Source organism: Euleptes europaea, chromosome 18 (assembly GCF_029931775.1).
Source record: "Euleptes europaea isolate rEulEur1 chromosome 18, rEulEur1.hap1, whole genome shotgun sequence".
NCBI classification, from domain to species: domain Eukaryota; kingdom Metazoa; phylum Chordata; class Lepidosauria; order Squamata; family Sphaerodactylidae; genus Euleptes; species Euleptes europaea.
The window spans coordinates 17,528,282-17,643,066 of NC_079329.1; the positions used below are offsets into that span (position 1 = coordinate 17,528,282).

Here is a 114,785-nt window from a genome sequence, read left to right on the forward strand (position 1 = left end):
TAGTTCAGGTGTGAAGATTGGAAGAATGACAAAGATGAAGCCAAGTTGATAATCCACATTGCTTTAAAAAGGGTGCAATTACAAGCACGAACAACTTCTCTCAAAGATTTAATCTTAAGCAATGGCTTGTATCCTATGAATGAGTTCCATGCATGCTGGTTTCTGTCAAGAAGTGCACACTTCTGGTGGCACTTCTCTTCATGCAAGTGCCCATTGGAGGTTGGCAACCCTAGTTGGATCCCTCCAGATGTGAGACATCGTTGTTGAGCTCTAATACAAAGGAGGAGGATGTGAGGGCAGGAGCGCCTTCACTGCCTCTTTCCCCCAAACTTGAGATATGCCTCCTCATGATTCTGCCCTCTTCTCCAGTCTTGGTGGACTCTGATGGACACTAAGACCAGAGCCAGGGACACTCGCCAATTCACCAATTCCAACTGACAGCCTATTAATTGACCTGTGTCAAAGATTGTCAACATGTTCCCAACGTCATGACAAACACCCTTATGTAACTGGCAGCCTGCCATTCCCCTTGCCTCATGGGGTCATCTGATAGTAGTGGCAAGAGGGCCTCTTGCTCTCCAGGTGGTAGGGCTACATATACCTCACACATCATTTAGTTGCAGGCCATCCCTACTCTGCCATTCTACAGAATTTCACTGCTCTCCCGCCTCTTCCTAGTTTACACATGAAGCTGCCTTCTAGTGAGTTAGAACATTGGTCTATTGATACCAGTATTGTCCCTCTTCACTACTGGCAGGAGGCTTTTGGGGTGGGGCCTGAGGAGGGTGGAGTTTGGGGAGGAGAGGGACTTCAATGCCACAGAGTCCAATGGCCAAAGCGGACATTTTCTCCAGGGGAACTGATCTCTATCGGCTGGAGATCAGTTGTAATAGCAGGAGTTCTCCAGCTAGTAACTGGAGGTTAAACCAAAAAAGAAACAGCACAGGCTCTTAGTGGAAAATGTTATACTAAATTCATTAACACCTATATTCAACCTTACACATACCAAAATACATTAACAAAACACCACCAATGGCAAGATAATCATACAATAACAATCAATTGTTGGTAATTAAGTTGGTAATTAAGAAGTTCAATTCCCAAAGTTGGCAAGCACTGAAATAACGCCCAAAGAAAAAAAGCCACTAATAAAGCCACTAAGGAAAGACAATTGGAGCTGCTGGGCGGGTTGGTCATGCACAATAAAGCACTTGAAGACGATGCCAATAGTTAGCCACAATTGATTTGTTATTGTATGATTATCTTGCCATTGGTGGTGTTTTGTTATTGTATTTTGGTATGTGTAAGGTTGTATATAGGTGTTAATGAATTTAGTATAACATTTTCTACTAAGAGCCTGTGCTGTTTCTTTTTTGGTTCAACCAGACATTTATACAGCACTATTGTTTGTTGTTGTTTGCCTAGTAACTGGAGGTTGGCAACCCTATCCATGAAAGTGTCCACTTCCCTCTTAAAGCCTTCCAAGATGGCAGCCATCACCACATCCTGGAGCAGGGAGTACCGGCTGAAGCAGAGGATACCACAATGTGCAGGCCATTGGTTATGATTCTAAAACCACAACACTTTCCCCATGTACCAAGTGTGTCAAAAGTCTAATCTAAATACTTAACATCCTACAATCCTAACAGGCTGTGCCATACAGCTCCACAGCTGACGCAAATTGCTTTGCGGAGGACGTGCAAGTCTCAAAGCTCTCCACCTCCTCGGCCCCGCAGTCGTCACACATTATCACTAATTTTCCAATGCACAAATGTTGGCACCAACCGGAGCTCACACATACCAGTTTGTCTGCGGACACTCTAATGGCACCTCTGTACAATACGTGAGAGGTTGACTGCAGAAACGATGACAGCCCTTGGGGCTTGTTTTGAAACAAATGGGAGGATTCAACCAGGTTTTCTGCCAGTTTAAAAGGGATGTGGGGTCCCCTCTGACCACCTGGCAAGGCTATGTTGGGAATCACGAGATCTATATGGACAGAGTGTAAGGATGTGTTACTGGCAACCAAGGTCAAGTTAATTCATGCCATTGTATTCCTTATTACTGTGTATGGGTGTGAAAGCTGGACAATGAAGAAAGCTGATAGGAAGAAAGTAGATTCCTTTGAAATGTGGTGTTGGAGGAGAGTGTTACGGATACCATGGGCTGCCAAAAAAAACCCAAAAAAACATATCAGCGCGTTATAGATCAAATCAAGCCTGAACTGACCCTAGAAGCTAGGGTCATAGGGCCACCATGAGTCGGAACCGACTTGACGGCACTTAACACACATATGGACAAAAGCCATGTGGCAACAGGGACTCTAATAATGACCATGAGATTTAATGATAAAGCTGGCTGGATTTAACCCAAAATTTAGACACAGAACTTGACTTTTGAACATGAAATACAATTGTAAAGACAAGAATACTTCTGAGCAAGATCAGAGTATTTTCCCCTATGGAATCACAGAGCATATTCTGGGTTTTGGAGGTAGGGCTTCCAAGCTGGTCTTGACAAACATCTCTCTTTTTAAAAGATTGTTTTCCTAATTGCTGTCACAGCAACCCGAGCCTACCATGACCTGTTTATTCTCAGCCTATTTACAAGGACCCAGCCCTTTCCCTATTTACCAGTGACTGTGTGTCCTTCTAAGAACTTGACACTACTTGGGGGTGTAATTAAAGAGGAAAGTGATGAAGGCAATGAATGCCTTTGCCTCCAGCACTCTGGGGTACCAGCCACACCTGGTTTCAGCAATGCGCCTCCATTTGCCTGAACATTATCACCAAAAATTATTTATAAGTCACCCTCGAGAAGAAACCCGAGGATAAGCGCCTGACAGAAGGAACAGATCTAGAATGAGACACACAAACAGGCAAAATGGCGTGGGGCGTACTCCCGTTAGCAGAAGGTAAAGGGAGCCAGGATAAAAACAGCCTAGATGCTCTACCATTGAGCCAAAGTCCCTCTCATTCATTCATAATGGTAGTCTGTTATACAAAAACAGGGAGAGCAGAACCACAAAATATGAGTCATGGATTATTTCTTGGGGGGGGGGGCTCAAGTAGGGTTACCAGGTCCCTCTTCACTACCAATGGGAGGTTTTGGGGGTTTAGCCTGAGGAGGGCAGGGTTTGGGGAGGGGAGGGACTTCAATGCCATTGAGTCCAATTGCCAAAACGGCCATTTTTTCCAGGTGAACTGATCTCTATTGGCTGGAGATCCATTGTAATAGCAGGAGATCTCCAGCTACTACCTGGAGGTTCCGGGAAAAAAATAGGCTCTGTGCTGTATAGTTAATGGAGAAACCAAAACAGCACACAAGGCAACAATGCAATAGAAATATATTAAAGTGAAAGTGTGGAATTTGTGACAACTTTCCTATATACACATATACAGAAATACAATGTACAAACAATTACAAATTACAAACACATAAAAATGCACATAGAACAACCAACAATCCCAGTCGCAAAAAAAAGGTTAAATAATTAGCCTTCTAACAAGATCTTCTACACAAAGGTAGGTATATCAACCAGAGGTTTTCACAATTATTCAATGAATAATAACTTTTTCTCTTTCAGAGTAAGAATAACAGCAAACTTGGGAATGAGTCCAAAGGAAAGGCAGCAGAAGCAGCAGGGACGGGTTGTCTAGATCATGTGACCACGTTTCGCTATATGCTTCATCAGCTGCTCAATCTGCAAAGGAAATACCATATGTCTAAAAAAAACATAATGAGTGACAATTCACAGCAGCCCATCCGGCTTTCCAGTAAGATCAATGTCAGAGCGTATGATCGTTATTCCTCAATGCATACAATATTGTTATTCCTCAATGCATACAACTGTTGATCAGTGGAAGGGATTGGGAAATCCCTTCCACTGATCAGCAGTTCAAGATTTCTGAGCTCCGGGGCTAGCATCCTGTTTCCGCCATCTTTCAGAATTTTAGCACTGTCTTACAATTCTTCTTTCGCATTGACTGCAGAGCTGCTCACCATTAAGGTATTTAGAGCTGGCAGATGTCCATTCGGTCCCCTGACAGAGTAGTGTACAGGCAGGTGCAGTGGTTAGAGCATTGGACTAGGACCTGGGAAACTCAAGTTCAAATCCCCGTAGAAGCTCGCAGGGCCGGTTACCATCTCCCAGTCAACTTAACACACAGGACTTGTCGTTGTGAAGATAAACTGGAGGCAGGGAGAAGGACTTTGTAAGCTGCTTTGGATCCCCATCCAAAGGTATAAATATCTAAACTAATACTAAAGAAATTAATCTGTGCCATGGGGTTTCTGAGCTAGAGACCGTGTATCAAAGAAGCCATGAATCCAAGTACCTGTAACTGCTGGGAACAGCCTTTAAAACCCAGACTCTGCTGTGCCTCAAGAAGAAAACAAATGCTCCTCTGCATCACTTTGGATGCGATGACAATAGCCCCCAAGCTGTTGCATAGATGCCTCCTCTCGCTGGGCAAATGCTCAAATTACATGCACATGCAGACTGCTATGTCTCCACTCCCCAAGTTCTTTTTTGGACATTAAAAAAAGTAAAGGTAAAGGTCCCCTGTGCAAGCACCGGGTCATTCCTGACCCATGGGATGACATCACATCCCAACAGTTACTAGGCAGACTTTGTTTACGGGGTGGTTTGCCAGTGCTTTCCCCAGTCATCTTCCCTTTACCCCCAGAAAGCCTGGTACTCATTTTACCGACCTCGGAAGGATGGAAGGCTGAGGTAACCTTGAGCCGGCTACCTGAAACCGACTTCTGTCAGGATCGAAATCAGGTTGTGAGCAGTACTGCAGCTTACCACTCTATGCCACGGGGCTCTTTTTTCAGACATTACTACAGTGAAAATGCAAAAAACAAAACATGTTTTAAATACTTCTAGGTGGCTGTTTCTTTTTTTCCTTGCAGAACTAAGGGAGTTTTAGGGAGCACACAAGCTCTCTGCTCGCAAATGGCTGCAGGCTCAGAGAATGATCAGAGTTGCAAGACACCTGGTTTGCAATTGCATTGTTAATATTAAGCAGGTTTCTGCCTGGTCAGTGATTGTACGAGGAATTCTTTGGGAACGTCATTGATCTCCCAAAATGTCCTAAATGAAAGCAGTAGGTGTGATCCAGATCTACCGAGGCAGAAGCAGATCCTGTCTACATCCCCCACCAGCTCTACAGATGATCAATTTGCTATACTGCATGCCCACAAAGCACTTCTAATTCTGCTCCTGGCACCAACCCAGACATTTCTTCCTCCTTCTGATTTACATCCCTGGCCCCCTGCACAGAAGCAGCATCGGGCGTTGGCAGCATTAGAACATCACACAGTAAATCACATGCTGAAGTCTGGATCTGCGGGGCCTTGTTTCATAAGGGACTTCTTTCAGTCCCTTGCTGCACTTTGTCCCCTGCCCAACAGCAGACTGGCAGGACTCAGCCTAGAAGCTGCATGTCTAAATGCCATCTTCCGTCCTTGTAGGGTTGCCCACTTCCATGTGGGGCGGGGCTGGAGATCTCATGGAATTAGACTACAAACAGCTGAGAGCCAATGTGGCGTAGTGGTTAAGAGCGGTGGTTTGGAATGGTGGACTCTGATTTGGAGAACTGGGTTTGACTCCCCACTCCTCCACATGAGCAGCGGAGGCTAATCTGGTGAACTGGATTTGTTTCCCCACTCCTACACATGAAGCCAGCTGGGTGACCTTGGGCTAGTCACAGCTCTCAGCCACACCTACTTCACAGGGTGTCTGTTGTGGGAAGGGGAAGGTGTTTGTAGGCCGGTTTGATTCTTCCTTAAGTGGAAGAGAAAGTTGGCATATAGAAACCAACTCTTCTTCTGATTTGGAGGGTGAACTCTTTGGCATTATCGCCTGCTGAACGCTCTCCCCTACAGGAACCCCACCCTCCCCAGCCTCCACCCACAGAATTTCCCAACCCAAAGTGGGCAACCCTACCTACTTGAATGGGGAGAGGTTCAAATTTGGCTGATTAACAACACCAATTTTTTTTTTTTTGCATTTTCCTTCCAGGCTCCTCGATGGTGGAAATCCAGATAAACTGTCCAGGAGTTGAGCTTGCTTGATCAAAAAACATGCACTGGGAAAAACAACTCTTGCAAGCTTACTCATATGAGCCAAGCTTGCCTATTTGGAACTTGTTGCAAGAACTCTGCTTCAATGAGACTAATTTTGCTAAATCTGTGCTCTCAGGTAGCTCTAGCAACCAATTCAGGTCTTTGTCGCTCTACAACAGAAACTTTACGACAGTTAAGTTACAGCACAGCTTATATACAAATGCTTCTAAGCAGATTTTACCTAATTTGATGGCTATGCAGCCTTGCTACTGTGCTCAGGAAAAAACTTTCACAAATAGTATTCTTGTACACCCCAAACCAAATTCCAATGGCAACTGGGGTGGGAAAATGTTTCTGTTTTAAGTTTCTGGTAGATTAAGACAGTGAGTTGATCCAACCAGCTTTTCTATTGATCAAAAAGGCAGGAGGGGTTCTTTTCGTTCACCACCCAAGGCTATTCTGGGGTCTCTAGTAAGAAGGATAATTTAGGAAAATTAAGCAAAAAAGCTGCCTGTATCCAACCCACTGTGTTTCACAATACTCAAATGCCTAGAGTCTGAAAACATACTTTCAAGTTTCACAGGAGGAAGAAAACAACTAACATTAGTAGCTTCAGCCACTGTTTGTATTCGTAGTTTCTTGCCTCAAGAACATATCTCTTTGTGGTGAGCTACGTGTTCTCAAGGTTATCAGGAGGGACTTTATCTATACCAGAGTACTTAAAATGCTTCCCTGGATGGGACACACACACACACACAATTTTTGTACCTCATAGGATACATAAGCATCCAAACAGCAAAATCCATAGATTTCTGGGGTTGTTTACACAAAAAAATCTGTTAAGTGGTAAATAGGGGATGCTGTTTATTAATGTTCAGGTGGCAATGACCTAAGAGGAAGAAGCAGAAGAGCGACATCTTTATGCATTCTGCCCCCGAAAATGGGGGGTATGCTTAGATTAGAATCTGCAGGATGGAACAGTGAAGAGTTACCTTCATTTGACATTGGCACTACAGTTTCTTTTTGTCACTGCAAAGAGAAAGAGACGGCACGCTCTTTATCATTCTGGTTATAAACACCTAGGATTACTGCCACCCCCTCTTGACTGACAAGACGAGAACCTTCACTTAGCACTTCAACACAGGTTAAAAGAAGAAGTCTGCTCTTTACATCAAAAACAAAACTGTACACAAATCCCTTTCTTCATCCTGGCAGTATGACTACAAAGGTGGGTCCGGTGAGAGCCAGTGTGGTGTAGTGGTTAAGAGCGGTGGTTTGGAGCAGCAGACTCTGACCTGGAGAACCGGGTTTGATTCCCCACTCCTCCACATGAGCGGCGGAGGCTAATCTGGAGAACTGGATTTGTTTCCCCACTCCTACACACAAAGCCAGCTGGGTGACCTTGGGCTAGTCACACCCTCTCAGCTTCACCTACCTCACAGGGTGTCTGTTGTGGGGAGGGGAAGGGGATTGTAGGCCGGGTTGATTCTACCTTAAGTGGTAAAGAAAATCAGCATATAAAAATCAACTCTTCTTCTTCTTAATCTTTGCCACGAGATCGGCCCTCAAATGAAAATATCTGTTCTTGTACTAAGAAGGAGAAAAGGGCTTCTGCCTTTCCTAGGCTGATGTTGTGCCTCCTTGGCTGGCAGTTCAGGAGAGCAGCCAAAGGACTGTTGTGTAACAGTCAACGTGTTTGTGTAATCTCTTGTCACCAATGCTGGGAATCTGCTCTCGCACCTCAACCCTACGGCCCACTGGACCCGGTCCAGCAGGCTAGGCTTATCCCCAAGATGCCATTCGGTTGGGACAACTTTGCAGGTTATCTGGGTCCTCTTCTCTCTGAGTGACATCAGGACTGTTTTGTCGGGATTCCTTACTTCAGGCAGAAGCCAGGGACTGTTGACCCCTGTTGGCAGGAATGAACAAACACTCATGGCATCAGAAAGGACCGTAGCCCAACCTCACCACCCAAATCCAGCATCCTCCGTCCTCCAAAGGCCAACCTTTACAACCCATACCTGCAGAAGGGCCCTCAAAGCCAGCACCTGAAAATGACATGTAAACAATCAAACCACAGAGTGCATCGGAAGGCAAATCTAGAGCTCCGCTATGTACTCCTACCATGTATGACATCCAATGAACCACACAATAGTACAGAATTAAAAGACAAAAAAACCTAAGGAAAGCTGTAAGTCAGGGGTGGGAAACGTCAGGCCCGGGGGCTGTTTAAGTCCCGCAAAATCATTTGGTCTGGCCCTTTGTGGGTCTTGGCAGATCTCTAGCTCAGAAGGATCTATGGCTGGTGATCCGCCTCCTCCCGTGGACAGGAATACTCTCTATTCAAGGGGGATGTGAATTTGTTTTGCCGAGAAAAGGAACTTTTCCCCCTTGCAGAAGAGTAGTTAGCTATGGAGCTGCTAGGACCATTCAAGAAACTGTGTTAACCCTTTCCCACCCGGGCCATGGAGAAGCGTATTCCCTCTGTACAAGAGGGCTGGGGGCGGAAGTGGCGACAATGGAGGGCTTAAAGGGGGCAGGGCCAGAATGCACGGGGGGGGGGGGGTTGAGTGTGTCCTCATTTCATCCCTGGAGGTGCAGGTAGCAGGAGCTGGCTGTAGAATCTGGCCCTGACCATGCAGAGCAGGAGCAACTCCGGAGTGCAGCTGGACGGCTACGCCCGGCTGGTGCAACAGGCCATCCTGTGCCACCAGGTGGGTGAGTGCGCCACTAGTTGGATGCCTGTCTGCTTGCCTGTGCTTGCTCCTGCTTGGGGCTTGGTCGGCTAATTTTTAAGTTGATAATTTGGTATGGCCCGCGAATGATGTAAATATCCAAATGGCCCTTGGCGGAAAAATGCTTCCCCACCCCTGCTGTAAGCAATGTAATAACTAGAATTACATGGACACGAGAAAAAGCAGTAAAGGCTGGATAATACCTAGAACAGTGGTTCCCAATGGGAGCGCTGGGGTTCCCTGCAGGCCATGGACTTTCGCACAGTCATCCTGGAATTCCTTGGTGGCCTCCCATCCAAACACTAACCAGTGCCGACCCTGCTTGGTTTCCAAGATCTGATGAAATCTGGCTGGCCCGGGCTATCCAGGATAGGGTGAAATCCACTGACCTAGAATAATTACTGCAGTAGACTACGATCCAATTATTCCATTATTAAGGGCTGCTCAAATCTACTGCAGATGCATGAAATTTACATTCATCCCGCTGATGCATTTATACGGACAACAGAAAGACAAGGGAGATTTTACAAAGAGGGGCCAGTTTAAAACTATGATCTGATCAAAGGGCAACCTCTTTGGGGCTTTGTAAAAATTTTTTTAATAGAAGACAGAGTACTGCCCCCAGGTGGACGCAGAACATAGCTGTGCACTAAAATAGCTACCTGTTTGTGCTCTCCAGGAATAATAACGGTCCCCTTTTTTAGCTGCTAAGGGTATGCATGATTATGAGTTGTAATTTAGGCTAAAATCCCATTCAGAGCTATTTTTGGGGAAGCTGCACATGGTGAAATGATGTTTCTGTGTAATCATAACCGAGAGTGAAGGAACATTTTGAGATTTGGCATTCTCCATTGCTAGCTAAATACACAAGTGTATTTTTAACTATTTTACTGTTGTTACTTGCCAATAAAAAACGCTTGTCAGGATTGGCAGGATGACATCTTTACCAGAAGTTGAGATGTCTCAATTCACTAACTGGAATAAAGCTACAGCTTTAACAGCTATATAAACCTGGGGGATTAATAGGCATGTAAACCTATAGAATTGAACAGAGAACAGAACCTGAAACTGGGAAGGACATGAAGGAGCTAGAAAAAATTCTTCAATGTAAGGATGCATCACAGGTGACCAAGATAATTCATACCATAGTGTTTCCCATTACTACATATGGGTGTGAAAGCTGGACAACAAAGAAAGCCGATAGGGAGAAAGTTGATTCATCTGAAATGCAGTGTTAAGAGTTTTACGCATACTGTGGACTGCCAAAAAGACAAATCAGTGGGTTCTACATCAAATCCAGCCTGAACTCTCCCTAGAAGCTAAAATGACTAAACGGAGGTTATTGTACTCTGGTCACTGCAAAAGGCAATCATGCTAGGAAAAATGGAAGGCAGCTGGAGAAGAGGAAGACCCAACATGAGATGGATTGACTCTGTAAAGCAGTGGTTCCCAACTTTTTTTTGACCAGGAACCACTAGGACTTTTTTGTTCGGTGCAGGGACCCCAAGGTTAAAAATAAAAATTCAGATAATTTGAAAATAAACTTTTATCATAACTGTTAAACATGAAACTTAGAATAATATTTGAATATATTTTTATAATAGAGAACTTTTAATTGAAAATAGTAATTTATTATGGGTTTATAACTTTGTTTCGCGGACCTTAATTTAGTTCTCGCGGACCCCCGGTTGGGAACCAGTGCTATAAAGGAAGCCACGGCTCTAGGTTTGCAAGAGCTGAGCAAGGCTGTTAATGATAGGGCAGTGTCATAGGGTCGCCATGAGTCGGAAGTGACTTGACAGCACTTAACACACACACACAGCACTTTTAATAAATAAGCAATCTGTTTTAGGCTTTTTTTTTAATAACAATTTTTTATTGTTTTTTATATTACAGTAGTTTCCAACATTCATTCAGATAATTATATGATATAAACAATATTTCTCTATTCTACATAACTAATTAATTCATATATTTACGTTGACTTCCCCTCTCTCCTCCTCTGTTTTTGTTTTAGGCTGAACCAAACAATGACGTCACACATTCCAGCTGCTTCAAAGCTTCCAGGCTGTGACGTCGCCTCGCCAGTGAGCATCCCTCCGTGCTCATGCTTCTCAAACGCCGTCTGGGAACCACATCGGTACGCAACAATCCCCCGCGTATGAAATGCAAGCAAACCACTTCGGGGAAAAGACACCTTTCCACCCACTCCTCCCGTCCGATCTCGCGGCCGCCCGCCCTCTTCGGGCCTGTTCCGAGGGGAAAAGACTACAGCTCCCGAGATCCCCCGCGTGACCAATGGGCGAAGCGCAAAGGGGCGGGGCCCGCTGGCCGGACCAGGCGGTTAGTGTGAGCGAGGTAAAGGTTGGGTGTCTCGCACCGCCGGCCGTTGGGAGGGTGGAGTGGGGGCCCCTCCCCCCGCAGCCCCCCTCGCCCCCCTCCCGTCAACCCCTGCTGGAACGAAGCGGCGGGAAGGGCTTGCGGGCCAGGTGAGAGAACGAGGCGAGGGGAAGGAGAGGGAAGGGAAGGGAGGGGGGGAGAAGAGACGTCGCGCGGGCCCGAGCGGCGGAGAAGGGGGAGGGGCGGTGGAGCTCGGTTCCTTAAAGGGGAAGGGCCACACTTAAAGGGGCATGTCCGCTACGGGCGGGGTTTTTTTTGTCCGCCGACAGAATATACCGGTTTTTAAGGGTTGAAGGTGGGTGGGAGAAACAGGGAAGACCTATTTATTTATTTTTATATATCCCTTCCCTTTCGTGAGCAACGACCATGCATTTCATTTTAAAAAAAAATTTCTTTTGTATTTTCTTTATTTATTTAGTATTTTCTTTTTATTATTTTGTTTGTTTTGTTTTATGTGTTTGTTATATATGTTATATATATTGTTTTGTTTTATGTGTTTATGTTATATATATATAACATATATATATTGTTATATATGTTATATATATATATTATATATGTTAATATATATAATCTATATATTTTTTGCTTTGTTTTATGTGTTTGTTATATATATATTGTTTTGTTTTATGTATTTATATAACAAACACATAAAACAAAACAAACAAAAACAATAATAAAAAGAAAATACTAAATAAATAAGACAATACAAAAGAAGATTTTTTTTTAAAAAATGAAATGCATGGTCGTTGCTCACAAAAGGGAAGGAAGTTCGGTGTCCATAGTCATGATGGAGAGAAGGGGGTGGAAAGGAAGTGGCCAGGGCAATGAACTCTGCACATGTTCTGGATGACTCTCATCGGGCGACCTGGGGTTGAGTTCTGCCAAGGCCAGGCTCGGAGCGGGATCCTGCCTTCCCTGCTGTGGCGACGGCGAGAGGGGAGATGTGCACCAGAATTGCTCATCGAGGAAGCACATCCTCACCCCCAGGCCCTTTACAACAGAGCAAAGGCAGTGTTCATAGTGGTTAGAGCCAACTTATGATGGCCCCCATAGGGTTGCAAAGCAAGGGAAATTCAGAGGTGGTTTTGCCATTTGCCTGCCTCTGCATAGCAAACCAATACTGTGGTTCCCAGTTTGGGGGCTAGGGACCCTTGGCAGGGCATGGAGATATTGCATGGTCACGCTGGTATCCCTTGGTGGTCTCCCATCCAAATAGTAACTATAGCCAGCCCTGCGTAGCTTCCAAGATCTGATGAGATCAGGCTAGCCTGGGCTATCCAGGTCAGGGCCCCTTGGTTCATAGGAATAAGCAAAATAAGATTTTTTTAAAAAAAAAGTTCAATGCCAGCCAACATCTGGTCGGTGGTACACATCGGAATTTGCAGCGTGGCGTAACATTTAAACCGATTTAACCTTGCATCTTCTGAGGCTAGGATAGGATTAACTTTTTAGTCTTTCCCCACTTCCTATACATGATCCAGCTTTCTGAATGTTTTCTTGAAATAATGTTTGTTGTTGCTGACTGCAGCACTATTTCACATCAGCACCGGCTACCACCATTCCCATTTCTAGAAACGGAACTGAAGCTTAGTGATTATTTGTGCCAAATTGCAACTTTTTCTCCCCCAGCTCAAAGTCAGCAGAGGCGTATGTGTTCAATGATCTCAGCATCAAGCAGTGCCTTCCATGTGTGAAACAGCCATTGCCGCAGGGAGAGTTGCATTATAGTACAAACGCCAGTGGGGTCAATTCAGATATTCAGCTGCTAGTCATTGAATGACACTTGGCCATGTGTATATATATGCGAGGATCAGTGATTCACCACTTTTTTTTAAAGGTGGTAAGTTTGTAAACCTTGGTGTAGTGGTTAAGAGCGGTGAACTCTAATCTGGAGAACTGGGTTTGATTCTCCCCCCCTCCACACGAAGCCTGCTGGGTGAGTGTGGGCCAGTCACAGTTCTCTCAGCCCACACAGAGGCAGGTAGTGGCAAATCACCTCCAAAGGCCTCTTGCCTTGAAAACCCCATAAGTCATCTACACGCACACACATACACACAAAAGGTTGTGAACAGGGATCTTTACCACCTAGGGTTGCCAGGTCCCTCTCTGTAACCGGCGGGAGGTTTTTGGGGCGGAGCCTGAGGAGGGCAGGATTTAGGGAGGGGAGGGACTTCGATGCCATAGAGTCTAATTGCCAAAGTGGCCATTTTCTCCAGGTGAACTGATCACTGTTGGCTGGAGATCGGTTGTAATAGCAGGAGATCTCCAGCTACTACCGGGAGGTTGGCAACCCTATTACCAGCTCATTCCTAGGTGCAGATGCATTTGCGGCAAATGTCCCTGATGTGAAAAACAACTTTTTTTTGAGACATGCTAGTTTATAAAAATGAACGCCATTTTGCCCGAACTCCTTGCAATGTGAAAATGAGGCAGTGGTCCCCCTCCTCGGTAACAAATGAGGGGATTAGGCCTCAAATCTTGTGTCCTGAAGAAACTGACAAAACTAGGGTTGCCAGGTCCCTCTTTGCCACCAGTGGGAGGATTTTGGGGCGGAGCCTGAGGAAGGCGGGGTTTGGAGAGGGGTGGGACTTCGATGCCATAGAGGTCAATTGCCAGAGCGGCCATTTTCTCCAGGTGAACTGATCTCTATTGGCTGGAGATCAGTTGTAACAGCAGGAAATCTCCAGCTAGTACCTGGAAGACTACTATGTAGCATTAAGAAACAACAAGGTAATACAACTTATTTTAATTACTTACTGTGTAAGCACTGTGTGCTTGGCAATAGAAATTTAACTAATTGTAATGTTAAAACATTGGGCACTCAGGCTGAAGAAGCCATCATTGGTGAAAGCGTTTATTACCTGGAAGACGTTTCCATTCTACTATAAGTGCCAGCTTGGTCTCCTTTTGAAACACCTGCAGCACATAGCCAGTGGATATAAAAGTCTGATTTCCCACTTGGACTCTTGGAAAATCTGTAGGAATTCTTTCTACTTTTGGCACCAGCTCTTACAAAGACTGAAATTGTACTGGAAAGTCTTTAAGTCTCAAAGAGAAACATTAGACATAGATTTGTTGTTTATATTGTTCTTTGACTTGTCTTTTGATATTTTGTTTAATGTTCTCTTGTTTGACTGTCACTCACCTATAGATATTGCTTCCACAACGTTTTGTATTGACTATCTCCTTTTGAATATATGTATAGAACTGAGCCTTGTATGGATTGTTTTTGCATAACCATAGTACCTGGAAGTTGGCAACCCTAGACAAAACCAGCTGAATTTTTTCTTGACCAGCACCCTCTCTCTGTCTCTAGCAGGTGAAGTCTGGTGCCATGGTGGGAGCCCAGCAGCTGGAGATGCAGGCAGCAGCGATGCCGGCGGTGGCCCCAGCAGGAGGCGGTCCCGGCGGGAACAGCGGCGATCACCAGTACGAATGCCTGGAATGCGGCAAGGTGTTCAAGTGGTCTTCACGGCTCATCCACCACCAGAGGACTCACACGGGGGAGCGCCCTTATAAGTGCTCCGAGTGCCCCAAGGCCTTTAAGGGCTCTTCGGCATTGCTCTACCACCAGCGCGGGCACACGGGCGAGCGGCCATACAAGTGCGGCGAGTGCGGCAAGGCGTTCAAACGTTCCTCTTTGCTTCAGATCCACCAGAGCGTCCACACCGGCTTGCGCGCCTTCAAGTGCGCTCAGTGTGGCCTGGCCTTTAAGTGGTCCTCCCACTACCAGTACCACCTGCGCCAGCACACCGGCGAGCGCCCCTACCCCTGCCCGGCCTGCGACAAGGCCTTCAAGAACTCCTCCAGTCTCCGGCGGCACCGCCACACCCATACGGGCGAGCGCCCTTACGTCTGCACTGTCTGCGGCAAGGCCTTCACCCAGTCCACCAACCTGCGCCAGCACCAGCGCGTGCACACCGGTGAGAGGCCCTTCCGGTGCCAGGACTGCGGAAAGACCTTCACCCACTCCTCTAACCTGGCGCTGCACTGCCGGTCGGCGCACGCCGCCCGCCCCTCCCACACCTGCGTCATCTGCGGCAAAGCCTTTGCCTCGGACACCTACCTGCAGCGGCACTTGGAGACTCATGCTGACGTCGCCCCTCCAGCGCAGCTTTTCCTCGAGGAATCGACCGCCACGGTGGAGATGCTGTTCCGGTGCAGCGTCTGTCACCTCACCTTCCCCCTCCAGGAGCAGCTGCTGACCCACCAGGAAGTGCACCTGGCCCCGCCAGAGCCGCTGCCACCGCAGCCCATCCAGGAGGAGAGAGCTGTGGCAGCCTCAGCAGCATCCCCTGTGATCTTGTTGGCTTGCCCGGTGTGCAGCAAGACATTCAAGAGCACGGCGGGCTTAGCGCGGCACCAGCAGAGCCAGCACTCTTCAGACCGCACGTACACCTGCGCGGTGTGCGAGCGCTCTTTCCCGGCCCTGGCCAGCCTGTTGGGCCACCAGCGTTCCCACCCCCCAGCAGAGCAGCGGCTGGAAGAGGCGGAGGTGACGTGCCCGGCGCAGGCCGAGCCGGTACCTGTCGCTGCGGTGGCAACGCCCCCGCCCCCCGAGCGACCCTACGTTTGCGGGGAGTGCGGGAAGGCCTTCAAAGGCTCCTCCGGGCTGCGTTACCACCTGCGGGACCACACGGGGGAGCGCCCCTACGCCTGCGGGGAGTGCGGGAAGGCCTTCAAGCGCTCCTCCTTGCTGCGCATCCACCAGCGGGTTCACACAGGGCTGCGTGCCTTCACCTGCCCCACCTGCGGGCTGGCGTTCAAGTGGGCCTCTCACTACCAGTACCATTTACGGCAGCACACGGGGGAACGCCCCTACGCCTGCCAGGACTGTGGGAAAGCCTTTAAGAACACGTCGTGCCTCCGCCGGCACCAGCAACTGCACACCGGGGAGCGCCCCTTTGCCTGCCCCACCTGCGGCAAGGCGTTCACCCAGACGTCCAACCTCCGGCAGCACCAGCGAGTGCACACCGGCGAGAGGCCCTACTGTTGCCGGGACTGCGGCAAGGCCTTCACCCACTCCTCCAACCTGGCGCTGCACCGCCGGACCCACTCACGGGAGCGCCCCTTCCAGTGCCCAGTGTGCGCCAAGGCCTTCGTCATGGCCTCGTACCTGCAGCGCCACTTGCGTACCCACAACAGCCCGGAGACGCCCAGCCGTCCGGCCGCCCCCTCGCCTGCCGCCACGCAGGAGGTGCAAATCGTCCCCAACCTGCAGGCTACTCTGAACGTAGAGCTGAGCAGCAGCCCGGCCCCGGCCAGCCCTCCTAACACACAGACTTTCCTGCTGGTGCAGACGGCACAGGGGTTGCAGCTCATCCCGAGTGTGCAGCAGCAGCAGCAGCCCCCTCCTCCCCAGAGCTCGCCCCCCAAGCTCATCTTGTTGCCCAGTCCCCCGGTGATGCCTGCGGCGCCTGCTGCTCCGGCGAGCTTTACCCTGTTGCCGAGCACCCCCGTACTCCGGCAAGGTAAGGCCAAGAAGTCTGTGCCATCCATACTCCGGCAAGGCAAGGGCAAGAAGTCTGTGGCGCCGCCACTGGTGTCTGGCAGCCAGAACATCATTTTGGTGCCCGGCACTGCTGGGCCCAGCATGCAGCCTCTCTCTCACATTCAGATCCAGAGGACCTCGGGGTTGCAGGCTGGTGGGCAGAACGTTATCCTCCTCCAGAGCTTGCCAGAACAGCAAACTGGGACGGTGCACTTCCAAGCCATGGCAGCTGTTGCGCCACCGACGGGCGCCCTCCAGATTCAAGCCCTGCCGCAGTCTCAGCCGCTCCAGAGCCTGCCCGCTGCCCATCAGGGCGGCACCCTGCAAATCCAGGCTTTGCCTGCTTGCCAGCAGACTGGTACGATCCAGATCCAAGCCCTCCCACATTCCCAACAGACAGGCATCCTGCAGATCCAAAGCCTGCCCCTCCCCCAGAACACTGTCCAGATCCAAAGCCTGCCTGCCTCCCAGCCGATGGGCACTGTGCAGATCCAGAACCTGTCCGGTTGCCCGTCGACAGGCACGATGCACTTGCAGACTCTTCAGCCTTCCCAGAAGGTGAACACCGTGCAATTCCAGGCTGTTGCCTCGCCCCAGCAAATGGGAACCCTGCACATCCAAACCCTCAAGCCCTCCCAGCAATTGGGCCCCCTCCAACTGGAGACCTTGCCATCCGCTCAGCAGACCAGCCCCCTACAGATCCAAAGCCTGCCCCCCTCAAACCAGTCAGTGACCGGTGTCGAAATCCAGGGGCTCTCTCCTTCCCAGCAGCTGGATGGCACCATTCACATCCAGGGCTTGGTGTCTTCCCAGGAAGAGCAGACCCTCCAGCCTTCCGAGGAGATAGCCAGCATCCAGCTTCAGACTCTGGGCCCGCCTCAGGAAATGAGCGAGGTGGAATCTGCTCTGTCCGGCTCCCATGAGCTCTCTGGGGTCGATCTGCAGCATGGATCAGATGTAGAGGAGGAAAGCCAGAACCTCATCGTGGTGCAGAATTCTCCTGGAGACGAACTGCTGGGGCCAGGGGGTGAGGTGGAGAGCCTGGAGGGGGTGCAGGACGTGCACTTTGAGACGCTGCAAACCGAGGAGGGCGTGCAGAATGTGTTGGTGCTGAGGGGCGCAGGGGGGGAGCAGACCCGCCTGTGCGTGCAGGAGGTGGAGAACATCCAGACAGTGCAAGAGCTCCCCGGCCTCCAGTTGCAGGGTCCCGAGGGCGGCTCTGGTGCCGGGCAGAACCTGCTGATTATCCGCAATGCCCAAGGGGAAGAGACTCTCCAAGTGCTGGAGAGCATGCCGACGTTGCAGGTGAACAGCCCGCAGAGCGCTCAACCAGCTGGTGAAGGCGGCAGCGCCCCTCAGGTGGTGCAGCTTCTGCAAAGCCCGGTGGCTTCACAGGGCCTGCCCTCCATCCAGATTGTGCAGACGGTACCAAGCATGCAGCTGGTCCACACCTTCTGAAAGTGGTTGTCCCCACGACAGAGTGGGGATGTCAGTCAAGGCCCCTGGCCTGCAGTCATCTACGGGAGAACAGATGCGATGTGGGGGGGCCCCCACAGTGGGGCTAGCTGGAAGCTTGCCGGTCGTCGCTGTAGTCGCCAGATAGGATGGTCCCAGTCTGGTTGACGTCAACACTTGTGGATGGCAACATCACCGATGCTTGGGTGTCCTAGGACAATGTCTTGGTGTGGCGGCAAACCTGTGCCTGCAGGTCCAAAGCACACCCTCGGCTCTCCCCCCTTTCTTGTTCACATGTAGGCTGCTGCTGCTGCTTTTGACCCTGCAGCCACGGTGACCAATCCACCACCTCCATGAGCACTTCTATGTCCTTGCATGAGAAGAGGGGCTAGCTTGTCTAGTCCTTTGTTCTACCAGAGATCCACTCCTGTTCTCCTCTGTGCTTGAATTATTACTTTTTCTTGCAAGAACCAAAAGTTTGTGCCGCCTGATGGTTAAAACAAGCCATATGGCAGCCAGGACTCCTGGGTTTCCCCTCCCACCTCAGACAGGAGAGTGTGATCGACGGGTAGCAACTGGATGCCCGGCTTCTCCCTTTCCCTTCCACATTATGGCTTTGGATCAGGGTCTCTCTGATGCAGTGTGTCCTTTTCTTTGTGAAACAGAAAAATCAGGGAAGTTCAGGTTTTTAGGTCTTCCTTTGGTTCTCAACGCTATGGGATGCTGCTGGAGGCCGACTTGTGACCTGTCATAAATTGCATCTCTCGGCCTCATAGGTTTTTTTCTTCTTCTTCTGGTCAAACCTTTCCAATCTCCTGTTCCACAGAACCACATTTCTTCCAGAGTGTACCCCAAGATCCTGGTGCTAACACACACAAAAGAGGGTCATAGACTCTTACGGCTAGAACGAAAATAAAAACTGCTTTGAAGAACCTTTGCCCCCTTTCTTCCAACTCCTGTGTTTTATTATATATTGTGTCGGTTGGAACCACACTGGAAGTGTCCTTTAAAAAGGTAAAGGTGCAAGCACCAGGTCATTCCTGGCCCATGGGGTGATGTCACATCCCGACGTTTCCTAGGCAGACTACGTTTACGGGGTGGTTTGCCATTGCCTCCCCCAGTCATCTTCCCTTTACCCCCAGCAAGCTGGGTACTCATTTTACAAACCTTGGAAGGATGGAAGGCTGAGTCAAACTTGAGCCGGCTAGCCAAAACCGAGAACTCAGGTCATGAGTACTGTTCAGAAACTCTGTCCAAACTGAGGCCAGAACCCAAAAACATTTTTTGTTTTGTTTTAGTATCATGGGATGCCTAATTCTTTTGGGGTGGGAGTCGTAGAAAGCTTTGAGGGGACAAGGGAAAAGGGTCTGACCTAGAGATAAGAGGTCTTTTTTTCGGAAGCAGCCTCAGACGTGTTGGGAAAACATCTGTCGGTGATGCTTTAGATATAGAATATTCTTGGCACTTCAAAGAGTCTGAATGGACAGTTAAGCCTCCTTGAAATTACCCCCATTTATCTCTTGGGCAACTCCTGGCCGGAAGAACGTCAGGTCATGTTATAGGATGCTCACTCAGAGCACACCTTGAACATATGTATGTTTTGCAGCCGTTCAGATGTGGTCTATTTTTTTTTAAAAAAAAAATTAGTAACCTGCTTCAAATTAATAAGCAGTATGAGGTAGAGAGCGAGAGAGAACATATGCATATAGAAAAAGAGTTGGTTTTTATATGCCACTTTCTCTACTGCTGAAGAAAGAATCAAACCAGCTTACAATCATCTTCCCCTCCCCACAATTGACACCCTGTGAGGTAGGTGGGGCTGAGAGAGTGTGACTAGTCCAAGGTTACCCAGCTGGCTTCGTGTGTAGGAATGGGGATGTATGTGCGATCAAGTTGCAACTGACTTATGGCGACCCTCCCCAAGGGGTTTGCAAGGCAAGTGAGAAGTGGTGGTTTGCCATTACCTTCTTTTGCAAGGTTGGTGGTCCCCTTTCCAAGTATTATCCAAAATCTGACAAGATAGGGCTATATCATACCATTCCACATCCCACCTTTTAATTTATTTACGTTATTTACAGTCAAGGCAGATGACACATAGTGAGTCAGTACAATCAACAAAATGGGATATTCAATAACAGTGTACCTTGGGACGCAACTGTGAAACAGCCATCACGATGTGACTGAATTGCCTGGAAATTTGAAATAGTAAAGTTAATTCCCTAGCCAAGAAAAGAATGTCCCAACAGAACAACACTCCCAGGATGTCCAGGTCTCCAGAGGAAGTTAGGCCCAAAGTTCTGCAAGCCCCGCACACGTGATGAGTGGGTAGGACCTTCCCCAAATTCCATTTGTTTCTGTCTAGACATTTGGAAGAATTTTCTAACAGAGCGGATCTTCAGTGGGACAGTCTTCCTCGGGAGGTGGTAAGCTCTCCTTCCCTGGAGGTTTTTAAGCAGAGGCTAGATGGCCACCTGTTCAGCAATTCTGCTTCTATGACCTTAGGCAGGTCGTGAGAGGGAGGGCATCCTGGCCATCTTCTGGGCATGGAGTAGGGGTGATTGCATGTGTGTGTGGGGGAGGCAACACATGAACACATGAAGCTGCCTTATACCGAATCAGACCCCTGGTCCATCAAAGTCAGTATTGTCTACTCAGACTGGCAGCTGCTCTCCAGGGTCTCAGGCAGAGATCTTTCACATCATCTACTTGCCTAGTTTCTTTAACTGGAGATGCTGGGGATTGAACCTGGGACCTTCTGCATGCCAAGCAGAGGCTCTACCACTGAGCTATGGCCCAACCCTACTTACAATCCCGCAGCAGACTAAAGGAAACCACTTTTACAAGATATGGAACCAAACTCTGTGCCTTTAAGAACCCCCCCTACAGCCGACAACATGAAGCTTTCCCCAGCGTTGCACTTCTACTTTACCATGATGGGGAAAGCTTTACCTACAGAATTCCTGTCTGTCATCAGAACTTTTCGGAACTGCAGAAAGGGAAGTTGCTTGTCGGTTCCTCCTTGAAGAGTAGGGCTGCCAGGTGCCTCTTTGCCACTGGTGGGAGGTTTTGGGGGTTGAGCCTGAGGAGGGTGGGGTGAGGGGAGGGACTTCAATGCCATAGAGTCCAATTACCAAAGTGGCCATTTTCTCCAGGTGAACTGATCTCCCTCGGCTGGAGATCAGTTGTAATAGCAGGAGATCTCCAGCCACTATCTGGAGGTTATGCAAAAATGATCAACACTAGGCTCAGTTCTATACATATATATTCAAAGGAAGAAAGTCAATACAAAAAGTAGTGCAAGCAATATCTACAAGTCAAACGAGGATCAAGCTGGCACTTAATGTTAAATGGAAACGTCTTCCAGGTAATAGACGCTTTCACCAATAATGGCTTCTTCAGCCTTGTTACTTTCTTAATGCTACATAGTAGACTGCGAGTTGATTCCTGCCTGTATAATGGTCGCTTGCGCTTTCTGAGTCCGCGCTACTACCTGGAGGTTGGCAACCCTATTGAAGAGCTACCTGCTCGACCGAATAAAAGTTTTATTTTTTGGGAAACTACTACAGAGCAGGCTTTCGGGCAGCTTCAGAGGCCTCCCTTTCCTCCCTTAGTAGAAAAGAGCAAGAGTCCAGTAGCACCTTAAAGACTAACACAAATATTTTCTGGCAGGGTATGAGCTTTCGTGAGCCACAGCTCACTTCTTCAGATACCTTCAGATCTGAAGAAGTGAGCTGTGGCTCACGAAAGCTCATACCCTGCCAGAAAATATTTTTCACAGTGGGTAGCCGTGTTAGTCTGTCTGCAGTAGTAGAAAAGGGCAAGAGTCCAGTAGCACCTTAAAGACTAACAAAAATATTTTCTGGTAGGGTATGAGCTTTCTGAAGAAGTGAGCTGTGGCTCACGAAAGCTGATACCCTACCAGAAAATATTTTTGTTAGTCTTTAAGGTGCTACTGGACTCTTGCCCTTTTCTACTAGAAAATATTTGTGTTAGTCTTTAAGGTGCTACTGGACTCTTGCTCTTTTCTACTACAGAAAATATTTGTGTTAGTCTTTAAGGTGCTCCTGGACTCTTGCTCTTTTCTACTACAGAAAATATTTTTGTTAAGCCTTTAAGGTGCTACTGGACTCTTGCCCTTTTCTACTAGAAAATATTTTTGTTAGTCTTTAAGGTGCTACTGGACTCTTGCTCTCTTCTACTAGAAAATATTTTTGTTAAGCCTTTAAGGTGCTACTGGACTCTTGCCCTTTTCTACTAGAAAATATTTGTGTTAGTCTTTAAGGTGCTCCTGGACTCTTGCTCTTTTCTACTAGAAAATATTTGTGTTAGTCTTTAAGGTGCTACTGGACTCTTGCTCTTTTCTACTACAGAAAATATTTGTGTTAGTCTTTAAGGTGCTCCTGGACTCTTGCTCTTTTCTACTACAGAAAATATTTTTGTTAAGCCTTTAAGGTGCTACTGGACTCTTGCCCTTTTCTACTAGAAAATATTTTTGTTAAGCCTTTAGGGTGCTACTGGACTCTTGCTCTTTTCTACTACAGAAAAATATTTTTGTTAAGTCTTTAAGGTGCTCCTGGACTCTTGCTCTTTTCTACTACAGAAAATATTCTTGTTAGTCTTTAAGGTGCTCCTGGACTCTTGCTCTTTTCTACTACAGAAAATATTCTTGTTAGTCTTTAAGGTGCTCCGGGACTCTTGCCCTTGTCTACTACTGCAGACAGACTGACACGGCGGCCCACTGTAGATTTTCCTCCCTTAGCAACAGTTGCTAAGGGCTGCCTAGATTAAAGGACCGCGAGGCGGAGGAGCTGCGCGTGCGCATTGGGGTCAAGCGGCCGAAAAGGAGAAGGGGCTTTACTGGAGGCCGGGGGGCGAAGCCATTTTTCCAAGAAGGGGGAGGGCATGTAAGAAGCGTCCGGGAAATTCCATGTGCGTCGACGCGGGGGGGGGGTGCGGTGGTGAAAGCGGCCGCATTCCACAGTCCGGGTAAGTCCGTCGTCTAGACAGGGGAGAATGGGAACCGTGCAAAGGTTGCGGGATAAACAGAGCGTTTCTGTTTTTGCGGAGGGGCGTGGCCACACTGGCCGTTCTGTCGCCGGGGTCAGCTCATTGCAAACCGGGGTGTGTTGCAAAGCGGGCGTTTGCCTTCCGCGCTGGCGAGTGGGCGGTTGCAGCTTGCATGCAAGCTGGTTAAAAGCTCTTGCATGCAAGAGGTTAAAAGTGACGGTTGTTAATTATTTTCGCGGGGGGGGGGGGGAAGCGCACGTCGGCCAACCGGTGCCGATTTGCACGTATGCATTGAATTCAGGGAGGCAGGGCAGGGAACCCAGGCTGGGGATTAGCAACTGTTGACAAAATGGCCCCTTTAAGCTAATATTGTAATGCCCAGATATAAGGGCTGGTGTAAAATACTATGTACTCATATGCTAGGAAAAGAGGAAGACCCAACAAGAGATGGATGGACTCAATAAAGGAAGCCACGGGCTTCAATTTGCAAGATCTGAGCAAGGCTGTCAAAGATTGGACATTTTGGAGGACTTTCATTCATAGGGTCGCCATGAGTCGGAAGAGACTTGACGGCACTTAACACACACACTCGTATGCACGCACATGGAAGCTTTGGGAAGTTGGCATCTGGGAGCCCTGAACCAACAAATCATGCTCTCTGTGCCTGGTACGGCCTCTCACCAGTAGAGAGCTCTGAATTACCTTCATCCTTAGGAATGTGTTTTCTACTTCCAAGATCACAAGACCTAGAACTTGCTTAGAGACAGCCTTTGGCCAAGATCTATAGGTTATGCTAATTAGAGTGAAGTAGACAATAAGGGCGAAAACGCATGGTCACTTTATCCTCCTTTAATCCCTGTTTCAGCCAGGATTGAACGCATGCGTTTCACTTAATGTGCATTCGATCCTGGCTAAAACAGGGATTAAAGGAGGATAAAGCGACCATGTGTTTTCGCCCTTAATGTGCATTGGTGCTTTTGGGTATCAATCTGCTTGTCAGCAGCCATGGGCCTGCCCCATGCGAATGCATAAATGATACTGTCTTTCCTTTGTTTCTCGGGTGAGTAACTCTGCACATCTTATTTGTGGGTTATTTCACCCCCAGGTCTGTGTTTAGCTAAATAAAGAACTATTGCTCTTTTTAACCTCCTCCTAGTTGTCATCATTGGACTCTATAAGACAACCAGGGCACTTCAATATGTGCATTAAGGCAATCATATTCCACAACCTGGTTCTAATTGCTTTCCCAAAAACTCTCCTGGAAAATTGCTCCTATTTTGCAGCTGTGGGAACAGACCAAGAAAGGATGGTTGGCTCAAAGCAATTCAGTGACCCTGGCTGGGATTAAACCGTTGAATGCAGAAAAAATCCAAATGTATCTCTTGAATAGCCACACAGTTGGATTAAACACACACACACGCCCTGCGTGTCTCAGTTGCTTCAACTATTGCCAACGTTATTCTTTCATGGCGTGAATCTTGTGCATTTTAACAGCTGGACGGCAAGTGGAAATTCAGCATCTTCACACAATCGAAAGCTGTGCCTGTTGGATTTTTTTTTTATGCCATTTATGTTGATATTAAAGGATGGGGGTGGAATTTCTACCATATATTTCAGTTGCGCCTACAGAAAGTGTCCCCCAAACTTGTGATGCAGGTCCTTTGATACGGTCTGAAACCCTGGTTAATATACCACGCTATGGCTAAAAACAAATTGCTTTGTATACCCACGAGCGCACACTGGGTTGAGACGATTTCCTGTATTGTGAAATGCGACAAACTATTCACCAGAGGCTGGGCCAGAAGTTAGTTTTCACTGCTTGGCCTCCAACCGTATTCTGAGAAACAGCTTCGTTGCAAATGGTATTAGAACTGTACAGTTGTTCATTTTGAAAATACTGGACAATGGTGGGTCTTGTGGGAGGGGAAATCCCATTTCTTTGCCAATTCCCATCCTACTCAAGGCCTTCCCACGCTGACTCCACTTCTCGGCATCTCTGCTTCCCCACCCCACTCCATCCCCTCTGGTTCTGCTTTCATTTCCTTCTGGTTCAGGCTGTGCTTTCTACTGCCTTCGCCTCTCTGGGGTGTAGGGCTGCCAACCTCCAGGTACTAGCTGGCGATCTCCTGCTATTACAACTGATCTCCAGCCGATAGGGATCAGTTCACCTGGAGAAAATGTCTACTTGGGCAATTGGACTCTATGGCATTGAAGTCCCTCCCCAAACCCCCCTCCTTCTCAAGCTATGCCCCAAAATCCTCCCGCCGGTGGCGAAGAGGGACCTGGCAACCCTACTGGGGTGCCATTTTGAGATGCTGCAGCAATGGGGTGGCGAGGATGTTGTATGCACATCACTTTGCTTGGGGGAGGGTCCTCCAGTATTTAGTTATTCGAACAATTGTATTTTTGTGCAAAACTAAAGAGTTCGCCTGAGCTTGCCTACCTCCAGGTGGAGCCTGCAGATATCAAGGAATTACAGGTGATCTCCAGACTACTGAGATCATGTCCCCTGGAGGAAAACTGCAGCTTTGGAGGGTGGACTGTATGGCATTATACCGCGCTGGGATCCCTCCCTAGGCTCCGTGCCCAAATTTCGAGGGATTCTCGACACCCAACTGAGAGGTGTGGCGTTCCTTACCGGAACGTCCCATTTCTCAACAAAAAGTTTTAATTGTAGTCACCTTTATTTATTTATTTTTGGAAAACATGTTTGCAATGTTTATAAACTGAGGAAACTCAGATGTGGGTGAATTTCTCAGACCTGTAATGGAAGTGATTTGGGAAGTTTTTGGGCCACCGTGGTCCTGATCCGCCGTGTCACAGCAGTTTAGCCTCTTTGTTTTTCCTATCACTTGGCAAACATAGCCGTTCTTGTACCTGTTTTAAAACAATAAAGGCCTAGCTCAGCAAAAACACAAAAAAACCTGACAATATAATTGTTGCTTTAAGCCTCATATGTGAAAATGGCAGCCAAACTAACTTCATATGGTGAGGCTAAAGGGTCTTTGGGCCCTTCTGGATAGTATGCTGATTCTATGACCTTAAGCAGATGATGAGAGGGAGGGCATCTTGGCCATCTCCTGGGCATGGAGTAGGGGTCACTGGGGGTGTGGGGGGAGGTAGTTGTGAATTTCCTGTATTGTGCAGGGGGTTGGACTAGATGACCCTGGTGTTCCCTTCCAACTCTATGATTCTATGACAACACAACAATCCCTCAACCTAGGAAGCATTGTGCCTCATTGGAGAATGTTGCTGTAAATTTAGGGTCCCATCCCGCTTCTATAATTGTTAGCTGGGTTTTCTTCCCCTCCAGGAAGATTCAGAGAAGCACGCCTCAGTGTTTCTTCTCCTTTGCATGCTGAAGACTCCCGAAATGATGAGGCAGGTTAAGCCCTGCACGACTAAGGTGCTAAGTGGAGACACCCCGTCCACATCTCTAGCAATTGTCAACAAATACTAAAATTTTCCTTCCTTTCAGGTGCTGTCCTTACCTGCTACCAACATGCCTACTCTGGAACCCGAGCAGCTGTCCATCAGGGAAATGAAAGAGGATGAGGCATCAATTGTTTTGGAGCTTCTGAAGGTGAGACAGACTTCTAGAGAGCATCCCTGGCTATCCTCTTTCTTTTCTTTCCCCCTGTTCTTAGACTGAGGTCTTGAGCAATAAAACCATAAAACTTAAATACGACCCATCTCTAAAAACACCTCCCTTAGTCTCTTCTATGCAGCCTCCAAAAAAACAAGCAACAAAATAGGTACGCTGAGGGTCAGAGTCCTCTAAGAGGAACTGAACCTTTTGCTCCAAAGTTGCTCGAGAAGATGTGGACCGTTTGTTAAAATATTTTAGCCTAAGTTGGTATATGTAAGGACAGTGAAAAATGGTATGTACCAAGGAGTCCACTGACTGAAGAGGCAGGGACACAGTCTGTCTGAAAAGGGGATCTTTAGCATACGGCCCAGCAAAACCATCGAAAAAGGGCAATTATCCCTGGCTATCCATCCCTGATAGCTTCTTTCTAAAGCCAAATACGGGGTTTTCCCACATGGAGACAATTTTGCTGTGGTTTCCCCATTGCTGCCGTGGCTGCCAATTCAGCACAAGCTATGAGGCTTCCACATGGTAGGTTTCCCTGTATTTTCCATCCTTTTCTCCTTCTCTCATAATACTAGAACGTGGGATCATCTGCTGAAGCTAGAGGGTGAGAAATTTAAAGTAGATAAAAATTTAAAGCAGATAAAAGGAAATATTTCTTCACACAGCGCCTAGTTAAATTGTGGAACTCCTTGCCCCAGGGTGTGGTGATGGCTGCCAACTTGGGAGGCTTTAAGAGGGGAGTGGACATGTTCATGGAGGAGAGGGCTATTCATGGCTATCAGTCAAAATGAATACTAGTCATGATGCATACCTATTGTCTCTGCTATCAAAGGAGCATGCCTATTATATTAGGTGCTGTGGAGCACAGGCATGATGCTGCTGCAGTCGTCTTGCTTGTGGGCTTCCTGGAGGCACCTGGTTGGCCACTGTGTGAACAGACTGCTGGACTTAATGGGCCTTGGTCTGATCCAGTAGGGCTTTTCTTATGTTCTTATTATAATTATATTATTTATAATTATATTAGACACTTTGGAACATAGGCAGGATAATGCTGCTGCCGTCGTCTTGCTGTTGGGCTTCCTACAGGCACCTGGTTGGCCACTGTGTGGACAGACTGCTGGACTTGATGGGCCTTGGTCTGATCCAGCAGGGCTTTTCGTATTTTCTTATGAGTAGAGAATGGCCTACCTCAAGGTGGGCGGTTAACTCATTGAGCTCCCCTCCTCGCTCAAAACCCTGTACAATCCGTAGAACAAGAAGAAGAGTTAGTTCTTACATGCCGACTTTTTCTGCCACTTAAGGGAGAATCAAACCGGCTTACAATCACCTTCCCTTCCCTCCTCACAACAGACACCCTGTGAGGTAGCTGGGGCTGAGAGAGCGTGACTTGCCCAAGGTCACCCAGCTGGCTTCTTGTGTAGGAGTGGGGAAACAAACCCAGTTCACCAGATTAGCCTCCACCGCCCATGTGGAGGAGTGGGGAATCGAACCTGGTTCTCCAGATCAGACTCCACCGCTCCAAACCCCCGCTCTTAACCCCTACACCACACTGGCTCTTCTTCCTCACCTGCCTTTCTGTTTCATCTTCCTCCCAACAGGATGGATTCAAGGACACAGAGAACCGTTTGATATTGTATGTGCTGACGCGGCCGTTAGCTCTGCTGCTGATGGCTGTGGCGAGCAGCGGCCTGCGCTTCTTCCTGAACTCTTTCGTGGTAGCCCTCGTGGTGCCGGTGCTGCTCACCGTCGTGGCTCTGAAACTCCTGCTGTGGCGTTCGCCGGACCTGAGGCAACTGTACGCCTATTACAGCGCCGGCCAGCGTGGGCTCTGGGTGGCCGTGTATGACGAGGACGACGTGTGCGGCTGCGTGGCTCTGGAACCCCGGGACGGAGAACCCTGCACCGCCGAGCTCAAACGCTTGGCTGTCAATCGCTGGTACCGGCGTTCCGGCGTGGGCCGCCACCTCCTCAAGTTCCTAGAAGCTCAGGCTCGTGCTCAGGGCTTCAAGTTCCTGGTGGCCCAGGTCTCCGTTGTCACCAAGTCTGCCATCGGGCTCTTTGAAAGCAGCGGCTACAGCGTGCGGAGTGGGCACCGGTGGCTGGGCTACACTGTTCAGCAGGTGTTCAGCAAGGAGCTGTAGCGTCCCTGCCTACGAATTAAGTGTCCGAGCTGCTCCGGGAACCCAGACAGGGACAGTGTGTGGCCTCGGTTTGGGGGAAAGCTCCAAGTTCCCAAAACGGGCGGCGCTGAGCGAGCCATCTCTAGGCCTCAAACATGGTGGCTTTTCTCCACCTGGGATGCAACGATGCTGCACACCATCAAAGGTTGCTGTGGATTAAAGACTGTTGTTTGAGCCCACCCCCCCGTCCTTGCACGTCAGGCCCTCTGTCACTGAGGGGCTTCAAGAAAAGCCATCCCAGATATTTCTCTCTCAGCGTGGTGCCGGCGTGGTGTAGTGGTTAAGAGCAGTGGACTCTGATGTGGAGAACAGGGTTCGATTCCCCGCTCCTCCACATGAGCGGCAGAGGCTAATCTGGTGAACTGGATTTGTTTCCCCACTCCTGCACATGAAGCTAGCTGGGTGACATCTCTCTCAGCCCCACCCACCCCACAGAGTGTCTCTTGTGGGGAAAGGAAGGGAAGGTGATTGTAAGCCAGTTTGATTCTGCCTTAAGTGGTAGAGAACGTCATCATATAAAAACCAACTCTTCTTCATTTGGAGGAACTGGAAAAAACACCGTCTGTAACCCTGTCTCCTGTTTCAGACCAGAGCTCTGTATACTCTGCTACGCACATTAAGTTTTTTTTGCACCAGGGTAGCCTGAGTTACCTCTGCAAACCAAACCAGATTGGAACAATTGTTTGGTGTAATTGATTATCTTGCCAAAAATGTTATGCGTAGGGCTGAAACCTGACTTGCGAGTTACTTCACAACGCAATCTGCGGGCAGCGTTTGCAGCCCCAAGAAGCACACTCCCCCCCCACCCGGTAACCTAAAGAAAATTAAGATTTGAGGATGTTAAATTCTGGAGATTTGTCACAGGCCTGTCCTTGCATTTGTATTCTTTTAGGAGTCCGGAAACAACCCTCTTCCTATCTTTCTAAATCCGTTGTTTATTTGCTCTACTCGCTTAGGTTTTGTCAGGCTTTGCACATACGGGCATAATTTCAGCGGTAAGTCTGCTGAGGAAGCATATTCTCAGCTGTTGAGAAGTTGTGCACAGTTGCTTCTTGAGAGCAGGCTTCAGGGAACCTGTTCTTTTAGTTTGCAGCAGAAAAGGAATTTGCACTGTGTTGGCTGGCTGGACCTTTTGTGGGTCAGGAAGCCGTTTCCCCACCCGCCCCTTAGATGCAGCGGTGCACAGCACTGCCTAGGTGCCTCGTTTACAAGGCCTGGTTTGCACATGCAGTGGAATGAGCTGGCCGAACCCTGAGGGGCTTCAGTGGACTGCCTTGCTTCAGACAGCAGGTGGGAATATCACTGGAGAGCCAGCGTGGCGTGGTTAAGAGCGGCGGACGCTAATCTGGAGAACTGGGTTTGGATCCCCCCTCCTCCACATAAAGCCTGCTGGGTGACCTTGGGCTAGTCACAGTTCTCTCCGAACTCTTTCAGACCCACCTACCTCACAAGGTGTCTGTTGGGAGGGGAAGGGAAGGCAATTGTAAGCCGCTTTGAGGCTCCTTAAAGGTAGAGACAAGCGGGGTATAAAAACTAACTCTTCTTCTGTGCCAGCCATCCCCCTTTCCAAATACTGTCTCAAGAGAGCTGTTGCACTAAAAACAAATTATGCACTTCAATTAAGTGAACACAAATGTGCTTGTTTTAACATATATAGTAATGTTTTGTTTATATACTTGAGTATTTGCAGAATTTGACCCTCTTCCTTGCTTTAGTAAGGAAGTTTAGTAAGGAAGAAAGAAGCAGGGGAAATGACTAGAGACCTGCATTTTTATTTATTCATTTATTTAAATGGGGGCGCATAGCCTTGTTTTCTGCTATCTCGGTGTCTTTGCAAAGGAAAACATGTACATATGGGAGGGGATAGGACCCCCATCTATCCTCCTGGAGGGGGGACATTACACATAGGGGCATTCTAGAATTTCCCCTAGTCCAGGGGTGTCAAATATGTGGCCCGCTGGCTGGATCCAGCCCCTTGAGAGCTCTTATCTGCCTGTGAACCAGCCAAGGCAGCCACCCGCCCCCACTCTTGGTCTGGCTGGCGAGCCCACTGCGCTTGGTGAAGATCTTGATCCACGGTGCAGAAAAGCAGCAGCTGAGATTTAAAGTGGCGACGAGTGCCAGCGTGGGGTTAAGAGCGGTGGTTTGGAGTGGTGGCCTCAGATCTGGAGAACTGTGTTTGATTCCCTGCTCCTCCAGATGAGCAGTGAACACTAATTTGGTGAATTGGATTTGTTTCTCCACTCCTACACACGAAGCCAGCTGGGTGACCTTGAGCTAGTCACAGCTCTCTCAGCCCCACCCATCTACAGGGAAGGAGGGCAGGGAAGGTGATTGTAAGCCGGTTTGATTCTCCCTTAAGTGGTAGAGAAAGTCGACATATAAAAACCAACTCCTCTTCTTCTATCTCCAGCTGTGCCCCGAATCCTACGGGTGAGAATACCTAAGAACATAAGAAAGGCCCTGCTGGACCAGACCAAGGCCCATCAAGTCCAGCAGACTGTTCACACAGTGGCCAACCAGGTGCCTCTTTGATTCTTGGGTCAGGGTCATCAATTATTGCGGCCACCCTCAGATGCCCCCCCCCACTCTTGACCTGGGCAGCTGAGCCTGCTGCGGGCTTGCCAGCCAAGGTACTCCCCCCCCCCCCCACGCTCCCGATCTGGGCTGGTGAGGCATGGCCCCGGCCGTTCAAGTGACATGTCATATCCGGTCCTTGTAACAAATGAGGTTGACACCCTTCCCATGATCTGTATGGTAAAAACGATAGAGACGACAGTAAAGACCATGGAGAATAGGAAAGAATCCTCACATCCTCCTCAAAATCTCCCCTCCTCAGGCACCACTCCCCCCCCCCCAAATTGGGCATTGGCTAAGGCAGTGTTGGGATCCTTTGTGTAGTGGATGCAGCTTGAAGGAGAGAACTGGGCAAAGTGGCAAGTGGAAGAAGGATTAAGCATACAATTTTGCCTTTGCAGTGACCATGTGTCCCAATGGGAGCTGTTTACATCTCTCCATAGGTGTGAATGGCCACGGATCGGCATTTCATTGATAAGAAGGGAAGGAAAGGTTTGTGCTTGAGGTCAAGGGGACTAGGTGTCAGCCAGCCTCTGGTGTCCCCAGAGCCTGGTCTAAATGATCCACCTTTTAGTTTTCCACCCCCTTTTGTTTGTTCTATAGGACTCAACAGGACCCACTGAGGACTCTGGGTATGCGTGGCATCAAGTCACAACTGACTTATGGTGACCTGTAAGGTTTTCTTTCAATGCAAGAAATGTTCAGAGGTGGTTTGCCAGTGCCTGCCTCCATGTCATGACCCCGTTATTCCTTGGAGGTTGTCCATCCAAATACTAACCAGGGCTTACCCTGCTTACCTTCTGAGGTCTGATGAGAACAGGCTAGCCACCCTGGGGAGGGGCTGTGGCCCAGTAGCAGAGCATCCACTTGGCATGCAGAAGGCCCCAGGTTCAGTCCCCGGCATCTCCAGTTAAAGGGACTAGGCCAGTAGGTGATGGGAAAGACCTCTGCCTGAGACCCTGGAGAGCCGCTGCTGAATCGACAACACTGACTTTGATGGACCAAGGGTCTGATTCAGTATAAGGCAGCTTTGTGTGTACACCCATTATTTGTGTTGCCCTCTGCTTCTTTATCTGTACATGCCCAAGCATCACAGAACCCCGGGATCTCCTTTTTAATGTACATTGTGGATGTGTTATGTGGCCACACTGAAAATGGGGCATCTTAAGCCCTGCTTAAAAGCATGAATCAGAAGGAGATTGAGACTGGGAAGGGCAGCCATGAAGGAGCTAGAAAATATTTTGAAGTGTAAGGATGTGTCACTGGCTGCCAAGACTAGATTAATTCATGCCATCGTATTCCCTATTACTATGTATGGGTGTGAAAGCTGGAGAGTGAAGAAAGCTGATAGGAAGAAAATAGATTCCTTTGAAATGTGGTGTTGGAGGAGAGGGTTACGGATTCCGTGGACTGCCAAAAAAACAAATCAGTGGGTTATAGATCAAATCAAGCCTGAACTGACCCTAGAAGCTAAAATGACTAAACTGAGGCTATCGTAGTTTGGTCACGTCATGAGACGACAAGAGTCACTGGAAAAGACAGTCATGCTAGGAAAAGTTGAGGGCAGCAGGAAAAGAGGAAGGCCCAACAAGAGATGGATTGACTCAATAAAGGAAGCCACAGCCTTCAATTTGCAAGGTCTGAGCAAGGCTGTCAAAGACAGGACATTTTGGAGGACTTTCATTCACAGGGTCGCCATGAGTCGGAAGTGACTTGACGGCACTTAACACACACACACAAAAGCATGAATGATGGCTGCAAGGTTTGACTGGTCCACTGAGGATTTGCTGCTAGCTACTCTGACGCCGGATGTCTTCCTATTGTTAGCAATGCCCAGGTTTGCATGTGTTTCCGATGGGTCTGAATAAAGACCAGTTTGTTGCTACCAAACTTTGGTTTGCCAAATTAATGATGGGTTTTTTTCCAGTCTCTTCTCTGACTGACAAAGATTCTTCTCCTAATGCAGGAAAAGCAATTTGGCTCAGGGGGACAGATGGTTCCATAGTGGAAGCAACATAGCTGGGGAATTGCACTGTGGAAAAAAGGGATGAAGGGGTGCGACTTTTTGTTTACAGGAGGAAGAACACTCCAGTTGGAAATTCTCTCCCTCAGAAGAGGTGAACCACTGGCCGAAGAAGCAAGCATGGCCCATCCTGATGTGTGTACAGATAACAATGTAATCCTTGCAAGAACCTTGGGAGGTAGATTAAGAATTAGTCACCGTCACCGATGAACTTCACAACGCTGTGTGGATTTGAACTCGAGTCTCCCAGGGCCTAACCTAGGCCTCCAAAGTTGTAAAAGTTTGCGTGGCGGTGGCCAGAGAGTGGGCTTGCAGTATATGGTGGTTACTGCAAAGGTGATAGGATGTTTAGATGTGCAGTGGAGTTCATTGCAAGGGAACATGTATGCTTTCCAATGTAAAGAGGGCGTCCTTTTTAAAATGGGACCACATGTGTGGAGGGAGGGGAGGAGACGCCTAATAAGTCATAAAGATGTGGAGCCACTGGAAAAGAATTACCTTTTCTTAAAACGGGAGGAATTACATTGGTTTTTTGGTTCTTGTAGGTTATCCGGGCTGTGTAACCGTGGTCTTGGAATTTTCTTTCCTGACGTTTCGCCAGCAACTGTGGCAGGCATCTTCAGAGTAGTAACACTGAAGGACAGTGTCTCTCAGTGTCAAGGGTGTAGAAAGAGTAATATATAGTCAGAAAGGGGTTGGGTTTGAGCTGAGTATTGTCCTGCAAAAGTATTGTCCTGTAAGTATCAAGATAATGTGCTAATGAGGATATGGTATGTTAATATGGAACCATTGTATCCTGAAGTGATCTGTTAATGTGTGTAATCCAAAACTAATCTGTATGGCTATTGTTGAATGTTGTCTTTGTCTGGAGGTTTTTCAGGGCAGGAAGCCAAGCTTCCTGCCCTGAAAAACCTCCAGACAAAGACAACATTCAACAATAGCCATACAGATTAGTTTTGGATTACACACATTAACAGATCACTTCAGGATACAATGGTTCCATATTAACATACCATATCCTCATTAGCACATTATCTTGATACTTACAGGACAATACTTTTGCAGGACAATACTCAGCTCAAACCCAACCCCTTTCTGACTATATATTACTCTTTCTACACCCTTGACACTGAGAGACACTGTCCTTCAGTGTTACTACTCTGAAGATGCCTGCCACAGTTGCTGGCGAAACGTCAGGAAAGAAAATTCCAAGACCACGGTTACACAGCCCGGATAACCTACAAGAACCAATGAACTCTGACCGTGAAAGCCTTCGACAATACATTGGTTTTAATTGCATGTTTTATTTAAATTGCTTGGAAATTTTAATTGTATTTTATGTAGACCTTTTCCAGTGTGGTTTCCTTCCCAATTGAACAGCAAAGTGAAAATTCTGTGCGTACAATAAATGATGAATTGATGACTGGGATGGAAATTGGGTGTGCTCTTGTTCTTCTGTGATCAAACCAGTGTGGTGTAGTGGTTAAGAACAGTGGTTTGGAGTGGTAGAGTCTGATCTGGAGAACTGGGTTTGATTCCCCCCTCCTCCACATGAGCAGCGGAAGCTAATCTGGTGAACTGGGTTTGTTTCCCCACTCCTACACACAAAGCCAGCTGGGTGACCTTGGGCTAGTCACAGCTCTCTCAGCCTCACCTACCTCCCAGGGTGTCTGTTGTGGGGAGGGGAAGGGAAGGTGATTGCAAGCTGGTTTGATTCTGCCTTAAGTGGTAGAGAAAGTCGGCATGTAAAAACCAACTCTTCTTCTTCTTTGAACAGTCACCAAGGACAGCTTCACATTGGACAACTGTGGCAGTCTATCCTTGCACTCATTGAGTCTGAACTATACAGGGGGGGAGGCCTGAACTCTAGCCACAACAAGCATTGGGAAGAAGGCTGAAAATTATCCCCGTCCAGTTCCAAACTTTGTAGGACTTCATTTGTGGCTATGCAGGGTGGATGGGCCGAGGAGGCACTCTTCACAATCTTGAAAGAACGGTCTGATGACCTCACATATTCTAGGACTAAGTACTGGCTTTCCAAAACCATTTCCAAAACTTAACTCATTGCTGAAAAATCCTTGCCTGTACACAGACGTTATCACCACCACAACAGTGCAGTGGCTTTAATTTTCCTGGTCGTTCATCCCCCCAAAATAACTGTCAGACATTGATCGAAATTAGCTTGCATGTTTAGCTGTATTGTGCTGGATTGTTATGGTTACTAGTTAGCATGCCAGTGACCATAAAACTGCTCTGGCTGCAGAAACCATCTGTCTGCAGGTGTTCGGGCCACAGATGTGACCCATAATCTTGGGGAAGCCAGCATTGGTTTCTCCGCGTTGCCACGGGACCTGGCTTCGTGGTCCAGGTGGTCCCATTATGAAGCCCCCCAAACTGAAGCTGGGCCTGCCTGTTCTGTCTTTCCTAAATGCTGCAAGATGCAAGTTCTCCGGCCGTATTGGCTGGGATAGCGTATATGACTCATATTTCCTGTGAGTTGCTTTCCCTGCGGATGGTTTTTGGCTCCTGCTTTCCTTCTGCTGCTCTGCCACTAGCCAGCATTAGCCTACATTTTATCCCCACGTGGGTGTGAAAATAGAAACGCAGGCTTTTTTGAAGTGCAGGATCCTTTGCAGATTCTGGAGGCTGCAGAAGGCCGATCACTTAGGATTATTTTTACATTAACACGTTTTCCTCATTTATGCCACGGAGAGCCAGCATGGTGTAGTGGTTAAGAGCGGTGGTTTGGAGCAGTGCACTCTGATCTGGAGAACTGGGTTTGATTCCCCCACTCCTCCCCATGAGCGGCAGACGCTACTCTGGTGAACTGGGTTTGTTTCCCCACTCCTACACATGAAGCCAGCTGGGTGACCTTGGGCTAGTCACAGCTCTCTTTGAGCTCTTTCAGCCCCACCTACCTCACAGGGTGTCTCCTCTTGCCAATCCAATTCATCGCCTGATGGTATCTTAAATGCTGGCAGGAGGGAATGGGGATGTGAGCCAGCATTGCACCAGCACGCTAATGTCACTTCTGGTGAAAACCAGAAATAATATCATAGGATACTCTAGGATTTGTAAAAACTATATGGTTTTACCATAGTGTTTTTGCAAAATCCTAGCGCATCCCATGACCGTACTTCCAGTTTTTACCAGAAGTGATGGCAGTGCGCCAGAATGATGTTGGCATACCAGTTCCCAATGTTTAAGCTTATGGTCAACATAGGGTTGTCAACCTCTAGCTGGGGCCTGGGGGTCTTATGGAATTACATAAGCCAGCTGGGTGATCTTGGGCTAGTCACAGCTCTCTTCGAGCTCTCTCAGCCCCACCTACCTCACAGGGTGTCTGTTGTGGGGAGGGGAAGGGAAGGTGATTGTAAACCGGTTTGATTCTTCCTTAAATGGTAGAGAAAGTCGGCATATAAAACCAACTCTTCTTATGCCCCCCCCCCCAACTTCAGGGCAACACACAGAGTTTGTCCCTTTTATCCCATATTTGAATGCACGACTTGACAATTTTTAATCAGTGTAGTCCTTGTGATAGAACGGGGGACACGACACCCTGATTATCAGTTTATAGATAGCCAGCTGAGGCAGAAAGAGAAAAACGGACTTGCTCCAAAGCTGAGAGCGACAGGATGAAGCCAAATGTTGCAGGAGAGATGCATGAGGAAACGAAACAGGAGCATCTGAAAGTCTGACTCTGCAGAAACAGCCACAGCTTCATCGAGGGCTACCGATGGGGTTCCTTCCCAAAATCTTCACAGAAAGGGTCACAAATGTGGTTCTCCTGGGCTGGGCCTGGTGGGAAGTCCTATCAGAGACTCCGACACAGAATCTCTCCTTCCCCAGGCTGCAGATTGGAAGCCACCCGGCCCACAGCGAGCAGGGGGTGTTTCCACTTTCCTTTCTGCCTGGCTGACTCACAGCCTGGGTCCTCGGTCCGGTGTCCAAAAGGGTTTTCTTTCTTTGCAGTGCTTCCTTTGCACTGACCCGGTCAGGACTCTGGCCCTGCCTCTGACACTATGCAGTGCCTTCTCTTCTTTCTAGGTGAGTTCTGCCCTCCTCCTTGGGCGAGGCTGCGATGCTCCTAGCGGGCACCCGGTCCTCCTGGGGTGGTGGTGTTGCGGCAGGGCTCCAAGCCTTCACCGGCAGTACTGGTCACAGAGATTTGGGTTAAACGTGGGCGTGTGGAGGGTGGGAAGCAGGATGCTTGGACTCCTCTCACGGCTTTGGGTAGCTGGGTATGATATATGAATCGTGTTATCCTTACAAAGTGCTCTTTGAGAATGTGTCTCTGAATGTTTATATATATTGGATGGTCCTTCGGTTTAGCCGTGTCCTAATTTGCAACCCTTTCCTTTGTTTTCCAGCTGCCTTTCTCCAGTTCTGTGCTACAGGTAAAACAGCTAGCAGTCCCTTTCTCTGTCTGCTTATCTGCCACTACTGAGGGATACAACATTGTCCAATGAGCTATAGACCGGGGCATCTGTAAAAAAACTCTTCTGTGAAAGTGGAGGGCTGGTGGTTTCCATTATTAGGGGAGCAAGCATTTTGCCCCAGCACCGCCCCCTAAAACATACCACCGATGGATAGGGTTGCCAACCTCCAGGTACAAGCTGGAGATCTGCTATTACAACTGATCTCCAGCCGATAGAGATCAGTTCCCCTGGAGAAAATGGCTGCTTTGGGAATTGGACTCTATGGCACTGCATTGAAGCCCCTCCCCAAACCCCACCCTTTTTAGGCTCCACCCCAAAAACCTCCTGCCGGTGGCGAAGAGGGACCTGGGAACCCTACCGATGGAGGGAGTGCGCCTGGCAATCCTACCCTGCACATGCAGACGAGAGAAGGGTTGGAATCCCCTCCAAATCAATTTCTTTGACCTAACAAGTTTTTGCCTTGGGGAAACTTATCTTAAGTCACAATATTATTTAGAAAATTTGAATGGAAGTGAAAGTGGACTGGAATGAAGGCAGGACAGCTTTCATGGGGGGACGTCAGCAGACAGATCCCTCTGTAGACCCGGTAACCTCTCCTTATCTCAGCAGGCCCATTCTCAGTACGTCTGTCGGGAGGTCCGAACCTCTGCATCGGACGGGTGGAAGTCTTTCGCCGAAGCCAATGGGGGACGGTCTGTGACGATGAGTGGGACGTGCTGGATGCGGCCGTGGTGTGCCGAGAGCTGGACTGTGGGGAGGCTCTTTCCGCACCCCATGGTGCCTGGTTTGGCGAAGGCACTGGTACCATCTGGCTAAACGAGGTGCGTTGCCTGGGCACCGAGCGGCATCTCCACGCCTGCCGCCACAAAGGCTTCCGCAGGCACGTCTGCACCCATGAGGAGGACGCCAGTGCCATCTGCTCAGGTGGGGTTGTCGTGACAGAAAACTTCACTGTTATTCCGGTCCCGCAGAATGAGAAAGAAGCATCTTGCCAGAGTCTGATTTATTAGATTATCACACCCTTCCTCCAAGGAGCTCGACATACATGGTCTCCTCTCTCAGTTTTCCCCTCACAACAACGCTGGGATGTTTGGTTAAGCTGAGGGAGCGGCTGGCCCAACATGACCCATTGGACTTCATGCCACATTGGGGATTTGATCCCTGGTTTCCCCAGCTGTAGTCCAGTACTAGTCCACTGGGTCATGTTGGGGGCTTCCTAGAGGCACCTGGTTGGCCGCTGTGTGAACAGACTGCTGGACTTGATGGGCCTTGGTCTGATCCAGCATGGCCTCTCTTATGTTCATATGTTCTTACTATACCATTCTGGTTCATTCTTGGCAGGGGAGGAACTGGGGAAGATCCTGCCGGTTAGCAGCAGCTGAGTAACACCTCCTTAAGTTTGCTTTCCTGTCTGCAAACAGGTATTTAAGGCCAGAGGTGTACAGAGGTACAAGCCCTTGGACACAAGCCAAAGGGCAAGAACCAAAGGGCTCTAGCCCTTCAGCTCTTGGCCTGTTTATCAGAATGTAGACCTGGATAGGAGCTGGGTATAAAAGTAGGCCCTCAGTAGCTCATCATCATCATCATCATCAACAACAACCTTTAATGGCATAAAAATTATTACAATTGTTACAAAAAGGGATCATAAAACTTAAAATCGGTGAAATAAAACAAAGAACAATATAATAAAATAACAGAGCTTGCAAGTTTTTGCACTTTCATCACATCCACTAGAAAATTGGCAAAACCCTCAGTAATCTCCGGTACTGAAGCATTCAATAAAAATTGACATTTTACTTTATTAGACAGGTGATGTTTTGAATATAACCAAGTTTTTAACCATTTCCCACGGGATGTTTTGTATAGAGAACAGTCAAACAGTATGTGTTCAATTGTATCCAGGGAGTTGGAACCACAGGGACAAATCCGTTCCTGTATTGGGATTTGGAGGTACCTTCCATACAGCATCCTTGATGGAAAGGCATTAACCTTAGCAAGAGAGAATGCTCTACGGAGGATAGGGATATCCAGATTGTAAAAGTAGTGGGGGATACTGTCAATTTTATTCGTAAGACCCAACATTGCTGAAGAGCAAACATAAGGTTGGATTGGGTGCATCTTTTGAAGCTCCATATCTAAGAGACGTTGTTTAATAATTTTAAAAATGTGGGCTTCAGTAGTTGGAGCCAAATCTTCCAAAGAAACTCTGATAGATCTTATTTTGGTCAAAATTATACAACCCCAGGAGGTATTGTGAAGTTCTTTTAACAACAGTGATAAAAGGGAACGGCCCTCAGTAGCTGCTGTCCTGTCCCTGAAGGAAAAGGGTTCTGTAGCTCGCTAAAGCTCTCTGGCCCAACAAGCCTGACAGAACTCTTCCCCTTTCTCCCTTCACAGTTCAGCGCTTCTCTCCTTTCACGTCCTTTTCTCCTCCCCCAACTGTCAGAGGGGACGAAATTGAGACGGTAACGGCTGCAAGACCAGCGCCTTCTGTACCTGCAGAGGGTGAGTGTGCAAGCCACTTGAAATGGACGACTTCCCTGGTTCACCTGCAAAAAATCCATCTCTAGAGTTGTGTTAAAGGACATGGGGTTGAGCCTCCAGTTCCGGCTTGGGGGAAATTTTGGGGAGGTGCCTTAGGAGGGCAGAGTTTGGAGAAGACAGGGAGCACAGTGGAGATGTGACGTTGGGTTGCTAACCTCCAGGCAGGGCCTGGAGAGCTCCTGGGATTACAGCTGATATCCAGGCTGCAGAGATCAGTTCCCCTGGAAAAAATGGCTGATTTGGAGGGTGGGTTGTATGGTATTATGCCCAACTGAGGACCCTCCCTTCCCCAAACACCACCCTCTCTAGGCTCTTATCCCCCCCATCTCCAACCAGGAGTGGGTACAGCATAGCATTTACCCTTCAATGCCATTTCCTTGAGGGGCACTGACCTCTGTAGCCTGGAGATCAGTTGTGGTTCCTGGAGAACTGCAGGTCCCACCTGGAGGTTGGTAACCCTACACTGGGGTAGAAGTGCTATGCTGAGCCCAGACAGTTCTCTCATCGGACAGGGCCCTCTCTGACCGACTCTCTTGATTGGCGTTGACTTGGAAGAGCCACCCCAGAGGAAGCTTTTCTGCACAGGTTCTGTGCGGTAAAAATGGCACTTGTTGCAAGGAGACAACTCACCAAACACTTTTCAGGGTGTCTGGATCTATGTGGTAGGGACCTTGTTGAAGTTGATTTTGTCTCTTTTGATAATGGCATTCTGTGGTTTGGGTTGAGTGGTGGAAGGGGAGGCTCAGATAGGGTTGCACCTCCTTAGTGATGCCTCTCCTGTCCCTTTAACAATAGCTAGATACAGCAAAATTCAGCAGGAGAAGCTTGTGATTTGGAGGGGCTCGGACTGCTTGTTAAAGACACAGAATGTATAAAGAAGAAGAAGAAGGAGAGTTGCTTTTATACCTTGATTGTCTCTGCCTTTTTGTGTGTGTGTGTGTTAACTGCAATCAAGTCGCTTCCGACTCATGGCGACCTATGAATGAAAGTCCTCCAAAATGTCCTATCTTTGACAGCCTTGCTCAGATCTTGCAAACTGAAGGCTGTGGCTTCCTTTATTGAGTCCGTCCATCTCTTGTTGGGTCTTCCTCTTTTCCTGATGCCTTCAAATTTTCCTAGCATGACTGTCTTTTCCAGTGACTCTTGTCGTCTCATGACGTGACCAAAATACGAAAGCCTCAGTTAAGTCATTTTAGCTTCTAGGGTCAGTTCAGGCTTGATTTGATCTATAACCCACTGATTTGTTTTTTTTGGCAGTCCACGGAATCCGTAACATTCTCCTCCAACACCACATTTCAAAGGAATCTATTTTCTTCCTATCAGCTTTCTTCACAGTCCAGCTTTCACACCCATACATAGTAATAGGGAATACGATGGCATGAATTAATCTAGTCTTGGTGGCCAGTGACACATCCTTACACTTCAAAATATTTTCTAGCTCCTTCATGGCTGCCCTTCCCAGTCTCAGTCGCCTTCTGATTTCTTGGCTGCAGTTTCCCTTTTGGTTGATGGTGGAGCCAAGGAATAGAAAGTCTTGAACAATTTCAGTTTCCTCATTGTCAACCTTAAAGTTGTGTAATTCCCCTGTAGTCATTACTTTTGTTTTCTTGATGTTCAGCTGTAGTCCTGCTTTGGCACTTTCTCTTTTAACTTTCAGCAGTAGTCGTTTCAAATCTTCACTATTTTCTGCCTTTAAGGGGTCTCAAACTGGCTTACAATTGCCTTCCCTCCTGGGATAACTGTGACTAGCCCAAGGTCACCCAGCAGGTTTCATGTGGAGGAGTGGGGAATTGAACCCGGTTCTCCAGATTAGAGTCTGGTGCTGTTAACCACTGCACTATGCTGGCAACCATACTACTCTCCCCTATCTTACAATGTGTTGTAGAACTGCGAAGACGTTGACCAGGCGTACCGCATTAAGGTGTCTGTCAGAGCAATTATTTCTATTCCTTGGGTTGGATCCATGCAACTTTTTTTCTGGTGAAAAAAGGAAGAGGGGGTCCCCTGTCACCACATAAAAGGCCATGTTGGAAATCATGGGGTCTCCACAGAAAAAAAGCTATGTGTGAGGGGGCTATATTAAAGAGGAGAACTGGACAAGATTGAGTGGAAACGACAGCTGGATCCCACCCCTTGAGATTGCTTCACAAGACTTATACAGCAAAAATAAGAAAATGACCTTTGGTTGCTATAGCCTGCATTTAACTCCTTTGCTCTTCCTTGTTACAGGGACTCCTGCCCTGCGCCTCATGGGTGGCAGAAATCACTGCTCTGGCCGGGTGGAGGTGTTCCACCAGGGGCAGTGGGGGACTGTATGCGACGACATGTGGGGGCTTCCAGATGTCGCTGTCGTCTGCCGCGAGCTGGGCTGCGGCGAGGCCCTGGCAGCTCCAGGGGGAGCCATTTTTGGCGTGGGGAACGTCATCTGGTTGGATGATGTGCAGTGTGACGGTGGAGAGTCAACGCTGACCGAGTGCCTCGCCAGCCCATGGGGGACGCACAACTGCCGACACAATGAAGCTGCTGGGGCTGTGTGTTCAGGTGAGATTGGCCTCACAGGGGTTGCATATTTAGGTAGATCTCCACACTATTAGGGTCGCCAACTTCCGGGTGGCACCTGGAGATCTCCCGCTATTACAGTTGATCTCCAGCTGACAGGTATCAGTTCCTCTGGAGAAAATGGCCACATTGGAAGGCATTATACCCCATTGAAGTCCCTCCCCTCCCCAAACCCTGCCCTTCTCAGGCTCCACCCCAAAAATCTCCAGGTATTCCTCAACCCGGAGCGGGCAACTCTAACTGTATGGCATTATATCCTGCGGAGGTTCCTCCCCTCTCCAAACTACGCCCTTCCCCAGGGTCCACCCCCAAAATCTCCAGGTATTTCCCAACCCAGAGCTGGCTACCCTACACACTATAGACTTCACCTGGTTGAATAGTCTTATGTGCTTCCCAAGGAATTGTGAGAATTATAATTTTGTAAGGGGCAAGAAGGGTCTACAAGAGAATGCTCAAGCCTGCCCTACGCATGCAGCTGAAGAAATGAAATAAAATGTTAAGAGTACTGAGATGGTAGAATGTGTCGCTTCCAACTGCAGGCAAGGGTTCACATCTTTAATATTTTCAATAAAGTTCCTTTCAAGTAGAAACCAAGCAAAACAGTGATAGGGCTAGGCTAAAACCAGTGTCCCTGGTATGCTAGGACTGAAGCAAAAACAAAAAGAAAACCTGTGTGGATTTTTTTACACGGAAGAGTATTCTGAAATCACGCTCCACATCTACAGTCTGAAATGCTACATTCTACCAGCTCAGGTTTCATTTGGCTCACATAAATTCACTAGGCCTCAACTAGGGTTGCCAACGCTCCAGGTACTAGCTGGAGACCTCTTGCTATTACAACTGATCTCCAGCCAATAGAGATCAGTTCACCTGGAGAAAAAGGCCGCTTTGGAAATTGGACTCTATGGCATTGAAGTCCCTCCCCTCCCCAAACCCCACCCTCCTCAGGCTCTGCCCCAAAAAGTCCCACCGGTGGCGAAGAGGAACCTGGCAACCCTAGCCTTGACACTTCACTGTACCTCAAATCCGATGATTCTTTATGCAAAACCCATATAGTGGTATAACACTAATAGTACTGTAGCCATGACCTTTGTATATCCAGCTTTTGGAAAGGTGATACAATTAGTTTTACACCAGAACTACATATATTCTAAATTATTATATAGCTCCTGCTTTCTTAGTTAGGTGTGGCTCTCCTGTCACATGATACATCTTCCTACAGATGAGATGCCCCTCACCATGGTGGAAGAACACCTGGCCACACTCGCAAGGACCTTGGCACCCCAGAGGCCCCAACCTATAACCCACAGGAGATCTCCACGTCCTACTCGGCCATCAAGGGATCAGGCAGGATCTGTAGCTCATGAAGCATCATGGCATATAAGAAAGAGCTCGACAGAAGGACATTCTGAGGCGATACTAGCTGGTGAGTAGAGTGAAGCACAAGTGGATGCCTTCATTATGTATCCCCAGACACTTGCTCAGGTGCTCTTTCTTGTTGTAAACATGACAGTCGATGGTGATGATGATGATAGCTTCTTCTTTGCCGTCAAGTCACAGCTGACTTATGGCGACCCCGACAGGCTTTCATGGCAAGGGACGTTCAGAGGTGGTTTGTCATTGCCTGCCTCCATGTCACAATCCTGGTATTCCTTGAAGGTCTCCCATCCAAATACTAACCAGGGCCAACCCTGCTTAGCTTCTGAGATCTGATGAGATCAGGCTAGCCTTGTCATCTTGTGGTTAATTGTGCTAACCTTTGCAAAAAGCCTGTTACTGGAACATTTGGGGTATTTTTGTAGATCTTGTGATATTGCTGACTAGCAAGGTTTCTTTATCTACTGCTGTTTTATTACTTCCCTATTACTGAGACAGAAGATTAGTGACCTTCCCAGGGTCTCCTTTCTGCCCTTTCCATTGCTTGGTGTAATGGCTGTCTCTCTGCCCAACTCCTTGATCTGGTATTGGTACAATGCTGGAACCCTGCTGAATTCTCTGCCCTGAGTCTGGAGTTTCAGCCAGAAACAACTGTCGAATGTTTCCGTTTCGCTTCCCAAAGTTGCAATTCTTGAAAAGTGACATATATTGTCAGAAAAGTCAAGAGAGTACAAGATAATGCACATGGTTTCATCAACTATGGTTTAATCCATTCCACCAAGCTGCCTGTGATCAGAGCTGAGTAATTAGAGCATTATAATAATAGCGACGATGATGATTTTTTGTTGGCTCCCTTCTAGCCAATTTTTGGTGTAGCTCGTTACTATATAGATTCCATGCATTTAAATAAATATGTATAGATGCAAATCAGAAACCACCTTTATTTTCCCTCCTCTCTGGGGGAACAGGCAGGTTGAGAGCTGAAATGTTAATGGCAAGCTTGAAATTCTATCTTCTTAGCTGGCTATATTTATAGTCTGGAATCCAGATTAGAGAACCATGGAGCTGGGCTGGATTTCCGCATTTGAAGCAGTCATACGTATAGCACTTCTCCAGCTTCAACAACCTCCCAATCACTATCCTTTTGTCACAAACGTCCAAACTATAAGGAAAAAAGAAAAGCCGAAAAATAAATTACACATAATGCCATTCAGGTAACGTTTTATTCAGCATTTTCGGGGAGAAAAGACGTATGATCCAAATGAGAGCTTTCAGGTCCATCATGTCAAGAGGGGAGTAAATTCCCACTTTTAAAGTGGGCCAGGCTATATTTGGTCCTAGTGTATGCAGAACCTTCAGTTCATTAAAAAAAAGGTAAAGGTACCCTGTGCAAGCACCGGGTCATTCCTGACCCACGGGGTGACGTCTCATCCCAACGTTTCCTAGGCAGACTTTGTTTACGGAGTGGTTTGCCATTGCCTTCCCCAGTCATCTTCCCTTTACCCCCAGCATGCTGGGTATACAATTTACCAACCTCCAAAGGATGGAAGGCTTTGAAACATCTAACCATTTCCCTTTCCCACTCCCTGTATTGCAGGACAGTGGCAGGTGCGGCTAGTGGGGGGCTCCGGATCCTGTGCTGGACGGGTGGAGGTTCTGCATAAAGACTCCTGGGGTACTGTGTGCGACGATGGCTGGGACCTGTTGGATGCGACGGTGGTGTGCCGTGAGCTGGGCTGCGGGGCCCCTCTTCTCAGTCCCGGAAACGCACGATACGGACCGGGATCTGGACCCATCTGGTTAGATGATGTCAACTGTACCGGGAAAGAGTCCACTCTGCAGCACTGCCAATCCCAGCCCTGGGGGCAGCATAACTGCAACCATCACGAGGACGCTTCTGTCATCTGCATAGGTGGGGGAGCTACTCATTTCCTATCCAGTCGTATTCAGTGAGCGTGGTTGCTTGGTTCCAGGCATGTACGTAGGGTTGCCAGGTCCCTCTTCGCCACAGGTGGCAGGTTTTGGGGGTGGAGCTAGAGGAGGGCGGGGTTTGTGGAGGGGAGGGACTCCAATGCCATAGAGTCCAATTGCCAAAGCGGCCATTTTCTCCAGGGGAACTGATCTCTGTGGGCTGGAGATCTGTTGTAATAGCAGGAGATCTCCAGCTAGTACCTGGAGGTTGGCAACCCTAACCATAAAATACAATAAAATCACAATATGGAAGTAAAAGGCAATTCATCAGCCCCATAAAATGTCAAAGTAAGATAAAACAGACAAGTGGTGCTCAGTTATTATAGCATGGAGGCTGCTGTGGTGCCTTGAAGGACAGTAACAAAGGAAGACCAGCACTGATGTAAAATTGTAGCTGCCCCCAACTGTAGGCCTGGTGCTGTTGGAAAAATGGCACTGATAGACTTGCTTAAAAACACAATATCTGAAAAGCACAATAAAGTGAAGTGCAGTAAAGCAAGGTATGCTTGTATTTTATTTTATTTCTATCTCGACCTTTCCCAGCCAGTGCCGAGTAACAACAGTGCAATAAAACACCAGCACAAAAACATAATATAATAAATATTTAGAATAATAACCTTAACTTGCTGTACACTTAAAAAAATAAAATAAAACTCAATTTCTGCACTGCTCTGCCCTGTGCAAATGTTCTTTAGAGCTGCTCTTCTTCGAGTGTTTCTTGGCACAGTTGTTTCCTGTTAACTCAGCACTGATGTGTCTTTGGTGTTTTTCAGGCACCTGGAAGCCCCTGTCTTTGCCAGAACCTGCCACGGATTCAAATGTAGCTGAATTGATTCCCACCACACAGGTGCCAAGTCCTGCAGATGAGTCAGGGCTGCAAAATATTTTGGATATGGCTGAGGCTCCTACACAGGATTTACCTCCTGCCTGGGAGATGGAATTTCCTGGCCCATGGCATCATGATGAGCTATTCCCGCCACCCACACATGAGATGGAGGTTGAAGTGGAGAAGGAAGGGCCAACACGTCCCTGGAACATACAGGAGACAATCCCTGGAGAACAGGTTCTACAAGATGTCCATGACATAGAGTCAACCAGCCCCCCGAAGACAAGGTCACCCACACACATTGGTGGACTAGAACCCGCTGACCCCTCTGTCGAGTCTCAGCCACTTTCAGCCATTTGGGATCTGGAATCTGAGAGAGAAACTGAGCTACCAAGCCCTCCAGGAACAGTCATACTCAAACAAGGCCTAAAGGCTACAGTGGAGACTGAGCCTTCCGTCCAATGGGACAACTTATCCAGAAAACCTCCAGTCACACAAAAAGCAGAACCAAGTAGCTCCTCTGATGAAACCCATCCAGCCTCCGCCATTTGGGTTGTAGAATCTGAGAGAGAAACCGGGCCAACCAGCTTTTCAGGAATAGAACTTCTTCCGGTCACGCAAGACCTCACAGACACAATGGAGACGGTGACTCAGGTCCAGTGGGATGACATCCCTGGGGTGCCGCCGGTCACACAGGAACCCACCAACCCCTCTGCTGAAACTCCGCCAGCCTCCGTCTTGTGGGTTTGGGAGTCTGAGAGAGAAACTGAGCCACCAAATCCTTCAGGAACGGTCACACTCAGACAAAGTCTCAAGGCTGCCATGGAGACTGAGCCTTCCATCCAGTGGGACAACATGTCCAGAGAACCTCCAGTGACGCAAAAAGCAGAACCAAGTAGCCTCTCCACTAAAACTGAGTCCACCTCAGCCATATGGGTTGTAGAATCTGAGAGAGAAACCGAGCCAACCAGCGCTTCAAGGATAGAACTTCTTCCAGTCACACAAGACTTCAAAGACGCCATGGAGACTGTGACTCAGGTCCAGTGGGATGACATCCCTGGGGTGCCACCAATCACAAAGGAACCCACCAACCCCTTCTCTGTCAATCAGCCAGCCTCTGCCATGTGGGTTGGGGAATCTGAGAGAGGAACTGAGTCAGCCGTTCATGGAGGGATGGGACTGTTCCCGTCCTCAGAGAGCTTGGAGGCTACAAGGGAGATGGAAATGCCAACTGCCACACAGAACATACAACCTACGAACGACAGGGAAGACATCAGCCCTGAAGCCCCAGACTCCATTGTTCCCAATACCTCGAGCTCATGGGATGGAGCAGATGTTTCTGGTGTGACTGATGTATTGTCCAGAAGTCCAGTTCAGCACATATTGGACACAGACGGTCCATCCGAGAAAGACTTGAGCTCAGGAGTCACGGAAAGAGGGCCAGGTAAGTTCCAGAGACGCAGCCCTTGCATATCCCATGAAGACCTTTTTTTAATGAAAAACATCACAAGCCACTTTCCCCCCTCCCGTAGCTTTCGTAGTGAAAAAGGAACCAGCAGCTCTACTGTGGCACTTGCCCCAGGCCTTAACCTGGCGGCGGTGCAGCAAAGACCTTCAGAAGGGGACTCGTTGTTGCCTCTTTGGTCCAAACCCTTCCCTGGCCTATTTGTTCTCACAGATGAATTTTTCATTAGCTTGCTGGGGGTAAAGGGTAGACCACTGGGGAAGGCAGCGGCAAACCACCCCGTAAACATAGTCTGCCTAGTAAACGTCGTGATGTGACATCACTCCATGAGTCAGTAATGACCTAATGCTTGCACAGGAGACTACCTGAGATAGTGTAGTGGTTAGGAGCGGTGGACTCTAATCTGGACAACCAGGTTGATTTCCCCACTCCTCCACATAAAGCCTGCTGGGTGACCTTGGGCTAGTCACAGTTCTCTCTAAACTCAGCCCCAACTAACAGACTACTCATGGTGTCTGTTGTGGGGAGACGAAGAGAAGGCAATTGTAAGCCGGTTTCTTCTTCTTCTTCTTCTTCTTCTTCTTCTTCTTCTTCTTCTTCTTCTTCTTCTTCTTCTTCTTCTTCTTCTTCTTCTTCTTCCTCTTCCTCTTCCTCTTCCTCTTCCTCTTCCTCTTCCTCTTCCTCTTCCTCTTCCTCCTCCTCTTCCTCTTCCTCCTCCTCCTCCTCTTCTTCCTCCTCTTCCTCCTCCTCCTCCTCCTCCCCCCCTTGCCCCCCCCTTTGGCCATACCCAAGGCCAGCCTAAGCGATGCTTCTGTAGGGTTTTTGGCTATATACCTATGTCATGTGGGGCTTCTGTAGATCAGATGGCCACATGGTGGCATAATAATAATCTCTCTTCATGGAGCTATTCCTTTTGAGCTGCTATGGGTATGTCAGAGGAACAATCCAATCATCATCTCTCTTTTTTTGTATCCTACAGAGGCTGTCTCCACAACCGGTCAGACCAAGGCACCGGGGACAAGCAAACCATCCCCTGAGCCAGTCAGCCCCTCTGGTCAGCTCAACAAAATGTCTCCTGGCTGCTCTGTTAGGCAGGAAACAAGGAAAGAGGAGCAAGACTGCGGCTGTTGGGCTGATACCCTGGGGAAAGAGGTCCACGCAATGGACAGTCTTCGTGGGGAACTGGGCTCCCTCTCCACAGCCATCAGGCAACAGGGTTCTCAGCTGGAGGCCGTGGCCCGAAGTTTGGCTGAGCTGGCTGTGTCTGTGCACCGACTGGTTGGGGCACTGCCTGCCCTGACGCAGCCGGTTCCAGCATCACTCTCCTCATCTCCCTGTAGGCAGGGTAAGGGTGAGATGCAAACCCCGCCACCCTTAAAATGAAACAGCGCTTCCTGTACGGCAAGGAAGTTGCCCCTCGTACCATACAGACTGTGGATCAGCTTACGGATTCTCCAGCTTTTTTTTGCTCCTGTCAGAAATAGATATATTCAAGCACCAGCAGAATATCTATCATTCATTGAGCTGAACAAGCAAAGGAGAGCTTTTACACTAGCGAGATGCTCCATCTTACTTTCGGCAATTTTACAAGGCAGATTTAAGAAGCTTCCAAAAACAGAATGGGTGTGCCCTTGTAAGTCGGGGGAATTGGAGTCTATAGAGCATGTTTTGCTCAGGTGCTCCTTCTACGAGGAAGCTCATTGGAAGCTACTCATTCCCCTGCTTAGCCAAATCGCAGTCAGCTCAGATGAAGGGAGAATTAAGAGCCTCCTCTGGGAAGGGAATGCTCAGATGGCAAAACAGGTACGGTAGTCAAATTTTGTGCAATAGCATGTAAAGTCCGACCCCTAATGTTGGGCAGTTGCCATTAGATAAATCATAATTTGGTCAATTTTAGTCTATTATAAATTATTTGGAAATTTTAATTAGGAATGTTTTTTGGTTGAACTGCTATTTTTTTTAACCTTTTGTATAAATGATACATGTGTTTTTACTGGCTAATGCTGTATCAATAAATCTGAATCTTTATCTGAATCTGACTGTGGATCCTAGACCTCCTTTCAACCAGCACTCCTGTTTGTCCGCTATGGAAACCTGATTCTCCTTTGACTGCCGGAGGATCCCACCGTATGCTGGCATGACAAAGTCATGACCTTGTCTGGCAGGTGCCGTATCAATAAACATTTACATTTACAAAGTCATGACATGGAAAAAATCTGATTCTTTTTATTTTATAACATCTGGCTTGATGACGAGTTCTGGTGAGCTCAGTTGAACACGACCCCGGCGGCTTTATAGTCAGGAAACCAATTTCCTCAACTGGCCACCAGGTGGCATCCCAACGTCATGGACACATGCAACCCAAGCCGTGCGGCCAAACTAATCCTCCCACAGCTAAAAATCCTCATCCCCGCAGTCTCTTTGATCAATGAAACCTACTCCTGAACAGGATTAGGACAACAGTGTAAGCTGTCGCTGAATCCTCTAGTTAGCAGGATGATTTTTAGCCGAGAAAATGCCATAAATGTTACTAGTATCTGAATTATTGAAAATTTATATATTACATAAAATCAAAACACACGTACTAACTCATACATACAGCATATTCAGACTTCATCAGTAGATATATATTGTCTTCTAATACATTCTGTTTATGTTTAAATAAAGATTTATTAAATTAATAATCTATACTAGGACCATTGCTGATATTTCCCCCTATGGACTCATAAAACCAAACTTATATTCAATTGTTTCCCTAATTTATGTAGAACACTATATTTTATTGTCTTACTTATATTTCAGATTTATCTATGCTTTACTCTATGTCGTCTCTATTTCCCTTACTAGTCTATTTATTATAATCACTTAGTCTGTTACATCCAACTACTATTCAAGTCAAAGAAGTATGATAAATTTATCCTGCTTTACTAAATTATGATTTCAGTTTGGCATAATTATAATAAGATTTCAATTTCTTCAGAAATTCATCTATCAATTTTCTTTTCCAGAGATTCGATAGTCCTAGTATCTGAATTTTTGTCTGCAGGAAGTTGATCATAATAAAAGCTGAAATTAGTATCAATGATGCCATTCATCTTGCTAATAAGAATAGATGCAATACACCATGCACTCCTGCACAGGGTTATTCCAGTCTCAGCCCATGCATTTAGGCTGAGCTGCATAGGATTGCCCTGACGGTCCATTAACATTTGTTGGATTCCCCCACCCCCAATGACCTCAGTGGAAATGAAGATTGAATCATAATAACAAAGTGAATGCAAAGGCTCGCTTTGAGCCCAGGTTTGCCAGAGCTGCACACTGATTTCAGGGCTGAAGGTTTGCATGGTGTTGGAGTGTATATACTCCTAGCATCAAGGAGCTGTTTCTTTCCATAAAGCACCATGTATAGGGCTGCCAGCTTCAAGGAGGTAGCTGGAGATCTCCTGCTATTACAACTGACTTTGAGAGGAGAGTGGACATTTTTATGGAGGATAGGGCTATCCATGGCTACTAGTCAAAATGCATACTAGTCAAGATGCATACCTATTCTCTCTAGTTACAGAGGAGCATACCTTTTATATTAGGTGCTGTGGAACACAGGCAGGATGCTACTGCCATCATCTTTTTGGTGGGCTTCCTAGAGGCACCTGGTTGGCCACTGTGTGAACAGACTGCTGGACATGATGGTCTGATCCAGCTTGGCTTTTCGTATGTTCTTATGTTCCAGGCGACAGAGCTCAGTTCCCCTGGAGAAAATGGCCGCTTTGGCAATTGGACTCTATGGCATTGAAGTCCCTCCCCTCCCCAAACCCCACCCTCCTCAGGCTCCACCCCAAAATTCTCCAGGTATTTCCCAACCCGAAGCTGGCAACCCTAACCATGTACATCAATGGAGCTATGCAAATAATCAAGAATGGTAATGTCAACAACTGATGAATGCTGGTTTAGACAGTTTTAAAAATAGATCAGCAGAATTCAAGGCTGATAGCTCCATCACTCAACTTGGAATATCCCCATGAGCATGAATTCTAGGTAAGCGAATGCCCGACTTGATAATGTTGTATGAATGTCTAGATATGTATAATATTTTACTGGATGCAATGTATGTTTTTATCAATTTCACAGCATGACGGTCTTTTTGACAACTTGACGTTTTACACAATATGTGCTCATTTGCTGCATTTGTTTTATTATTGCTTTTCGAGCTGAAAAAGCCCTCCGAAACGTGGACGCAAGACTAGCCACACGTTCTCCTCATTACCTTTCTTTTCTACCTCGGACCCGACTTGGATCCACCGGATCACCGTCTCGGACTTTAAGTTTACCCGATACTCCCGGGTGGGATTTCTCCCGACACTCGCGGGCGGGACATTTTTGAACTGAGTTTTGCATACTGGATAGCGTGTTTCAAAGGCGGTTGCCCTTATAAGTGGATGTTTCCATATTATAGTTTTGCTTGATCATTGATTTGGTTTATGACGTTGATTATTTTTTTTGTATTATTTATGTGTATGGCATGATGTTAATGCCTGTATAAAACACATGCTTTCGTTTTGCCCATTGGTTTGTATTACTGAGTCCTCGTGCTGCCAATTACCTGGAGGTTGGCAACCCTAACGTCTATCCATATCATTCTGTGTCAACCCTTACCTGCTGATATCCAGGACTGAGATTCCCAGGGCCTAAGGTTAAATCCAATTAACTTTACTGCTCGTGAAAAAGAGAGGAGGGGGTCTTCTTTGTGCACCAAAATGGCTAAATTAGGGATCAAAGGGCCTGCCTTGACAAAAGCCATGTGGAATAGCGGGCTACAGTAAGGCAGAGAATTGGGCCAGGTGGAAGCGTAAAGCTGACTGGATCCAAGCCAACATTTCTCCTTTAAAAAAACAATACTCATGCTCTGCATAACCGTTTTGCTAATGTTTGACATACAGATTTTCTTAACCAAATTCTTGCAGATAATGGTTCCATTCCATTTTGTTCTGCTATCGAGTGAAATGAAACCACTGTATGACCAATCAGCAATGCTGCATCAGAAAAAGGGAGTTATTGAGTTCAAATTGATTGGAGGGGGGACAAACAAAAAAGCTCTGCAGTACCCTCACTCCTTTTTTCTGTTACGGGTTGGTCTCAGAGCAGGAAGGTTGGGAAAATACATGAAAATCTGACAACCCATGTGAAAACATTTCACTCAAACTAGGACATACTGATCAAAAAGTCACAAAAGAGCTACAAAGAAAGACCCCTGCTTGAAAATGTTGCATGAGAATGTCTCAAGGGCTTCACAAAGATTTGGGATTCTTGACCCCTTACAGCTGAAGCTAACCAGTTTCACAAAACTAAGGAAAGGACATTATCACGTGTTTCTGCTATTGTGAACGGCCTCTGCAGTTTTGCTGACTAAATAAAAACTTTACATATTTTCATCTTACTTTATACTCCTGCATTTCATGACCCCTTAAGTCTGTTATTTACATTTTTTATTGTCTGTCTGTCTGTCTGTCTATCTAGCTATCTAGCTATCTCGCTATCTATCTAGTAACCACGTACATAAATTCTTGTCTAGTTAAGATCCACAGTATGGTGTAGGGGCTAAGAGCAGTGGTTAATAGCAGTAGACTAATCTGGAGAACTGGGTTTGATTATCCACTCCTCCACATGAGCGGTCCATGCTAATCTGATGAACCAGGTTGGTTTCCCCACTCTTCCACAGGAAGCCTGCTGGGTGACCTTGGGCTGGTCACAGTTCTCTGAACTCTATCAGCCCCACCTACCTCACAAGGTGTCTGTTGTGGGGAAGGGAAGGTGATTGTAAACTGGTTTGATTCTTCCTTAAGTGGTAGAGAAAGTCGGCATATAAAAACCAACTCTTTTTCTTCATGCATCTTGCAAAGAGGACTTGAGTCCATAAAAAGTTTGTGCTAGAATAATAAGATTTTTTTAAAAAAATCTTTAAGATGCTAAATTTCTGCAGCAGATTTGGAGGAATGATGCAACCTCACCCAATCTAGGTAGGTAAAAAAAATTCTCAGTTTTCAATCATAATACTAACAAGGTTGCTGTGTTAGATATAATTAAGGAAACAGAGATGTTTAACTATCTAGCATTGATAAGGCCGCATCGTTCCTCCTGGTTCCAGCTCCGAACGCGTTTGCCATTTCCCATCTAGGTTGGCAATGCAAAGCGGAGCCGTGGGTCAAGGTATTGCGTGGGGCCTGAACACATCCCATTGACCCCACACTGAGGACTCAGCCAGCTGCATTATATTTAGCACAGCGATTAGAGAATGAGAGGCGTGGCAGGTGCAGCTGCTGCCCAGGGGTGGGGGTAGGGTGTGGGGAGAAGAGAGGTGCTAATTCACTCCGTCATGGCTTGGGAGTGGCAGCCCAGGTGCCTCCAAAGGTCCTCATAAGGGCAGAGCTGACTCTTCCAATGCGCTGGTGTCTCCACTGGGGCCTCACACCTGACCCCGTTATGCAATGACTCATCAGCAACTAATCCTGCCACCTGTCTCGGCCTTGAGGGGACCAGAGGCGCATGTTGTGGCACATTGCACGCCGCAAGGGCACGTGCAGGCGCTGCTGCTGCGGGAGAATCTGCCATGTTCTTCCGAAGGCCTCTCCTGCGTTTCTTTCCCCCTTGTTGTCCTGAACGTATCACTGCCAGCTTGGAGGGCTTTAAGAGGGGAGTGGACATATTCATAGAGGAGAGGGGTATTCATGGCTATTAGTTAGAATGGATACTAGTCATGCTGCATACCCATTCTCTCTAGTATCAGAGGAGCATGCCTATTATTTTGGGTGCGGTGGAACACAGGCAGGATAATGCTGCTGCAGTCGTCTTGTTGGTGGCTTCCTAAAGGCACCTGGTTGGCCACTGTGTGAACCGACTGCTGGACTTGATGGGCCTGGGTCTGATCCAGCAGGGCCTTTCTTATGTTCTTATGTTCTCTCCTGAAGGAGACAATCAGAGAAAGGGTGTGGAAGAGAGGTGTATACGTTTATTTATTGATATGGTCTGTTCGACCAGCCAAAGGTTAATACATAAAATTATCTGACTTAATAAAACTGTAAAAATAGTATCAATCACAAAATTAGATAAAGGACTAATGATGGTAACTCTCTCACTCTCAACTAATGATGTTAAAATGTAGGATATTAAAACAAATCACAAGATTAACTTAACAACTTAATATTTTTAAAAGTATAGCCCGGTTTAGTAATTTTTTCCATTCTGTTTTTGTGAATTTTAATTGCAATGGCACAGAATCGGGCAGTTGGGAGCGAAAAGTGTGGAGTTTCACCCATCAGGATCCTCTTAGTCAGGAACTCTACTGGCTTATCGGTAAATTCACTGATCAGGGAAGCAATGAATCTAATACGGTGGAAGAGAGGTGAGGGATGCTCAAGGGACAGCTGCATGGAGAGTGTAAAAATGTGGGTTAGAAGAAGATGACGAAGAAGAAGAGTTGATTTTTTTATGCCAACTTTCTCTACCATTTTAGGAGAATCAAACCAGCTTACAATCACCATCTCCTCTCCCCACAACAGATACCTTGTGAGGTAGGTGGAGCTGAGAGAGTTTGGAGAGAGCTGTGACTGGGCCAAGGTCACCCAGCAGGCTTTATGTGGAGGAGTGGGGAATCGAACCCCGTTCTCCAGATTAGAGTCTGCCGCTCTTGACCACTACACCACGCTGGCTTGATGCAGAAAGCGGTGGGCGGCCAACACTGAATTCAAGCTCCTAGTCCTCATTTCTAGAACTCCCTATTTGGCCATCACATTAACAAGAAAGGTTGGATCAAAGTTGTTACATTGGTGGAAAGGAGAGGAGGGGTTCCCTTTGACCATGCAAAAAAAGCTATGCTGGGGAGCAAGGAAAGGAGGGAAGCAGTGACAACAGGGACAACTTGGCCAGCTTTGTAACACCTTTCCTGAGGACTGACTCAGGTAAATTATAAAGCTGGGCATGGCCAGAGGTGGGAGCTGAAGGGCGAGAGTTTAAGGGTGACTGGCCCTTTGGCTCTTAGCATCTGCTTCACAGCCTATGTCTTCACACAAGCCAGTGAAGGAGTCCAGTACTATCTTGAGAGGCACTTATTTTGCTTTGTTTGTAAGCTGTGCACTGGTTTATTTATGTATGGTTTTTTCCTGTTGCAAGTGGCTTTGACTCCTTTTGTGAGCAAAGTGGGCTATAAATACTTAGGGAAATAAATATTGGGTGAAGTAATGCTTTTATTGTATTATGTGATAATACTTGTTGGTAGCCGCCCTGAGCCTGGCTTGGCTGGGGATGAGGGCGGGATAAAAGGCCCATAAATTAATAAATGTGGAAGGGGGTAGCAGTAGGAAGAGAAGTTGGGTGAGACCGTGAAAAATCTATCTGGATCCAACCCATAAGCTATGCCATTTCCCCTGGCCAACTCCGTTTCAGCACCCCCTCATACACTGCTTTGCCATTGTCTCTTGGTTTCTCTTAATGGTTCTTCCCAAAGTAGGGTTGCCAGGTCCCTCTTTGCCACTGGCGGGAGGTTTTTGGGGTGGAGTCTGAGGAGGGCAGGGTTTGGGGAGGGGAGGGACTTCAATGTCATAGAATCCAATTGCCAAAATGGCCATCTTCTCCCGGTGAACTGAGAGCCAGCGTGGTGTAGTGGTTAAGAGTGGTGGTTTGGAGTGGTGGACGCTGATCTGGAGAACCGGGTTTGATTCCCCACTCCTCCACATGAGTGGCAGAGGCTAATCTGGTGAACTGGATTTGTTTCCCCACTCCTACACACAGAGCCAGCTGGCTGACCTTGGGCAAGTTACAGCTCTGTTAGAGCTCTCTCAGCCCCACCTACCTCACAGGGTGTCTGTTGTGGGGAGCGGAAGGGAAGGTGATTGTAAGCTGGTTCGAGTCTCCCTTAAGTGGTAGAGAAAGTAGGCATATAAAAAAATTCTCCTCCTCCTCTTCCTCCTCTGTTGGCTGGAGATCAGTTGTAATAGTAGGAGATCTCCAGCTAGTACCAGGAGGTTAGCAGCCCTATCCCAAAACCTGAACCATCCCCTTCCCCTCTGTCCACTAAGCTGCCTCCCCTTCCTCCTCTTCCCCTTCTTCAATTCCTTTCTAGGATGGGTCCACACATTGGCAGGTCGTAGTCATCATCATTCACCTCCTGCATTTTCCTGTCTATCCCTGTTACTAATTTCACCTTCACTGGCCTCTCATATCTTTGCAGCAGACTGTCAAACCAGATGACAGGCCCTAGAGCTCTCATTTCCAAAGAACCAGTTCTTGAGCCCTGAATGTAAGTAGGTGAGGAAATAATCAAGAGAACATCTCCGAACTTAATGGAAAGTCCGGAGCAGCGGCCCTGTTTCTATGCTTTGCCTTTTAAAGGAGAGGAGGGCTTCCCAAACAGAATCTGTGTTTTTCGGGCAGGCTCAAGCTCTAGCGCCTCTCATTTGAGAAATGCAAGCTTTGTTGGGGAGTACATATGGGGGTTGCTGAGCAACCCTCAAGTGCTTCCTCCCTCAAGGACACGGACACAGTACCTTTCTGGAGCCAATAATGTGCTAATGTGCCTGTGTTCTACCAGGTCTAATTGAATACATTCAAAGGCCATGCTCCGGTATTACGCTGGAATGAGGTACAATGTGGCAACTGGTACACAGAGTGAGAAAACAAGGATCCCCACGAAACAGCTACAGCTGGAGGGTATGAACGTCTTGCCTCCTCTGCTGTCCCCAAGGCTAGTACCTATGCAGCAGCTGCATGGGCCTACTTCTCAGTGCCATGGAACGTCCTTCTGTCAACAGGCTTTCACTTGGCGTGGCCACACAGGGGGCTATTTACAGCCCAACACGTCTATTTTTAGCTTCTACCACTCCGGCGGTGTGGCTTTGCGCTGCGCCTTGGCCGTTTCTTTCCTTCTCACAGCTCCTAGGGACATCATCAGGAAGAATGCTGCTATCTCCTCCATAAGGGGACAGGGTCGCCAATGCTGGCCTTAGAGGTGCATGGTCCCACGCAGGCAACTAGGGCCTTACAAGGCAAAAAATTGTCTATACTGCGGAGCCCAGAGAAAACAGAGAGGCAGCAAAATTGCCACAACGCTTCCTTGAGCGGCCAGCCACCATCAGATTAGGGATCAAGAGTAACCAACCATTGACATCAGGGATTAAGAAGAAGTAGAAGAGTTGGTTTTTATATGCCGACTTTCTCTACCACCACTTAAGAGAGAATCAAACCGGCTTGCAATCACCTTCCCTTCCCCTCCCCACAACAGACACCCTGTTAGGTAGGTGGGGCTGAGTGGGGAAACCAATCCAGTTTGAGTGTATGAGTGGAGAAACCAACCCAGTGTACGAGTGGGGAAACCAACCCAGTTCAGCCGATAAGTGTGCGCCGCTCATGTGGAGGAGTGGGCAATCAAACGCCGTTCTCCAGTATAGAGTCCATCGCTCCTAATTACTGCTCTTAACCACTATACCACACTGGCTCTTAAGGCCCCAACCAAGTGATGAGTTGCAGAGCTTGCAAGCTTCTGACCTATTTTCCCTTGCCACAACTGATATTCAAGGGATCTTTCTTTTACTTACACTAAAGTAACACTTTCCAGAGGCATAGACTGTCAGTAGGGCTGCCATCCTCCAGGGGGTAAAACAAAAACAAAGGCACCTCCGTGCCTATACCAAATAGGTTTGGAAATTAGCACGGGAAAGTGGTACACAAATACACATAAACAGGTTGCAAAAAACAAGTCTGTAATGAGTAATGAAGATGGAAAGAACAAAACAAGTGTACAACATGAAAACTTAGCAACTAAGTGACTGGTTATATACAAATATACAGGTAAGCATGAAATCCAAAAGCTAGGGGACGGCCGTTTCACACACTAGTATCCCATTGGGAACCTGTTGACAGTGCTGCTGCAGAATGTTGAATTGAAATGGACTTGTATATGTAATTGACTTACTACAAAATGAATGATGCAAAGTGGGGCTGAAGAAACGAATGTGAAACGGCCATCCCCTAGCTTTTGGATTTATACCTACTATTGGATATCCTGCTGAACTGATTAATTTTGAAACTCAGAAGAGGACTTTTTGCCTCCAGATACACACCAATAGACTGTTTCATGCTTACCAGTATATTTGTATATAACCAGTCACTTAGTTGCTAAGTTTTCATGTTGTACACTTGTTTTGTTCTTTCCATCTTCATTACTCATTACAGACTTGTTTTTTGCAACCTGTTTATGTGCATTTGTGTACCACTTTCCCGTGCTAATCCTCCAGGGGGTGGCTGGAGATCTCCCAATATTACAACTGATCTCCAGGCAACAGAGATCAGTTCACCTGGAGAAAATGGCCGCTTTGGAAGGTGGACTCTATGGCATTGTGTCCTACTGAAGTCCCTCCCCTCCCCAAACCCCGCTCTCCTCAGGCTCCACCCTGAAAATCTATAAGTATTTCCCAGCCTGGAGCTGGCAGCCCTAACTGTCAGTCTTCAAAGTGCTGCAAAATTCCATTTTGTTTCTCACCCCCCATAACAGATTTATTACAGTATTAACTTTGGTAAACATACAATCGAAACCACACCAGGCAGAATTTAAAGACGGTTGGCTCATAGCCCCACCTTGACCAACGCCAGCTTCTTCTCCATACTCCTAAATATTAATCTTTCTTTTGTCTTCCTAACCCTCCTGGAAGAGAATCCAGAAGTCTTAGCCAACAAGGGTGGTCAACCTCCAGGTGGCACCTGGAGATCTTCCTCTATTATAATTGATCCAGGAGCTTAGAAGAGCTGCATGCAGTAGATGCTCTCCTATACATTGGGAGCCCTGGTCATACAATAAGTCCTTGGCATATTACCTCACATGTTTAACCAACCCCCAACAGAGAAGGGCTTACATGCTCGCTAGATTTAATGCCCTTCCTTTCGCCCTGCTCTATGGAAGATTCAGTAAGTTCTCATATACAGACAGGGCCTGTCCATGCAGGGAGGGTGAAATAGAATCAGTTCCTCATGGCCTTCTTAACTGTTCATTTTATTCTAGGGGTCGTTCTCAATTTATAGACCTGCTATTTGTGGACAGGGAATGGTTACCAGCCAAAATTAAGGCGTCTCTCCTTATGACCACTCAGGACCGAATAAAAATTGAACCGGTGGCAAGATTTCTACAGTTTGCAATCCAAGTGCGTGAGCTCTTGTGTCTCAAATAAGGCTGGCCTAGAACTGTAAAATTAAGTAATCCACTTAAATCGATTTTACTGTAAAAACTATGGAGATCATTATATAGTAGGGTCTTATGTATTTGCTTTTGTACATATTATTTTTTTATGCCAATAAAGGCTTCAGATCGGTATTGTAATTGACCAAGATCAGTTGCCCTGGAGAAAATGGCTGCTTTGGGGGATGAATTCTATGGTATTTTATGCCGCCCTCCTCAAACCCCACCCTCTCCAGCCTCTACCCACAAATCTGCAGGTATTTCCCAACCAAGAGCAGGCAACCCTAGCCAACCCAGATATAATCTGCATATCTGGGTAAATTGCCACTCTCCTTCCCTGTCTTTCCCAGATATTTAGACAACAGGCAATGTGATCAGGTGGGTAGTGAAATAAGGTTAAGAAAATCTCGGTTCATGCCTCACCCCTAAATATGAGCGCTCATATTTGAGGGCCAGATTCTCTTTCTTAGCCCCAGTTTCCCATCCTCAGCAAGGCATCTTCCTCCAATCTGTTATCCAACCATCAATCTCCTTATAGTGAGTAAACAAATTAACCCAGCAAGCAGAGGCAAACGGCTGCTCGGAAGTCTTTGCGGGTAAATGGTCGCATGCCTGACCTTTTCCTCCGTCAAGCTCAGGTGCTGCTAATGTGGTGTCAAGTATTAATTACTCTCCAATGAGGCCAGGAGGGTTCGGCTCTCTCCAGAGGCAACGAGGAGGGGGGAAAGCGTCCTTTGGGAGGGGAAGGTTCTTGAGTTTGAAGTCTGGTTTTATGGGTGTAGTGAATTAAATAGAAAGTTAAAGGTATGGGCTATTAGGTAAAACTATAGGATGATTGCCCAGACCTAGCCACGGCTAGCCCTAACTCATCAGATCACGGTAGCTAATCAAGGTTGGCCCTGGTTAGTATTTGGATGGGAGACCACCAAGGAATGCCAGGGTCACTATGCAGAGCCAGGCCATGGCAAACCACCTATGAATGTCTCTTGCATTGGAAACCCTGTGGTGCCACCATAAGTCCACTGTGACCTGACAGCAAAGCAACAACAATAATAGAATGGTCACCGTGAGCCATTGAGCTTGAATTGGTAACCTAGGCTTGTCCTTGGCCAACAGCATTCCTATCATATACCAGGTGCACAGGAAACCAGAGAATAAGCACTGGAATCTATTTTCAGAGTCATGGTTAAACCTTGGATCACTTATTTATTTCTTCATTCATATTCAAAAAGAGCTTTCTGGAGCATGTTCTGAGTGTACTCTACCAAGCATCACAAGCTGTCTTCCGGGGCACTGGAAGCCCTATGGCCCTGTAGAAAATTTTTCCATCTAGGGAATCTGGGGGATTCCCTCTCCTCACACATTTAAAGAAAATTTAAAGGAGGGAAAAGAGAAAGAGCAAATTAATTCTTAATATAACAGAGGCAGAAAGGTTTTCTCTAAGTATACATAATTGTGTACTTTAACACTTTGCTTAACTTGAAAACACTGAAGTGCTCTTTTGCCAGAGGAGAGCACTTGCTGGGGTTTCAAGTCAAGCAGAGGGGTTTAAATAAACAATTACGGATTCCTAGAGGGGCATCCAGCTATTGCAGAAACCTCCAGTACAAATGAGGCAGGTGGATTGTCTGGCTTCTTGGGAGCCTACAAGAATCTAGGCCCACAGAATTTTGTACAACTATGCCTCCCCCTCAGCAGCCCCTGGCTTGCTGTACAAATTACAGGGCTTTAAATCAGTACACAAACTCTGGCCAGGGTACATTGGGATTTCCCACATTCTCTCTTTTTTCATCTCCAGGTTCTTGTTTCATCTGTGTGTTTTTAAAGGTTCCACATGTGTTTTGATCCCTCTAATGGTCAATTCGATACCACACCTGATTTTATCAAGAGTAAAAAGCCGCTGCTTAAATCAGCAGGGAAATATTCTAGATTTAATCTTCTGCTATATTGAATGGACCCACTAGAGGGAGTAAAACACATGCAGAATTTAAAAACACACACTGAAGAATCAGGAATTTTGAGATGAGGAAAAAGAGAATGCGGAAAAGGCCATTGTGTATGAAATACTCCTGATCACATGGAGCTCTTCTCCAGATCTTTTGCAAAACTTTATTTGTAAAAAAGTTTCCAACCACTTTTCTGTAACAATAACCTAAGATTTGTGTATCGATAGTGGGTAGGACAGATATTTAATATTTTTATTTAAAATAGATTAAACATAGAGTAATACTATATGGAGCAATAAAATATGAAACAGCACATAGTCATCGACCTAAATAAAACCAACAAGACAAGCGTGCCCTTAGTGACTCACTGGAAAGGCCTGACGCTGGCAAGGCAAGACCACAAACGTGCCTTTTCTTCATTACAGGGTTAAAAACAAAGCCACGTGGGTATTCCAGCACTGGAACTGCACATCTGACAAGTGCTGGCAACCTAGAAAAGATAAATAGGAACTTTTCCTCTCCTGTTCCTCCTGATTCATGCTGAACTATGAACAAAGGAATCAGGGCTGGATATTTTAACACCTTCCCTGCCTATTTTTCAGGTAGCTGGCTCAAAGTTGACTCAGCCTTCCATCCTTCCGAGGTCGGAAAATGAGTACCCTGCTTGCTGGGGGTAAAGGGAAGATGACTGGGGAAGGCAGTGGCAAAATCCCCCATAAACATGGTCTGCCTAGTAAACGTGGGGATGTGATGTCACTCCATGGGTCAGTAATGACCCGGTGCTTGCACAGGAGACCACCTTTGAGTTTACCTGCATATTTTGGTTCTCCATTTTGCAAGTTTTCAAGGCCCGAAAGTACCCCGCGCAACTATGGCTAGTCCAGAGCTTTCACTCTATGGTAAAAACTTCAAGCTGGCTTGATAGGTTGCTGAATAGCGTTGAGAAAGTGGCTGGTTCAGGTGTTGTGTGAGGCTGCCATGAGAGATGTCAGATGTTGCTCCCGGCAGGAGATGGGGTGGGGAGGCAGGTACTTACTGTGGGAGAAGATATGGTTGCTAGGTACCCCCTGGCAACCAGCAGGGGACGGGGACGGGGGGGTCTTACCAGGTGTAAAATGATACCTAGGTCTTGACATTGTTGATGCAACAATGTCACTGCCAGAAGCTGTTTTTACTATATAGTTTTGGCCAAATACCAGAATGTCTCTCTCCTCATCGGTGACATGATGACATCACTTCTGGAAGTGACATCATCACACCGACAACGTGGCCTCGCTTTGCACCTGGTAAGACCCCTGCCAACCAGCTGGACGGCGCCAGGGGGAGAGGGCCCAAAGGAGGGGTTCCCTCGCCCCGGTGGGGGTCTGGTATTCCTGGGGGGGATGATCATCATCATCACTGGGCAATGACTTCACTTCCATTGTGAGCTGGAAGCACCATCACTGTGCTAAGGTGACGCTCCAGCACTCATCCAAAACCTCCGTGGCAACCCTAATTCACAGGAATATAATAGAGCCTGCCAACCAATTAAAAAAAAAGTTTTCCCCATTCCCCTGGAAACAGCATTTCTCCCAGCTAGTCTTAGTCCTGGAACTGATTTTGGCCTATCACGCAGTCAGAAGATTTTTTACTAGGGAGTGGCAGCTAGGGGTATGTACCAGAAAAGTTGCCATTTTTAATCCCATCTCGTAATTTTAAAAAGCAAAGGGATATCGGGTTTAAGAATTCTTGGAAACGTTGTGGGTCGCATCATGAAAACTCATCAGGTTCCATTTCTGTTTTCATTACAAGCAGGTCAGATGTTTGCCTGTTGTTTTCCATGCAGGAAAAACGGCAGATTTCCCTGAGTGGACTTCCTCCCACACCACCAAATGGTACCAGAACATCAGGAACTTAGTCCACACTCTCTTATAAAGACTCTCCAACTTTCAAGCGAAATGGACAAATGGGTCCAATTTTACAGTCTCTTGAGTGAGGTGTCTCCCGCCATCCTCCCTGCATAGTGGGAAAGGTGCAAAAATGGTCTTTTGGGCAGGTCAAAAGGGATTCCTCCAGCCCCTTTCACCAGCAAAAAAGTGGGTTAGAGCCAACTCATTCTTTCCTGCTTTTCCAACAGTTGCAGAGAAGAATCAACAGCCACCAAAGCAATTTGCTCTCATCTTGCTCTCATCTTTATGAGGCAAAATCCCCTCTTCTGCATACTTCTGCAAGACCCAAGGCCCTTTGCTTGCTGCTACATCCCATAAACCTGCCAGATTCCTGCCCCCTGGCTGCACCACCCTTCTTCACACCCCAGGGGTCCCTTCTTAAAGCTTTCAATGTCTATAATTAGGGGGGGTTTGGCCATAGCAACTAGGTGCCTCCTGTTTGAACACTAGACAGCTCCATTCAATACAATAATACTCTCCTGGCAGAACACAAACTTTGTGTGCTGCCAAAGAGCCTGTGACAGATCACACCGCCTCTAGAAATAGACCCCGGGAAATTTCCACTGCTGAGAGCCCAGATGTGAACAGGAGTTGGGGGTTAGTATTGGGAACCATCAACTGGACACCGTGCAGCTGGATGACCAGATCCAAAGGATGATGAGGATCCTGTCGAAGGAGTCTTGGAAGCATGCAGTTTATCATTGTGACAAAAGCATAGTCTGCTAACATCTGTTCTGCACATCTGTTCAAGGTACAGGAAGAAGAAGAGTTGTTTTTTATATGCCGATTTTCTCTACCTTTTCAGGAGAATCTAACTGGCTTACAATCGCCTTCCCTTCCTTTCCCCACAACAGACATCTTGTGAGGTAGGTGAGGCTGAGAGAGTTGTGAGAGAACTGTGACTAGCCCAAGGTCACCCAGCTGGCTTCATATGTAGGAGTGGGGAAACCAACCCGACTCACCAGACTAGAGTCCATCACTCATGTGGAGGAGCAGGGAGTCAAAAGAAGAATAGGTTTTTTATATGCCAACTTTCCCTACCACTTAAAAGAGAACCAAACCGGCTTACAATCACCTTCCCTTCCCCTTCCCACAACAGACACCCTGTGAGGTAGGTGGGGTGAGACAGTGTGAGTAGCCCAAGGTCACCCAGCTGGCTTCATGTGTTGGAGTAAGGAAACAAATCCAGTTCACCAGATTAGCCTCCGCCGTCCATGTGGAGGAGCGGGGAATCAAACCCGGTTCTCCAGATCAGAGTCCATCGCTCCAAAGCACCGCTCTTAACCACTGCACCACGCTGGAACCCTCAGAATTGGTCCCTGAACACTGAGCATATCCCTGGGAATGCTTTGGTCGAGTAAGGAATCATCCAGACCGATGAGAAGGAAAGGATGAGGGATGAAAGTTGTAAGACAGAGTTGTCCAGGTGAATCCTGCCTAGATACCCCATCTTCTGACTGAGCGGCAGTCCCTCTTAGAGCAGATGTATTTATTTATTTATTAAAACATCTATCCCCTGTCTTTCCCTTGGGGCTCAAGGCAGCTTACAGTTCTGAGATTTTTTTAAAAAAAGATTCAAACCACATTAACTCTAAGAAATTGCAACTGAAGCTCTTTTGAAGGCCTTCACAAAATAAAAGGTAAAGGTCCCCTGGGCAAGCAACGGGTCATTCCTGACCAATGGGGTGACGTCACATCCTGACGTTTTCTAGGCAGACTTTGTTTACGGGGTGGTTTGCAAGTGCCTCCCCCAGTCATCTTCCCTTTACCCCCAGCAAGCTGGGTACTCATTTGACCGACCTCGGAAAGATGGGAGGCTGAGTCGACCTTGAGCCGGCTACCTGAAACCAACTTCCATTGGGATCGAACTCAGGTCATGAGCAGAGCTTGGAGTGCAGCACTGCAGCTTACCACTCTGCGCCACGGGGCTTCACAAAATACTCCTCCTAAAAATGTTCAAAGATGCACCCCCAACCTCCTCAGGGAGACTGTTCCACATGGCAGGAGCCACTGTAGAGAACGAATGGGCTCTAGTAGATGCTAGGTGGGCCACCTGAAGCAGGGGATGAAATAGAAGATGGCGGTTTGTGGTTATTCAGTGGAGGTGGCAAAGAGGGACCTGACAACCCTACTGGTGAAGGACATGCATGCTACACATGCCCACTCTCATATTTCCAGGAAATTGAAAACAGATACCAGGGAACTGGGCGGGGAATGGAAGAATATGTTATGCGGGCCATCCAACTTTGGCTGGCAGCATCACTTTCTCACCTCCAAGAGTAGAGCATTTCCAGGTGGACACTAAAGCCAAGTGCGATTTACAGGTCGGTTGACATGTATTCACCTGGTCCTTCTCATCCGGGGCCAGGCGTGGAGGCGTGGGTGGAATCTATGCATGGCACCTCAGTCCCCTTGCGAGTTACATAACCAGGAGTGTCAGCACCTCGACATACTCCCATTCCCAAGGCAGATTAACTGTTCCTGCCACTGTACTCTGTCCCAACTCCGGGAAGCGCTTTTCCTAAAGCACAAGTCTGGCATCCCCGCGCACACAGCGCTGCAGAAACAATGCAGAGGCATGCCACAGAACCATGGGAGAAGGCTTTCACACTGTCTTCTAGGGGAAAAGGAAGTTATGAGTTGCACTTCCGGTTTTGGGTAGCTGGTCTAGTTTTCAGAGGGGAACTTGAGGACAGCGGTCTACAGTGAATACCCTGGTGGGTGAATTGTTTCGATTTTCCTTCCTCCCCGACGTCCGTCACTAGATGCATAAAAGGAGAAAGCAAAACTCAAAATTCACACTCAACACTCAAAACTTTCTTGAGTCAGTCCATCTCTTGTTGGGTCTTCCTCTTTTCCTGCTGCCCTCAACGTTTCCTAGCATGACTGTCTTTTCCAGTGACTCTTGTCGTCTCATGACATGACCAAAATACGATAGCCGTAGTTTAGTCATTTTAGCTTCTAGGGTCAGTTCAGGCCTGATTTGATTTATAACCCACTGATTTGTTTTTTTGGCAGTCCACGGCATCCATAACGCTCTTCTCCAACACCACATTTCAAAGGAATCTATTTTCTTCCTATCAGCTTTCTTCACTGTCCAGCTTTCACACCCATACCTGCGTAAACACGGGGAGAGAGCAAGGCGACCTCTGACGGTCAGAAAATGCAAGCATAATCAAAGCAAAGCTCCGAAGAAGTCGGTGGGGTGGCCGGGAAGACACAGCCATGCATAAATGGCCATAGTCTTTTCAATGAGAAGCTAAGGTTTGAAAACACTAAGAGGTAGGGTTGCCAAACTCCAGGTACTAGCTGGAGATCTCCTGCTATTACAACTGTTCTCCAGCCAATAGAGATCAGTTCCCCTGGAGAAAACGGCCGCTTTGTCCATTGGACTCCATGGCAGTGAAGTCCCTCCCCTCCCCTCCCCAAACCCCACCCTCCTCAGGCTCCGCCCCAAAAACCTCCCGCCGGTGGTGAAGAGGGACCTGGCAACCCTACTCAGAGGGGGCATGCTTTAGACAGCTACGTGTTTTTTTTTAACTCACTGACATATTTTACATTGTATTTTTCATAAATGCGTATGAGCAAATCCCATCCGCATATCTCCTTCATATCCCATCCGCATATCTCCACCATGTGAGAATTATTTTTGAACAGAAAAACCATTTGGGTTTGGTATAAACAGACTTGTGTATAAACAATTGTGACCATCGCTGATACAGCTTGGGGACTTTTCAATTGTCATCCTTATCCTCTCTTCCTCCATCCTCCCTACCTGTCTCCCTCTCTCTCTCCCTCTCTCTCTCTGTCACCTGAGTTTGTGTAGAATAGTGTCTTAAGAAAATGAGCCATTGACAACTTGTCCCTGCCACAGACTCACTCTAATGGTGTCAGGCAAGCCATTCACACCCAGTCCCATTACAGGAGGAGAACACTGGCCTACTTTACAGAACTGTTGTTAAGGATTGGAAGAAAATAGACCTAAAGAGCCCTGAAGGCCAATTTTGCTATATAAATACTGTTATTTGATGCAGATGGCAGCCAGTGTGGTGAAGTGGTTAAGAGGGGCAGAGTCTAATCTGGAGAACCGGGTTTGGTTCCCCGCTCTTCCACAAGAAGCCTGCTAGGATGACCTTGGGCTAGTCACAGTTCTCTCAGAACTCTCTCAGCCCCACCTATCTCATAATAGGGTTGCCTGCGCCAAGTTGGGAAATACCTGAAGATTTGGGGGGTGGAGTCAAAGGAGGGTGGGGTTTGGGGAGGGGAGGGACTTCAATGGAGTATAATGCCATAGAGTTAGGGTTGCCAGGTCCCTCTTCATCACCAAAGGGAGATTTTGGGGGTGGAGCCTAAGGAGGGTGGGGTTTGGGGAGGAGAGGGACTTCAATGCCGCGGAGTCCAATTGCCAAAGCGGCCATTTTCTCCAGGTGAACTGATCTCTGTTGGCTGGAGATCAGTTGTAATAGCAGGAGATCTCCAGCTACTACCTGGATGTTGGCAACCCTACATAGAGTCCACCTTCCAAAGCAGCCATTTTCTCCAGGGGAACTTATCTCTGTTGCCTGGAGATCAGTTGCAATAGAAGATGATCTCCAGTCACCATCTGGAGCTTGGCAACTTTACCCCACAAGGTGCCTGTTGTGGGGTGGGGGTGGGGGAAGGTGATTGTAAGCCTCTTCGAGATTCCTTACGGTAGAGAAAAGCGGGGTATAAAAACCAACTCTCCTTCTCCTTTCATTTCCCCCCCCCAAAGCATGCTTCTAACTTCAGAGCTGCAGGAAAAAAAGAGGGAGGGGAGTCTTCCAGTTGTTTAAAATTTCGTAAGTCACCATGACAAGGAGTACTTAAGCTCGATTCCAGATGCAAAAGCCAAGCTGTTGCGTACCAAGGAAGTCTTCCAACAGCTGGGGAGTTTTGAAAAGCGTGAAGAGAGCCGTTCAAGGATTTTAACTAGGGCTAATGTGAAGCCGACACGCCAACTGATTAGCTCATAAAACCGCTCTTCGTTGGCAGATGGGGGCACGAGCGGGGCACCTGGCTCGCTCGCCCTGCCCGGCCAACAGCGAGCAGGGGAAAAAATGTAAATCCTTTAAAAAAATTTTTTTAATTATTTTCTTATACAATTCCATACAATCAATTAACATTGTCATTTAATCCCTTTTAGACCTATTATTTTAATCAACAATATATAATACTACATATATTTTCTTTAACTTCCCCTCAACCCTCTTCTATCGCTAACTTAACTCAGAAATCCTCTTTGCAATTATCTTCTAATTCATTATAAGGTATTCTACACTTTTTTAAAAAAAATTGCTTACATTTCTCTCTCATTTAATAATGCAATATATTATTAACAATTGAATCAGACTAGAACGTAACCTTTAACATTCTTCATATTAAGTTCATCGTTACAATATGAAATCCATGAAAAAAAATGTAAATCCAAGGGTGAGAAAGTGGAATGCAAAACAGGGCCGAGAAAGAAACAGGAGTCTTGGGGCATCTTAAGAACTAACAACCTCCTTCAAAGTTTCAATATTAGACTGAAACTAGATTTGACAATGTCGGGTCAATGGACTTGAATCACTTTCCCTGTACCCTCACAGCAGCTGTGGGGATGAGAGCCAGCGTGGTGTAGTGGTTAAGAGCGGGGGTTTGGAGCAGTGGACTCTGATCTGGAGAACCGGGTTTGATTCCCGACTCCTTCACATGAGCGGTGGTTGCTAATCTGGTGAACTGAAGCCACACATGAAGCCAGCCAGGTGGCCTTGGGCTAGTCACACTCTCTCCGCCCCACCTACCTCACAGGGTGTCTGTTGTGGGGAGGGGAAGAGAAGGTGATTGTGAGCCGGTTTGATTCTTCCTTAAGTGGTAGAGAAAGTCAGCATATAAAAACAAACTCTTCTTCATCATCTAATTTTTAAAGCATCATGGGGGCCAGTTTGGCTTGGGACAACAGCCTCCTTCTGCTTCCCCCACATCTCCCCTATTCAAAATGGCCCCAGTGGTGCATTATTTGTCCCATTTGGGGGCTGCACATGCAGTATTCTCTGCACTTCTCTTGATTATATTTGAATGACATCTTACATTACACAGGGCTGTCACAGGGAGGGGCTGTGGCTCGGTGGTAGAGCCTCTGCTTGGCACGCAGAAGGTCCCAGGTTCAGTCCCCGGCATCTCCAGTTAAAGGGACTAGGCAAGTAGGTGATGCGGAAGACCTCTGCCTGAGACCCTGGAGAGCCGCTGCTGGTCAGAATAGACAGTACTGACTTTGATGAACCAAGGGTCTGATTCAGTAATAAGGCAGCTTCATATGTTCATATGTCAGGCGGGAGACCTTCTGGTAGTGGCACCTGATCCCCCCCCCCCGGTGCCGCTCAATAAGACAGCGAGGGGAAGTGGCGCCAAAATTGCCATTGCTCTGATGGTGTGATGTCACTTCTGGGGAGAACACAGAAGTGACCTTATCTTGTTGACACTGTTTTCTACGATTCACCAGAAGCTATATGGCAAAACTACAGCCTTTATGGTGAACCCAAGAGCATCACTCCAACACAATGATGTCAATTCCAGGTTCGTTCTGGAAGTAACATCTCCCCATCAGAGTGATAGCAGCCCAATGCTCCTACCTCCCAATCTCCTGACAGGTCAAGTTTGCCCGACCCCCAGTGGGGGCAGGTGATCCCCCACCCCAGCTCCTGCTTCCTGTCACTGCTCTGAGCAGTGGCAGGAGGGGAAAAGGTCACTGGGTCTATGGTGTGATGTCATTCCTGGGAAAAACCAGAAGTGATGTCATACCTCTCTAGGAATCTGGAGAAATCATCAGAAGAAGTGGTTCACAGCTGCTCTTAAAAGCACAAGAGCTCGAACTGGCGACAAAGTTGGCAACCCCCCATTTCCACCCCAGACTTTGGGAAGAGTCTATATATGCCTGGCTCCAAGAGGCATGACTTCTTTTAGCCTAATAAAAAAAATTATGAAAGCAACTGACACACGAAGCCAGGGAATTTGCCGAGCCAACTCACAGTATAATCTACCAGTTAGCATTGGCGGTGCTTATATTGATGCGGTCCCCTTCTCCGAATGTGGTCTGAGATCCGAGCTCTGGAATACGGGATAGTGAACATGTACCAAGTATTCTCCTTCACCAGGATGCATGGACTTGCCAACGAAAGCTTCTGAGCCAGTGAGACTTGCTGAGTGGCCCAGGAACCACGCCTGCTCTTCTGAGCAACATTCCCCCATGTGGCACCTGCTCCGTGTTTCAGGTAGGTGGGCAGAACCCTTGCCCGCTGGGGCTTCTTGTTGGCAGTTGAAACAGCTGCTGCCAGAGCAAGGGATAAGCTGTGAGACTCCCTGAGATGTAGGTATCATGCCAAAGATGGAAGTAAATGTGGCCAGTGTGGTATAGTGGTTAAGAGTGGTGGACTCTAATCTGGAGAACAGGGTTTGATTCCCCACTCCTCCACGTGAAGCCAGCTGGGTGACTTTGGGCTAGTCACAGTTCTCTCTGAACTCTCTCAGCCCCACCCACCTCACAAGGTGTCTGTTATGGGGAGAGGAAGGGAAGGAGATTGTAAGCCTCTTTGATTCTCCTAAAAAGGTAGAGAAGGTCAGCATATAAAAAGCAACTCTTCTTCTCTTTCTCTTTTCATTGATGGGAATTGCAAACGTGGCTCTCCACGAGCCATGGAGTCAGTACCATTATTTTCAACCATTAAGGTGCTACAGGTCTGTTCCTTCACTTAAAAAAAAACACCATGTCTCTTCTCTTGCTGGTTGGGCCAAGCAGGTGAATGAGATGAGAACAAGGGAGGGGGGAATGGATGGGACCATTTGAGACCACAAGCGGTAGATCCCAACTTTAAATGTTCTTTTGCATAAGTAGTCCATGCGAATAAAAACAGTGGACAGACCCCTTTTGCTTTCTATGTTGGCTTTCTGTTTGTAGGATATGTTTAACACAAAGAAGTTAAAGGGGGTCTCTCCTTCCTCTAGTGCCATTCGAAAAGCTGGTAGGATCCAATCCTAAGACACAATAACTCTGTTCAGTGGCAAGCTCCAGGAAGAAAGGAGTTAAAGTACACTTTTCTGAAACTTATGTTCCTGGTCTGGTCTTTGTGATTCCCAGAGAAGATTCAAGGCAGGTGTCTGCTTAGGGTTGTGTCAGGTTCTAGGACTCCGTTGCCTCTCAGGAATCATCCACTTTACTCCAGACGTTAGCAGAGAGTTTAAAGTAGAATTTATTTGAAAGGAAGGGTACAGTAACCTATGAAACACAACGTTACAATGGCGCCAAATCATTTGGAGGGTATTCTTATAGAGTACACACACTAGCCTGTTTACAAGTAACATCTTTGAAATGCAAAACATCAGAGGTTCCCCAATACCAAGAGAGAGAATTCACACCTTAAGATCAGAGCAGGATTACAATCAGGAAGTCACTTTGAAGTGGAGATCTCTCGAGCCTTTTGGCTGTTGCCTCTTCCTTCCCACGGGAAGGAGAGATGAAACGAAAGCCACCTCGCTATCCCGGGTCCGATTGCATGCCCTCGCTGACACTCCGCCTCCCCAAAGGCCCCCCCTCCAGATTTCCTGGTTTGTCCGGGTAATGGCGATGGAAATCCGCTACAAGGGTTGGAGCCTGTACGTGAACAGCGGACACCCACTCATCGTGACTGGAATTTAAATGTTTCCAACGCACAAGATATTCCAGTCGGCCCCTGCGCCTCCGAGAATCGAGCACCCTGGAGATTTCAAAGTGCCGTTCGCCCTGTACCATGATGGGAGTTGCCGCTTCGGGTTCGGGGTGCCATTCTGGTGCTTGTAGAAAGGGTTTTAGTAGACTCACGTGAAACACCGGGTGCACCCCTTGTAAGGATTTGGGTAGCTCCAGCTCTACCGTAACCTCATTGATAACTCTGGAGATAGAAAATGGGCCCACAAACCGTGGGCTCAATTTTTTACACGGGCGTAAAGACCTGAGGTTCTTAGTGGAAAGATACACCTTTTCTCCGACCCTCAATTCCCACTGAGGTGTTCTGTGTTTGTCTGCTTGTAGTTTGTACCTATCTTTAGCCTGTTCCAGGTTTTTTACAAGCCAGGGCCAAGTGTTCCTCACTGTGTGAGCCCATTTAGACACCTCGGGGGGATCGCCTTCTGGCGGGGTGGGTACAGCCCCTAATGGTCCAAAATCCATTCCATAAACTGCTTTGAATGGGCTCACCCCGGTTGCAGAGTGCACCGAGTTATTGTAGGCATATTCTGCCAGTGGCAGCAGATCAACCCAATTGTCTTGGTGATAATTAACAAAACAACGCAAATAACATTCCATCACCGCATTAACCCTTTCGGTCTGCCCATCCGTCTGGGGGTGATAGGCAGATGACAAACCCAACTGCACACCTACAATTCCTAAAAACGCTTTCCAGAACTTGGACACAAACACGGAGCCCCTGTCACTCAGGACCTTCCGTGGAAATCCGTGCAATTTGAATATGCAGTGCACAAACAAGCGAGCCAGTTTATGTGCAGATGGCATCCCTTCACACGGTACGAGATGAACTTGCTTAGAGAAAAGATCCGTGATTACCCACAGGACAGTCTTCCCCTGACTGGATGGGAGGTCTGTTATGAAATCCATCCCAATCACTCGCCAGGGTGCCTCGGGAGTTTCTAGGGGCTTTAATAATCCCGGGGGTTTTCCCATCAAACGTTTACTAGTTGCGCACACAGGGCAGGATTTGATAAATACTTCGATGTCTTGGCGCATCCCAGGCCACCAAAACTGTCTTCTTATTAGGTGTAAGGATTTAGCAAACCCAAAATGTCCCCCTATTGTTGAACTGTGGCTCCGTTCCAATATCTCCCGCCTCAGTTCTCTGGGCACGTAATGTTTGTTCTTACAGATACCGTTTTTGTCCGTCATCTGGGACGGGATAGATTCTTCCTCCCGCTCCCGTTGAAGAGCCTCCCCCCACCTTTTCTTGACTACCTCCGGGAGGCTTTCTGGAACTGCCCAGAGGCGGGGAATGGCGACATCCGACCCCGGCAAGGGGGTGGGTACCGGCCCTTCAGCCTGGTCCCTTCGCTCTATTTGGGAGATTCCCCCCCCTTCCCCAGCGGTAGTGGTTGAGAGTTCTCCGGGGACTGCTGGGGATGAGGAGGTGGGAGCGACCACTTCACGAGGGGAACTCGAACTCGAGTCCTGTGCCGCCGCGCGGCTTTGCGCTCTGGTCAGAACTCCTGCACTATTCCCCTCTGGAGTCAAACCCAGGTGTTCCCGTGTGAAAAGAGAACCCACCGGCCGCTCAACCTGACACTCATATTGCGGCATGCGAGACAGTCCGTCTGCTAAGCAGTTTTCTTTCCCAGGCATGTGTTTGATGGTAAAATTAAACTTAGAGAAGAAGGTAGACCAACGCACTTGTTTGGCTGACAGCTTCCGCTGACCCAAAATAGATTCGAGGTTGCGGTGATCAGTACATACCACAAAGGGCTCGGCAGCCCCCTCCAGGAACTGTCGCCAAACCGTGAGTGCATGTTTAATCGCCATTGCCTCTTTTTCCCCAATTGGCCAATTGAGTTCAGGGCCAGAGAACTTCTTAGAAAAATATGCGCAGGGTCTAAGCCTCCCTTGATCATCCCTCTGAAGGAGTGCGCCTCCCATCGCCTTGTCCGAGGCATCTACCTGTAAAGTGAATGGCCTGGAGCAATCTGGGTGCGCCAGAATGGGTTCAGAGGTAAAGCGCTCCTTAAGAGTTTCAAAAGCCGCCTGACACCTGGCGGTCCAAGGTACCTGGTATTGTGCAAAAGTGGCCCCTTGCCCCTTCCCTTTGGTTTTAAGCAAATCAGTAATAGGCAAAGCTATTTGAGCGAAATCCTGAATAAAATTTCTATAAAAGTTCGCAAACCCCAAGAACTGCTGAACCTGTTTGCGAGTTCTGGGAGATTCCCATTCTAACACTGCCCTCACTTTCTCCGGATCCATGCTTAACCCTTGTGGCGAGATCACATAGCCCAAAAACGACAATTGGTCCTGGTTGAATGCACATTTTGATAACTTAGCATACAAATGATTGTCCCTTAGACGACGCAACACCTCCCGCACCAATTCCCTGTGCTCTGCGGGATCCTTGGAGTAAATGAGCAAATCGTCTAAAAAAACTACCACACCTTTAAATAGGAGGTCGTGTAGAATCTCATTAATTAATTGCATGAAGCACGAGGGCCCCCCAGACAGACCAAACGGCATGACTAAAAATTCAAACAACCCATAACAACAAGAAAAGGCTGTCTTAGCTTCATCCCCCTCCTTGATCCGGACCCGGTAGTAGGCTTCCGCCAGGTCAATTTTCGAGAAAATACAACCCTCCTGTAACACACTCAGGAGGTCTGGGATTAAGGGAAGGGGGTAGGCATTAGTTTCAGTAATCGCGTTAAGCCCCCTATAGTCTACACACAGTCTGAGATCAGATGTACCTTTCTTCTTCACAAAGAAGCAGGGAGAAGAAAATGCAGCTTTGGACGGTCGTATGAAGCCCCGCTCCAAGTTCTTGTCCAGAAATTCTCGCAGCACTGCTTTCTCTTGAGAACTCATGGCATAAACTCGGGCCTTGGACGGTTTAACGTCCTTAATCAGTTCGATGGCACAATCCGTAGTGCGATGAGGAGGCAATAAGTCACAGTCCGTCCCCTCAAATACATCTGCGAAATCACTATATTCTGGGGGCAACGTGGGTTCCTCCAAGGCAGCGGCGCTTCCCCCTTCGCCCCCGGGTAAATCATCCCGGCTGTGTTTTTCGCACTGAGGAGCTCCAAACACCACCCGCCTTTGTTCCCAGTCAATGCTCGGGTTATGTCCCGCCAACCAATTAACGCCGAGGACCACCGGGTAGGAAATCTTAGGCACTACCGTGAAGTGGATCTGTTCCCAGTGGTTTCCCACCCCCAGCCACATCTTGCGAGTGTGCAAATGAACCGGCCCCCCCCGCAGGTCACTCCCATCCATTTGATGGAAATGTAAGGGTTGATCCAGTTCTCGAGTCCCAATTCTCAGACGTTCTACCACCGCCTGATCAATTAGGGTCCGGGAGCACCCGGAGTCCACGATAGCCACAACGGCCACCGGTTCCCCCCCTTGGGGATTTCGTAATACAACAGGTATCAGCAATGTCTCTCCCTGGTCACTCACCCTACATGGAGCCGGTTTGGTTTCTTCCAAGGGTGCCCTCTGTGCCGGTTCCCTCACAGAAGGCCGTCCTCGTTTTTTGCCGGTGAGGGGCTTCGGAAGCTATCTCGGGTGCCACGATCCGATGAGGTTTCCGCTTGCAGGGCCGCCGCCCCCCGGCGACCGTTCGTCCCCTCCGCTCTCCTGTGCTCCAGGTTCCGAGGTGGTGTCGCCTCCCGCTCTTGTGTCGCCCTGTTGCTCGTCCCTTCTGACGGCGTGTTGGTACATCTTGCTGCAAAATGACCCATCTTCCCACACTGAAGGCAAGCTCCCTCCCTGAACCGACGTGCCCTGTCGAGACTGTAGACTCCTCGATGTCTTCCCTCTCGCCTGGGACCTGCTGCGCTGTCCCCTCTCGTGGGCGGGATAGGGATCGTCTTCGAAGGACGATCCTTGGAGAACTGGAGGGTAAGCTTGCGGTTCTCCACTAGAGCTGCCAAATTTACCCACTCTTCCACGGACTCTGGATCTCCCAAAGTCAAACAGCCATCCAGCACTTCCCACCGCAACCCTTCGCGGAAATGCTGGACCTTTGTGGCCTCACTCCACTCCCTTATCTTGCACGACAAAGATAAAAAGTCCTGTGCATACTCACTTACTGAGCGGGTTCCCTGCTTCAAACGACGCATGGCAATCTTTGCTTTTTCCCCCCGGTGGGGGTCTTCGAACCGGCGTCGTAGAGCGCACAAGAACTCATCCAGGGATGCCAAAACTCGGGGCATAGTTTCCGCCGCTGTCACTGCCCACTCCACTGCCTCCTTCTCCAGCAGGCTGATCACATACCTGACCCGAGCTTCTTCCGAGGCAAAGGTCTCCCCCTGGTCCTTCATAAAGCCGGAGATTTGGAGTAAGAAGTGAGACAACTGTGAGCTGGACCCGTCGAAAGATACCTTCAGGTCTCTGGCCGTAGGGCGTCTGGGCGTGGGAGCCTCCCCAACAACGAGCGGTCCTGTAGTCGGCCGTGAACCCGTTTGGGATTGTTGCACGGGCTGTCCAAGCCCCCTCACTGCCCCTAGAACGGCTGCCAGGTCTCGCTGCAAGGTATCTAGCTGAGTCTGCAGGTCCCGATTCTGCAGAACGAGCATCTGATTCTGTCCGCGTATCAGAGTGGCCGCTTCTGCAGTGAGGGTCGGGGTGTGAGCGAGCGTGGGGTCCTTCCACCCTTCCCCTTCTCCATACCAAGCGGCCAGCGGTCCCCGGTAGAAGTCGCCTCCTGGTTCTGACGCTGCTCTCTGCCGCTGCCCGGTCTCCGAGAATCGGGGGGTCCACGTCGGCCTCCCAGGGACATCGGTAGGCCCGGGTGGGCGCTGCTCCGGGGTCGCTGCTCCTTGACCAACCTCAATATCAGCGGGAGTCTGCCGAAGCTCCTCTCCCGCGTTGAGCGGGACCGAGGGTGGTGCCGACATCCTAATACTACTTCTAACCCGAAAACAAAAAAGGTTGGGATTGTAACGTACTGTCAGGTTCTAGGACTCCGTTGCCTCTCAGGAATCATCCACTTTACTCCAGACGTTAGCAGAGAGTTTAAAGTAGAATTTATTTGAAAGGAAGGGTACAGTAACCTATGAAACACAACGTTACAATGGCGCCAAATCATTTGGAGGGTATTCTTATAGAGTACACACACTAGCCTGTTTACAAGTAACATCTTTGAAATGCAAAACATCAGAGGTTCCCCAATACCAAGAGAGAGAATTCACACCTTAAGATCAGAGCAGGATTACAATCAGGAAGTCACTTTGAAGTGGAGATCTCTCGAGCCTTTTGGCTGTTGCCTCTTCCTTCCCACGGGAAGGAGAGATGAAACGAAAGCCACCTCGCTATCCCGGGTCCGATTGCATGCCCTCGCTGACAGGTTGCCTACAACCTGGAGAAAAAAGTGTTCTGCCCCTTTAATAGGAACTTGATGCACTTAAATCAGGTAAATAATCATCTGGTAAACAAAACCCATTAAGCCTCTATTAAAGGAACAGGACGTTTTCTCTCAAGGCAGTTGTCAACCCCACAGCAGATCGAAATGAGGCTCAGTACAAAACCAGACATGGCTCTTTAAAAAAGAAAATGAAATCTTTTAGTTACGATATGCTGGAGGGGTATGGTACTAGAGCCAAATGTGGCTCAGTATGAAACCAAATATGACTATTAAAAAAAAAGAAAATCAAACCTTTAAGTTAGGGTACATTGGAAGGGTAATTTAAAATGCCCGCATAACCAGTATGCAAAGTGAATGGCAGGCAAACATTTTTTGGGAGGGGGATAGAAACTAAGCTAAGCAGGGTCAGCCCTGGCTAGTACTTGGATGGGAGATCACCAATGAAGTCTAGGGCTGCTACACCCAGGCAGGCAATGGCAAACCACCTCTGTTTGTCTCTTGCTTTGAAAACCTTATGGGGGTCAACATAACTCAGTTGTGATTTTACGGCATAAAAAGGGGGGAGGTTCTTAGAGATGCTGTACAGAACGAGAAAGGATTGAGGTGAACAGTTGCCAGTAAACTAAGTCTGAACCATGCACAGAGTTAAGCCACTACACTTAAACAATCATACATGGTTACGTGTATTACTTATTGTGAGAGTTCACATGTGCCACTTCTAAGATTGCCAACCTCCAGATGGTGGCTGGAGATCTATTCAAGTGATCTCCAGCTGATAGAGATCCGTTCACCTGGAGAAAATGGCCACTTTGGTAATTGGACTCTATGGCATTGAAGTCCCTCCCCTCCCCAAACCACGCCCTCCACAGGCTCTTCCCCCAAAACCTCCCGCCAATGGTGAAGAGGGACCTGACAACCCTAGCCACTTCTGAATGCAAACCTTTTCATTTCAGAAGCTTTATGAATTAATAGTCATTATGTTGATTTTCAGTAATGTTAAGCAGTATATTTTCAGGTATGCAAATACGCTTTCTTATCATGGCTTCTTTGTTGACCTCTTGCCCTGAATTTTGACACCCCTTGACTCTTTACTGATAAAAGGTTGCTGACCCCTAGTTTAAGGGCTTCCAGCTTTCCTGTTCTCCATGCTAACACTCTTCCAACGTGCTTGTAAACGAAGCTTCATTGCCTTGTAAAGTAGGGCATGCCCCTCAGCCGCAAACGAATAGGAACTCAGCCAGCCATTGTAAATAGCTGGGGCAGCTGCAAAGGATGGGCTGACCTATCTTTTTGAAATGTTACAAGGCGGGTTTACAAGATGATCTCCACCCACCGCAAATATACCCATGGGCCCCAGAACGTGTCGCAGTAGGGGGTTGGCTCTCGGCCCCATCGTTTTTACACGGCCAACTCAAGACACTACGTCCTAGATTTGCTTCTGTGCCATCGTCTCTGCTAAGGCCACTCCTGGCTGGCCCTGGCCTCGATTACATTTTCCTTTGGAGATTATTTGTGTTGTACTTTTCTTGGACTCTGGTTCATGGCTAGGGTTGCCAGGTCCCTCCTCACCATCGGCGTGAGGTTTTTGGGGTGGAGCCTGTAGAGGGGGGGTGAGGGGAGGGACTGCAATGCCATAAAGTCCAATTGCCAAAGCGGCCATTTTCTTCAGGTGAACTGATCTCTGTCAGCTGGAGATCAGTTGTAATAGCAGGAGACCTCCAACTACTACCTGGAGGTTGGCAATCCTATTCCTGGCTCAGTCCTTAGCTCGGGAAGATGTTCTGGTGTGTGTGTGTGTGTAGGGTGGGGGAGATAGTTCAGTAGAAGAGCATCTGCTTTGAATGAAGAAGGTCCCAGTTTCAATCCTGGCTATCTCCAGTTAAAAAGGACCAGGCAGTAGGTAGGCTTATCATTTGCCCGGTTATGGCGGGCAATTACCTGACAATGAACCGGGCTGCCTGCCACCCCTAGGTTGGTTGGCGGGTGGAAGCAGGGGGGTGGTGATCCAGGTTTATCCCGGAAGCACTGGCATCATGACGGGGATGATCTAGCACGCCCCCCCGAAACTCTATAGTTTTCAAAGAGTTTTTGGAGGACAGTGCTAGAGCATCCCACGCAATGCCAGCACTTCTGGGGTGAACCCAAAAGTGACATCATAGCACCACACACACATGGATCGCCACCCCCAAATCTGCCCCCACAAAGCTCCCATCAGTGACGAGGGAGGACCTGGCAACCCCAGCAGTGGTTGATATGAAAGACCTCTGCTTGAGACCCTGGATAGCCACTGCCAGTCTGAATAGACAATACTGACCTTGATGGACCAGTGGTCTGATTCGGTATATGGTATCTTCATATGTGCATATGTCGGTGCAAGGCTGCTATTCTTGGATAGATGAAGTAATGGTAAGGAAGGCATGGTTTTAGAGTGTGTGCAGAGTGCTTTCCCCTCGTCACCAAGTAATCACTGCTAAGTCCTGTATGAGAGCTGAAATTAATTTGCTCCCGAAAATTCTATGTGAATTTTTGATGGCAAAGATTCTCGAGATAGTCTCTGCACGCTCAAAATACTTGCCTTGCATTCACTGACTACTTGATATCTGTATTTCACTCACGGTGAGGTCAGTGTTTGGTATCTGACAGTTGAGGATTGCGATGTTTAATAGCTGACATGCTTTATCACATGCTGGTCAAGGTATCAGGCAGCTCTACATTTCAAAATTATTGGGAAAGAATTCAAGGCCCAATTCCATTTTTTTAAAAAAAATGACTGTTGTGATACATTTGTGATAAATTGCTACTCCGTCAAGTTTACAGAGGGTATTTCTCAGGAATAGGTGACAGCTGGTATTTACCATGGCAGGAGAACAGTTCTCAGGTTTTGGCCTGTCCTTGACAAGTTAAATACTATCTGTCACCATTTGGAGGCACATTCATTTCAGACTTTACCTCCAGCAAGGATGCCTGGGGAGAGTGGAGTTTGGGGAGGGGAAGAAGATCAACAGGGATGTGATGTCACTCTGGGACTTCCATTTCTTCTAGACTCTACCATAAATTCTGCCCTGTGAAGCTGCCGTTTCCTCCAGGGGATCGTTGTAGTCAGGAGAGCAGTTGTAATTCTGGGGAAACACTTGGCTCTCCCTTGTGTGCAGAATGAAAGAGAGTAGTGTAATACCTCTGTTTCTTCCCATTCAAAAACATTTTCCCTTTTACAAATGAAACCGCTGGCAAACTGTTCCCTGTTAAGGATGATGGGGATGCTGTGGGTGAGATAAAATTACCTCTGAGTAGGGTTGCCAGTAGGGTTTCTAACCTCCAGGTGGTGGCTAGAGATCTCCCGGTGATAGAAATCAGTTCCCCTGGAGAAAATGGCCACTTTGGCAATTGGACTCCATGGCATTGAAGCCCCTCCCTTCTCCAAACCCTGCCCTCCTCAGGCTCTGCCCCCCCCCCCCAATCTCCAGGTATTCCCCAGCATGGAGCTGGCAACCCTAGTTGCCAGGCCCCTCCTCACAACCGGTGGGAGGTTTGGGGAGGTGGGGTTGGGGGCGGCGATTGGCATAATTTATGTGATGACATAAATTTCGGTTATGTGATGGTTTCAGTATCGCACTGGGGGGACGCTCTAGCACTTGTGAAAAACTTTATTGTTTCCATAGAGGTTTTTTTGCGAGTGCTAGAGCGTCCCCCCCAGTGCGATGCCGGAACTTCTGCATAAACCAGAAGTGATGTCATCACATAGATAACACTGATTGCTCCCCTCCCTTCCCCTGGCCTGCTTCCACCCGTCGACCAGCTGAGAGTCGGTGGGCAGCAGAATCAAGCAATTGGGAACCCTACCTCTCTGAGGTGAGATTCATCCTACATGTTACAAACTGGCCATCCTTCACTCAGACTGTCTTTGATAAGTTTGCTTGGAGGACTTCTAAATGATCCCCCCCCCCCGCCCACACACATCAAAAATCCACTTAGTTTTCATTTGCATACCATCCATTCATCAGCTTGTATTTTTTATTGCAAGGATATAACTTTTCCTCAGCACTCAGAGCATCATATTTTGCTCCTTGCAAAACTGTAGGGCCCTTCCAGATGATTCCTTAGTGATGATAACACCAAACCAAAACGATGGAGTTAGCTCAGAAAAAAAGTACCAGCTACTGAGATGTTGCACAATTACCGCTGATGGTTTTGCACAGTGGCAGTTGTGCAGCATGCTTTCATTCTGCTTGCATCATTCTGAGGACTGGTGTGTATCGACTGAGCTGTGTGGGATCTGCTTTTCACTGAGTACGGTAGTTCCCATTCAGCTGGAGGTAACATTTAAATGACACAACCAAGCAAGCAGGGAGTGGTCATCTAATTCCTGACTGTAGAATTAGCAAGGGGTGGCAACAGGGTTGCCAGGTCCCTCTTCGCCATCAGTGGGAAATTTGGGGGGCGATCTCCAGCTAGTACCTGGAGGTTGGCAACCCTAAGTGCCAACTCTCTGGGAAAGTATTATCCACCCAACCCTATGACTCATTTAAAGGTCACCCCAGCTGAAAAGGGGGCCAGAATGCCTACACAGATTGAGTCTGTCTGTGGTGCTAATTCAGCACATTTGAAAATGGCAAAGTTCTCAGTAGAACCACTCTTACCTTTAGATGCTTTGAGATGGTATAAATATTAAAGATATAATGAGACAATCAATTCTTAATAATCTGAGAATTTATTTAGCACATTTCAGCTATTCAAAGTTCAGCATGTGCTTTATAGGTACTTCCCTGATCTGTGTAAAGTAGATCAGTATTAATAGTCCCATATTGAAGACCAGGGGTGGGGAGACAATCCTAAAACAACTGAGTGGCTTGTTTAAGGCACCCTAAGGTACTGATAAGCTGAGCATTAACAAATGAGCTATAATAGTCCTCCATTCCACACCATGAGATGAGCCTGGCTTCCTCCTGTCTTTGGAATGTAAATCACATCTATATAAAAATGAATTGATTTGGATATCTGTCCAGCCCCTCCCACTGTGCTTGAGGTGGGCTTCTTCTTCTTCTTCTTCTTCTTCTTCTTCTTCTTCTTCTTCTTCTTCTTCTTCTTCTTCTTCTTCTTCTTCGTCAGCTCCTAAATATTTCTTACCTGTTTCTGAAGGGTCCTGAGCTGAAGGGATGGTTACTATCTTCCCTGGAGAAACCAAGGCACATCTGAAGGCAGCGTCAGAAGGGTCTTCACACTTCTCAAAAGCTTCAGCATCTTGATGTATAGATCAGTGCAGATGTGCTATGCTCAATTTGATTTGGGAGAGTCTCCTAGCAGTGCCATGGGACCACAGTTGTGGATCAGCATTATTTCCATTTACAGAAAGAAAAGTATCAAAAGCATCTAATAATAACAATTACAACAGCCATAATAATATGTCCAGGGATTTGAACCTCATTTCTCTTGGCTTGGGGTTGATTCACACACGCCAGTATATCAGTCAGTACCTAATCTTTCTGTCACTGGATGACTCATGGCGGAATGTGCAAATTGCTTCCACCGAAAGCGTTGCAAATACGGCAGTATCACATAATTCTGTTCAATCTCGGATTGCTCATTTATTCCATGTATTTATTGGGTGGATCGATACTCCCGCCTTTTGATTGTACAATAATACTCAAGGTGGCTTCCATCGACAAAAACAAGAAAGAATGAATGAAAACTTTTCTTAAAGACCCCAAAGCATCATTCTTAATAACCTTCCAGAAGAGAAGCCAGTGGAAATCCTAAACCCAATTTAAAACACTCATTGCTGGCAGGAATAATGAAATCTAAGGCCTTTTATGCGTGGCTGTTTCGCTCGCGGTCACCCTCCTGACTGCTTTGGAGTTTTGCTTTGATTAAGCATGCCTTATTTGACCGTCAGAGGTCACCTGGCTCTCCCCGTGTGTTTTGCCTGTGTTTCTGGATGCTGTTTCAGTTGGGGGGCGGGTGTGACTGCGAGGAAACAGCCACGCATAAAAGGCCTGAGATAAAACCCATCAGCAGCAAATATATTTGACAAAATCAACAATCATTGAATTGGCAGCGGATTGCATGCAAACCGTCCCTTGATGTGGTAGTAGGGTCAGGTCCCTCTTCACCACCAGTGGGAGGTTTTTGGGGTAGAGCCTTAGGAGGGCGGGGTTTGGGGAGGGGAGGGACTTCAATACCATAGAGTCCAATTGCCAAAGCGGCCATTTTCTCCAGGTGAACTGATCTCTATCGGCTGGAGATCAGTTGTAATAGCAGGAGATCTCCAGCTAGTACCTGGAGGTTCAGTACAGGAATCAAGCCGTAAATGATGCCAAATATATTCTGGCTAAATCTTTACAGTATGTGGTAATATAACCACCAACACCATATATTACCAACAAACACGTGTATTTTTTCTTTACAGGATATTCCAACAGGTAAGTTAACAATCAATTCCTCTGTTAAGTAAGTATTGAAGCAAGTTCACTTAAAATGTCCTTTAAGGTGTATTTCTTTCTTTGCAGCACAGCAGGCTATTGAAGGAGAAAACGATCGTTTCGGAGCACGAAGCCCAATTCTTCCTCATTTCTTCAAAAAATATACTGCGTGCAGTTATACATCACCATCCATAATATCAGGTTTCAGCAGAATACCATTTTCAAGATTAAAGTGCAAAATTCTTCCCCAAAGGGGGTAAGATAATGGATTCCTTCCACTCCAGGTAAGGATTCCCGTGTCTGATTTTTCCTTCAGTACCTGGAGGTTGGCAACCCTATGTGACAGTCATGGGAAGCCGCCTTATACCGAACCAGACCTTTGCTCCATCTGGCCAGCACAGTTTGCTGTGACAAGGCAAATAAAATTAACTACAAAATAAAAATAAGGCAGATCTCTTTCCCATCCCTCCTATCCCCTCATCTGAGATTCCAGGGATTGACCTTTGGCAACCAAAGTGAGTCCTCTGCCACGGAGCATTGCGACCCCTCCGCTAATGAGGCACATGCCTCCAGGAACTGACAATAAGCCTGACTTGCTTCTCATTGGCATCACTTACATCATATCTTTTCTTTTTATTCCCCCATCTGTCTTTCTGTCTCTGTGATTCCCAAATTCCCACCTCACCATCCGGGGCCTGAACCCCCTTTAGTCTCGGGCAAGATCGCCTCACCTACAGGTGAAAGGCCTGGTATCAGCACAGGCATGCTGTATTGTTGCCAGCATCTCGCCACCCTCCCCTGCCGATCTTTGGAAGCCTGCCCGGCTTGTGTCTGAGCCTGTGACACATGTTGCCTTCCCCTCACAGGGCGAGAGATTAGAACTGGCCAAAGCAGCCTCGGCTCCTGCAGGCGCAACCGTCAGGCTGGATTGAGCACACAGAAACTCGGGGCTGTTTCACAACTCTCTCTGGACCCGGTGTGCACAGTTTGGGCCACGGCAGAAACAGCCGACCTGGCACGGAGGACAATGATACCCGGGCAGGCAGATGCCACAAAGAGAGAAGGATCAGCGGAGGAATGGTCGGGGGCTTTCTTTCCACGGCAGCCCTCTGTTACATCACCGGCCCGGAAGGGCCTCCCAGACCAAGGTAAGGATCCGAGGAATACCTTTGTCTTGCAACAGAGGTAATGGTAACCTTTGCCACCGCTGTCTGTGTCCGTCTGTCTGTCTAGGCAAAGTATTCTCTTTTATATAACCAGCTGAAATGGATGCAGTTGCAAATGTTTCGTTCCCCAGGACTTTTTTGTGTGGCAGGGAGACCGCTGTGCAGCTTGACAGATTGCATGTTCTTGTGAAGATGTCATTACATTCGTAAAGTTTCGGGTGGGTCGCCGCGTTGGTCTGCGGTAGAACCGCAAGAATCGAGTCCAGTAGCACTTCAAAGACCAACAAGATCTCCAGGGTATAAGTTTGTGAGAGTCAGTATCTGACAAAGGGAGCTTGGACTCTCAAAAGCTTACAGCCTGGAAATCACGTTGGTCTGTAATGTGCTCCTGGACTCAATAAAATGGGTGCTTTCACACATGCCAAATAATGTACTTTCAATCCACTTTCAATGCACTTTGCAGTTGAATTTTACTGTTTGAAATGGCAAAATCCACTTGCAAGCAATCGTTAAAGTGCATTGAAAGTGGATTGAAAGTGCATTATTCAGGATGTGTGGAAGCGCCCGATGTCTGTGTAAATTATTCCAGGGAAAAAATGTGGGATTTTTTTTTCTTCCACAATTTTATTTCAATAAACTCAAACAATCATAAACACATTAAAACATAAACTCAATATAGCAATGTATAATGAAATGTGCTGTTCAAAATTGCAATTCTATTGTCAACCTCACTGAATTCCATTACTCTTCGTTTATCACATATTCTTCCACATCAGTTATCACATTTCTTACTTATTACCTAAAACTCTTTCATTTTATCTAAGTTTGATTCAGTTCTGTTCCAAATTTCTAGCTATGCAATTTAAAAAGGCATTCCATTTTTCCCAAAATTCTGTGATTGGCCTGTGAAGTATAAAAGATGTCAATTTTGCCATAGTTGCATATTCTGTTAATTTGTTAATCCATTCATCTAAATCTGGGCATTTCTCTGCTTTCCATTTTGCTGCACACTCTTGCGGCTTTCAGCATATACTTAAATAGTTCATTATGTGGTTTTGAAATATTGCTTGGTAAAATATTTAATAACATATTTTTCGAGTCCATCACAAACTTAATTTTAAAAATCTTTTGCATTTCATCGTGTATCATTATTCAGTATTTCCTTGCTTTCTTTCATGACCACAACATAGGATAAAATGTTGCCTCTGTATTATCTGATGATGAAAAATGTGGGATTTCCGGTTAAATAATTCAGAATGTTTTTTTTTTTAAGTTCACATCTGTTTTCCATCCCTTCTTGAACAAAGGTGGGTTTGTGACATTTTTGCCTTTACTTAACAGTGTCAGGAGTAAATGCTGTATAACTAGCTACTACTTATGTATACCTGGATGCATTGCACAAGAAATCACATAATTAGACATGATGCTGTGAATGCTAGGGTGTCCCTGAAGTGATGTTCATGCTCCCTTAAATCCTACCAGTGGCTTGATCTAATGGCCATTGCATGGTAATAGTTAGGACTAGAGAGAGAGATTCAGATCCTTATTCTGCCAAGAAGCTAAATGAACCTGGACTGGTCATCTTCTTTGAGAGAAGAGAGCCAATGTGGTATAGTGGTTAAAACCGGTGGACTTTAATCTGGAGACCCTTGATTCCCCACTCCTCCACATGAGCGGCAGACTCTAATCTGGTGAACCGGGTTGGCTTCCCCACTCCTCCACATGAAGCCAGCTGGAAGACCTTGGGCTAGTCACAGTTCTCTCTGAACTCGGCCCTGCCTACTCACAAGGTGTTTGCTGTGGGGAGAGGAAAGGAAGGAGATTGTAAGCCGGTTTGAGATGCATTAAAAGGTTGAGAAAGTCGGCATATAAAAACCAACTGTTCTTCTTCTGAGGCTAACCTACCTCATAGAAGCTCCTCACAAAAAGGGTGGGATAAAAGTGTAATAAATGAATAAAATAAATGTAGTATATTAATGTACTTACATTTTTTTTTTTGCTGTCAAGTAACAACTGATTTATGGTGACCCTGTGGGGTTTTCAAGGCAAGAGATGTTCAGAAATGGTGTGCCATTGCCTGCCTCTGCATCGGGACCCTGGCAGTCTCCCATCCAAATACTAGCCTGAGCAATCCAGGTCAGGGCATTTATTTACTTATAGTCTGCCAAAAAGCACTGTAAAGTGCACCATAAACAATGCAACCGATTACAAAAATTAGATAATTCAGTACAAACAAGATAATCGTACAATAATCTACAACCCTGTTCCGTTTATGAAAGTGCCCTATTGCATTTACTACAGTCCTATTTCCTTTATAAAAATGCTCTCCTGAACAATTCCGTTTGATACATAATGCATCAATTTAAACCATTGAGTTCTTTAGAGGGCACATGAGTAAGATGCAGCTCGATCCTACGCACGTCTGCTTGGATGTAAGTTTCACAGACATCAATGGCACACTTCCCAGTAAATGTGCACAAGATTGCAACCTTTGATACTCCACAGCATGCACGTAATGGAAACGCAACATTTGGAGACCAGATAACTGACGACTTCTCTGTCATTCGTCCATGACTGTGATAGCAAAAGCTTGGCACCGTTACTTAAAAGCCACTTTAAGTCTCTGTTTAAAGTTCAAAACTGCCACCGATCTCCTTCAAAATATCAGTACCTACCAACTGGTGGTTGGTGTTGAGAGGAAGAGGGGTGTTTTAAAAACTCTGGTTCAAACCAAGAGCTGATGAACACCAAGGTAAACTTAAGATTGTTGATTAAAAAGTGTTGCAGTGTGGGCGGCTGAGGTTTTAATGGCCATTTCAAACCTGTCTCCCCCACTTACCATTGGCTGTATTGCACCAATGTATATAAAAAGTCATCTGAATTTCGCATATTTAGTCACCCCATATCACTGACCTGGGTGGATCAGGCTAGCCCGATCTCATCAGATTTCAGAAGCTAAGCGTGGTTGGTCCTGGTTAGTGCTAGGAATGGGAGACCACCAAGGAAGTCCAGTGTTGCTACAAGGAGGCAGGCAATGCCAAACCACCTCTGTTCATCTCTTGCTTTGAAAACCCTATGGGGTCACCATAAATCAGCTGTGAATGGACAGAGCTTTCCACGACCACAGGTACCCCATTTTCATAGCCAAGGCTCAAACCAAAAAAAATTAACTGATGCTCTATGCTATGTTTCTTATTATTCCTCCCCGTGACTGTGATTATTCCTCCCCATGAAAGTTTAGATTGGAAGGTGCAGGCACCTAGACTGTGAAGAACCATTTTATGCTCTGTAGAAGATCTTGGACATTAACAATGCTATATAATAGGGGATATGCAGCCTTTTACAGGTAACAAGTCAAACTACATCAAAATTCAGAGCAAGTAATTGACAGAGTCAGTATAAGAAAGCCAGCATGATGTAGTGGTTAAGAGTGGCGGACTCTAATCTGGAGAACCGGGTTTGTTTCCCCACTCCTCCATATGAAGCCTGCTGGGTGACCTCGGACCAGTCACAGTTCTCTCCGAACTTTCTCAGCCCCACCGACCTCACAAGGTGTTGTGGGGAGGGAAGGGAAGGCAGTTGTAAGCAACTTTGAGACTCCTTGAAAAGGCTGAGAAAAGAGGGGTATAAAAACCAACTCTTCTTCTCCTAACTGAAAATATACAACTTAACATTACTGATGATTGGTCTTTTATGCATGGCTGCTCTCCTTGCCATCACCCCTCCAACGACTTATGGCCTTTGTGTTGATTATGCATGCTGTTTCTGACCATCGGAGGTCGCCTCGCTCTCCCCCTACATTTCCCCACATGTTGCCCGCGTTTTCAGAGACCTGTTTTATCTCGAATTTGAAAACGCAGGCAAAATGTGGGGAAACACAGGGGGACAGCGAGGTGACCTCTGAGGGTCAGAAACAGCATGCGTAATCAACACAAAGACCCGAAGTTGTCAGAGGGGTGACAGCGAGTGAAACAGCCATGTATAAAAGACCATTGACTAATAATCCACAACGTTTCTGCAGCCCAAGCACTGGTTGTTGGAAGTCCTTATACACTAAGAAGGGGCTCAGACAACATGCCATAAATACATACCTGAGCATGATGTGCAATTCTTTTAGTTTACTAGCGTAAATCTGGGTATGGTTTGCTGGTAGCTGTTTACCTCTCTCTTTCTGTTCAACACCTCTTAAGAGGCCCTTTATTCCCATAAAAGATTGTTGCCTGCCATTCCCTTCAAACACTTGGAAGGCTTTAAGAGGGGAGAGGACATTCATGGAGGAAAGGGGTATTCATGGCTATTAGTTAAAATGGATACTAGTAGGGCTGTCAAAAAAAAAAAAATTCGGTACAGTTCGGATTCGGCCGAATTTGGCCCTTGTGGGTTCGGTACGTGCCGAAGTCCGAACTCCCCCACTTCGGATCCGTTCACTTCGGCGGGAATTCAAAGTTCGGGAAAAAAATTCAGCCGAATAAAGCCATTAAAAACACAATCGCGCCTTTCCGCGGCTCTGGGGGGGGCATTTTTGGGCTTAGAGGTCCCAAACTTTCGGCAGAGCTTCAAAGGACGTATATTGAAAGACTCCCCAAGTTTTGTAAAGATTGGGTCGGGGGGGGGCTGAGATATGGGCCCTGAAAGGGGTCCCCCCACCCTTAATGTGCATCTCTCAGCAGAGCTTGCCGCCCACGCACAAAGCTCCCAGCCCCGACAACAGTTTGCAAAGCAACTCAACTTGTAAAACAACACCTTTGCAACAGGGAAAAACCAGAAGACACACAACTGAAACCTCCCCCCTCAAACCAGGGAGCGAGAGACTCGAGGGGGAACACACACCCCAGGCAGAACCGACGAAAGCCCCCTTTGGCTTCCCCCCCACCCACAGAAATTGCTCCCTCCCCACACACACACAGACTCTGCTTTCCCCCCCACACACACACACATACACAGGAGAAAAATTATAGATTAAAGCCCCCAAAGGGGTCTTACTGTGGCTGTCTTCTGTTCCATCAAGAGGGGCTGAAGAGGACTTGTAATCCAAGATGATTCCAATTAGGCACGGGAGGTTTTCTCTGGAGAAGATGCACAGGATCGGCTGATCCATTCATCCCAAAAGGGGAAAGGGGAAAGGGGAAAGCCCATATCTCGGGACCCCCTGACCCAATGTTCACAAAACTTGGGGGGTATCTTAAGAACACTGGTCTGAAACTTCGCTCAAAGTTTGGGATCTGCACCCCCAAAAATGCGCCCCCTGCAGCCATGGAAAGAGAAAAGGGGGGAGGCGATATTTCTGCCCCCACTGAACCCATCTTTACAAAACTTGGGTAGTATCTTAAGAATAATTGACTGAAGCTATGCTAAAAGTTTGGGGGCTATATCCCCAAAAAAGCGCCCCCTGCAGCCACATAAATGGAAAAAGGGGGGAGGGAAAAGGGGGAGAGCCCATATCTCGAGACCCCCTGACCCAATGTTTGCAAAACTTGGGGGGTATCTTAAGAACACTGGTCTGAAACTCCGCTCAAAGTTTGGGATCTGAACCCCCAAAAATGCGCCCCCTGCAGCCATGGAAAGAAAAAGGGGGGGAGCCCATATTTCGGGACCCCCTGACCCAATGTTTACAAAACTTGGGGGTATCTTAAGAAGCTTCATCTGAAGTTCCAGTGAAAGTTTTGTGTCTGTACCCCAAAAAATACGCCCCCTGCAGCCACAGAAAGGAGCGAATGTGCACAAGCACCCCACACACACACACGAGGATTTCGCTCTGTCTCTCTCTCTCTCCCTGGCCGGGCCGCACATCAGCTGATTCCTCCAGTACTCAATCCTGACTGATTGGCCAGAAGAAGACCCAGCTTGGCCACCGATTGGCCGGGGGAGGAGAATGCTGCTTACTGACGGTTATGCTGCTTACTGACGGCCGAATTTGCCGAATTTATTCGCGAACTCCCGAACTCGCTGAATTCGCCCCCCCCCCCGGTTGCCCGCCAGTTTTGAGTTCGGTTCCTCCCGAACTAAAAACCACCGAATCAGGGGAAATTCGGCTGATTTTCAGTTTGGGCCGAACCGAATTGACAGCCCTAGATACTAGTCATGCTGCATACCTATTCTCTCTAATATCAGAGGAGCATGCCTATTATATTAGGTGCTGTGGAACACAGGCAGGACAATGCTGCTGCACTCGTCTTGTTTGTGGGCTTCCTAGAGGCACCTAGTTGGCCACTGTGTGAACAGACTGCTGGACTTTATGGGCCTTGGTCTGATCCAGCAGGGCCTTTCTTATGTTCTTATGTTTCTTATGTTCTTAACACTGACTATGCTAGCGCCCCACCCATCCCTCCAATGTACTTTAACTTAAAGATTTGATTTTCCTTGCCAAAACAAGCTTATTTGGTTTCTGATTGAGCCACCTAATAAAAACAAAATAACAATGGAAATTTTTTCAGGGCTTTTCAAACTATTTATTCTTTGACTCTGATGTCATTTTAAATGCTGCTCTTAGGTTAATGGTGGCACATTTTATTTATTATGAGCACTCCCCCCCACAGTGGTTTGATACTGTTTTAATTGCTTTACAGTTGCTGTACCGCACACTCCTTTGGGAACCTACTTGGCCCCGAGTAGATAAAAATAATTTAAATTGAGGACCTCAAATAACAGAGTAATATAAGGCGTCTGCACAGGCAGACAAAGGTGTGATTTCTCTCTCTTCCTGCGTTACCATACATGGCTTGTTTTCATGCAGGCAAGGTCTAGCAGACTTAGCAGAAATAAATACTTTGAAAACAAAATATCTCCTGGGTTCAATGGAGAATTAAGCAGTACCTATTTTAACTGGCAGGCCACACTGATACATTTCGCAAAGGACTGGATCCAACTGGCTTTCCTGCTTAAAAAAAAACGAACAAAGGGGTCCCCTTTGACCACCAAAAAACTATAGTGGGTATCATGGGAAAAAACCCATAAGGGCTGGGGGTTGTGATGAGGAGAAGAAAAGTCGGTGGGATTGTACTCCAATTTACCAGGAGCAATCCCCACTTTTTGGAAATCATATTAGATGGAGGGAAAGGGATGGAGGGAAAGGGATGGAGGGAATCATTTCTTTAGTACAAAAATACACTGATTTTATCCCATTGTAACTTTCGAAGCCTCCACAAAGAATCTAGGAAACTGTAGTTTGGATCGATATCGACAGAGATCTTTAGATTCTCTCTCACAATTCCCAGGATTTATTTGGAAGAGGGAATGAGAATGGTGTCTGGTGCAGATATCTCCCCCAAAGAGAAGGAATTGGGCTCTCTCTCCCCTTTCCATCTCTTGTTCTTTCCCCCTCCCCATTTTCATGAGTAATTGTCAGAACAGAAGGGTAGAGAAGTGAGAGAGTTGATGAAAACCTGTTAAATGAGAGAGGACCACATTTGGCCCAAGGGCCACCATTTCCTAACCTCTGCCTTGTTGGGTCCATGCATTAGCTATATTTCCTTAAAACCCTTACTCCCTTCTATTAGTAGCTCTGGAAAGAGCACCTTCTGTCTTTTTCCATTGTTGATCTAATAGCAATGTTTTTTTTTGGGGGGGGGGATCAGTTTTGGTTGGGCAAAACCATGGCAAACCTTTCTCCACCGCTCTGCATACTTGATCCAAAACAGTTTCCCGCACGTCAACCATCTGCCTTTTGAAAAGGCTGGACAAGCATGATTCAACATCTCCCAGCTGCTTGCCTTTTAGGTCCCTAAATTAATAGGTGAAAACATGGAGAATGCATGGTTCTGTGTGGTGCTGCTTGGTTTCATCTTCAAGCCGTGCTCTGTGAGCAAGTCAAGATAACCAGTCAGTCATTTCTGGGGGGAAAAGGAGCTGGGGCGCAAACCTTGTTGTAACCCCCTCCCCATCATTTGGAACTTCTCCTCTCTGGTAACAAACGTGTCAGTTCTGGGGTAACTTTGAAATGTGCTCAGGGACACATCCCTTCTGTAGGATTCCTGCACATGTTCTAGAGCTGAACCCTGGCAGTTGTGGAACGAAGCATTAGCAAACTCTAACTCCAATGAATCACTGCAGGTTGCGCCTAGATTTATTGTGCTGAGTTCTCAGACCTTGCCTGCCTGAGATCCAGTCTGGTGTGGTGGTTAGAGCATTAGACTAGGACCTGGAAGACCCAGGTTCAAATATTTATTTCTGCCACAAAACTCACTGGGTAAATGTGATGCAGCGCGGTGTAGTGGTTAAGAGTGCTGGACTCTAATCTGGAGAACTGGGTTTGATTCCCCACTCCTCCACATGAACGGTGGACTCTAATCTGGTGAACCAGATTTCTTTCCCCACTTCTCCACATGAAGCCTGCAGGGTGACCATAGGCTAGTCACAGTTCTCTACAAACTCTCTCAGCCCCACCTACCTCACATGGTGTCTGTTGTGGGGAGAGGAAGGGAAGGCGATTGTAAGCTGGTTTGAGACTCCTTAAAGGTAGAGAAAATTGGGGCATAAAAACCAACTCCTCCTCTTCCTCCTCCTCCTCTCCTTCTCCTTCTTCTTCTTCTCCTCCTCCTCCTCTTCCTCTTCCTCTTCTTCTTCTTGCCTTATTTACCTCATAGAATTGTTGTTGGGATGAACCATGTGGCAGGAGCCATATATGCTACCCTGAAGAAGAGCAGAAGGAGAAATAGACAGATGTTAACCAAGACTATTTCTTTGAAAATGAGCAAAGGGTCATTTGTGGGTAGAGAGTGAAGGGTTTAGAATTTATTTTTTTGCCTTCCAGAAAGTTCCGCTGAAAGGCAGAGAGGAACTAGATGAAAAATAACCCCATTTCTCCCTGGGGGTTTTCAATCTTGGCAGGCCAAAAGGAAGAAGAGCCAACCTTAATGCAAGAATCCATTAATAAGAGCAGAGCAAGGAAGGGGAATCTTGTTGCTTCAGGCCGTTGTCAAAGCTAAATGGCTAATTGGGACCAGAGATGGATTAGACATATTCACAGAGGCTCAATCTATCAACACCTAGGAGCTATAGTGGTTCGGGGGAGATTAAACCAATGCTTTGGCCGCAGACAGCTGGAAGCTGCGAGGGAACAAAAGCAACATGGGAAAACCGACAGCAAAGACAGGCAATGTGTTTATCTTGGACCGTCCGGTCTGTGAAAAATACTGAAAGAGAGCTTCCAAATGACAAAGGTCTTTTATTCAGGCTTAAGTGTTCAGAGCAAAAAATAAAATAATAGGAAAAAAGGTCGTCACATGTTCCAGCAGATGGTAGGAGATGAGTTTAGTGTCCTTTGGAACAGAGGAGCAGAAAGGCCGAGCAATACTCCCTCTGATTACAACAAGCAAACATTATATATCATAGACGGCCAAAAAAACAAATCAGTGGGTAATAGATCAAATCAAGCCTGAACTGACCCTAGAAGTGAAAATGACTAAACCGAGTCTATCATATTTTGGTCACATTATGAGAAGTCAAGAGTCACTAGAAAAGACAGTCATGCTAGGAAAAGTTGAGGGCAGCAGGAAAAGAGGAAGACCCGACAAGAGATGGATTGACTCAATAAAGGAAGCCACGGCCCTCCATTTGCAAGATCTGAGCAAGGCTGTCAAAGGTAGGACATTTTGGAGGACATTGATTCATAGGGTCGCCATGAGTCGGAAGCGACTTGACGGCACTTAACACACACACACGCACTGTTTGAGCTGGTGATTGGAGACCAGCTATTTCAAATTGTCCGATTTTGCTTAGAAAAGACAGGTTAGAAAAATACATTCCTGCTCAGCGGATTTGTAACATTCTCTCCCTGAATTCTTTCCCCATGTTCATTATGGGTGGCCTGGCTTTTCTCAACAGGCTCTTTATAATGTATTGAGCACAGCTGTCCGGAAACATCCCTCTACTTCTGCTCTGAAGAATAGTCGAACGCATCAGGTTAACGCATCGGCGTGAACGTAAAAAACAGCTTTTCTGACAGCTGTCATCCATGGGGGGTGGCAGGAGAACGCCCCGGTTTTTGTAAAATCATTTGCTGACTGATGAGGCAGGCGGCCGCTGGCACCTTCCCCCAATGGTCCCAGCACTTTCCCGAGTCCTTGTGGTTTTGAAGGCTGGGCCCACAGAGTATGAGTTTCTGCCTCAGCAGGAGCTCTAATATCGCTGTGCAAGAGCAACCCAGCACCAAGCGTCCTGTCAGCAAAGTTATCAATGGAAAAAGAGCAAATCCGCCCCCCGGGAGTTTTAAAAAAAAAAAGGCACCCTTTTCTCCCTCCCTGTGTTTGTTGAGTGATACTGCAGCGCCTGCCCTCCAGAGACCTGAACCACCTAATGAAATGCCACGGCATCCATTTCTTGAAGAGAGAAAGTCAAGACAGGTGTGATTTCTAAAACCAGAGGAGCTGGACATTCAAGCCTGCCAGAGGTCAGTCACCGCCTTCATCCTACTCTCTGTCTTAGGTGGAAAATGGGAGACTTAGAAGAAGAGTTGGTTTTTATACCCTGCTTTTCTTTACATTTAAGGAGCCTCAAAGCATCTTACAATCACCTTCCCTTCCCCTCTCCACAACAGACACAACAGACACCTTGGGAGAACTGTGATGAATCCAAGGTCACCCAGCAGGCTTCATGTGGAGGAGTGAGGTAAAGAAATGCCAGTCCTATTGGAGACTACGTGTGTGCCCTGCAGGAGAAAAACCCATAACCACTCCTATTTCCAAGTATGTCTAAATGCACTCATGTATGTAAAACCAATGTAAGAGAACTGTAACAGCCCTGTGGAACAAAGTGGTAAATTGCAGTACTGCAGTCCAAGCTCTGCTCACAACCTGAGTTCGATCTTGTTGGAGGTCGGTTTCAGGTACCCGGCTCAAGGTTGACTCAGCCTTCCATCCTTCCGAGGTCAGTAAAATGACTTGCTGGGGGTAAAGGGAAGATGACTGGGGAAGGCACTGGCAAACCACCCCGTAAACAAAGTCTGCCTAGTAAATGTCGGGATGTGACATCACCCCATGGGTCAGGAATGACCCGGTGCTTGCACAGGGGACTACCTTTACCTTTTACCTAAGAGAACTGTACAGTAATTAAGAAGAAAGTGTCCCATACTGAAAGACCCTTTGAGCAACATGAGTCTATTATCATATCACTGAGATTATAATTTCCCAGTTAATTTGAGACGCAACATTTATTATAATTTGGGCTAATTTTAGCCCCACGGAGAACATATTTTTTACAATTTAACCATGGGTTAACCTGAGAACTGGCTCTGCCTATAGCGTTGCAAGGGTGGTCCTCTCAAGCACTGATATCCCTGCCTTAGGGTTGCCAACCTCCAGGTACTAGCTGGAGATCGCCTTCTATTACAACGGATCTTCAGCCGATAGAGATCAGTCCACCTGGAGAAAATGGCCGCTTTGGCAATTGGACTCTATGGCATTGAAGTCCCTTCCCTCCCCAAACCCTGCCCTCCTCAGGCTCCACCCCCAAAACCTCCCCCCCCCGGTGGCGAAGAGGGACCTGGCAACCCTACCCTGCCTCTTGCTCCTCCTGACCCCTGTAGGAGTCCTTTTGATGAGCCACTGCACCACAGTGTACCTAAATAGAGTCAAACGAGCATCACTGTGATTGATGAAGATGATGATGATGTTCACCCAGTGCTGACTTTTCTCATCTTTACTTTGCAGTCATCATGGGGGAAGAAAGGCAGTTAGGGTTGCCAGCCTCCAGGTACTAGCTGGAGATCTCCTGCTATTACAAATGATCTCCAACCAATAGAGATCAGTTCACCTGGAGAAAATGGCCGCTTTGGCAATTGGACTCTATGGCATTGAAGTCCCTCCCCCAAACCCCGCCCTCATCAGACTCCTCCCCCAAAATCTCCCACCGGTGGTGAAGAGGGACCTGGCAACCCTAAAGGCAGCGTACCCCCTTTTTAAAAAAAGAGTAATTAATAAGGAATATTGTACCACGGTGTGTTGTCTTGAGATCCTGTTGTGGATTGAAGGGTAGGACAGAAATGTAAACAAACAAATATGCTATCAGACCTCTGGTTTGAGAGCAAACAGGCCAAGGCTGCCCAGCAAGCTTCGTGGGGATTTTAACCTATGGTAGGGCTGCCAACATGAGATGGATTGACTCTATAAAGGAAGCCACGACCCTCAAGTTTGCAAGAATGTTAATGACAGGACGTTTTGGAGGACATTGATTCATAGGGTCGCCATGACTTGGAAGTTATTTCATGGCACTTAACATACACACGGGGCTGCCAACCTCCAGAATTCCCACTATTGAAACGGAATCAGTTCCTCACGTCCTACTTAACTGTTTGTTTTATGTTAGGGGTCTTTCTCAATTTATAGATGCCTTTTTTTGCAGACAGGGAATGGTTACCCACCAGAATTAAGCCGTCTTTTCTTGTGACCTCTCAGGACACAATAAAAATTGAATTGGTGGCAAGGTTTCTACAGTTTGCAATCAAAGAACATGAGTGCTTGTGTATCAAATAAGATTGGGTTAGGACTGTGAAATTAAGTAACCCACTTAAATCAATTTTACTGTAAAAATGATGGAGGTCTGATGTACCTTGTATATTATGGTCTCATATATTTGCTTTTGTATGCATTATCTTTTATGCCAATAAAGGCTTCAGATCGCTCGATCTCCCACTATTGTAATTGATCTCCAGATGACCAAGATCAGTTCCCCTGGAGAAAATGTCTGCTTCGGATGGTGGACTCTCTGGCACTATACCCTGCTGAGGTTCCTCCCCTCCACAAACCCCGCCCTCCTCAGACTCCACCCCCAAAATTTCCAGGTATTTCCCAACCCAGAGCTGGCAGTTCTAACTTATGGTCTTCGCATAGTGAAGGTGTACTCTGTAGCCAGTACATCACAATGGTTAAAAAATGTCGTAATGGAAAAGGGTCAGCATTGCTATGAGTTGAGGAACACAGCCATGTTTGTCCACTCAGACAAAGCTGCAGTCCAGTAGAGTTAGTACGTATTCAATGCATCAAGAAACTTGCAAGGGGAATGGGGATCAGGCGCAGAATGTGGTAAGGACTACAAATCCCACTTGGCATTTTCTGCTATGAATCATTGGTAATATTAGCAGCTGCGGGCATACCTCGTGCCTCAGAAGTTAACGCAGCAATGAGGTTAAGGGACATACGCATCTCAAGGAAACATTTCAGAATTTCTGAAGCTTCAGGTGGTTTTTCTGCCTTGAGTTACTTACCTGTGCATCTTGCTGAAAGATTTCTCCCCGCTTTTTTTTAAATTAAGGAATCTTAGAAAGGAAGATGAAGAGAGCTTGGCTGGGAATGGTAAGGCGGTGACTTCAGGGAGTGTTTTTCAGTGCTGCTATATACAGTTTCTTGGCTGTTGTTGAGTTAGCAGCAAATCCCTATGTTATGCCTGTCCGTGCCGGTGAGTTTTACAGTGCTGGATTTGCAAGCTGACTCATTGCTGCTGGGGGTGGCTTGCTCTCCCAAGCGATTAACGCACCATACAACCTGGGAGATGGCCTCACCCCACAACCAGCTGGTTCTTGCTTTCTCATCTTCAAGGTGGGCCTAGTCTCATGATGACCCTCAATGGGGATTATCAAGAATCCATGTCCCCCCAACCAAAAACTAGGCTGTTGATGTACCTTCTGATAATACGGGAAGCAGAATCAGGCAACTGAGCTTTCGGATCAGCAATTGTAGACAACCCTGAACACATGTACCTCATTTTTAAAAGAAATTAAGCATGGTGGCCCTTCCTGGACTTAGCTTAGCATGGGTCCAGGAGATGACGGGTTTAGGCTATACCCGTTGCCCAAGGTTACTAACTCCTGGTTGGGAAATACCTGAAGATTTTGGTGGTGGAGCCTGGGGAGGGGAGGGTTTGGGGAGGGGAGGCATCTCAGTACAGTATAAAGCCATACAGACTCTTTAAGGAGCGCTCACTTGGCCACCTGGCCTTATTCATAGGGTTGCCAACCTCCAGGTATTAGCTGGAGATCTCCTGCTATTACAACTGGTCTCCAGCTGATAGATCAGTTCACCTGAAGAAAATGGCCGCTTTGGCAATTGCACTATATGGCATTGAAGTCCCTCCCCTTCCCAAACCCCGCCCTCCTCAGGCTGCGACCCAGAAACTTCCCGCCGGTGGCGAATAAGGACCTGGCAACCTTACTTATTTGCCTTTACAGCAGGCCCAGCCTCCCTCCCTCTGTTTAATGGTTTTCCTTGTTATTTGTCTTTGTCATAGCTTGGCAGTTTTGGCATTGGGTCTGAGCCAATTTGGGGAAGCTGCGCCTGCGTGCCTACCTTCCCCCTTTTTGGGGACCCCCATAAGGGGTTTTGGGATGGAGTTCCTACCGCGGATGCCCAGCTCGGGGGCTGTCTTGTGACTCCATTCCCAGGTGGTGAAGGAACCATTCAGAGATTTATGTCTTAAAATGGAACCACTATTTCACTAGTCTGGTTGCTCCTCCAACAAACGGGTTGGAGATCGTTTCATCAGCTGACAGGGTGGTAACCGAAGCCTGGAACCATGCCCCATGCCTTGCCATTGCTCATATGTGTTGTAACCAATAAAGCTGTGGCCTTTGTTAACCCGTTTCAGCTGTATCATATTTTATTTCCCTTCATCTCCAATGCATAGCCACTTGCGCCCCTATGACTGCAATGTGTGATTTCATGCATTCTGCTTCTTTAACAGCCTTGGACTCCACAGTATCCATAAAAATCAATATTGTAAAAAGGATACCTTCGAAGAATATCCGTTTCTATTTTTGCTAGAAATTTTGAGGTAGGAGAATGTGGTTTCTTCCTTCCCCACCTCCCTCAAATGGCTTTCAGTTTACAAACCATCTTGGAATCCCTGCACAAATGGCAACCGGACCCTGAGGTTGGTGTGTTCTGCTCAAGGCATTAACAGTATGTGTGTGTGAAGCGCCGTCAAGTCGCAGCCAACGTATGGCGACCGCTTTTGGGGTTTTCATGGCAAGAGACTAACAGAGGTGGTTTGCCAGTGCCTTCCTCTGCACAGCAACCCTGGTATTCCTTGGTGGTCTCCCATCCAAATACTAACCAGGGCTGACCCTGCTTAGCTTCTGAGATCTGACGAGATCAGGCTAGCCTGGGCCATCCAGGTCAGGGCGTTAACAGTATAGAATGGAATAAATGCGGAAAACTCTGACCAGTGCCAACCTTGGCTGTGCTTCTGTCAGGCCTGTCGTCTGGGCTACAGTGTACTCCAGCCTGCTTTTCCCAGGCGCTAGGTTTGTATCTCACTCGTGAAGGTCTCCTAGGGATCTGAATCTGCAGAGTCATTTGCTAACACACAGGAAAGTGGCATGAAGGGAATGCCCCCCTGCAGTGTGCGGGATGGTATAAAGATGCCACTGTGCTGGCTGGGATTCAGTTCCCAGCAGCCTAGCCTGCTGCTTGATTGGCTCTGTGCACCCCATGGTTATTTAACAATACTCTTCCCCCTCCCTTCCCAGTTTTCTAACCTTCAGCAGCAAAAGAGACTGAGGGTTGGATCCAGTGCAGAATTCCACTTGCGCTGCAACTAGGGTTGCCAACCTCCAGGTGGCAAAGAAAGCCTCGTGCTGAAATTGGAGTACTGGAGCAAAAGCAAAACAGCCCTGATAGCTAAACCAATAAATCAATGATAACCCATACATATCCTTAACAACTATTTACACTATATCACAACTGTGTTACAATAAATATTTTGCAAACAACAGTGGTCTCTTGTTGTCCTTATATACAATAAGCATAACTTGCTCAACACTTGAAATAGATACCATTCACATTACAAGAATAATGCATTTTAGTATAAATATAATTGTTCTTAATCATGTCCAAGCATTGCTTTTGCTCCAACCTCCATGTGGCAGCTGGAGATCTCCGGCTATTACAACTGATTTCCAGGTGACAGAGATCAATCGACCTGGAGAAGATGGCTGCTTTGGAGAGTGGACTCTAGGTCATGATACACCAGGAGAAAAGTTGCCTGAATCCAACCCGATGCTTCCCCAATGCAGGCCGAAAACCAAGCATGCATGGTGCAGTGGTTAAGAGCGGTGTTTTGGAGCGGGGGAGTCTGATCTGGAGAAACGGGTTTGATTCCCCACTCCTCCACACGAGTGGCAGAGGCTAATCTGGTGAACAGATGTGTGACCTTGGGCTAGTCACACACTCTCAGCCTCACCTACCTTACAGGGTATCTGTTGTGGGGAGGGGAAGGTAAGGTGATTGTAAGTTGGTTTGATTCTCTCTTAAGTGGTAGAAAAAGTCAGCATATAAAAACCAACTCTTCTTCTTCTTCTTCTTCTTCTTCTTCTTCTTCTTCTTCTTCTTCTTCTTCTTCTTCTTCTTCTTCTTCTCATAGAGTTGGAAGGGGCCACCAGGGTCATCAAGTCCAACCCCCTGCACAATGCAGGAAATTCACAACTACCTCCCCCCACACTTAGTGACCAGAAGATGGCCAAGATGCCCTCCCTCTCTTCATCTGCCTAAGGTCACCTGCCTAAGGTCACACTTCTTTTTCTTCTTTATTAGAAGGTGCCTCAAACATTGGGGTTAGGAAGGGGGGATGTTTAAATGTACAACATGCCAGTCACGAAGAAAAAAGCAACGGCTGGCTTATTTTTATCCAAAGATCAAACAGTCAAATGTGTAAATTGTCTCCATGCAAACTGAATCGTGTTCTAGTTAACTCTGGCCGATGGGAAAATCTGTCTAAAGCTGTCTTTGATGGCTCATTCACACATGAAAGCCGTCAGATGATGCCGTTGATGTGATGAACCTGGTATTTGTAAACTCTAGCCCTAAGTCTGAAGTACTCATTAAATCCAGAGCATGATGTCACTTGTGAGGAAGGGCCCCTTTGTATGATCGCTGTGTGTCTGGTGGCCGCTTGTAAAACTCATATCCAATTGCTCCCAGCCTGAGATGAACTGCCACCACGCGTGGGATTTGGTCTTCAGCCTGCATCGAAGCTTCAAAGAAAGCATGGATTTCCTCAAGGTGGCTTCAGTGCTTGATTTCGTTACTGACTCCTCTTCCCTTGCTGTCCATTCTCCCCGCAGGTTCTGTTAGTGAGGAGGACGCCAATTCAGCCACAAACGTGGAGGAGGAGGAGGACAATGAGGAGTTTCTAGAGCAGCTCATGTCTTTGACCTCCCGCGGCTTACCCCAGCTGGAGGTTGAGGAGAAATACAGCATTGCCAAGGAGTTGGGCAGCGGCTCTTACGGACACGTCCTGCTGGTCCAGCACCGCGAGAGAGGTGAGGCCAGTCAAGGACCACATCAATGCACAGGAGTTTTTGTAATGGTGCAATTCTATGCAGTGTTCTTCCTGTCTAAGCCTGTTGATTTCAGTGGATTAAGGCTGGTGTAACCCTGACCTGGATGGCCCAGGCTAGCCTGATCTCGTCAGATCTCAGAAGCAAAGCAGGGTCAGCCCTGGTTAGTATTTGGATGGGAGACCACCAAGGAAGACCAGGGTTGCTGTGCAGAGGAAGGCACTGGCAAACCACCTCTGTTAGTCTCTTGCCATGAAAACCCCAAAAGGGGTCACCATAAGTAGGCTATGACTTGAAGGCACTTTACACACACACACAACTTTGCATAGGATAGCACTGTAAATATCTTTTACATCCCTGTCTTTGGCTTGTATCTCCTGGTAAGGAGGTCTCGTCTGTCTCTTGAGCAGTAGGCTGGCCAGAGGCAGAGGAAGACAAGATTTCCACACTTTTCCAGCCACTCAGCTTAGCTGCCTGAAAAAATACCTAAGCATTGGTCCCACTTCTTCACCCTCTTATATTTTCTTCCAAAGATGATTGAAATTCCCTGTCAGAAATAAGAAATAAAATATTGACGTTTAGTTGACTGTACTTTGAGGTTATTGGAATATCTCACCCACCCAGGCATATCTAAACTATAGGTTTAAAGTGGTTTAAGAATCAACCTCCATTTCAGAGGTCTTTGGACAGGGTAGTTCTGGGGAGGGGAGTCTCTAATAGAAGATTTCTCAATTTCCAGGACACTTCATGGGAAGCCATAAACGGTATAAACTCAGTGCACGTTAGTAACATCGTTATATATCCAGAGGTATTGCTGTGTGTTGTGTTGTCATCTCTTTACTGGGATGTTATTTTCTAGCTGATGTGGATGTGAGGGTGATCTGGCTGCGACTTTTGTCACCCCATTGATCGCCAGGGTTGATTCGGCTGATCTGGCTGGCTAGGCGCTTGTCCCCTACCTCCCTCACCGCTCCATGTGCATCCCTCCCGAAGCTGCGCGTTCGGTGGAAGAGGACGACCATCCCAGATAGAAGGAGTGTACCGTTCTTGGGTCAAGGGTATACGATAGCTGTGCTCCCCTGCTAGAACCTCCAAACAAGAAAAAGGTCCTTTTGTAGGAGATGTTATTTATCCATGCCACCGAAATTTTGAACTGCCCATTTCCACATATGAAGCTTCTCATTAAAGGGAGAAGGTATTAAAGACATTTTTCTGGAGGCATGCTGGTAATCCTGAAAATGTGCAGTGGAGTTCATTTGTGCATGTGGCATTAGGTGTCAAAATGTCGAAAGATTTAACTTCTCTCTCACATGTGCACCTGAAGCTGCCATATAGTGATAGACCCTTGGTCCATCAAAGTTAGTACTGTCTACTCAGACTGATGGCAGCTCTCCGGGGTCTCAGGTTGAGGTCTTTCCCATCACCTACAACGTGATCCTTACTTGAGAAGATCGAAACTGGGACCTTCTGCATGCCAAGCAGATGCTCTGCCAGTGAGCCACAGCCTGCCCCAAGAAAGTTATTCCCATTTTTGGTAAAACATCTGGAGACCACCAAATCAAGGGAAGCTGCTAGTGAAAAAGAAAAGCAAACCAGATTTATCAGACAGCATCCTCAATTCCAAACTGGGATTGATTCTAGCTCTGTTGAGTTGTGGCTCTAGAATTAAAAGCAGGTTCTGGGGCTATGCCCTGGCTCCAATTAAGCCTTGGCAAGGGTTCAATTACGGCTCAGCTCCAAGCTGTTCCCCTGGCTCACAAGTCTTGCAATTAATTAGCTGGGTCATCCCAGGCATGTGGGCAGCTGCCAGCAAGCAGGTGCTCTGTTGGCCATGCCTCGGAGAGCCTCCTGGCAAGGCGCAGCAGTCAGAGTGGCAAGCTGGCCAGCCTTGCAACACAGGGATCTAGCAGCTGCAGGAATAAGAAGCAAGGGAAGATTTGCCACTCCAGGAACACCTCATTTTATTGCACCTCACAGATATTGCGCCTTTGAGCAAGTCTATCTGCGCCGTTTTTCCAACAGCATGTGCTCACTACCTGTCTCTATTTTGGTAATTTTTGCAATATTTCAAACTTTTTCATTATTATTACAGTACATTTTAAAGACATAATGCTGTCGCACACTTAATAAACTACAGTATAATGTAAACATAACTTTTTATATGTACTGGGAAACCAAAACATTCGGGTGACTTGCTTTATTGCGGTGGTCTGGAACGGAACCTGTGATATCTCTGAGGTATGCCTGTATTCCATTTCAACTCCTCGTTCTATATCTCAGATTGTCCTCCCCCTCCTCATTCTAGCACAATGATTGGACTTTGCAAGCCATCTTGGTGTGGCTCGTGTGCACTGAACACATGAAGCTGCCTTCTACTGAATCAGACCCTTGGTCCATCAAAGGCAGTATTGTCTACTCAGACCGGCAGCGGCTCTCCAGGGTCTCAGGTAGAGGTCTCTCACATCACCTACTTGCCTAGTCCCTTTAACTGGAGATGCCGGGGATTGAACCTGGGACCTTCTGCATGCCAAGCAGATGCTCTACCACTGAGCCACAGCCCCTCCCCTCTGTGTTCTCCGTGGTGCCTGGCACCTGAAGGCATTATGTGATTGTTAAATGACCATGATGGCTGCTGCTAACTAGTATGACTGAGGTCCTGTGATGCCCCCTTTTATCCAAACACTGAAGCTTTCTTTTATTGCTTGCAGGGACTTCAATGGCACTGAAGCTGACGTCCAAGGAGAGGACAGGGAGACGAGAGTTCCTGCGGGAATACTGCATTGCTCTCTGCCTTTCCTCACACCATGCCCTTCTCCGAACAACTGGCATTGCTTTTGAGACGTCCACGCATTACGCCTTTGCCCAGGAGTTGGCGCCAGCAGGGGATCTCTGTGCCATCTTGAGCTCAGGGGTAGGAGGAGAGACAAGGGGGACTTTGTGGGTCTGAGGAACTAAGGAGCATCTCACAGTACAAAAAGGATTGCAGTATTGGAATATGTTGAGGGGAAGATTAAGCATCAAGGCAGATGTAATATAAGAGAGAACTTGCAGGGAAGCTTTCAGCTGTAACAACTGTAACATCAACCCAGGTTCCTCTTGGTTTTGCAGTTGAAATGACAGGAAGTACATAATGACAGGAAGTACATGTATGAGAGCCAGCGTGGTCTTGTGGTTAAGAGCGGCAGGCTCTAATCTGGGGAACTGGGTTTGCTTCCCCACTCCTCCGCATGAGCGGCGGAATCTAATCTGGAGAACCGGGTTCGATTCCCTGCTACTCCACATGAAGCCTGCTGGGTGACCTTGAGCCAGTCACTGTTCTCTTGGCCACTGGTGGAAGGTTTTTTGGGTTGGAGCCTGAGGAAGGTGAGGTTTGGGGAGGCGATGGACTTCAATGCCATAGAGTCCAATTGCCAAAGCGGCCATTTTCTCCAGGTGAACTGATCTCTATCTGCTGGAGATCAGTTGTAATAGCAGGAGATTTCCAGCTATTACCGGGAGGCTAAAACAATGAACCAGTACCACTCAATTTAGTACAAAGTCTATTAAATACTAAGTGCAAACATGAACAACAATTCAAAAACCACAAAGTTACAACAATAAACACATAGACACAGTATATACAAGTGAATCAATAAGCAGTGAACTGCAAACAATCTAATACAAGCATAATAGCTGCCTCCAAGTACCAAACGTCAGTCCAGTGTACAAAGGAAGAAGAACCCGATCTTCTTATCCAAAAGTAGACAGTTGCTCCAGAGTAGGTAGCAAAATAATCCAAGGTGAACTGTAAGGAAGGAAACGCTATTCCGGATATTCTGTAGCGTTTTCACCAAAGCATAGCTTCATCAGCCTCAGTTCCAAAGGAACTCACGTATTAGGGAGGTTTACAGTCTTGTTAGTTATCCATATCCCAACAAAGTAGGGAAATGATTCTTAAATGATAAAATTTTAATATTTTTAACGTTTTTAAACGTAATTTTTTGCAATTTTTAATATATTTAGTCTTAATTGTTTTAAGCTCCCACAAAAGAGTTGGGCTGCTAGTATTTCAAAGTCATGACTTTGAAATACTAGCAGCCCAACTCTTTTGTGGGAACTTAAAACAATTAAGACTAAATATATTAAAAATTTCAAAAAAATATGTTTAAAAACGTTAAAAATATTAAAAGTCTATAATTTAAGTATCATTTCCCTACTGTCTACTTTTGGATAAGAAGATTGGGTTCTTCTTCCTTTGTACATTGGACTGACATTTGGTACTTTGGAGACAGCTATTATGCTTGTATTAGATTGTTTGCAGTTCACTGCTTATTGATTCACTTGTATATACTGCATCTATGTGTTTATTGTTGTAACTTTGTGGTTTTTGAATTGTTGTTCATGTTTGCACTTAGTATTTAATAGACTTTGTACTAAATTGAGTGGTACTGGTTCTTTGTTTTAGCACCTTTATTATCAGTACTGAGAGCCTTTCCATATTACCGGGAGGCTGGCAACCCTAGCTAATGAAAAGGAAACTACTTGAGGTTCAAGGCAAGTTGAGACTTGCTCAAAATGGGGGGGGGGGATCCAAAGTTCTTCGCAATGAAGGTCGTTGCTCTCAAAATAACAGAATGTGATCAATGGTCACATGAACACATGAAGCTGCCTTATACTGAATCAGACCCTCGGTCCATCAAACTCAGCATTGTCTATTCAGACCGGCAGCGGCTCTCCAGGGTCTCATAGGGTTTCCAACTGCCAGGTAGTAGCAGGAGATCTCCTGCTAATTCAACTGATCTCCAGCCGATAGAGATCAGATCACCTGGAGAAAAATGGCTGTTTTGGCAAATGGACTCTATGGCATTGAAGTCCCTCCCCTCCACAAACCCCGCCCCCAAAAATCTCCTGCCCGTTGAGAAGAGGGACCTGGCAACCCTAGGGCCTCAGGCAGAGGTCTTTCACATCACCTATTTGCCTACTCCCTTTAACTGGAGATGCCGGGGATTGAACCTGGGACCTTCTGCGTGCCAAGCAGAGGCTCTGCCACTGAGCCACAGCCCCCTTTGTTAACTCTTGGGTTAAATAAAACAATAACACAGTCCTGCACAGAAGGGGGCAGTGCCATCAGGGCATTTCTAGCGCTAGACTAGATGGGGGGTGGGATGGGGAAAGAGTCAGGAGAAGAGGAGAAAGCCTGGAGGAGAAAGTCAGGGTGACAACTGTAGTTTTACTAATGGGTGCTAAGAAGAACTTAATGTCGAAGAGCATTTCAAAGACCTGCTCCCTAGGTGACAGTGCTCATCTCAAACAGGGCCGGATTTAGGTTTGATGAGGCCCTAAGCTATTAAAGGTAATGGGGCCCTTTATATGTCCAGCTGTCCTTTGTCAACAACAAACTGTCGCTGTTTTTTGTGTTGAATATATGCTATATGGTAATTTATGGACCTAATAGGTATCTAAAGCCATTTGCACATAACAAAATATGTATTTTGTCAAAGTAATTGTTGAACTGAAATACAATTAAGAAGTATATTAATAGTCAAATAATTATTAAGCTCTAACTTAAAATGATTTTTTATTCATAACAGACTTAATGTACATCCAGTTTTTTTTCCTTTAAATTTTTTTGGGGGCGCCTAGAGAGTGGGGCCCATAGCTATACCTTGTTTAGCTTATACGTAAATCCAGCACTGGTCTCAAATCTTTCCTACTTTTTCTCCCCACAGCAGGGCATTCCCGAGGTGCAGCTGAAGAGGTGCGCAGCCCAGTTGGCTGAGGCTTTGGATTTCATGCATGGCAAGGCCTTGGTGCACCGGGACATAAAGCTGGACAACGTGATGCTCTTTGACAGCAAATGCCGGCTGGTGAAGCTGGGCGACTTTGGCCTGACGAGACTGGAGGGCACTCGAGTAGCTGCCATGTCTGGCACCCTGCCTTACTCTCCACCCGAGTTGTGCCTGCTGGAGGGCAGTGATACTCTGTCTCTGGACTCCAGCCTGGACGTCTGGGCCTTTGGGGTGCTGCTGTTCTGCCTCTCCACTGGTTGCTTCCCTTGGGACGTGGCAATGAGCCCCGACCCTCAGTTCGAGGAATTTAGTAACTGGCAGAACCGTACGGTGCCAGGGGAGGCTCCTGGCCTGTGGAAGGGCTTCACCGCCAATGTCTTGGGAATGTTCCGTCGTTTGATGACTATGGACCCTGATCGCCGCAGTCCTGCTATCGAAGTGCACAAGTACTTACCCCTGCCTTGGCTGGTGGACAGCTCCAGAGCAACACAGAGTCCACTGGGGGATCATCTCAAGGGAACAAATTCCGTTGCGTGCTTCAGAGGCCCCACAGGGGACAATACTGGCTTGGGCAGGGGCACCCAGGAGAAATGCCCTGGACTGATCATCCCTGAAAAAACCCACGCCATACAGATAGATCCTGATCTTAGAAGCCGGCCCAGTTTACAGGAAGGCTCCAGATTAGCAGAGGCTGGACTCCAGCCTTGAACAAGGTCCGAGGTGAGAAGACCAGAATCTTCCCTGACAGGCCACAATGAGCTGGAAAAACTCTGAGTCAGGAAGAAAGGACTTAGCAGTAGTTTGACCAACTAAGAGGGTAGGTTTTAGAAGTACTGAGCAAAGTAGTGCTGTGCCACCGCTCCTTCTAGCTACTGAAAAGGGCAGAGTAGAACTGAGTAGACCTTCTCTCTAAATGAGAGGGTTGGTGCACAGCTGGGCAGTAGTGATAGCCAGTAACCAAAGATGAAATCCTGTAGAACAATTAAAGCCTTATGTTTTGTGTATCTAGCAGGGCCGGCGTAACCTATAGGCAATAATTCCAGGAGTTCCAGATTATCAGATGCGATGTTCTACATAGGCTTGCCGGAGTAATCTATAGGCAGTAATTCCAGGAGTTCCAGATTATCAGATGCGATGTTCTAGATAGGCTTGTCAGCTGAGGGCTGGCAACGCTGGGAAGCATTGGGGGGGGGGGGGAACGAGACTGCCTAGACGTCACTTCCAGTTTCAGAACAGGAAGTGTGTCACGATGCTCTAGGAATTTTCAGATCTCTACAGTTTACCTTTTTTTTTTGCCATCAAGTCACAGCTAGGGGTGTGCACTAATTCACCCCCTCCCCCATTATTTTTCAGGTTCGGGTTTAATAGACCCAGACATTTTTGAAAAATCCAAAAATTAAGTATTCGAATTTTTTCAGGATAAATTGAAAATGTTGGGTTAATGAACCTGAACTCGAAAAATACTGTGCAGAGCTGAAAGCTGGGTTTGGAGCAAGCCCAGCCTTCAGTTCTACGTCCTTACCACAATTGATCTCCATGTGGAGTTCAGCTTCAGCTGCGAAGCAGATACCAGGTAAGTGAGGGAGGAGGAGGGGGAAAGGGAGGGGAGGGGAGTTTAAAAATAAATTCAGCATTATTCAGGACCCACTTTTTCAGCTCCCTTTTATTGCTACCATTTTTTAAAGCAATAACCCCCCCCCCCCCCGATACTGAAAAGGTATTTTTCAGGGTTTTTCTGGTCTGGCTTTAGCTGAACGCACACCCCTAATCGCATCCGACTTATGGCGACCCTGTAGTGTTTTCAAGGCAAGAGACGTTCAGAGGTGGTTTGCCATTGCTGCCTCTGCTTAGCAACCCTGGTATTCCTTGGTGGTCTCCCATCCTAATACTAACCAGGGCTGACCCTGCTTAGCTTCTGAGATCCGACCAGATTGTGCTAGTCTGGGTTGTCCAGGTCAGGGTACAGTTTACTATAAAGATCTGAAAATTCCTAGAGAAGTATGATGTTATTTCCTGTCCCAAAACTGGAAGTGATGTCCAGGCATTGATTGGTGCTCTTGTGTCCCACAGCTCCTCTACTGCTCCACAGAGTGAGGGCAAGGGGTGGGGTTTGTCAGTAGGGGTTTGCCCTCCAGAACTGGGTAAGTGGCAACCCTGTCTCTAGAGCAGAGGTTCCCAAACCTTTTAAGTCATGGAGCACTTTTCAGGAGAGAAATTTGTCACGGAGCACTAATTTTCACCTAGCACCTATATACTGAACCGAATGGCAGTAGTATTTTTCTTTCCAATCTCTTCATGGAGCATTAGGAGATGTTTCGCGGAGCACCAAGTGCTTCCTGGAGCACAGTTTGGGAACCTCTGCTCTAGAGGAAACACAGGCCCAATCTACACTGAGATCCAAATCCTGGAACACAACATGAGTTATGAGGTCAAGTGGGCCTCCCTCTCTAGGTGGCTTTCCTGCTGATTATCGCTGTTACCGCACTAGGTATTCCCAGCGATGTATTAAGAGTTTGAAAATGTTATAAAAAATACTGTTCGCACTTTCTATGTATTCCCACCGATGTATTAAGAGTTTGAAACTGTTGTAAAAAATACTGTTCGCACTTTGTTTGGCCCCTTTAGCTATGAAGACGTCTTCCAACCATTTTTTAGACGTGGCATCCAAAAACCCTTTTAAAGTGATGTTTTTTATAACATTTCCAAACTCTTGATACATCGCTGGGAATACCTAGTGTGGTAACAGCCTATATCACTCAACAACACAGAAAGGAGAAAAAGTCTCTTCCTTTCAATTGGGAGAAAAGGGGGTGCAATCAGGAAAACATGGAGGAAACACAACTAAAAAGATGAGAGGGCAGAGAAACAAAATGGGTTTTTCCCTAAGGCTACAAAATAGCTTGAGTTGGCTCACATAGAAATATGATACAAATATGATACAAATATACTAAATTGGATGTCAGTGGTTAATGCCAGCGTGGAGTGCTTCATAGGGAATTCTGTTTAGTTTGTGCCTCAGAGTGAATGTTCTTCTGTACAAATCATAGCACTGGGAGTTTCAGACTGTTCTCTCACCTATATTTGTTTGCTTTTTTAAAAGGTTTTACTTTTTCTTAATTTTATGGTGCATACATTTTCTGCAAACTTTCCTACCAGAGCCATCTTGGCAACTCGTCTCGCCCTTCAGATTATTTTGAGTCCCTAATAAAGACATTTTCCCCGTTCTTTGGTCCCCCCATTTCCCCCTGAAAGTTCTTGCAAATATAGTTATGTACTAAGAACGTAAACTGCTGTCAATAGTAGCTCTGTTGCAGCTCTGAGCAATAGTATGAGGCAAGGTGAAGTGGTTATTTCAGGTAGAAAATGTAGGGTGCCATTTAAGAGCCAGCGTAGCGTAGTGGTTAAGAGCGGCAGACTTAAAATCTGGAGAACTGGGTTTGAGTCCCCACTCCTCCTCATGAGCGGCAGAGTCTAATCTGGTGAACCGGTTTTATTTCCCCACTCCTCCACATGAAGCCAGCTGGGTGACTTTGGGCTAGTCACCATTCTCTCAGAATGCTGTCAGCCCCACCTACCTCACAAGGTGTCTGTTGTGGGGAGGGGAAGGGAAGGCAATTGTAAGCTGCTTTGAGACTCCTTAAAGGTAGAAAAAGCGGGGTATTAAAACCAACTCTTCTTCATAAGAGTGACAGAGTGGGAAACAGGCATAGATGGACACAGATGCACAGGAGGTTCTGTGCAAACCCCACAGCTGACATGGAAATACAGAAAATGGGCTCGGCCGCTATACATTTCAAAAAGTCTTGGGCAAAAGAACTTCCTGGTCAATGTGTTAATGTATGTGTCATTTAATTGTTTTGTTCATTTGTGGAATCATCAAAATATAGAAATTTGGTACAATCAGTAGATCTCAAAATCTACCCCCCCCCCGAGAAGGCTGTCTATACTGTACACTGTACATTTTATCAGAGTGGGTGTTCAGTACAGTGTGTATGAAAAGTCACAGTGACACGGCCTGAAATCAACAGTTGTAACACTGGAACATGGAGAATCGAGCAAAGGAGAAGGGGAAAATGGCATTCTCTCTTTGTGAATATGAAAGGCAGCGGTGTGGCAAATGTCTTTCTAGGACTCGCAAAACGCGCTGCGCATAGAGCAGTCTGCATTAAGAAACAAAAACCCTGAGAAATGTAACGGAGATGTGTTAGACCATAACAGCCTAAGGAGAGCCCTGCTGGGTGAGAGCAAGAATCCATCTGGTCCAGCATCTTTTTTCCTCTCCTGAGAGTAGCCAGGTAGATGTCTCTGGCAAACCTACAAATATGCCCTGAAGGAGATAACCATTTTCTGCTCCCAAGCAACTGAGGTATACTACCTCTGCCCTGGAAGTTCCATTTAGCTCCCATAACTAATAGATGTGATGATATGGATGCAGCCTTTGGATGCTTCTTCAGAAGGGTGATGGATTTGCTATTTTGCTATCTATATAAAGGAGCTAAATGATTATTTACAGAGAGCTATCCATGTCTGTTCTGGAGGTGAGTCCCACTGTATTCAATGGCACTTACTAGTATGTTAAGGTTGCAAAGTACTACACTTTATACTTTGGGTTTGCTACAAGAGTCAAAGTCCTGTGTTCAGGAAAGCGAACAGGAAACCATGACCTCTACTCAATACTGAACTCTGGGCAATAGGGTCATACATCCTCAATGCGTAGCCATAACACCCTATTGCAAAAGACGAGGATTGTGGGACTGCATAAAGCTAAGTCTGAACCAGCTGCTGACAGGATCCTAGCTCTGGGACATGGGATGAAAATAGTAATAAAGTTCTTTTTGAGCCTGTGCGGAGTGTTTTTTTCTTTCACTGCTGGACAATCGCATGCTGCTTGCTATTCATGGGAGTAGGATTGGACACCACAGCATGAGGCTTTCAGGCTGGGGTTGCCAGCCTCCAGGTGGTACTAACACAAACAATCACCTATGCTGAGATAGTATAAGCTAGAAATAAACAGCAGCACGGGGGCTCTTAAATTAGTAGTACCATATATTGTGAAAGAAATATATATGACTAATATAATAACAACCAAGACTGAATGTCCAAGGTAGGTATATTACAAGCATACACCAGGTAAGATTCCCAAATCACAAATGTTACAAATTATACATAAATGAAGAAGGTTACTTCACCTGAGAGATTGAAATAAACAGTACAGGTTGCTTCACCAAAGAAAAAATGACAATACAGGTTGCTTCAC

The 114,785-nt window shown here is 47.1% G+C and overlaps 4 protein-coding genes across 4 annotated transcripts; all 4 read left to right on the forward strand.

The window, feature by feature from the left end:
• The first annotated feature begins 11,246 nt into the window (after window positions 1-11,246).
• Window positions 11,247-18,159, forward strand: ZNF628 (zinc finger protein 628). Its single transcript, XM_056864401.1, has 3 exons — window positions 11,247-11,296; window positions 14,527-17,280; window positions 17,533-18,159. Exons 2-3 carry the CDS (start codon window positions 14,545-14,547, stop codon window positions 18,157-18,159), a joined length of 3,363 nt encoding a protein of 1,120 aa, XP_056720379.1. The 5' UTR covers window positions 11,247-11,296; window positions 14,527-14,544.
• Window positions 18,160-26,646: 8,487 nt separating this feature from the next.
• NAT14 (N-acetyltransferase 14 (putative)) lies at window positions 26,647-28,935 on the forward strand. The gene is made up of 2 exons (XM_056863804.1): window positions 26,647-26,746; window positions 28,357-28,935. The coding sequence occupies exons 1-2, from the start codon at window positions 26,666-26,668 to the stop codon at window positions 28,897-28,899; spliced, it is 624 nt and encodes a 207-aa protein (XP_056719782.1). The 5' UTR covers window positions 26,647-26,665; the 3' UTR covers window positions 28,900-28,935.
• Window positions 28,936-37,619: 8,684 nt separating this feature from the next.
• On the forward strand, window positions 37,620-86,207 carry LOC130490582 (soluble scavenger receptor cysteine-rich domain-containing protein SSC5D-like). Its single transcript, XM_056864402.1, has 11 exons — window positions 37,620-37,689; window positions 38,587-38,901; window positions 40,375-40,482; window positions 42,751-43,062; window positions 44,303-44,506; window positions 46,055-46,369; window positions 47,202-47,282; window positions 47,814-48,698; window positions 49,699-50,064; window positions 85,316-85,328; window positions 86,195-86,207. Exons 1-11 carry the CDS (start codon window positions 37,620-37,622, stop codon window positions 86,205-86,207), a joined length of 2,682 nt encoding a protein of 893 aa, XP_056720380.1.
• A 148-nt stretch (window positions 86,208-86,355) lies between these two features.
• Window positions 86,356-110,283, forward strand: LOC130490583 (serine/threonine-protein kinase SBK1-like). Its single transcript, XM_056864404.1, has 4 exons — window positions 86,356-86,476; window positions 103,545-103,742; window positions 106,469-106,671; window positions 109,469-110,283. Exons 1-4 carry the CDS (start codon window positions 86,356-86,358, stop codon window positions 110,234-110,236), a joined length of 1,290 nt encoding a protein of 429 aa, XP_056720382.1. The 3' UTR covers window positions 110,237-110,283.
• Window positions 110,284-114,785: the final 4,502 nt, after the last annotated feature.

Coding starts and splice junctions, on each gene's coding strand:
- NAT14 (XM_056863804.1), top strand. CDS start 26,666: ATGCCTACTCTGGAACCCGAGCAGCTGTCCATCAGGGAAATGAAAGAG. Junction 26,747..28,356: donor TTGTTTTGGAGCTTCTGAAG/GTGAGACAGACT, acceptor TCCTCCCAACAG/GATGGATTCAAGGACACAGA.
- LOC130490583 (XM_056864404.1), top strand. CDS start 86,356: ATGATACCCGGGCAGGCAGATGCCACAAAGAGAGAAGGATCAGCGGAG. Junction 86,477..103,544: donor GAAGGGCCTCCCAGACCAAG/GTAAGGATCCGA, acceptor TTCTCCCCGCAG/GTTCTGTTAGTGAGGAGGAC. Junction 103,743..106,468: donor GGTCCAGCACCGCGAGAGAG/GTGAGGCCAGTC, acceptor TATTGCTTGCAG/GGACTTCAATGGCACTGAAG.
- LOC130490582 (XM_056864402.1), top strand. CDS start 37,620: ATGCTCCTAGCGGGCACCCGGTCCTCCTGGGGTGGTGGTGTTGCGGCA. Junction 43,063..44,302: donor TGCTGGGGCTGTGTGTTCAG/GTGAGATTGGCC, acceptor ATCTTCCTACAG/ATGAGATGCCCCTCACCATG. Junction 46,370..47,201: donor CGCTTCTGTCATCTGCATAG/GTGGGGGAGCTA, acceptor GGTGTTTTTCAG/GCACCTGGAAGCCCCTGTCT.
- ZNF628 (XM_056864401.1), top strand. CDS start 14,545: ATGGTGGGAGCCCAGCAGCTGGAGATGCAGGCAGCAGCGATGCCGGCG. Junction 17,281..17,532: donor TGAACACCGTGCAATTCCAG/GCTGTTGCCTCG, acceptor CAGACCCTCCAG/CCTTCCGAGGAGATAGCCAG.